This window comes from Musa acuminata, chromosome BXJ1-6 (genome assembly GCF_036884655.1).
Source record: "Musa acuminata AAA Group cultivar baxijiao chromosome BXJ1-6, Cavendish_Baxijiao_AAA, whole genome shotgun sequence".
In the NCBI taxonomy this organism is placed as follows: Eukaryota; Viridiplantae; Streptophyta; class Magnoliopsida; order Zingiberales; family Musaceae; genus Musa; species Musa acuminata.
Window position 1 is genome coordinate 41,119,585 of NC_088332.1, and position 130,326 is coordinate 41,249,910.

At 37.9% G+C, this 130,326-nt stretch overlaps 15 protein-coding genes and 1 non-coding gene across 19 annotated transcripts in view; 7 read left to right on the plus strand and 9 right to left on the minus strand.

Moving 5' to 3' along the window:
- Positions 1 to 25,638: 25,638 nt before the first annotated feature.
- Positions 25,639 to 27,542, minus strand: LOC135677020 (probable pectinesterase/pectinesterase inhibitor 51). Its single transcript, XM_065188859.1, has one exon. It carries the CDS (start codon positions 27,398 to 27,400, stop codon positions 25,718 to 25,720), a length of 1,683 nt encoding a protein of 560 aa, XP_065044931.1. The 5' UTR covers positions 27,401 to 27,542; the 3' UTR covers positions 25,639 to 25,717.
- Positions 27,543 to 29,199: 1,657 nt separating this feature from the next.
- On the plus strand, positions 29,200 to 34,944 carry LOC135677021 (serine carboxypeptidase-like 42). The gene is made up of 10 exons (XM_065188860.1): positions 29,200 to 29,995; positions 31,847 to 31,954; positions 32,052 to 32,144; positions 32,312 to 32,404; positions 32,485 to 32,570; positions 32,650 to 32,928; positions 33,059 to 33,192; positions 33,860 to 33,952; positions 34,044 to 34,161; positions 34,558 to 34,944. Exons 1-10 carry the CDS (start codon positions 29,758 to 29,760, stop codon positions 34,720 to 34,722), a joined length of 1,407 nt encoding a protein of 468 aa, XP_065044932.1. The 5' UTR covers positions 29,200 to 29,757; the 3' UTR covers positions 34,723 to 34,944.
- A 13,327-nt stretch (positions 34,945 to 48,271) lies between these two features.
- Positions 48,272 to 52,914, plus strand: LOC103989388 (early nodulin-like protein 18). 2 transcript variants are annotated; one of them, XM_018827190.2, is made up of 8 exons: positions 48,272 to 48,773; positions 48,862 to 48,934; positions 50,487 to 50,686; positions 51,025 to 51,220; positions 51,342 to 51,671; positions 51,753 to 51,868; positions 51,941 to 52,357; positions 52,521 to 52,914. In XM_018827190.2, exons 5-8 carry the CDS (start codon positions 51,461 to 51,463, stop codon positions 52,635 to 52,637), a joined length of 861 nt encoding a protein of 286 aa, XP_018682735.2. In that variant the 5' UTR covers positions 48,272 to 48,773; positions 48,862 to 48,934; positions 50,487 to 50,686; positions 51,025 to 51,220; positions 51,342 to 51,460; the 3' UTR covers positions 52,638 to 52,914. The 2 variants fall into 2 exon arrangements, with proteins under 2 accessions (XP_018682735.2, XP_009406490.2); XM_009408215.3 differs by lacking the exons at positions 48,272 to 48,773; positions 48,862 to 48,934; positions 50,487 to 50,686; positions 51,025 to 51,220 and having other exon boundaries at positions 51,290 to 51,671.
- A 4,114-nt stretch (positions 52,915 to 57,028) lies between these two features.
- LOC135677022 (uncharacterized) lies at positions 57,029 to 68,966 on the minus strand. The gene is made up of 4 exons (XM_065188861.1): positions 68,408 to 68,966; positions 66,177 to 67,743; positions 57,532 to 59,228; positions 57,029 to 57,441 (listed from the first exon to the last, which is right to left on the minus strand). The coding sequence occupies exons 1-3, from the start codon at positions 68,862 to 68,864 to the stop codon at positions 57,893 to 57,895; spliced, it is 3,360 nt and encodes a 1,119-aa protein (XP_065044933.1). The 5' UTR covers positions 68,865 to 68,966; the 3' UTR covers positions 57,029 to 57,441; positions 57,532 to 57,892.
- On the plus strand, positions 68,926 to 71,054 carry LOC135677545 (uncharacterized). Its single transcript, XM_065189907.1, has 2 exons — positions 68,926 to 68,995; positions 70,652 to 71,054. Exons 1-2 carry the CDS (start codon positions 68,926 to 68,928, stop codon positions 70,870 to 70,872), a joined length of 291 nt encoding a protein of 96 aa, XP_065045979.1. The 3' UTR covers positions 70,873 to 71,054.
- A 3,793-nt stretch (positions 71,055 to 74,847) lies between these two features.
- LOC135677024 (F-box protein At1g61340-like) lies at positions 74,848 to 76,068 on the plus strand. Of its 2 annotated transcripts, none has more exons than XM_065188863.1 (4): positions 74,848 to 75,059; positions 75,164 to 75,489; positions 75,570 to 75,644; positions 75,726 to 76,068. In XM_065188863.1, the coding sequence occupies exons 2-4, from the start codon at positions 75,274 to 75,276 to the stop codon at positions 75,924 to 75,926; spliced, it is 492 nt and encodes a 163-aa protein (XP_065044935.1). In that variant the 5' UTR covers positions 74,848 to 75,059; positions 75,164 to 75,273; the 3' UTR covers positions 75,927 to 76,068. The 2 variants fall into 2 exon arrangements, with proteins under 2 accessions (XP_065044935.1, XP_065044936.1); XM_065188864.1 differs by having other exon boundaries at positions 75,256 to 75,489.
- Positions 76,069 to 79,406: 3,338 nt separating this feature from the next.
- Positions 79,407 to 81,172, plus strand: LOC135677023 (transcription factor MYB102-like). Its single transcript, XM_065188862.1, has 3 exons — positions 79,407 to 79,770; positions 79,842 to 79,971; positions 80,067 to 81,172. The coding sequence occupies exons 1-3, from the start codon at positions 79,638 to 79,640 to the stop codon at positions 80,857 to 80,859; spliced, it is 1,056 nt and encodes a 351-aa protein (XP_065044934.1). The 5' UTR covers positions 79,407 to 79,637; the 3' UTR covers positions 80,860 to 81,172.
- A 1,066-nt stretch (positions 81,173 to 82,238) lies between these two features.
- On the minus strand, positions 82,239 to 82,320 carry TRNAS-AGA (transfer RNA serine (anticodon AGA)). The gene has a single exon. It is a non-coding gene; the product is annotated as a tRNA-Ser (tRNA).
- A 189-nt stretch (positions 82,321 to 82,509) lies between these two features.
- Positions 82,510 to 86,341, minus strand: LOC103989394 (G-type lectin S-receptor-like serine/threonine-protein kinase At4g27290). Of its 2 annotated transcripts, none has more exons than XM_065188865.1 (7): positions 84,500 to 86,341; positions 84,315 to 84,380; positions 84,046 to 84,248; positions 83,632 to 83,839; positions 83,315 to 83,552; positions 83,062 to 83,212; positions 82,510 to 82,976 (listed from the first exon to the last, which is right to left on the minus strand). In XM_065188865.1, exons 1-7 carry the CDS (start codon positions 85,785 to 85,787, stop codon positions 82,671 to 82,673), a joined length of 2,460 nt encoding a protein of 819 aa, XP_065044937.1. In that variant the 5' UTR covers positions 85,788 to 86,341; the 3' UTR covers positions 82,510 to 82,670. The 2 variants fall into 2 exon arrangements, with proteins under 2 accessions (XP_065044937.1, XP_009406495.2); XM_009408220.3 differs by having other exon boundaries at positions 84,315 to 84,425; positions 84,500 to 86,340.
- Positions 86,342 to 89,119: 2,778 nt separating this feature from the next.
- Positions 89,120 to 90,194, minus strand: LOC103989395 (NDR1/HIN1-like protein 26). The gene has a single exon (XM_009408221.3). The coding sequence runs from the start codon at positions 90,008 to 90,010 to the stop codon at positions 89,348 to 89,350; it is 663 nt and encodes a 220-aa protein (XP_009406496.2). The 5' UTR covers positions 90,011 to 90,194; the 3' UTR covers positions 89,120 to 89,347.
- A 1,938-nt stretch (positions 90,195 to 92,132) lies between these two features.
- Positions 92,133 to 94,503, minus strand: LOC135677846 (vascular-related unknown protein 1-like). The gene is made up of 4 exons (XM_065190252.1): positions 93,646 to 94,503; positions 93,232 to 93,525; positions 93,074 to 93,139; positions 92,133 to 92,982 (listed from the first exon to the last, which is right to left on the minus strand). Exons 2-4 carry the CDS (start codon positions 93,523 to 93,525, stop codon positions 92,845 to 92,847), a joined length of 498 nt encoding a protein of 165 aa, XP_065046324.1. The 5' UTR covers positions 93,646 to 94,503; the 3' UTR covers positions 92,133 to 92,844.
- A 1,306-nt stretch (positions 94,504 to 95,809) lies between these two features.
- On the minus strand, positions 95,810 to 98,346 carry LOC135677025 (large ribosomal subunit protein eL42). The gene is made up of 4 exons (XM_065188866.1): positions 98,213 to 98,346; positions 96,456 to 96,635; positions 96,107 to 96,181; positions 95,810 to 96,027 (listed from the first exon to the last, which is right to left on the minus strand). Exons 1-4 carry the CDS (start codon positions 98,213 to 98,215, stop codon positions 95,968 to 95,970), a joined length of 318 nt encoding a protein of 105 aa, XP_065044938.1. The 5' UTR covers positions 98,216 to 98,346; the 3' UTR covers positions 95,810 to 95,967.
- A 1,418-nt stretch (positions 98,347 to 99,764) lies between these two features.
- LOC135677026 (protein LHCP TRANSLOCATION DEFECT-like) lies at positions 99,765 to 102,266 on the minus strand. The gene is made up of 2 exons (XM_065188867.1): positions 101,924 to 102,266; positions 99,765 to 100,161 (listed from the first exon to the last, which is right to left on the minus strand). The coding sequence occupies exons 1-2, from the start codon at positions 102,185 to 102,187 to the stop codon at positions 99,904 to 99,906; spliced, it is 522 nt and encodes a 173-aa protein (XP_065044939.1). The 5' UTR covers positions 102,188 to 102,266; the 3' UTR covers positions 99,765 to 99,903.
- Positions 102,267 to 113,360: 11,094 nt separating this feature from the next.
- LOC135677027 (polyphenol oxidase, chloroplastic-like) lies at positions 113,361 to 115,575 on the plus strand. The gene is made up of 2 exons (XM_065188868.1): positions 113,361 to 114,260; positions 114,571 to 115,575. Exons 1-2 carry the CDS (start codon positions 113,382 to 113,384, stop codon positions 115,447 to 115,449), a joined length of 1,758 nt encoding a protein of 585 aa, XP_065044940.1. The 5' UTR covers positions 113,361 to 113,381; the 3' UTR covers positions 115,450 to 115,575.
- A 590-nt stretch (positions 115,576 to 116,165) lies between these two features.
- LOC103989398 (protein FATTY ACID EXPORT 5) lies at positions 116,166 to 120,931 on the minus strand. The gene is made up of 3 exons (XM_009408225.3): positions 120,599 to 120,931; positions 118,304 to 118,391; positions 116,166 to 116,524 (listed from the first exon to the last, which is right to left on the minus strand). The coding sequence occupies exons 1-3, from the start codon at positions 120,795 to 120,797 to the stop codon at positions 116,452 to 116,454; spliced, it is 360 nt and encodes a 119-aa protein (XP_009406500.2). The 5' UTR covers positions 120,798 to 120,931; the 3' UTR covers positions 116,166 to 116,451.
- A 2,074-nt stretch (positions 120,932 to 123,005) lies between these two features.
- LOC103989847 (uncharacterized) overlaps positions 123,006 to 130,326 on the plus strand; it is a 13,582-nt gene continuing 6,261 nt past the window's right edge. Inside the window, exons 1-13 of the mRNA XM_009408793.3 lie at positions 123,006 to 123,770; positions 125,545 to 126,013; positions 126,115 to 126,197; positions 126,381 to 126,494; positions 126,578 to 126,766; positions 127,028 to 127,093; positions 127,366 to 127,422; positions 128,287 to 128,409; positions 128,507 to 128,626; positions 128,695 to 128,802; positions 128,891 to 129,071; positions 129,956 to 130,132; positions 130,213 to 130,326. The exon at positions 130,213 to 130,326 is cut by the window's right edge and continues 47 nt beyond it. Of these exons, the coding sequence (XP_009407068.2) occupies positions 123,057 to 123,770; positions 125,545 to 126,013; positions 126,115 to 126,197; positions 126,381 to 126,494; positions 126,578 to 126,766; positions 127,028 to 127,093; positions 127,366 to 127,422; positions 128,287 to 128,409; positions 128,507 to 128,626; positions 128,695 to 128,802; positions 128,891 to 129,071; positions 129,956 to 130,132; positions 130,213 to 130,326 (2,515 nt within the window). The 5' untranslated portion in view covers positions 123,006 to 123,056. The remainder of the gene's footprint in view (positions 123,771 to 125,544; positions 126,014 to 126,114; positions 126,198 to 126,380; positions 126,495 to 126,577; positions 126,767 to 127,027; positions 127,094 to 127,365; positions 127,423 to 128,286; positions 128,410 to 128,506; positions 128,627 to 128,694; positions 128,803 to 128,890; positions 129,072 to 129,955; positions 130,133 to 130,212) is intronic.

Below are 130,326 nucleotides of genomic sequence, written 5' to 3' on the forward strand. Positions count from 1 at the left end.
CATTCTATTTGAGCTTGGTTGATACAATATCTATTCATGAGAAAGTAAAATATAATAAGCTCTCATTTTGAGTATAATTTGAGATTAGTTATAATATTAAATTATAGAAAATTAGAAATATTTTATAAAAAAAATGAGTATGAAGATAGTCTCTTAAGCTTATAAAAGGAGAAAGTTGTAACAAATATAGTTGAAAATTAGTAGTGAAAGTTGATAGATTCAAAGAAAGAGGAATCCTGAGTGGATATAGGTAAAAAAAATTTGAACCATTATAAATTGATTTGCTTTTCTTTATTTGTCTTTTACTTGTAACTTAGTATTATTCTTTTTACTTATAACTTTTACTCGATCAATTAAGTTTTAAAAATATATTATTTTATTAATCGAGTTTTAAAATCGATTAAAAATACTATAGTATAAATTCACCTTCCCTCTTAGTATCATTCAGATACTAACATTCCTGAAGGATTAAATATTATCTCTATCAATAAATATAATTAGTTTTCATCATATAGTTTGTTGTTAGTCTATTGTTTAGGCAATTTTGTTCCCACTTAATTGGTAGGTAATGAAAAAGTTCGTTTTTCTTTCAAAAATAAAAATATGAAAAGATAAGCTTTCAACTAATACGCCCCCTTTTCCTTCTTACCAACTCCACTTTTGAATTTGCTTTAAATGAGTGAATTCTCGAATGATACGCTCTCTAAGACCGTTGCATTCTCCCTCCTCTTCCATGCACAAGAAAGAATCCACATTGGAAACCATGGCATCCCGCTGCTCCACAATGATGCTTGCTCTCCTTCTTTTCTCTCTCGTCATGACTGCTCGATGTACCAGTACGTGATTGTATTAGTTCTAACATATGACGTAGTTCTATGTGTCTCGCTACCACTTTTTCTACTTCAGTGGTTTTGGTTTGATAAGTTTGATCTGGAGTGGATTTGTAGAGTACTCTTTGCATCAAGAGAGCGACTGCTATATTCGTGGGCCATGCACGAACATAGCAGAATGCAGAGGGCTATGCCAAGCTGCCGGCTACCCCCCTCCCCCCACGGCGGTCATTTGCATTCCTGATCGATCCGGCAGCAATCGAGGCTCAGTTTGCTGCTGCATTACGGCATGACGATCTGGGAAAGTGTTCGGAATACGTTTCTACATGCAGCACTTTTGACATGCAGAATTGATTAGGTTGTCATCAATGCTGTTGTGCCTGTATTTATCTTTGATATAAAAAACAAGAGCAGCAGGAATCTACCTTATTTGGGTTGTCATCTATGATGAGATATTATCCATTTTCTCAATTGAGAAGTTTTCTTACCATAATTTTGTCGCAAAAACTGTTTTGAAAATGTTCTAAGCAAGTCATGTGGCAAGCTAAACATGACAAAATAAAAAATAAAGGGTCTCATCTCATGATAATAGGGAGTTTTTTTTTGAAAATTTAAAATCTAAAACTTTGAGCAGTTACTTGACTATGATAGCAATTGGATTTACAAGCGACAAATTGTTAGAAATATACAAAATAGAAATTATACAATGACTCAGCTCATAGGCTACAGATAAGGAGGCCAACTTGGTTAACTTCTAACATATACAATGAGTGTCTATAATGACTCAGCTCACAGGCTAGCTGACTGGGTAATAATGGTGGCTAATTATGCGAAAGAATCGAGCTTTCTTGAGCCTCTCACTATAACCAATACTTAGTGCTTACTATCTAATATATTTGTCCCTTAGGAAACTCAGTTTTGGCCTATACCGAGGTATGTTGGGAATTGTAGGTGACTATAACAAATAAAGTTTTGAGTTGAGCTAACTAAGAGAGGAATAGGGATGAAAGACTAGGTGGATGAGAGCCTAGACCTATTAGGTTAGACCCATGAAAGCCTTAGTCATGACTATCATTGTGTACATAGTTCTCGAGCATTAGAAAAAATCTTAGGCATTTGATAGTAATGATTATAAGGATTAAAGTGGAGTTTGAGTTTACCCTATAGCAATTTTGACCCAAACTGAATTTTGACTATCCAATTTGTATTTTAACTTATATTAACCACGAGGCAACCCTATTTTTATCAATCAAATCTAATTTTTGGACTAAATGCCTATTTTTGACCTAATTTGGTCAAGCTCAACTTAGACTAGCTTATTTGGACTTCAACCAAGTTGGGAATTGGGCTCCATTGGAGTGGCCCAATTCCTTGCTGCTCATTTCTCATGGCCCAATCTAAGCTGCCCAATTAGACTAGCCTAATTAGATTATCTTATTTTGATCCATATATTATATTAAAATAAAGGTGTATAATTGAAGTTTGTATATAGTATGATTGAATGTGATAATACGATTGTTTATTATAGGTTCATTGTAAACTGCATTAGAAGATACTAATATTATTATAGTAGAAAGGAGGATGTATGACATAATGACATGCAACCACTATGTTTTATATTATTGGCTAGGCTTATTGTAATATTATTATATTTATTAGATTTATTAGTAAACATCTTGTACACATATATAATACTTTTTAAAATGGGCCTAGTAAGATTATGTGACTCAATAACTTAGGATAAAATCTATTATGTGTTTAATTGAATTTTAATCAAAGTAATTGATCGAAAGAATGAGACTCGTGATCTTGGGAGTCCCAAGTGGGACTTTCTTTTATTATTTTTTTATTATATTTTTTATTCTCACTTATATAATGATAAGAGCATATTGAGATTTTCTTATCGATCATTCTCTAGTTGTATCAATTATAATGATCCAATACAAAGTAATAAGAGAAGAGAAGGGTATAGTTTTTATATGTAAATCTTCTAAGGCTTCACAATGATCGAGGTATCAGATTTAATGATATTATCAAAAGGTATACGATATATCTATGATAAATTTAGATTTTAATCCTAATTTTTTTCTTAATAGTTTAATCTTATAGTCCCGATTAAAATAATGATATTCTCCTCTATTCAAGGCCCTTCTCCCTTCTCTCATATGCACAATCTAGTGAGCACCTAGATCTACTAGGTTAGGCGAATGAAAGTCTTAGTTATGACTATCATATCTATGAAACTTGTGACAAATGGGAAAAATCATAGTTCATTGAATTAGCATTAGGATTAGTGTAGAGTTTGAGTTGACCCGATAGCAATTAAAGAAAATAGATTGTAATGGGATATAAAGAGAAACTAAGCTTTTGTATATGAACAAATACTAGTAGGCTATAATACGCAGCGAAATTAAATGGAATCACAATCAAATAGAATACCAAGATTTAGGTGGAAAACCCCTCCAATGTGAAGGGTAAAAATCATGGGGCAAATTAGAGATAATCTACTATAAGAATAATGAATATACAAATCTCAATCTCTTGCCCAAAACTCTAACAACAATCACAAGAGAATAATTGGGATATAAGGATTACATTACTATGCACAATATCTAAATTCTCCCCAAGTAATCACAATAAGAATCTGCTGTAGATTTGATCTAACTTGAGATGAGAACACTGCATAGATGATTGTGAACAGCCTCTCTGGGTTGTCCTTATTTTCTTCCATTTCTTTCTCTGGTTTTTCTACCTTGTTCTCCTTCTTTTTTTTAGAATCTACAGTATTGTCCTTGTTACTACAGTTTTTTCCTAATCTTTTTGTAGCCCCAACACCCTCCTAATATGAATTAGGGTTAAGGTAAGAGAAGAGGTGGGTTGTAGGTAGTTCAAGCCCACTATGGGCTGTCAGCCTAACAACCTCCCCCTTCAGCCCATAAGGGAAGTTGTCCCATGACTCCTCAATATGAAGTCATGCCGATCAGTTGTCGGTATATCTTCTATCTTTCTTTTGGTAAAGTCTTTGTCAACATGTCTGCTCCATTGTCATTTGTGTGAATTTTTTGAAGTTATAATTGTTTCTCTTCAAGTACATTTCGAATCCAGTGGTATCTGACATCTATATGCTTTGACTTAGAATGAAAAGTTGGGTTCTTACACAAATGGATGACACTCTAGCTATCACAATTCACTACATAGTTTTTCTGTTTTAGCCCAAATTATTGTAAGAATTCTTTCATCTATAATATTTCTTTGTATACTTCTATAACAGCAATATATTCTGCCTCTATGGTAGAGAGAGTAATATACCTTTGTAATTTGGATTGCTATGACACAACTCCCCCTACAAAAGTAAGTACATAACCTGAAGTGGACTTCCTCGTATCTATATCTCTTGCCATATCTACATCTGTGTAACCTGTCAACATAGGTGGTCCACCTCCAAAGCTTAAACAAACCTTATAGCTCCCTTTGAGATATCTAAAAATTTACTTCACTGTTGCCCAATGCTCTTTGCCTAGATTTGCAAGAAATCTATTAGTAACATCCACTGCATATGTGATGTCCGACCTTGTACATACCATTGCATACATTAAACTTTCAACTGCTGAAGCATAATGAACCTTTTGCATTTTCTCTTTCTCCTCATCACTTGACGGACTTTGTTCTCAACACAACTTGACATGATGGAAATTTTGACCCAAACTGAATTTTGACTATCCAATTTATATTTTAACTTATATTAACCATAATGTAACCTTATTTTTGTTAGTCAAATCTAATTTTGGACCAAATGCCTATTTTTGACCTAATTTGGTCAAGCTTAACATTGACTAGCTTATTGGTCTTCGACCAAGTTAGGTATTGGGCTCAATTCGAGTTGCCTAACTATTTGCTACTCAATTCTTATGGCCCAATCTAGATGCTCAATTAGATTAACCTAACTAAATTATCTTATTTTGGTCAATATATTGTATTAAAAAAAGAAAAGCAAGATGTACATAATTGAAGTTTCTACATAGTATGGTTGAATATGACAATTAAATTATTTTGCTATGATAAAATTATTAGTTCACTATAAAATATATTAAAAAAGACTAATATTGTTGTAGAACAAAGGAGAATGTATGACATGAATAACACACAACTATTATATCTCAAATTTATTGGACATATGGTAAACTTCTTGTACACATATAAAATACTTTTTAAATTTTAATAATCTAATTGGATAAATTTATTTTAAAAATAAATATAGTTTTTTATTATAATTTTTAGCCTTTTATTTTATATCTTAATTAGTTAATGAGCCTAATAAAAGAATGCTAGATTATACGACCGATATGATTTATTAGTGGTTTAATTGAATTCTAATCAAAGTAATTGGTAAAAAAAAAAAAGAGTCCTAACCTTGGGAGTACCATGATGCTAGGACTATCTTATATTGTCTTTCATTAGACTATCTACTCTCATTTATATAATCATAAGGCCTTCTTGAGATTTTCTCGTCAATCGTTCTCTAGTTGCATCAATTATAATGGTCCAATAGGAAGTAAGAACAGAGGAGAAGAGCCTAGTTTTTATATGTAAATCTTCCAAGGCTTCACAATGATCGAGCTATTAGATTTAATGATGTTACCCAAAGGTACATGATATCATTCTTGATCTATGATAAATTTAGATTTCAATCCTAATTTTTTTGCTTAATAGTTTAATCTTATAGTCCCGACTAAAACATTGATATTCTCCTCTATTCAAGACCCTTCTCCCTCCTCTCGCATGTATGAAATTTAGTGATAATCTAGTGAGCACCTAGGTCTACTAAGTCAGGCTAATGAAAGTCTTAGTTGTGACTATCATATGTATGAAATTTGGACAAATAGGACACATCATAGTTCATTGAATTAGCGTTAGGATTAGTGTAGAGTTTGAGTTGACCTAATAGTAATTAAAGAAAATAGATTGGTAAAATTGCTGAAGGTTGGCTAGGAGTGGGGTTCTCTCGTAGAAACGCTTATGTAATGTTTTGAGAGACTAATTATCCTAAGACATATCAACCCTTCTTGCATAAAAAAATATTATCTAAACAGTTGATAAATTATCCCGAGTTAGGAATAGAGCGATTTGGTCAAAAACATGAACCTTGGCACAACATGAGATTCATTCATTGGTTCTCATTGGTTGAATCTTTATAAGTTATGGAGGTAGAGTTTAATTTTTGAGGCACTATCTAGTGTTTGCTCCCCTCTAGTAGTAATGACCATTGTCAAGAGCGCTTCTCAACATAATCCCTTCAATACTCAAGTAAGAAAGTTTCAAAGTGGTGGTATGAGGAGCGAGGAGAGAGTGGAGTGGACTGACAAAAAGTTTATTCTTTGTAGTCAATGATCTACAATTTGAAAATTTTAGGAAATACTATCTAAATATTTTATGCTTCAAAGAATATTTTATTCTGTTCTACTTGGAATTGGATGTTGTCCCTATACTAGTTTTCATCATATAGTTAGAGACACAAATACTTTGGCTTATGATTAACTTTACTATGAGATATCAGGATATCACTAACATGGGGAGCAGAATCTCAATGTTAGTTTTAGTCCCACTTAATTGTTAAGTAATTAAACAATAGATTTCCTTTCAAATATAAAAAATATAAAAGATAAAGTTCTGAACTACTATGCTCCCTTTTCCTTCTACTAAATCTACTTTTGAATTTGCTTTACAGGAGTGAACTCCCGTATGATACGCTCTCTAAACCAGTTATATTCTCCTCTACTTAAAGGCCAATCTCCCTCTTCTCACATGCACAACAAAGAATCCACATTGGAAACAATGGCATCCCACTGCTCCATAATGATGCTCACTCTCCTTCTTGCATGCCTCGTCATGACTGCTCAATCTACCAGTACGTAATTGTATTAATTCTAACATTTGACATATGTCTATGTGTCTTGCTACTGCATTTTCTTCTTCTATGGTTTTGTTCTAATAAGTCTGATATGACGGGGATTTGTAGAGTACTCGTTGCATCAAGATCACGTCTGCGATTTTCGTGGGACATGCAAGAACAAAGATGATTGTGCGGGAATATGCGCAGCTGCCGGCCACTCCCCGACGAGAGTCCTCTGTGTTCCTGATCCAAATGGCGGCAAATCATCAATTTGCTGCTGCTTTATTGCATGATGATCGGGGAAGCTACCTAATAAGTTTGCAAATGCAACATTTTTAATGCACTTAATAATAATCTGGGTTACAGAATTATTATTGTCCTAAATGCAGTTGTGTCTGCGTTTATATTTGAAATAAAATACAGGAGCAACAAGAAGGTTTTTGCGTGTCATCTATGACGATATATTCTCTATTTTCTCGGTTGAGAAGTTTTCTTACCATAATTTTGTCACAAAAAGGATTTTGAAATTGTTCTAAACATGTCATGCAACAAGCTAAACATGCCAAAATTAAAACAAAGGGTCTCATCAGATGATAATAATGATTTTTTTAATATTTCAAATCTTTAATTTTGAATTTGTCACAAGAAGAATTCTGAAGATGGTTACAAAAAATTCAGATGACATCCTAAACATGTTCAAACTTGAGACAAATCAGATTGTTATGTTCTACCAAAGTAAATCTATATTCTCTATCATTTTATTTTCTTGTGACTTTTTTTAATAAACTTTATAATCCTTCTTATGAAAGTTTTAAAAATATATAATTTAATGTATGACTTGTGTCATATTCTTTTTCAACCTTTAAAAAAAAAACTTTACTAATTGCAATGGCAAAATACACACCTGTTTGCATCACCATGAACCTAGATATCAAGTTTCAAATGCCAACCTTCAATCCGAAAATTACATGATTTGGTTGTGCGTTCATGGGTCGGCAACCCATTAGAAATAGACTTTTTATCAGTGTAACAATTAATAATATTTTTTAGAAGAAATTAAGTTTTATTTAATTAATTGGGACAAACCATATCTCCAAAAGGACAAAATTATCTTCCGAGGATATCAAAAATAAGAATGGCAATGTTATATATATATATATATATATATATATATATATATATATATATAATCAGAGGATAAAATATTTAATCTTACAACCATACGAAGTATATCATTAAATGTCTCAAATACAATAGAGGGGACTTAGGTGCAATAAAGAAAGGTTTTGAACAGTAACGAGTTGGGCCAAATGTGAGAGGAATAGGGATGATAGACCGCAACATCTGGTGAGAGCCTAGACCTACTGTGTTAGACAAATGAAAGCCATAGTCATAACTTTAATATGTACCTAATTTTTAAGCATTGAAAAAAATCCTAGGTCACTTGATAAGTATTAACCATAAGGATTAAAGGGAAGTTCGAGTTGACTCTATGGCAATTTTGATCCAAAGTAATCATGTATTGTTTTCTTTAATCAAATGCATTGGGGGTACCTAATCAAATCCCTGATCCTAGAAACGAAGTTGTATCACAACTTACTCTCTTAGCTTCTTCCTTCTAGTTGCACTGTGTTCACCAACTCGACTTTTCAGCTCAAGGCATTGATCATAATGTTTGTTCATCTGGGCTTCGGTCCCATTACTATGCCAAATTCAGCTAGGAAGTCTTGCCATCAAATTTTCATTACAAAGTTTCTTTTGAATTTTGAAGTAACTCGATAGAATATTGTCCATCCATATTCTAAAATGAGTTCCAAGAAGATTATGCTTCCAACCTTGAGAGGCTAATTTAAAAAAAATATGTTGTTGCAATCCAAAATTAGTGAAATTGCTAAAGGCCGACTAGGAGTAGGGTTCTCTCATAGAAAATGCTTATGAAATGTTTTAAGAAGCTAATTATTCTAAGATATGTCAGCCCTTCTAGCGTAAAAAAGTATTATCAGAAGAGTAGATAAATTATCCCAAGTTAAGAAAAAAGTGACTTGCTAAAAAACATGAACCATGGCACATCCATTCTTTGATCAAATTTTTATAAGTTGTGGACATAGAATTTAACTTTTGAGGCACAATGTGAGATCATTGTCAAAAGCACTTTTCAACATAATCCCACTAATGTTTAAGTAAGAAAGTTCCAAAGTGATGGTATGAGGACTGAGGAGAGAGTCGAGTGCACCAACAAAAAGTTTATTTTTTATAACCAATAATCTATAATTTGAAGATTTTAGGAAATATTATCTAAATGTTTCACGTTTCAAAGAATATTTTATTGTGTTCTGCTTGAAATGAGATAGTGGAATCGGATGTTTTTCCTGTCAACGAATGTAACTAGTTTACATCATATGATTGGAGATACAAATACTTTGACTCGTGAATTATCTAACTTTACTAGGAGATATGAGGATTTCACTATCAAGGGGAGCAGAATCTCAACGTTAGTTTTATTCCCACTTAATTGGTAAGTAATTAAAAAACAGATTTTCTTTTAAATATAAAAATAAAAGAAAATAAGTTTGAACTAGTATTCTTCCTTTTCCTTCTACTAAATCTACATTTGAATTTGCTTTACAGGAGTGAACTCCCGGATGATACACTCTCTAAACCAGTTATATTCTCCTCTATTTAAAGGCCAATCGCCCTCCTCTCACATGCACAACAAAGAATTCACATCGGAAACAATGGCATCCCGTTGCTCCACAATGATTCTTGCTCTCCTTCTTGCATGCCTCGTCATGACTGCTCAGTCTACTAGTACGTAATTGTGTTAATTCTAACATTTGACATATGTCTATGTGTCTTGCTACTGCATTTTCTTCTTCGATAGTTTTGTTCTAATAAGTTTGATCTGGCGAGGATTTGTAGAGTACTCATTGCATCAAGATCGCGTCTGCGATTTTCGTGGGACATGCAAGACCAAAGCTGATTGTGCGGGAATATGCGAAGCTGCCGGCCACTCCCCGACGAGAGTCCTCTGTGTTCCTGATCCAAATGGCGGCAGCTCATCAATTTGCTGCTGCCTTGTTGCATGATGATCGGGGAAGCTACCTAATAAGTTTGCAAATGCAACATTTTTAACGCACTTAATAATAATCTGGGTTGTAGAATTGTTATTGTCCTAAACGCAGTTGTGTCTGTGTTTATATTTGAAATAAAATTCAGGAGCAACAAGAAGGTTTTTGTGTTATTTGGGTTGTCATCTATGACGATATATTCTCTTTTTTCTAAGTTGAGAAGTTTTCTTACCATAATTTTGTCACAAAAAGGATTTTGAAATTGTTCTAAACATGTCATGCGACAAGCTAAACATACCAAAATTAAAACAAAGGGTCTCATTAGATGATAATAATGATTTTTTTAATATTTAAAATCTTTAATTTTGAATTTGTCACAAGAAGAATTCTGAAGATGGTTAAAAAAATTTCAGATGACATCCTAAACATGTTCAAACTTGAGACAAATCTGATTGTTCTGTTCTACCAAAGTAAATCTATATTCTCTATCATTTTATTTTCTTGTGACATTTTTTAATAAACTTTATAATCCTTCTTATGAAAATTTTAAAAATTCATAATTTAATATACCAGTATTCTTGTGTCATATTCTTTTTCATCCTATTTTTTTATAAAAAAACCTTTACTAATTGTAATGGCAAAGTACACGCCTGTTTGCATCACCATGAACCTAGATATCGAGATTCAAATGCCAACCTTCAATCCGAAAATTACATGATTTGGTTGTGCGTTCATGCGTCGGCAACTCATTAGAAATAGATTTTTTATCAGTGTAACAATTAATAATATTTTTTAGAAGAAATTAAGTTTTATTTAAGTAATTGGGACAAACCATATCTCCAAAAGGATAAAATTATCCTCAGAGGCTAGAGGAGAGCAAAAGTACATATTGTGGGCTCTCAAATATATATATATATATATATATATATATATATATATATATATATATATATTTCAAAGGATAAAACATTTAATCTCACAGTCATATGAAGTATATCAATACGAAATTAAGATTCAAGTAACTGAGACAAACCATATCTCCAAAAGCACAAAGTTATCATCTGAGGAGAACAAAAATAAGAATGGTAATGTTGTAGGCTCTATATATATATATATATATATATATATATATATTTTTTTTTTTTTTTTCAGAGGATAAAATATTTAATCTTACAACCATGTTAAGTATATCATTAAATGTCTCAAATACAATAGAGGGGGCTTAGGTGCAACAAAGAAAGGTTTCGAACAGCAACGAGTTGGGCCAAATGTGAGAGGAATAGGGATGATAGACCGCAACATCTGGTGAGAGCCTAGACCTACTGTGTTAGACAAATGAAAGCCATAGTCATAACTATAATATGTACCTAATTTTCAAGTATTGGAAAAAAATCCTAGGTCACTTGATAAGTATTAACCATAAGGATTAAAGGGAAGTTCGAGTTGACCCTACGGCAATTTTGATCCAAAGTAATCATGAATTGTCTTCTTTAATCAAATGCATTGGGGTTAGAGGATCGCTACACAATCTATCCCTGATTCTAGAAATGAAGTTGTATCACAACTTACTCTCTTAGCCTCTTCCTTCTAGTTGCACAGCTAATCATGATGTTTGTTCATGTAGGCTTCGGTCCATTGCTATGCCAAATTTAGCTACAAAGTCTTGCCATCAAATTTTCATTACAAAGTTTCTTTTGAGTTTTGAGTTTTAAAGTAACTCAATAGGATATTATCCGTCCATATCCTAAAATGAGTTCCAAGAAGGTTGTGCTTCTAACCTTGAGAGGCTAATTAAAAAAAATAGGTTGTTGTAATTCAAAATTAGTGAAATTGCTAAAGACCGGCTAGGAGTGGGGTTCTCTCGTAGAAACGCTTATGGAATGTTTTAAGAAGCTAATTATTCTAAGACATGTCAGCCCTTCTAGCATAAAAAAATATTATCAGAAGAGTAGATAAATTATCCCAAGTTAAGAAAAATGTGACTTGCTAAAAAACATGAACCATGGCACAACGTGAGATCCATTGTTTGATCAAATTTTTATAAGTTGTGGACATAGAGTTTAACTTTTGAGGCACAATGTGAGACCATTGTCAAGAGCGCTTTTCAACATAATCCCACTAATGTCTAAGTAATAAAGTTCCAAAGTGATGGCATGAGGAGTGAGGAGAGAGTGGAGTGCACCAACAAAAAGTTTGTTTTTTATAACCAATAATCTACGATTTGAAGATTTTAGGAAATATTATCTAAATGTTTCACGCTTCAAAGAATATTTTATTGTGTTCTGCTTGAAATGAGATAGTGGAATTGGATATCGTTGGAGATACAAATACTTTGACTAGTTTACATCATATGGTTGGAGATACAAATACTTTGACTCATGAATTATCTAACTTTACTAGGAGATACGAGGATTTCACTACCAAGGGGAGCAGAATCTCAAAGTTAGTTTTATTCCCACTTAATTGGTAAGTAATTAAAAAACAGATTTTCTTTTAAATATAAAAATAAAAGAAAATAAGTTTGAACTAGTATTCTTCCTTTTCCTTCTACTAAATCTACTTTTGAATTTGCTTTACAGGAGTGAACTCCTGGACGATACACTCTCTAAACCAGTTATATTCTCCTCTATTTAAAGGCCAATCTCCCTCCTCTCACATGCACAACAAAGAATTCACATTGGAAACAATGGCATCCCGTTGCTCCACAATGATTCTTGCTCTCCTTCTTGCATGCCTTGTCATGACTGCTCAGTCTACTAGTACGTAATTATGTTAATTCTAACATTTGACATATGTCTATTTGTATTGCTACTGCATTTTCTTCTTCGGTAGTTTTGTTCTAATAAGTTTGATATGACGGGGATTTGTAGAGTACTCATTGCATCAAGATCGCGTCTGCGATTTTCGTGGGACATGCAAGACCAAAGCTGATTGTGCGGGAATATGCGAAGCTGCCGGCCACTCCCCGACGAGAGTCCTCTGTGTTCCTGATCCAAATGGCGGCAGCTCATCAATTTGCTGCTGCCTTGTTGCATGATGATCGGGGAAGCTACCTAATAAGTTTGCAAATGCAATATTTTTAACGCACTTAATAATAATCTGGGTTATAGAATTGTTATTGTCCTAAATGCAGTTGTGTCTGTGTTTCTATTTGAAATAAAATACAGGAGCAACAAGAAGGTTTTTGCATTATTTGGGTTGTCATCTATGACGATATATTCTCTTTTTTCTAAGTTGAGAAGTTTTCTTACCATAATTTTGTCACAAAAAGTTTTGAAATTGTTCTAAACATATCATACGACAAGCTAAACATGCCAAAATTAAAACAAAGGGTCTCATCAGATGATAATAATGATTTTTTTTAATATTTAAAATTTTTAATTTTGAATTTGTCACAAGAAGAATTTCGAAGATGGTCAAACTTGAGATAAATCTGATTATTCTGTTCTACCAAAGTAAATCTATATTCTCTATCATTTTATTTTCTTGTGACATTACTTTAATAAACTTTATAATCCTTCTTATGAAAATTTTAAAAATTCATAATTTAATATACCAGTATTCTTGTGTCATATTCTTTTCCATCCTATTTTATTTAAAAAATACTTTACTAAGTGTAAAGGCAAATTACACGCCTGTTCGCATCACTATGAACCTCAATATCAAGTTCCAAATGCCAACCTTCGATCCGAAAATTACATAATTTGGTTATCCGTTCATGCGTCACCAACCCATTAGATATAGATTTTTATCATCTTGTAGTGGAGCAATTAATAATATTTTTTTGAAGAAACTAAGTTTTATTGAAGTATTTGGTACAAACCAAATCTCCAAAAGTATAAAATTATCCTATATATATATATATATATATTCATTACAAATATTTCTCAAATACCATGGACGGGACTTCGATTCGATATGTTGAGATGTGTAGGGAATTATAGGTGCCTATAACAAAAAAAGGTTTTGAGCAGCAACGAGTTGGACCAACTATAAGAGGAATAGGGATGATAGATCGCATCATCAAGTCTAGATCTATTGGGTTAGACCACAGAAAGTCTAATCATAACTATCATGTGTACCTAATTTTCGAGCATCGGAAAAAATCCTAGGTCACTTGATAATTATTAATCATAAAGATTATAGTGATGTTCGAGTTAACCTTATTATCATGGATAAAACTATAAATGGGATATTCTAAGTAATACTTGTATATGTCTATGTCTTACGATTTTGTTCATACTTAGTATGTAGAGGGCTTGTACTAGGCTTGACAGCCCTAGTTTGGTTGACTTTTATGACTGTTTCAGACTTGTAAATGTAGGTTATGTAAAATCATCATATAAAAGCAAAATTACGTTGAAATAGACTATCCATATAGTCATTTTATAGGGTTTTTAGCTCTGTAGGGATGTGTGGAGTATTAGCCAGAACAAGACCTAGGAGCTACCTGGGAGACATAATTGGATTGGCCTTTGGGGTAGTGTCTAAGGCTTGTTTATTGTCTTATTACATAGTAGTGTCATGTGAGCAATTGTGAGGACTTTTAACCATAGTGAACCACCCTGGACCCTTTGTCACATGATTGTTCATAGCTTGCAAAGTTCATGTTTATAATTGACATTACATATTAAATATTTGCTAAACTGGCTACTTGTAGATCTAGAAGTTAAATGTTTTTCCTAACTCGTCTTCTCTTTTATAGGTTCTTAAGGGACTATAAGAGATTTCAAGGAAGTTGATCATTTGTGGACAGACACACAAGGATGCCGTATGACTTATAGGCAAAATCAAATAAATTTATGACGGATGGTATCAAAGTGGGACAAGCACATTTAGATCACTTGTAAACGTGGGAGATGTAGCAAGGCTACGTTGAGGGCATCTTACACACATGACCATTTGGGGGAAATTAGCATTGAGATATATAGAAAAAAATCGCTTAAAGGAGTAGGCACTCGAGATTGACATTCAAAGGAATGACCAACCCTTCATGTGAGAGGTACCACGAGGACAAGCGAGCTAGGAAGAACGTATAGTGCACAAAGGTTAGGTTGGCCAAGTTTAAGCTACACCTCAATGTTGGCAACCAAATTTGGCGATGCTTAAGGCAAGTGGGGTATTTGACAAAGGTTGAAACCATGCAAGATGGGATGGGTTGCTCAATGACCGTAAGAATTGTATAAAGCTCACAGAGGTGAAAGAAATTATCAAATTAAAGAATTTGGTACTCATGCTAGGGCTTGTATACGGATAATAAACTATTCATGGTCATCCCAAGGTGATCGAAACTTGATATCATGAAGCATTGAAACTTTCTCTTCGACATAGGAAGGATACATTTGTAAGAGGATGAAATGTATAGTGAGCTCAGCATGTTGCTAGGTCTTGAGGGATACTACGGGGGTTGTATTAGGAAAGAGTCATAATCTAGCAAGTGCATTTGTAAGAGTAGAAAAGTGCACAGTTCGTTTAGCAAAGCATAGTAGTCTAAGGGGATGGTGGTCGAAACATCTAAAAGGAATGATGCAAATTATAAAGTTGCTCCAACAAGACAAATATCTAGGAAGAATAAATTCATATTCTCTAAAGGGTAAATCATGTACAATAGACCACACATGTTGAGGAGGGATATTTTAAGGCAACAACTCCACAAAGCTCAACAGACAGAGCAAGCGACGAGTTGTCATATGATCTTGCATAAGATAATATGTTAGTTAATGCATTACAAGATCAAGCGGGGGAGTAACCCAAGCCAACACCAAACGAAGACACACTTGAAGCCGATGTAAACATTGGACTCAATAGAGGGCTGACCTAGGGAATGATGTACATGAGGGCCATTATCAACTTAATACAAACCGAGGAGTAGAGCAATTTTAGTTAAACTTTATGAAATATCCAAACTGTATGAAGGGACTTGACATAGAAGACGAAACATAAAGTGAAGGCATGAAGCTTTCTTAAGATAGAGGTTAAGAATATAAACTCTTGGAGGGGCAAGAGAGGGATCATGTTATTCCATGGGTCCCTCATTATGATGTAGTGGACTCATCTTGTAAGGTGTCAAAGAGGAAGGGAGCTTTGAGGCACATGCATCTTACTTCAACGAAGCATTTGATGGAGGAACTAAGATGACTCAACTTGCAGTGGCAAAATTAGGGTCAGAATGTCTTAGTACATGGCAAGAGGATGTAGAGGCAGCTACTCTTGAAAATATACCACAATACTATCATTTGAGTTGCCACGAAAGAATGGTGCATAGCGAAGATTGTGCTAGAGGATAGAGGCTCGGGATCTAGACAATGGTAGACCAATTTTAATAAAATCAATGGATTTCAAAAGCTACTATGTGACAAATTGCCCTAGAGCTATGCTTTGTCCGAGTGTGACTTGAGAATGGGTGAATAAAAGTCGATTGCTAAAGGAGCAAGCACAATCTAAGATAGATGATGCCCTGTGATATGTTGGCAAAGGCCACACATTAAGAGATCATAGCCCGATATCATCCCACAAAAATCAAAATATACTAGAGATGCTATTATTGAATCTCAGATTTTGATGATGAAATCAATTGGTAAATTATTGATCTAATCCATATATTGAGATAAGTGTTGCAGAATTAACTACGATAGCAATAAAGGCATAAAGCAAGATGTTGGGTCGGAGTCAAATATCAGATGATACGTTGAAGATTCAGACTATGTGCCGGTGGTTTGTTGGGAGCTCACCGAGAGTTCGTCTGGAGTTCGCTTAGAGTTCATCGGGAGTTCACCGAGAGTTCTCTGGGAGTTCGTCGAGAAGTTCACTAGAAGTTCGTCGGAAGTTTGTCGAGAAGTTCTCGGAAGAACAATTGACATACCAAATAAAGATTGCTTAGTTAATGTCTTAAATTATCATAGTTAAACCTTAAGTTGAGTTAGAATTGTGAGGTAATCTCACTAACTTAGTTAGAAGCTAATTGGGCCAGTTAGAAGGCTCATTCAGCCCCTTGGAGTCATGGCCAATGGTGGCACCGCTTGAGACACCCTCCCAAGTGGTCTGGGTGGTGCTACCGTCAGTAGTTAATATTGCTAGGCGATGGTACCATCAAAGCTCGATCTCTGAGCTCTATTAGGTGGTCGTATTGCCCAAACTAACCAATGGTACTACCTAGTGTCAATCTACATGCGATGGTACCGCCAGTACCCTAGAAACCAGAGATGTGACACTTTTTTACTTCAATTTCTGAAGTCATTGGGGCCTATAAATGCCCCACTATTTTCTGCATGAAAGGGTACGAAAGTGTGAACAATATCTTGAAGTCTTGGGGTGTTAAAAGTGTTATAAAAGTGCTAAGAGACCTCCTCCTCCCTTTCTGAGTCTTATGATCATTTAAAAGAAGTGTGAGGCTTGTAAGGGTTGTCGCCTAAACCCGTGAAAAGGAGAAGTGCTGTAAAGAGGGTGGTTGGTATTCGCCCATTGAAGAAAGATCATTAGTAGACATCGATGGCCTCAATGAGGAATCAGAAGTGAATGTAGGTCATAATGACCAAACTACTATAAATTCCGTTGTGCTCATTTCCATTCTACTTTTTGTTACTACTATTACTTTTTAAGTTAATTGCTAATTCATTTACTCTAAAATCAAGCATTTTTCGAGATTGGATTTCAACGAACGAATATCTTACAAAACCGACGATTTTTTTCGCTGCACTAATTCACCCCCTCCCCTCTTAGTGTTGCTCTTGATCCTAATAGTTATCAAGAGGCAACATGGTGCAACAAATCATGGTAGAATAATTCAAGGCAATGCAACACCTATGGAGAAGTCCCGCAAGGGACTTGATCATACGGACGATTAGGAGCTATTAAGAGCTCCACTTTAGTGAATAACATGATAGTAAGAAGGGCTACAGATTCAAGAGTGAAAGTCATGGTATATAAAAGTGAGTCTTTCATGCATCTATCAAATTTTTTATTGGATGAAAGTCTTGATCATCAGCATATGGGGGCTATGTACCATCGAAGAAATATTTTGAGTGCAAGTACAGTAGATTTTATAAGGGGGGATTTGATCATACAAAGGTATGATTGGAGGAACTGGAGAGTTGACTATCCGAGAGTCCATATTCGTTTAAGGGATCTTGGCAAGTTAGAGGACAAAGTCAAGTAAGCAAATATTACTACCAAGGAAACTAATGAGAACACAAATGACACGAGCCTTGCAACATGATGGAGAAGGCTATGCATGGGAGTTATAGTTTATCTTTCGATCGATTAAGAAAAACTACTTGGAGAACACAATGTTGAAGCAAGTGGTCGAAAGGGCCGAGAAAGCGACGACAAGTCTAGAGGAACTTAGCTACCCAAAACCAAGTGTTGGTTAGAATAGAGGTAGACTCGGGAGAGTGCCACAATGTTATAGAGGCAGACCTACCAATCACGAGGAAAGGGACACAAATGCAAGGCAATAGATAGTAGTGTCATAGGCAAAGCAATGTCATGGTACAATATAGGCAGGACTTTTAGAGTCATCAATCCCTTGCTCTTTTAGAATAAGAGCGCTTGGTCATGAAAGGGGCTGAAGAGATAGAGAATGCAAAAGCAAACTCTAAGTATCGAAACAAGGTTGAAGGGTGGAGGCCAAGGAATTTCATAAAACTAGTGTTAATGGGCTTCTCATCAAAATAATTAAAAGTGGAGGACTTCGGGTTGATGCAAGAGTGCCGGACCAAGGAACGAAGTAAGTAGTATGTAATATTGTACTTTTTCTACTTAAAAGAGCAGGCAACAAAGATGATAGTGAAAATAGTATAATCCCAAATGCGATCAAAACTATTGGAAACTTACTCCATGTTAGGGAGAACTTATACTCTTTTCAGGCAAAACTTTTTACATTCCAAAAGTTTGATGATAGTGAGAATCTGCATTATAGTAGCTAATTTAAACAAGAAGCGTAAACACTTTAGGTACTTTGAAAGTGTAAGCAAAGAGTAAACGAAGGCTAGTAACTAGCTTAAGGTATAAAGTACAACTCTCGAGGAGGTGGGTGAAGTCAAGTAATCTTTGCCTTCTTAACCCTTAAGAAAATAGGTTAAATTAAGTATCATAGTTCTCTTATTTATCCAATAGAGGAGTTCTATATAAGTTCAAAGAAACTAAGTGGAAGATAACAATTGTCAAATCCTCACCAATGGTGATTGATGCTATTAAGAGTAAACTATTGAAAGTGGAAGTAAGGCAACCCTACTTAAAGATGACAACTAAGTAAAAGAGGAATCAATGGTCAAATTTTACAAAGGAAACCCAAAAACTTTAAAGTCCGTAAAGAGTTACTTATTAAAGCTTCAATAAGTATCCATCTAGTTCAAGCAACGTAAGACATTTAAGAGATTAACACATAACAAGGAATATCTTTTCCTTTGAAGGATCTATAAGAATAAAAAAGGATCAGCATAACTTAATCGGCCTCACATCAGAGTTAGAGTCATTGGTGGGTTGAATCAGTATGGTGAAATGAAAATTCATTGTATGAAATTTTAGTCATAACTATCATATGAATGAAATTTGTGATAAATGAAAAATATTATAGTTCATTGAATTAGTGTTAGGATTAAAGTGGAGTTTGAGAGACTTAACACATAGGAATGTCTTTTCCTTCATTTGAAGGATTTGTAGGAATCACCAAGGATCAGCAAAATTTAATCGTCCCCACATGAGTCATTAGTGGGTTGAATCAGTATAGCAAATCAAAGTTCACTGTATGAAATTTTAGTCATGACTATCATGTGAATAAAATTTATAATAAATGAAAAAAATCATAGTTCATTGAATTAGTGTTAGGATTAAAGTAGAGTTTGAGTTGACTCAATAGTAATTAAAGAAAATAGGTTTCTACGATCCTTGATGAAATTATTGAAGGCAAACTAACTAGGAGTGGGGTTTTCTCATATAAACGCTTGTGTAATGTTTTGATAGACTAATTATCCTAAGATATGTAGACCCTTCTAGCATAAAAAAATAATATCTCAAAAGTCAATAAATTATCTTTAAGTTAGGAATAGAGCGACTTGGTAAAAAATATGAACCTTGACACAACATAAGATCTATTTGTCGGTCTAATCTTTATAAGTTATAGAATGAGAGTTTAACTTTTTGAGGTACTATCTAGGTTTTGCTCCCCTCCGATACTAAAGACCATTGTCAAGAACACTTCTCAACATAATCCCTCCAACACCTAAGTAAAAAATCCCAAAGTGGTCGTACGAGGAGTGAGGAGAGAGTAGAGTGCATCAACAAAAAAAATTTATTCTTTGTAACTAATGGTCTATATTTTAAAGTTTTTAGAAAATATTATATAAATGTTTCATGCTTCAAAGAATATTTCATCATGTTCTACTCTGAATGTTGTCCCCATCAATAAATATAACTAGTTTTCATCGTAGAGACACCAGTACTTTGGCTCATGAATTAGTAACTTCACTAGGAGCATGAGCTCAGCAGTCAGTTTTGTTCCCACTTAATTGATAAGGAATTAAACAACTAGTTTTTCTTTCAAATATAAAAATTAGAAAAGATAAGTTTTGAACTAATATGTGGAGCGAATTCCCGGATGATATGCTCTCTAAAATAGTTACATTCTCCTCTATTTAAAGGCCAATCTACCTCTTCTCACATGCACAAAAGAGAATCCACATTGGAAACAATGGTGTCCCATTGCTCGACAATGATGCTCGCTCTCCTTCCCTTCTCCCCTTCATGACTGCTCGGTCTAATAGTACGTAATTATATTAGTTCTAACATATGACGTATGTCCATGCGTCTTGCTACTGCTTTTCCTTCTTCTATGGTTTTGTTCTGATAAGTTTGATATGGCGGGGATTTGTAGAACACTCCCTGCATTAAGATCGCTACTGCAATTTGCGCGGAGCCATGCGAAGCTGCCAGCCACTCCCCGACGGCGATCCTCCACGATCTGATCCAACCACAGCGGTCGAGGCTCAATTCGCTGCTGCATTACCACATGATGATCCAGGGAAGCGCTCGGAATAAGTTTGCCCATGCAACGTTTTTAAGGTACCTAAATATAGTCTACGTTGCATAATTGATTGAGTTCTCAGCGATGCTGTTGTGTCTGTGTGTGTCTTTGATATCAAAAACAGGAGCGGGAAGAAGGTTCCTCCGTTAATTGGATTGTCAACAAGAAGGTTTCTGCGTTAGCTCATAGTCTGCTGTTTAGGCAATTTTGTTGCCACTTGTAAGCAATGAAATAGTTGCTTTTTTCTTTCAAAAATAAAAATCTGAAAAGATGAACTAATACGTCCCCTTTTCCTACTACCAAATCCGTTCTTGGTATTGCTCTAAATGCACGGAGGATTCCCAGAAGACAGGCAATTGTGTTTTGGTAATTTTGTCGCCACTTAATTGGTAAGTAACGTAGTAGCTGGTTTTCCTTTCAAAAGGAAAAATCTGAAAAGACGAACTAATGCGTCCCCTCTTCCTTGTACCAAATCCGTTTTTGATACTGCTCTAAATGAGCCATCGCATTCTCCTCTATTTAAAGGCCAATCTCCCTCCTCTCACATGCACAGAGAAGAATCCACATCGGAAACCATGGCATCCCGCTGCTCCACGATGATGCTCGCTCTCCTTGTCTTCTCCCTCGTCATGACTACTCAGTCTACCAGTACGTAATTGTATTAGTTCTAATTTCTTCTTGGTGGTTTTGGTCTGATGAGTTTGATCCGGTGGGGATTTGTAGACTACTACTCCTTGGACGAATATAGGAACTGCGATATTGTTGGGGAAGGCTGCACGAAAGACGATCAATGCGGGTATATATGCAAAATTTTCGGTCGCTCGAAGAAAAACGTCCTCTGCATTCCCGATCCATTCCACAAAGACCGTGGCAATGTTTGCTGCTGCCTTATTTAATGATGAACCGAGGAAGCGTTGTAATAAGCTCGCACACGCAACATTTTTAAGGTACCTAAAAACAATCAAGTTGCAGAATTGATTGGGTTGTGTCATCCATGCTATTGTGTCTGTGTTTATCTTTGATATCAAAAATAGGAGCAGCAAGATATGCTCCATTTCTTAATTGAGAAGTTTTCTTACCATAATTTTGTAGCAAAAGGGATTCTGAAAATGTTCTGAACAAGACATGATAATAAGGAATTATTTTGAATATTTATAATTTAAAATTTTGAATTTATCACAAGAAGAATTTTGAAGGTGGTTTAAGATCTCCCGTGATAACAACCTCAACAACAACCAAGATCTCCTAATATGAGATATCGTAAATCTATTAAGAAAAATCCTTTCTTTCACGTATGATATTCTAAACATGTTAAAACTCCTGTTCTACCAAAGTAAATCTGTATTCTCTACCATTTTATTTTCTCGTGATATTTCCTTTAATAAACTTCATATTCCTTATGAAAAATATAAAATTTTAAATTTCAATGTGACTTGTGCCATATTCTCTATCATCCTTTTTTTTCTAAAAAAAACTAAACTTTATGGATTTACCTATTCAAGGTCGTGTGCTTCTTATACAGCCCTCTAAGATATTTTTGGGTGTCCTCATGTAAGTGATTTACTTAGAAACAAAGGCAAGCCACTTTTCAAGGCAGCCTACATAAGAATCGTCCTACATGGAGAGCTTAGAACTAAGGCTTTTAAGGTTGTTGTGGAAAATTTCTAGAGGGTTAGGGATCCCATCACAAGAAGATCCATTTTTCTGAATACATGAGTTTGAATTGGGGTATTCAAACTAATGGGGTTCCACCCTGAAAGGTTTTCTATAATTCTTTTTTCTATAATTCTTCCTAGGATACCTTGAGGATATCTTGATTAATATGGGGATGATTAGAGGTGATACATGTAAATGAAATAAAACAGCATCATTGGACATAAGAAAACCAATTATTATTAGCAAAAACTGTTAGGACCGAAATCAATACTAAGAGCGGGGTGAATTAATGCTTTCGATAAAAATGTCAGTTTTAAAAAATCTTTGTTTGATGAAATGATAATAAAAGCATGCTTGACTTAGGGTAAGTGAACTAAGTAATTAACTCGGAATGTAATAGCAATGAAACGCAGAAAGAAAGTGCAAATCGGATTTATAATGGTTTGGTCATCATGACCTACGTCCACTTCTGATTCCTCTTTCGTTGAGGCCATTGACGTTCACTAATGATCTTCTTTCAATGGGCGAAGATCAACTACCCTCTGACAACTCTTTCTCCTTTTCACGGGTTTAGGAGATAACCTTTACAAATCTTCCACCTTTCTTAGACTAAGCCTGAAACTTAAAGAGGAGGATGACACTTAGTACATTTTCGACTCAGAATAACAACCCATTTATGCTCTTTTTATCTTGTTGCCCCAGCAAGAAAGAGTGAGGTCTTTATAACCCTAAATGGATTCAAATTTGAAGCCAAAAATGATCTCATCCCGGGTTTTCGGGGTATTGGTGGTACCATCGCTGGTATTGGTTGGTACCATCACCTACAGACTGACACTGGGCGATACCACTGTCTGATAGCCTCAGAGACCAGGATATTGGAGACTAAGCCTCTAGCGGTTTTACTGCCTGGTCTGGTAGTGTCATTGCCTGACTCAACTTTTGGGTCACTGAATGAGCTTTCCAATGGGCCCAAATTAACCCTAGATTAAGCCCAATGGCTCCTAATTGAGTTAGTCTAATTATATTCAAAACCAACTCAATTACAACTTAGACTACTTCAATTAAGACACAATTGATTACAAGCAATCATATGTTGTCCGACATGTCATTGGTTCATTCGGCACTTCGTCCGACCTTTCGACGTATCATCCTCTCCTTCGACGTATTACCCAACTGACATGTTGACCTCCACAACATCCGATCTCCTTGGCGTAATTTTTGATCCTTCTGGCCCGATACTCGAACTCATGTCACAAAGCCTTTTATCAATAGGTCAATCAGCCCTCTGGCTCGACGTTTAATCTTCTGATATGGTCCAACCTCTGATTTCACTATTTTAATTGATTTATTTTTTCCTGATTAAAGCTAGGCTTGCGTCACTTAAATGCACATTAGATCATAACTTTATCAATTAGTTTCATCATCAAAATCTAAGATTCAACAACAACATGATCCAAACGAGTATAAATGCGAAAAATGTATGAATCTATTGTTAATGAGAGAATCATAAAAACCTAAATCTAAAATCTAAAAGACCTATATTATTAATGGAATTTAGAAAGCTAGTAACTGAAGCATCGAGAACAAAAGGCCTATCACCTTAGCTTATCACCCATACAAGTATTATATTTAAGGTCACCACACAACAATTATGAAATATCTTGCAGATTGAGATTACTAAGAAAAGACTAGTGAGAGTTACCGTGCCAGATCAATGTGGTAGCATATATATTAGAGAATAGCCAGGGATGCATACCATTTTGTTGGGTAATGAAATGCTGGTCATCCTTTCTAATTAAATAACATCAAAGGATGTCGTTATTCCATATGATGACAATTCTATCCAATTTGCCTCTGGCCAAGTAGTAATCATTATCCCAACTTGTTTTAAGTGGCTCAATTTTGCATCGGCAAGGAACATCTTCCTGCAAATGTTTTCTAAGAGCAAAACAACGTGGATCGAATGAGTTTTAGGTAGATAGGAGAGGTGTTGTTTATCACTTTTCCTATGAGCACTCCTATAGTTCTAAATATAATATTCATTGAGAGTTAGGATTCAAGGGAGATATAGTCCAGAGACATTTATGCCTCTCTAGGGTATCTCATACCTATCACAATGGGAGACATTTTCTTCCCAGATGAAGAATCTCTCTCAATAATATATAGAAAGACATTACTCCAATGAGATAAGTTCATCTCCTAATATCAAGTAAAGAAAACATATATCGCACTAGCAAATATAGTGATATCTCTTACCTGCTATAATAGGGATACGTTCCTCCCAATAGCACAAGGAAGAATAGTCTATCATGTCAAAAATACTCTAATCCCCAAAGGAGAATCACCTTTCAGTATATTGGCCTTTCTGCAATTGACAAAGATCATCCAAATCCATCTTAACATATCATCATACCATCAGATCATACTAGGATGATGGTACAAACATTCGATCTCTTGGGTGCTACTAGAAATAAATTCTATTGACATTTTGACTTAGTAGAATCCGTCAATCAGGTTTTGATTGATTGAGTTCAGTTCATCGACGACATCAAATATTTCTAAAATTGTCCATCTATCTATCTGGAGTTGATCCCCAAATTTGGAGGCCACAGAATTGATTTTGAGATCAACAAAATTCTAGCTCGGCTACATGCGCGTCCACAAGTAGGTACATTTTGTTTTCATGAAACCCTTCAAGGTTTGATGTCATAAATATGTTCCAATATTTTCGTTAAATTTCACACAAGACTAAGAGGAGTTTAGGTGCAGACATTATCTGCTAGGTATTATGAGAGCTCATCAAGTACTCGTTATGAGCCATTCATTATCTGCTAGCCATGGTGAAGACAGGTGTTTATACTGAACTACTTGAAGCATCGGCTAAGAAAAAAGGCACAAGAGAACCAACCTTCACTCTGCTGTATTCAGTGCAGCAGACTCAAAGGAAGCTACTGTGTTTCAAGTCCAAGTTTGACAGAGACTCAAAAACCAGAAAGATTCATGTTTTCCTTTGATGATGTGCTCTATTTGTAGTTGATTCAGCTTGATCAAGCTGTCATATCGTTCACCTCAAGCCACATGAAACACTTCTTGGAAGGCTATTTAGGCATCCTCGAATCTACCATTAGCGTTGTCTGTCTCCTCTATCCAAAGTCCGTCGAAAAGCTCTTCCTCTTAGGGTTAAGTCATGTTCATCATTCAGCCAATTTAGATTAAGTATCAGAACGCAACACACCACCACATTGTGCTGTTGTTACTGCTCCGAGGGAACCCATTCATCCCCCTGGATAAAAGTTTCCACAGAGTACAATCCGACATGCTCCGAGGGAATCTGACTGCTCCACCCCACCCTGGCCGCCGCATTCGCCCCGGGCCCTGAACTCCCGTACTCTCCGTAGAACAGCGTGCTCAACGCGAAATCTTCCCTCCATGGCAACCACCCCTCCGGCATCACCACCTCCCCCATGTAGCAATTCACGTACACCGTCCGCGAGTACTCCTTCCATGGCCGCCCGAGGTATGCCCGGTGCGCCCCTGGCTTCCTCTGGTATGCAGCCAAGTAGTCGTCGCTCCCATTGATAGCGCAGCCACTGAACACGAAGCCGGTCGCCTGGGCAGGGTCGGTCCGTCCGTGGGCGGCCACCGGGTTGCTCCCTGCCTTCCTTGGCCCTTCCGCGCGTGGGACCACCTCGATGACGCACCGATCGAACACCGACGCGGAGTTGCCGAAGATGAAGTCTACCGTGCCGGCGATGCGGCATTTACGGTAGAGTTGCCGGAGGGAGCGCGCGTACAGGGTGTCTTGGTGCCCACGGAACTCCACCGATTCGAGTATGGATTGATCGCTGTCGGAGCGGAAAGCAACCGCCTGGTGGGCGCCAGGGCCGGCGGTGTTCTCGAAGGTGAGATCTCGGGCTGCGAAGCCGTCACCGAGGACACCGACGGTGGCAGAGTGGTAGGTGGTCACGTCCTGGTTGTGGCCAACGTTTTGCGAGCCGGTGATGACGGTGGCTCCCATCCCCTCTCCTAGCAACACCAGATTGGTCTTCTCGAACGGGATTCGGACGGTCTCCTCGTACACGCCGGCCTTGACGACGATGACGAACCGATCCGAGGCGAAATCAGGCGCGGCGGCCACGGCGTCTTGGACGCTCTGGTAATCGCAAGATCCGGTCTTGCACACGGTAGCATTTGGAGGCCGGTCCGACGGGAACGTGGTGGCACCATTGGCGGGTCGTAGGGAGCCGCTGCCGCCGCCGGCTGCGACGGCGGCGGAGTCGCCCCAGTAGCCGTCCCGCTCGGTCTGGGGCGGGACCCAGAGGGAGATGTCAGCACCGAAGCGCTGAAAGGCGGCGATCATGGAGAGGGCATTGCTGGTGAGGGCGGCCAGGTCGAGGAGGGAGGCCATGCAATCGGCGACGCGGCGGGTAGAGTTGACGTACTTCAAGGCCGACCAGCAATCGTACTGGTAGAGGAGGGCAGCGCCGGCCCAGGCGCGGGCGTCGGCGAGGCGGCCAGCGGGGAGGGCGGCGGAACCGGCGGACAGGCGACGGGCGGAGAGGGAGAGGTGCTCGAGGCAGTCGCGGGCGGCGGCGGCGCGAGCAGGGTTTGCGTCGGCAGAGGCGAGGATGGACTCGGCTTGGGAGCGGGAGGAGGGGAGAGCATCGGAGGGGGCGGCAACGGCGGCAGAGAGGAGTTGGAGGGCGGAGGGGCTGGAAGGGAGGCCGGGGGACTGGGATAGGGCAGAGTGGCAGGAGGAGGGGAAACGGGTGGCCCCGCAGGCTTGGGCAATCTCCGGCGGGAGCGGAGGAGGGGAGGAGGGGGCGGAGGAAGGGAGGATGAGAAAGAGGAGGAGGAGGGGGAGGGAGAGGAGTGCAGCCATGGTGACGAAGAGGAGGCGAGGGCGAGGAGGGGAAGTGTACTGGAATTTCCTCATTAGTGGAGCTTGGCTTTATAAATGGATGGATCCACGGAGGGGGAAAGGGACAGAGAGTGTCACGGGCGGCGCAGTGGGAAGGACGCCGTGGCCACTGTGAAAGAAGAAAGAGGCAGGACCGAAGCACTGGCTTCGTCTTTCGGCGAGTAGCGACGGCAGAAGGGGTGGTCGCGTGTCTCCATCTTAACGGAGATGTGTTACTGAATCCTGTTCGTTGTAACAAAGTATACATCGCTAACGTTAGCTCAGAGCCTGCTCGGTCACATCCAACAACAAGGGCCCGCACGAGGGCATCCTTCTCTGCAATCCCAGAATAGGTAGGCGAAACGGGTAGATAGTCTTTCCTCCAGTTTACGCGGAGAAATGTTCTTCTACCAACACAGAGACGATCTGGAAATAGTGACACGTTGATAGCCAATCGTGTCAGACACCAAACCTACGAGGAGGTGGTGGTGGTGGCTCGTGAAATGGTAGGTGGCGTGACGTGGGGTGCGGTGCGGTGCGGTAGGCTAAACCAAACAATGACGTTGGTGGATGTTTGCGTGCTCTTAGCCCACGAGGGACAATATATATATATATATATATCCAAGTGCAATTAGATTAATCGATCTTAAGAATCCGATAAACATAATACAAATATGAACTCTTCTTATTTTGACAATTGAAACAAGAGGATTTCACTAAAGAATAAACTCAAACAAGACAAAGAGACACTAGATTAAGGATATCATTGTGAACTATTCGTTTCGAGAAATTTTGATGATTATTATTGTAACAATCATCAAGATATTTAGAAAAAATGATAAAAAGTACTTGAATGAATCATAATTAGTTTCAATTTTTTTTATAGATTAGAATTTAATTAGAGATACAAAAGAATAATCATTAGTGAATTAAGTTTCTATAGATAAATCATCAGTTTTAATGCTTTGAAGTGAATGAGAGGCATAGGTTCTGGTGTTTTGTAGTAGAACTAGAGATAGTTGATAAATCAGAAAAGATGAACAATGAAGATTAAAAAAAAATAAAGATAACATATATAAGTTATAAAATCCCTTAAGAAAGATCAAACTCAGCTGTCAGCAGGCTGATTTCCATCTGAATTCATTCATTGTACACCTACAACCTGATTTCCATGGCTCCAGTAATAGTTGGAAGCACCTACAACACCCTCCAGTCATCCTAAATCTCTTTGGGTCAAACCCTTCAACTCTCTAACCACATACCATGACTCCAACCATTACCCACCATAGGATCATTAACAACAGGTAAAGAATTAACAGCATCAATGGAGCAAAACATGGGCTTTCTACTGATGAGAATGTCAAAAATTCAAAAGGTAGTCCCTAATATATTTTCACTTAGGAGACTTATCCATCTGAGTAGGTTTGTCCTATAAAAGAAGCTGCTGATTGTGCAGAAACTTTCTGGGGGAAGGAGGAAGAACATGAGAGGGATGTCTCAGAGCTAATGATAAGTGTGATGGATACCAAGAGAAAGTCACAAGCTTTTTAATGAATATTATTATTCTCTTGTTTTGCCTGATTTAATAAGATAATTCCTTGTCATCTTTTTATGGATTGACCAAATGAGAGACAGCATCATGCATGAGCTAATAAACAAGATTTGGCCTTCCTTATAGCTCATGCATGCTGTTGTCTCTCGAAAAAAGATGATGAGGGTTGAATCAGGCCAAACAAGAGAATAGTAACCTTCATTAAAAAGCTTGTGACTTCCCTTTGGTATCCATCACACTTATCATTAGCTCAACACACCCCAAAACACATTGCATTGAGCCACCCCCCTCATGCTCTTCCTCCTTCCCCAGAAATTTTACGGCCATACCATGTGGCACTGGTGTGGTGAAGCATATGAGCCTCCTCTCTGTCACCTTTGATCCCCACTAACGGCTCTTTCTTTTCCTTCTCCCCCTGCTTTAATGAGTCACATTAAAGGGCCACCCACCCTCCCCAAGGCCAAAGCTCCCCACATTTGGATTCAAAGTCTGTAAACCGAGCTTGAGCAAGCATGGTGGTCACGGCCAAATCATTTATAGCACTCCCTTCCCTGCTCTCGCTGCCTTCGAGGCCTCAAACTTCCTGCTTTGTCCCGTCCTCTCCCCGGATTCTACGTGCCTCATCCCAACAGACCTTGCAGATCTTTTCTGGATCTCTTTACTTGCGGCAGACGTGATCCACCGCAACAGAAATCTTGACATTTATTTGAAGTTTGATTTTGGATCGTATAGCCGCAATCTTATCCCACTCCCCTCTCCTCCTGTTTTTATCTCTGAGAGGAGGGCCAAAGGAAGGGCAGAGAAGGGAAAAGCTGGTGCCTTTCTCTAGCGGAGTTGCCAGATGGAGCGGTGGTGGTGTTTGATGATGGTGGTTGTGGTGGCGGTGGTGGGGAGGAGAGGGGAGGGCTACCCGGAAGAGGACCTGGTGGTGAGATTGCCTGGGCAGCCCAAAGTGGGGTTCAGGCAGTACGCAGGGTATGTGGATGTCGATGAGAAGGCGGGGAGGACTCTCTTCTATTACTTTGCCGAAGCCGATGGAGATGCCCACGCGAAGCCGCTCACCCTCTGGCTCAATGGCGGTTGGTGTTTGATGGCCTTCCTTGTTGCCAAAGTCACTCTTTTCTCTTCCTTCTCGCTTATATTTCCGATCATCTTTGATGTACTGTGGGTGTCACGATTGCTTCTTTTTCATGTCTTGTTCTCTCTTGCGATCGTTTTCGTATTGTCTTCGTCAAAATTGTTCTTTTCGCATTGCGGTTGTTCCTTCTTGCGATGGTTTTGGTGGTTTTTCTTACTGTTCTATTGTCGGCATTTTCTCGATTGTCTAGTCTAGTGGTAACCAATGTTGTTTCTTTAGGCTCTTGGATCTATGAACTGCTTCTCGGCCTTGATCTTGTTAAAGATCGTTCATATTCTTTTCGTACTTTTGTGGATACTTCGTACAGTCTGCTTTTAATTTTAGAACATTATGTTGGCTGTCAAGCGTGGACTATCTCCACTGTTCAAGTTTTAATATATTCAATACTTTGCATTACTTCTGAAAGCATCTACTTTATTATGCCATTCGTGAGCCTAGTTTTCTTGGTTAACCTGGAGGATAAGCTAGCAGAACACTCATTTCATGCTTGGTTCATCTCAAAGATACAAGCAAATTGCTTTGTTTGACATCTCCTGCATCGTGCATCATTGTATTTGTTTGATCCCCACCAGTGAAGCAATATTCTTAGTGGTCTTCCTCAAATCCATTGATAGATTGCTATCCTACTTTTTTCTATTATGTAGAAGAAAATAATAGTCATGTGCTATATTTACTGGAATGTTTATCCTTCTCTGCTTCTCTATATCCCAGGAACTTCAATTTCCATGAAAGAAGATTTTTTTGGTCCAAAATCCTTGTCCATATTTCTCCATGACTAAAGATAAAAAATCAGGAGTACTATTTAAAAATGGATCTTAAATAAGAGTTGCAAAGAATTATACTGAACTTTTATTTAGGGACCTTCTTGCAACAAAAAACCTTGCTGCAAAATGGAGAGTTTCATTCTAGGAAGCAAGAAGGTGATTTGAACATCCCTCCTAAGATACTTCAGGAACAGAAATTCCTAATCTCTTCATGAGAAAATGGCTGATGGTGGTTAATTCCAAATCTATAGTAAGCCTCACAAACTCATTATCATTCCAAAGTTTAGAATAAAGATCAACAAAAGCATTCTCAATATCATGGTGATCATCCAGATGAAATCCACAATAGTACAAATAGCATAAATTTGTTACCTATGTTGATAAATCATGGTGATTTTTTTAAAAAGCTAGTATTTTTACGCTTGAATAATACAGTAAAAAAAAGTCTTGAAACCCAGATACTGTAAATAATCATGGCAATTGGCAGCCTATCCTGGGTGCACTATGTGTGCCTTGTGAAGCTCCTTATTCCTACACATAGCACATCAAAAGAGGAGCAATCTGTTGCCATTTGAAAAGAATACAGGTGTGCTCTTACCCTTTTTTGGGTCTAGTGTTACAAACAACTAAGATCTATTGTCTGTAGTTATAAACTATGATTATACTCCAATGTCATACTATTCATGTTTCTTGCTATTTTTGTGTTTTCACGTTAGTGCATAGAGTATGAAACATTTGATATATTGCCTCATCTTTTCTCAAGACACCTTTACTTCAATATGTCTTCTAAGATCTTTTGCTTGATCTCAGATTTGTTCTCTTTTCTGTCTTTTTTCTCTTTAGTTGCTATATGTATATGTATATATATATGTATGTGTATATGTATATGTATATGTATATGTATGTATGTATGTATGTATGTGTGTATGTATGTATCATGTTTCTGATTTTTAGATTTGACTTGCTAGATATATAATGTCTTAAATGTATCGGAGCTAGCAAATGTTAAAAATGAATTTTGTATCCAGGCCCAGGTTGTTCTTCAGTTGGAGGGGGTGCTTTTACTGAGCTTGGTCCATTTTTCCCTAGAGGTGATGGACGGGGTCTTCGATTAAATAAAATGTCATGGAATAAAGGTGCCTTTTTCTTTTGTAGCAATGTGATATAATTTTGATGAACATTAAATTCTTGTCAATGATATAGGTCGTTATCTTATCTGTTTCAACTTTGTAGTTTCAAATCTCCTTTTTGTTGAATCTCCTGCTGGAGTTGGATGGTCTTACTCCAATACAACTTCTGATTATAACTGTGGAGATGAATCAACTGGTAGGTCTATGAGACTCCAAACCAGACAGGCCTTTGTTAAATTAACTATGGAATTGCAAGTTCTAAATTCTTAATATATTGTTGACTATGTCTCTTTTTTATTTACTGTATAATTAGTGTCTTTTCTCATTCTCTCTTCTGACTGGTCCTTGATCTTTTCTTGCAAGCTAATGACATGTATAAATTTCTTCTGCGATGGTATGACAAATTTCCAGAGTTCAGATTGAAGAACTTATTTCTAACTGGAGAAAGCTATGCAGGTGCCTATTAGAATAACCCTTAAGAAAATTTCATATACATTGAATGAATCTTGTTACCATTTTTCTCTGATTTGTCTTAGGGCATTACATACCACAATTGGCCAATGTTCTTTTAGATCATAATCAGCATTCCACTGGCTTCAAGTTCAACATCAAAGGAGTTGCGGTAAGGAGAATTAGTTCTGCTTCTATCAGATCTCTTACGACATATTAATTTTTACACTGTATCTCTGTGTTATTGTTAGATTGGGAACCCACTTCTTAAGCTTGATAGGGATGCTCCAGCAACATATGAGTTTTTCTGGTCCCATGGTATGATATCTGATGAAATAGGCCTCACAATAATGAACCAATGTGATTTTGAAGATTACACCTTCAGTAATCCACACAATGTGAGCAAAGCATGCAATGATGCCATTGAGAAGGCAAATATTATTGTTGGGGATTACATAAATGAATATGATGTGATTCTAGATGTCTGTTACCCATCAATTGTGGAACAAGAGTTGAGATTGCGAAAATATGTATGTTTTCTATTCTATTTATAACAAATTGGCCTTCTTAATGTTAAGTTTTTATTATCATAAGCAATTGTTATTTATTTTGCTTTTCATTGGATTTCTTTTTTGTGTGTGTCTCCTTGTTTCAAATTAGGTTACTAAGATGAGTGTTGGCGTTGATGTTTGCATGTCAGTAGAAAGGTATTTTTATTTCAATCTTCCACAAGTTCAGCTTGCTCTTCATGCTAACAGGACAAAATTGCCTTATTCTTGGGGCATGTGTAGTGGGTAAGTGCCCTAGTTCTTATCGAGTTCAATTTTGTTCCTTTGTATCCATATGTATATGATAAACTCTTAACTAGAGATGGTTTCCATTTGAGCTTTTTATGTATAACAATATGAAGTTAATTTCTTTTTTTTCTTTTGTTTTGACACTTTTGGATGGGCATATGATCCTTAAAACCTTACAGAGGAAGCATTATAGTTTTAATATCGATATATGGGAAATGATAATTAGGGTAAATAGCATTAGGGTCAAAATCACTTTTGAGGCCATGAACTCTGAGAGAATCACTGTGCATGATAGTCTATAAAAAATGAAATGTGGTTTTACAATAAATACTTGTCTGCTTATTATTGTTCTCTCATATTATAATTGGAAGTTGCATTTGCCAGTTATTTGAAATTCTGAATCAAAACACGAAAAAATATATTGAAAGCATAATAAATACTCATTAGTAGCAACTTATGTTGGTTCTTTATCTAACAACAAATGAAGATGAAATCTTATCCCTTTCCATCGTCCATCTTTTGTAAACCATCTCCCAAATATTTTTTTCCTAATGTTCTCACTCATTTCATCTATAATGTTTATTCATGATATTTTATCTAACAAAACTTATGATACTTCTTTCATGATAATTTTCATTGATTTTCCAAATATTGCTTCTGCCAGGCTCCTGAACTACAGCAGCACAGATGGTGATATCAATATCCTGCCCTTGCTCAAGAAAATAATTAGGCATGGCACACCAGTCTGGGTTTTCAGGTGAGATCTTTTACCATGAAAGCACATCTTCCCAATGTTAATGTTGCATACTCGATCTGAACATCTTTGCTTGATGTTCTTGTAACTACAGTGGTGACCAAGATTCTGTTGTGCCACTCTTGGGCTCAAGAACACTTGTACGGGAACTAGCCCATGACTTGAATTTCCGTGTAACGGTTCCTTATGGAGTTTGGTTTTACAAAGGCCAGGTAATCAAAATTCCTTCGTTATTCTCCGGCACATCGAATCCACATTGACATTGGATTGATATGTACAATGTGAATTACATGGAAATAGCGATAAACAACATTGTTAATTTGTGTTTTTCCTAAGAAACAGATACTTTAGTGTTGTTTTTTGCAATTGATCCACTCATGCACATGCATATATTCTTGATATTTCTTCAGGCTGGGGATTAATCTACTTGTTGTACTGTAAAATCAAGATTGTGAAGTGCAAATTTGCTTTATTTTCTTAAAATTTTCTGTATCACTATTTTGATTATTTTCTATACTGCTAGTTCCATTTCTTATGATCTACTTGTGCAAATGTTCCTCTCAAAAATGAGCAAATGTATTGATGTTCTTTCTTCTCATCGTGGCAAGGTCGGTGGCTGGGTAACGGAATACGGGAACCTACTGACTTTTGCAACTGTAAGAGGTGCATCTCACATGGTTCCATATGCACAGCCAGCTAGAGCTCTTCGCCTGTTCACTTCATTCATTCATGGCCAAAGGCTGCCAAACTCGACACATCCTTCGATTAGTTAAATGGAAATCTGGTGGTTTTCGGCAAGCTGATGAAGGAAGCAGGCAAAGTTTCTGAATTTGTTCCATGCATTTGTTATTCATAGGCAAATAGCTAGCAATAATGAGAATACTGGTTTCTTATTTTAAGCAAGTTGTTGTATTTGTTTCTTGTAGGCAAATATGGTTCTAACACTGTCAAACATATTGACTTTATTTGAGATTGCTTTCCATTTCTTTGTGGAACTTCTTGGATTTTCTTCCTGATGTTTAGTTGTATAGAGATGTAGAATAGCAGGAAATGAGCTCCATTGATACTGAAACAAATTGCAGTAGCAATAACTACAATAAAACCATAAATCTCAGTTATTTACGATCAACTATACGAATCTCTTATCGTCATTGAAATATATAAAAAAAAGTTATATATTTAGTTAAGTTTGAAATATTTATATTTATATTTATATTTATATTTATATTTATATTTATATTTATAATTTTTATTTTAAAAAATCAAGTCTTTTTCATCACTTCTCATACCATTAACATTAATTTCTTTTTTTCTTTTATTTTTTTACTATCGTCTCCTAAAATGCTTTTTTCAGAACATTTGAATGAAAAAACACTTCTAACTTTAAGCTTTAAATAGTAGTGAAACCATAGATAAGGGAACATATTCTCTAATTGACTAAACACTCATGTTTTGTTTCCATAAGTATAATAATATTAATGTCATTAAAATGATTGACATCATGAAAGATTGAAGATTCTCATCATATTTAGTTGTTCACAAATAAAAGTATTTTTTTTATTATCTTTTCTAATAATTCTACATATTCATTCATTCATCTTGATAATATAAATTTTTTAGATATTAAATAAAAGTCAAACTTTCATCAAGTATAACTTTATTAATTTTACAAATCGTTTTATCTACCTTTCTAGTAAGAAAGAAATATAGTTGACTGTAGTTGTGACCAATCTTATAAGTAATTAATTTTTTTTAAAAATGAATATTCATAATTATAAGATCATACTAAATTACAAAATCTAAAATCATACCATCATTTTTATTTCCTTCTTTATAACCAAAGCCCTCATTCACCTATTTATATTAATCATATGTTTTCTTTACATGATCATTTATATCTCCTTCGATCATAATTTTTTAGTTATTATAAGCTTTCCCAAATTTTTTTTTGGTTTAATCATTCAATCTGACCTGAAGAGCATAAGCACTAATGACTTTCAAAGCATCTTGTTCTCTCATAAATTTTAGAACTATAATTTTATTTTTAAATCTTTATATCTATAATATTATTCTTAAGATCCTTATCAATAATAATTTTTACTCTATTTCTATGTTTAACTTTTCTAGTATATCAAAATTTAAATCCAATACTATCAATATCTCTAGATTTTTTTATCTACCCACTTAGTCTTGTGTAAGTAAATAATATTTATTTTTCATCTAATCATAATGTCTAGCAATTATAATCCCTTCCTTAAAAGTGTTTCTATATTCTCAATTGCTTACCTAACCTTCTATTCTTGGACTAACTTCTTTACTTTCATTAATCCAAAATAATAAGATAACTCCTACCTACTTGGCACCACATTTAAGCATCAATGTGATGGGCGCTTTCGAGCAACCTCCTAGCTTATCGTTTATAATTCGGGACACCTAAATTATTTCTGGATGACAACCAAGCTCTATACTAAAATGGATTAAAATCCATGTTCATGAGATCTAACATAATTTTACACTAATTATCCAGTAGCAAAGATATTTAATTTTATGATTAATATTATCATTCATAAATTATTTATATGACATAAAAATAAGATAGAATCCAAGAATGAGAGATTTTTAATATTTCTATGCAAGTTTCACATTTCTTGAGGAAAGGTGTCATGTGACAGTTAACTTTGGTTGATAAAAATATTAATAAATTATAATAAAATCTTGAAGTCGAATTCTGTGTTCATCACCTATCTTTTCTTTTATTAAAATAAAGCAACAACAACAACAGTGTTAATTGCAAGTGCCTTTAATTTTGTTAAATCTGGACATAAAGCGTACCTTTCAAATTATTTATGATCACCCACAGCTGCAGGAGATTACCATTTCAAGTGAGAACCAAACTTTGGAACCATTAGTTTTGTTTTCTTGGAGAAACAATTGATAGATACATCATCTATTGATTCATTCGAATCAGATAATGCTTCTCTAGAAGAAACATTTTCGTGGTTAGAATAACCTATGAGACCTAGTAGCAACCACATGCTCACATTAATAATCAGTAGGTTCCTTCCTCTTATGACTGATGATTGCACAGTCCTTAAGAATTCATATCCTTAGGATTACTTGAGGTGGAGATCTGAAGCCATTGCGTGGATGATTTAGAATCTCTCGTCACCTCGAAGTCATTATCGGAGGCAGTTATCATCGATGGAGGGAAGGAAGGTTGATGAGCAGTCAATGGCATCGAATGCAGATATTAATTGCACCACTTGTTATTTGCCGTCTTAATGCAAGTAAGCTGATTGCTTGCTTGCTTCCACCAATGACGTGGACGTTGCCTCGGTCCAAGTCTGTTTGCATGCATGCCCACGCTGGAGCGCTCTGTCTGACGTCACTGTGGAATCGAAGCTACCTCAAGAACTCCAAAATATTTGGTCAACGCCCTGCAGGGTGATGTGGCGTTGTGAGCTTCATCTCCTTTTTCTGGGAACTGACAATAGATAGGCACAAGGCAGATCCATGTGCACCATCCGATTGACTTGGCATGCCAGCATGCTGTTTGACTTGATTCCATTTCTTGGATACAGCATGCGTTTCACATCCAAGTGGGATTAATTCCTGGAGAGGGGAACCAAACATTGTGTGATACAGAATAATTAGATTGGCATGGAGTGAAATGTAGAATTATGGTGACTACTCTCTTGCAGCACCCAAAGGACACCTTCTCTATATCATTTTGGCTTCAGAAATCATAGTAATAGACTGTCAGAGGTAAGATTTGGAAGATGGTCTGAACTCGTTTCGTTTGCTTCCAGCACAAGCGCATGGCGCCGTTCCAAGTCAATTGCTTTCCGAGATGGAGAGAACCTCTTATTCTAAGCTTCACAGTCATATTCCTAAACACGCATGTCCCGATTAATTCCTCTATAAATACCCACAGCCTTTGAACTTGGCCTCCACTGCACGACTCGAATCCATTTCCGTCTATTCTTCTTCAGAATGCCTCGCTCTCAGAAGTATGAATGTTCATACTGCTCACCACCACAACCATCCCCACCACTGCTGCCACCATCACCGCCTCCACTGCCGCCACCTCAACCACAGCCGCCATGTAGTCCACCGCTGGCACCAAAACCACCACCATATAGTCCACCCCTGGCACCAATAGCACCACCATGTAATCCACCCCCGGCACCAACACCACCACCATATAGTCCACCCGTGGTACCAGCACCACCACCATATAGTCCACCCGTGGTACCAGCACCACCACCATATAGTCCACCGCCGCCAGGACACACGACGGTGATCGTGGTGTCCGTTTGTCTCGGCGGGCTATTCTTCCTCGCATTCCTGGCTGCTGCACTCTTCTTCTACAGGAAGAAGAAGAAGGAGATAGTTGAGGAGACGGAAGTTGTCGATGTCGTGGAGCATGTTCACGTCCAAGAGGCCATCGTTCCGGGGCCGTGTGGCCCTGAAGTGGTGGTCCTCTCCGTCGACGAAGATATCGAGATCAGAGAGGAGGTCAAGAAAACTGAAGTCACTTAAAGAAGATTCTTGCACCACCCCAGAACAGACTACAACTACATTTCGTAGCCACACGACAAGTCACCAGGGATAGAAAGGCTCATTGGAAGCTTGCATGGATTGGCGTTCTCTCAAGTTCCAGAAAAGGGTTTGCACGCGTGTTTAGTGTGTGTAAGTGTTGTCGTTTAAGCTTGCATCGGTTAATGCTGTTGTTCTAAGTTTCAGAATCAACTCAAATCTCCTATAAATAATAAAAATCAAAGAAGAAAACGTCATGTTTTAAATGATTGATTGATTTGTTTTGTATGACACCATCTGCAAGTTGAGACAGCCACCAATTGCAACAAAGATCCTGTCATCTTTTGTTCTCACCTGTCTCTCAGAATCCAACCCATAATATCTCACTTAAAGAAGTTTCTGCTAATTTATCTCCGATGAGCAAGGCAGTAATATGAGAAGCGATTTGTAAGATACCTGTAACCCTAACAGTTAACAGTGTACGTAGTGTGCCCTATCTGATGTTGAAGCTTTGGATAAGATCATATTTGACAGTAAAACACTTACAGAGACCTCTCAACAATTTTTTGTCCATCAGCATGAAACATCCTAAGAAAGCTGCTTTCACACTTCGTCGAGTCATATTGCGTTCAAAGTTGGATGACCGTAAGTTGTGCCGCATGCATCATAATTAACATATATTCATGTAATGAGGGTATAGGGTTCAACTTATCCTTCGATCATTGAATAAGGAACATTATAACCGAGTACGTTGAACAATGACTTGAGTGATTATTGACTTGTTGACTTGGTATTAGATCATGGTGTTTGCTTCATTGCTAACAACACAAAACAATATGTTTGGACTTAATTCGATTAATCAGCTTCACTATTTACGACACCCAAGTCAAACTTATTTTTCTTTTCTCATGAAAGGAACATTTCCATTAACACATGTGAAGTGGGTTTACAAACAAAAAACCTCAAATGCTTTCATCTTTCTGTATCGATCTTTCTTTCTCTATGCGTGTGTATATATATATACATATATATTACGCTAAGTTCTTCGCCATCATCTTAGCTCTGATTCCTTGTGGTCGTGGAGATAGTCATCCTCCTATAGAGGCTGACAAATGAGACATGTAGCAGTGCAAGGATGTCTCGCGGAAGAGTCACCCAATAAGGCAGATATAGAAACGCAAGGATGTCCCACTGCACAAGAAATCCAATATAGGATTGAGATTGACTTGTATTTTTTGAATTCTTAATTTACCACTGATATATTTTCTATTTAGAGTACAATTTGTTTGGCAAGTTTGATTAGTCAACATGGATTTTAGTTGATAAGTTATTTACTTGATGAAAAATGAGTGTAATGAGGGTTGAAACATTTTTTGATGACTCTAAATTTTTTTTTCTCTGATAGATTTGAAAAGACTGAAAGAGATTTGAGGGTACAAACTCAAATCCGATAGACAAATGATTTGTATGTACTATTCTGAGTTTGCCTAATAAATTGTTCCTTCTTTTAATTTATTATCTTAGTATCAGTTCTTTCCTACAATAATAGTATTACAGTTCATAAATTGAAAACATAATAAAAAATCATGTTGAATGCTTTCACAAATTTCAATCATAATAATTTTGATAAGAATAGCAATTCATTATGTGATAAAGGAGTACAAAAAATATTCTTATTAACAAATCCGTTGAATAATAAATATTATTTTTATTTATATATCATGCATACTACACATAATATTGTTAATAATGCGATTGATGAGAGTCAATCTTGGTACAACCAATGGTGTTCTAATTGTCAAAGCATCTATCTTGATCTTAGCATTTCTTGATCCCGTGTTCCGAATTAGTTTAGGTGTTCCAACTCAGTAAAAGGATCTGAAATTGATGAGATCATGATAAAATTTGATGTGACAGATTGTAGAATTTATTGCTCCACACAAAATTTGAATACATTTTTATTGAAAAAATATTGAAACGAAATAATTATTTTTCCTCTTAATATATCAAAATAAGTTTCTCATCAAAATATCAACTTCTTACCAAAAATAAATGTTAACCAGCTAGAATAATGAATAAATCATAAAATGAGACACCGAATTTTTACGTGAAAATTTTTTAAAAAAAATTTACGGGACCGTAATCCACTTCAAGCCTCCACTATCATCAATAATAATGATAATATGTTTACAATAAGTCTTCTCTAGAATAACTAGAGAATCACAATAATATCAAGAACACAAATATTGACTTGATAATATATCATCATCATATTTTATAATATAGCACGATCTTTATTGTCCAGTCGAAGCCCACCTATGGGCTGGACCGAACAGGTTTATAGATTTTACTCCCCACTTTCCACTCTTATCCCCTCATCAAGCTTCGACAGATCAAATTATTTCTGAACCGAAGTGGCATGCATAGAAGTTTCCCTGCAATGGCTTTCTGGTGTTTGGAAGTGTTGCTTGTTGCTTCAGCCATGACAACATTTTGTGTTCATTTCCACCGTATTTTCATGGTTTGTTTTCCTTTTTTTCAGACTCACGACATAGGTTAGATTGCATTTGTCATAGCATGTTGGACCATGCTGTATCTGACACTATATATTGTTGCACTATCTATATACATAGAAATACTTGTTATACAATAATCTAATATCTGTATTGTTACATTATAAATTCACCTATTGACTAAATTTTAGATATAATTTTGAACATGCTCAATTGTATATCATATCTCTTAAGGGATCATTACAATCAAAGCACATATTTTTTCGGTTGTCCATAATCGAAACTAAGCTATTTATCTCAACATTTGAATCCCAACATTACATATGACAAGTAGTTTCCAGAATCATCCCATATTTCATATTTGACTTGCTATTATTCATTAATAATAAATACATTTGTTTATAAGATTTGGTGTGCAATGATGTTGAATATTAATCTAAAAGAAAGGGGACCATCTACAAAAATTCATAGTTAAATGGAAATTATAGAACGCCAACAAGTCTGGAGAGCTGGCAATAAGAAAACAGCTACATATGCCTACTAATCTTGCTGATCATTGTGTTATATAATATATGAATTGTAGCTTACAAAGCTTGGTTGGCTGGTCACATCAACTGTGGATAACGCAAGAAACAACTTGACATGTTGATCCTTATCTTCCCAGATTGTGATGTCAGATAAATTGAGCTCCTAGATTTTTTTCTTACACGTCTTGCATCTGGTGTTTGCACCTTCAGTCAAATGAATAGAGGAACTAGAATTTGATGGGGAGTAATTTCATACACTCGGCTCTTTTGTGTTTTTGTCAATGTGGCTATGTATGATTCAGGCACCATGAAATCCCCTTGTCAGCTTGCCCCATCATTAAGGTATGTCATTTGTTTATGGGTCAAAGTAGCTACGCCATGGAAATTTCTGCCAAGATATCATTGTCGTGGTCAGTGGTTCCTCTTTCCTTGGCCTCCAAGTTATACTACTTGGTCTTTGGTCAAAGACAGTGCTCTTCCATGAACCAGGAGGCATCTCCGTGCTCTGGAGAAAGTAAGTGGAGAGTATGATGTACTTTGTCGTCTATAGAAAGCCTCCGAGTTAAACAAGAGACACGAGTTCTCATCAGAGTTGTAGCCATGGCCTCTAGCTTTTCTTGCATGCCTGTGCTCCACAAGGTCTTCCCCGTGAAACCATCGGCGCAAGCATCGAAGGGAGAGGCGAGTAAGAAGACCGAGGTGAACGAGGAGAGACAGCAGCAGCAGCAGAAGAAGAAGAAGAAGAAGAAGAAGAGCAACCTGGAGCAAGCTGCTTTTACGACACCGTACTTGCCATTTCACATGCGACCGGGGCTTCGTTGAGCCACGGACGGCCGGCGGGGCGGCTGTGTGCTAGGAATAGGGATGGACGATATCTTGTGCTGATTCCTTTGTTCGTTCATATTTCGATTAGTAATATTCCATGTAGCAGTTGCTCCACAAGAAATATATCTTCATCGTAGAGAGATTCCGGCGTCCTTCCTTCTTCTACTAACCAGTTGTTAGAAAGATCCGAAAGACGATGGATTCCTCAAAAAGAGAAAGCCGGAACGACGGATTTCCCATTATATATATTTGAGATTGGTGCAAGAACCTTATGTAAAGATCATCACGTAGTATCAATCTCCGTCTCTCTTTCTTGAAGGAAGAGGATCAATCAACCTATTTGCAACTGGAACACTGGAGAACCAATCTTGTTTTTATCAGCTCACGGTCTTCATCATATTGTATGAATCGTAAACTGAACCGATTATGAATCGGAGTCAGAACCGATGGTTTCGATTCTATGATCGAAAAAAATATATATATTATATATTAATAAAAATAATAATTTGATTTTTGTTATTTTTGGTTCTGAGGAAATCAATCATTATGATAGAATCAATCATAGAATCAAAACCGTCCTTTCACAATCATATGGTATGGGTTATATTGAATAGAGACATTATGAAAAAAAAAAGAATATATAAAATCAAATGGAACCTTTTAATTGTGAGGATTTATGTGGAAAATAGATATATGTGAAAAAAAAAAAAAAAGTAATTGCGTGAGGATTTATTATCAGTGACTATTTTATGTCTACTTCAGACTTTTTGTCATCGAAATAGTTAAATGACTATGAAACAATACATATATACTTAAATGACCTTTTAAGAAGAATATCTTCATCTTTATAAATAGATACAAATTCACAGTATAATCTACAGAAAAATAATATTGTATACTTTTCAGACCTTCTTACAATAAGGGTCAACTAACTACATGCTAATGTTATCACTTAGGTTCATAGTGAGTGCATGAAGCAGATTCTTTTGACTCGTCTCTGAGCCACAGCTCTTCCATCTGGTTTGCGGCCAATTTCTTCTCAGCTCATTGACATGTAACACTTATCTTTTGACTCTTCTTCGTCCCTACTTCCGTCTTCTGGTTCTTGGCTACCAAGTAATATAAGACGAGTTCCTCTTTGACCGTGATGATATCTGTTGACATGCGGCGCACAACCTTCGCCACCAAGCAAATTAAACCTCGGTATTAATAGACCACCAAGACCTCACAAATCTGAAGAAAAAGAAGAGAGTTCAAAAGAATAGCTAGTCCGGATGGGGTTTGGTTCTTCTGTTCTTGCAGTTTTCTGCAAGGCTTCACCAATGAGATCACCAACCGCGACAGTCGACGGAGTTGGCGCTGGCTTCAACCACAAACTAGAGAAGAGCAACGGCGTGAAGGAGAAGGAGAAAATAGTTGAAAGGGGGGAGCTGAAGAAGAAGAGACAAGAGGGTGCTGTCTTGGTGGTGCCTACTTTCCCCTACCAGTCTCGGCCGTCTCTTCTGTAACAAGATAGACACGGCTTCAATGGCATCTGACGAATGCTCATGAAGCTCATCTAAATCATGGAAGTTCTTTTAGTCATATATATATATATATATATATATATATATATATATATATATATATATACAGAGAGAGAGAGAGAGAGAGAGAGAGAGAGAACACAAAATCTGTGTATTATGGACACAGAATTTTCTGAAATTGCTTAACTAGTCTGTAAAAATAGGGTGCTGTCTTTATAAGATGCAGAGCTCGTTTGCTGACTACGTGTGCTATGTTAGTCAATCTCATTTTTCCAATTCAAAAAGTTTGTCCTGTTCTCCAATCTTTGTGGGTATCGATTAGGGTTTCTTTGGATAGATGTGATAGAAGATAAGATTTCTCTAATTATACGAGGAAATCTTTATAAATAAAAGAGAGATATTTTAATATATTTAAGCTTTTTCACTTTTTCAATAAATAATTATTTTTATCTTCTATTATTTTCATCATGGTATCAGAGCAGAGTAGTGAGAAAGCGAAGCTTCGCTCTTGCCTTCGGCATTAACGTCGTTGAGAAAAGTAAAGCTTTGCCCTTGTCGAATGTTGATTTCCCAACAATCGACGAACTTAAGGAGAATGAAGGACGAACTTAAGGGGAACGAAAGGAACGCTTGTGCCCTCACAGTAACAACAATCACAGTAGCAGCGACTCCCGCTCGTAAACTATTCTTTACATCGATCCAAGATTGATATTCTTGACAAGAACACCATCTTACAGGGGCATGATAGAAGAAAAGATTTTTCCACCTATATGAGAACCTTTCTCTGTATAAATAGGAGAGGAACATATTAATGTATTTAAGTTTTATTACTTTCTTTAATAATTTTTTTTTAATAATTATCTATCTTCTATTATTTTTATCAATGCTCGACGTACTTTTGTGTCCAATTAGAACACCCATCGATAGTCCCACCTGATTCCCTCCGTCGGTGGTCCATATAGTTGACAAGAACAAGAATGGTGATCCTCTCATAACCTTAGCTTTTGTTGGAGCCATGTGAAGCAAGTTAATCCACCGGGATTGCGTGTCGTCTTTGAATCATTTGCAGCCTTTAGATCAGTGACTTCAAACCCACCACTCTACATGATTCTCTAATGAAGTCAAAGAAAAAGAAAGCGACAATGACATTCGGTACTGTTTCTTTAGCCGTGGAGATGGGAAGATAAGGTTCTGCACTCGTGACTTCCAAACCCCATGTTCTATGTTAGTACTCCTTCGCCGCCAAGAAAACTTGGTCTTTGGGAACTTTCGAGCATCAGGATAACATGCATACGAGTCTTGAGTCGTCATCTTGTAGAGGGAACGCCAGCGAGCTATAACTCGTGGCACCGTTCTTGTCTTATTCATGGAGTACACTCGCCATAAATTAATCAATCACAGTCAACAAACGTGCTCGACGAGGAGCTCGACTGCTTGCTGAGCAAGTTTCTCAGCTAGAAAAGGACTCGCGAACACGCACTCCTCAGCATAAGTTGCAGAAGTTGGTCGAGAAGCAAAAACCGTTTCGAGGAAGAGAAGGGTTCATCGGAGCACTAGAGAGAGATGGCCTTCGGCTGCTCGTGCGTGCCGGTCATCGCCAAGATCTTCCCTGGGAAACCATCGGTGCAATCCTCAAAAGAGAAGGGGAGCAAGAAGACGGCGGAGGAGGAGATGAACAAGAAGCAGCAGCAGCATCAGAAGAAGAAAAGCAACCTCGAGCGAGCGGCTTCGACGACGCCTTCCCTTCCCTTCCACTCGCGCGCAGGCCTTCTCTGAGAACATATGGCACGCTCTTCATGTGGCGTTTGGAAATCATTTCTGTTGCACTTGTTCGTATATTGCTTTCTCCGGCCATAAATTAGTTCTATGACCTCTAATTGATACTTGACTGCATATAAGATTGACGAGGAAATCTCGCTAGTTTGTCATAGTATCAAAACCCTTACCTTGGAGCAAAGACTTACCATTACTTTCTCGTTATCTAACCTCTCGCGACACCTCCAAAGTCCTTGAGCTCCACCACTACCGCACTAGCTCCAACGAGCAACAACGCCACCACTCCCAAGTGATCATCCTCACCAAGTGGACGCAGCCCTGTTTCGCTGGTTTGGTTGGTGGTGTTTCTCAGTAAAAATCACAGCCATCTCTCATTCGGTAGAGAACTGTTGCAGCTCTCTGATCTCTACCACACTGTAGCTTTCCCTCTCCGATCGATCGTTGCTCGAGATCGACGGTGGAGCGCTCTAGAAGGTGATCACTGGGCCACCTCGTCGACCTTGTCGAGGATCACCTGTGTAGAAGCCCTTATCAAACGTTGTAACTCCGGCTCTCTGATCTGCATCTAGAACTCTACACCGAGTGCAAAGTTGGCCCACTTGCCTAGTTGCAGAGCATTGTCCGGCTACCTCACTCTGTCGATCGTTGTCCTCTAACCAAGTGGTTGAGGGCGTTCGCTGGGCTTAGTCTGCACCGCAACAATGCCCCAAGAAGTAGCACGGCCATCTCTGCACCTTGTCATAGCCATCTTCTCCACCCATCCTTACAGTAACAGCACCATTTCCCCATCTACTTGGTAACAAACTCTGCTCATAGTTGCTGCTGATTTGACCGACGAACCTCTTCAGAGTAGCACTCGTGAATGCAGCACTAGAGGCGCTACAACAGGGAGACCGATCATAGTAGATGAGATCCTATTTTACTTATAGAGAGTATGTGAGGACTACAGTGAGTGAACAGCACAAAGCAGTAGCGAAAGAAGACGGTCATCGTTCGTCGAGGAGGAAAGTCTTGATCTAATCAACGTCACCGGAGGCGGCAGATCCAGGCCGGACTAGAAGTTCCTTTCAATTCTGTCGTGGGAAGGAAGATGATGTAGCGCTTGCAGCACCTGTGCTTCCCTTAGGAGCATTGTCCGTAGGGAAGAGAGAAAAGAGAGATGTTGCATTGAGGGTAAGGGGTCACCTTGCACACGAACATAGGTTGTTGATCGTCGAACACCCACTTAGGAGAGGAGAGGAGGAACAGGGGAAAAAATCTTCTAGGAGAAGGGACGACCGAAAGGGCGACAGAGCTCAAGGGGGAGGAACCTTCAGTAGTGGAAACTTTGCCGGAGGAAGCAACATATACATCTTCAAGTCTCTTTCTATCACAAAGAAAATATATTCAAGATTTATTATCAAAGATAAACATGTAAGATGCAAAAGATATTATAACTCCCCTCTCTACTAGTGACACAAACTATGTGATAGAAATCCTGCTATGAAATCCACTCAATACCAACATCTGATATCTTAAAGGGACCCTCAATTATGGCATCTTTCTCCGTAAATATTCTCCACTTCATCTTCATACCTTTGCCGATACTGATTGGGTAAGAAACTTTGATGATAGAATATTCACATCGGGGTATATTGTCTTTCTTGGAGTTAACCCAATCAATTAGAGTTCTAAGAAGCAAAAGACAATCACATGGTCCACAACTGAAGTTGAATATCATGTCATCACCACCACTATGGAATTCAATTGGGTCACAAATCTACTTAAGGAACTTAACATCGATTTTACTTTTATTTCTATAATATATTATAATAATATCGAAGCTACTTACCTATGCCCCAATCAAGTGTTCCATTCCCGCATGAAACATATTGTCATCGACTTCTACTTCATGCGAAATCAAGTTGTCCGACATCAACTACCTGTTTCTCACGTACATACGGTTGATCAACTATTATACTCACTCACGAAGTCTCTCGCCTGTAAACTATTTTCATTACATTGGTCTAAAACCGACATTTTTGATAGGATCACCTTACGAGGATATGATAACATATAAGATTTTTCCAACTCCCGAAGGAAATATCACTATTTTGTTGAGAGAAATCCTCCCTTTAGTATCCTACTCTAGTTTGTCAATAATTTCATAAATTTTTTATAATAGCTTTTAAACCAAAGAATAACGAATGACTATACTCCATTTGCTGCACCCACTGACGTGAGAGCAGCATTAAAATAAAATCACTAAAGAACTTAATTTGTCCCTTAAATTACTTTCTTTCTAATATCAAGTAACAGCGATACAGAGAAGATTGATTGCTAATTGGTTCAGGGATATAGATAAGAACTTACAGTAACGCCAGAAGTGGAGAGAACACTGGCACTTGTATTTTATGTTTTTAATTAGATTGATTTATCCTGTGATGAAGTTTGGTTGAGTTGATTTATATCGAGTTTTAATTAATATTTTATGTTTTTAATTATCTTTTGGTAGGTTTTTTTTAAGGAAAAGAAAAGAGTAATATTGGCCAAATATTCCGTCGAAAGATTCATTAATTTATTGGTAATTCCAAATATTTGGGAATTTATTTCTTTGTTTCAATTGCTAAGTATTTTTGGATTCCTAGCTCGGATCTCCCGCGCCAACGCCACCGTGACGGACCCCTCCCAGCTCCGCCAATAGCTCCACCAGCGGCGACGATCCGGCAGGAACCTTGGCTCGGCCAGCGAGGGCGATCCCCTCCGGTGCTTCCACGGTGAGGCTGAGCCCCCCTGCCGCTTGCCGCAGGCGTCAGGATGGAGATGTGGAAGGAGATCGGGGCCGCCGGGCGGAGCGCGGCTGACGGTGATGGATCAGCGGCCACGGCAGATGGGGAGATGTCGTTGGAGGACTTCCTGGCCAGGGCGGGGACGTTGTGGTTCCTTCCTTAGCGAAGTTGCAAGCGGGATTTCGCCTGGATCCTGTAATCGCCGACCGGTTTTCGCAGCAGGAGCGGTGGAGAATCCGATTCCAGGGTTTGGGAATGGAGTGGAGGGTGGATAAGGCTGCGTTGCAGAGGCAGAAGGGGATGATGAATCAAGAACAGAGTCAAGCTGCCAGGTCCAGGGAGAGAAACAGGTCGGTAAAATATCTTCTTAGACTTGATTTGCTGGTATGGCCGTGAATTGTTTGTTTAGCAAGATAAATTCTGCGGGCATCTTCGCAGGCATACACTGTAGAGCTCGAATCTTTGATGTTGCGTCTGGAGGAGGAAAATGCTATCAATCTTCTGAGAAGAGGTATTTTGCTTTTTGACAATGTGAGGTCCTTCTAGGTCTAGATTTGATGATGAATCAGAAATCTCAAAGGGCTTTTGTTTTAGTTTGATCATCTTCATTATTAATGGTATTGTATTACTGCAATAACATCAAATTCTGGCTAAATGTGATTTTGTGGACATGAAACATCGGATATCTATCCTTTTGCATGTTGAGTTAACATCTTTCAGGAGAGAAACCTGACTTAATGAAGAAATGCACCATCCCCTAGTGTCCGGTCAAAGCAATTTTAAGTTTTCGATATCTAGAAAAAGAACAAAATTCTACTTAGGGCATGAAGATGTGATCTTTGCTGCTTAGTAGAACACAATTGTTCATTTTAAATTGGCATTTCACTTCTCTGTGACATAAGGATCTAATCCTTCTCTCTTTGCAGAAGCAGCAGCATAGGTTGATCATTTTAGAAAAGAGAAATACACAAAGAATGAAGCTTCGACATCCTAATTCTTTGGGGGTGGCTGCATGAATCTTTGAATACCATTCTCCAGTCATCCTGCATGAATGATCTTTGACATCCTATTAAGGACAATATTTCTGCACAAAGTAATAATAAGCAAATATTTTTTCACAATGTTTTTGTAGGTATCCTACTACTAATCACTAATTTTAAATGATTAACTTATCTAGCTCTAGCATCTGCAAGTCTCCTTTAAACATTTTGTGCCCTTTGAAACAATTGTTTGTTCATCTTATGTTGAGTATTTCTTAATCTATCTGTTCTAGGAACACCGATAGCCACAATCTAGTTTAGACCATGCACCTCTTTGCATAGTGCATTGACTGGTCTGGCACCAGGATCTCAACTAGATCCAATCTTTTTTTTTTTTCAGATTAAGGATTTAATATCATAGATTAATTTTCAAACCTCTAGATTCAAAATCCAAACATAGTTTGCATGCTAAATAATTTATCTGTTGCCTGAAAGCATGAATATTATCGATTCATGATATGAAATTTCATAACAATTAAATGTAATCAACAATAATCAAGTTTAAAACATGAAAACATATGCATCACATATTTTTCTTTCCAGGTTAAAACTAAAATGAAATGACTATAAATTATAAGAAACATAATCAATCAGTAATTAAATTATTTAAACCATGAAAACAGGAAGAATCCTACAGGATTCCTAAAGGCGATCACCGCCCTCTTCTCTTCTTTTACAGTTGATTTCCTTGATGAGAAGACGAAGAGGAGGAGAGTTTACTAGGGATTATACGGGGAATGAGGGTGATGAAGTCGGGGAACTTCTAAATTAATTAGGTCAAATCTAATACATATTTTGGTTTTTCAAAGTAGGAAGTAATCGTGGATCATCTGGTGAGACTGAAATAAATTTGGAGGTTACCTACATATTCTTGGGAGCATCGAGGGACTTTATTCCTTTGTTTGTTTCTGAACAACGCATGTAATTAGATTTATTGTGTAATTGGTATTCAAACATTTGTCTCTTGTCAAGATAAATCTAAATCATGAATTTTCTAGGTTTAACTATATATGACCTTTGCAGCTTATGCAGAATCTAATCCCAGTCACCGAGAAGAAAAAACCACCTCGTGTTCTTGCAGTGGTAGAAAGAGGTGGAGACTCATGAAAGAATCATTCATCTAAAAAGTGGGCCTCTCTTGCTTCCAAAGCAGAGGATTGTTTCTGACAGGTCGAACCTGTCTTCTTTATGAGAGGTCTATGCTTGATATTACTGTTTCAGAGGTAATTACCATTTTTTGTGCATATGCAAATTTCTTGAGACTGCTGTTTGCATTCTTTGATTAAGGGTGGAAAAAGGAAAGAAAACTTAAATTTACTTCTCTATTATACAGAAATGGCTTAGTATCCCGATACCTCATTTGTTCATTGCTTTCGTCAATCTTTCTGTCGTCGGAACCTTTTTGGATCATATGATGAGAACATTGTTGCAATTGTCATCTTCCACTTTTGTAATTGATATGATTTCTTTTTCAATTATACGAACGGCAATGCACTAATCATTCCTCATTGTAGTTGTTGTTCTGTCTTATCTTTGTGACTTGCTTCGGCTGTAATTACAGGTTCAAGAACCATGGCACAAGAAAAGTGATCTCGAAGTCCCGGCATCAGATCTGGAAAGTGATGCCGACTTGACTCCAGGGACCAAATACCAGAGGGATGCAAACAAAGAACCCATCACGCCTCTCCTGTGCGCTGTCTTCTTCCTCTGTCCGAACTGTTTTGGGCTATTCAATTGAATGCCCGAGCTTGATTAAAGTAATCATTGCACAATTAGTGTGTACTAGTTTATTACTGTCTCTAAAAGTATATCACTTTATAATTGTTCTCGCCATCTCAGTTTCTCACCCTACTAACTTTTTTTCTCGTTGCTTTGCAGATTCTTCACAGAGCTCGTCTACCGAAGAGCCCTCCTCTCGCTCGTTGCCTGTCCCCCACTGAAGCCTCGTAGCTATCTGACTGTAAAGTCTGATGACACTAAATGCTGCTCCAATTTGAATGCTTCTTCTTCTAGCTGCTTCAAATCTGCATCTCCTGCTGCTCCGTCTCGGAATCAATCTTACAGCCCCTGCGATGTGGCCAATTCCCTCCGTTTCCTGCCTCCTGCTCCTCTTCTTCCTCCTCCGAACCTCTCAAGCTATGGTGACAGTTGTGGTAGATGGCCTTGCAGAGTGGAAATCTCCCGTAGTTCATGTCGGAGACTCTCTCGGTGAGTGATCAATCTACACCATCATTACTTGCAGAGTAATCCATTAATGGCTCACCCTCTTCTCTCGCTTGTCAACTTTAGTCTTCAAGCACCAGCAGGTGCAGAACTTGTACCTCTTCCGCAACAGAAGGGCCTTCGACCTCTGCAGCTTCGATCAATCTATCCTCATCTACGATGGCAAGGCCTCCCTTTTCACGGTATGTTCATATACCTCTTTCTGATTCATATACTCGCCGGTCCATCTCATCCCATTGTTGTTCCACTGCCAGTGGCGGCCTTCGCGCCCTGGTTATTATTACCTCGCCACCAGAAACAGTTCTCAGAGGAGCTGCGAGCAGGTTGAGAAGGTGCCTGTTAGAGTAGTGACTCCACACCCGTCGCCGGGCTTCCCTTCGCTCCCTTCTCCGGCACCCACTTCCGGAGGAGACATCTCTTCCTCTCCCTCTCCCTCGAACTCGTGGACTTCTGTTAGCTCACCCCGCTCCGGCCCCAGCCCCAGCCCGGCGCCCGTGGACTTTGGCCCGTTGCAGCCGAAGGAAAGGCCGACTCCGGCGGCCACTCCGTCGTCTTCGGTGACCGCGGGTTCGGTCCCGTTCATTAGCAGCAGTCCAGCGGTTCCTCTTCCCGTGGGAGAGACCGATACGGCTACCATCCTCCCATTTCCAACCCCGGGCTCGGAGACTCAGGTGCGTGCGCTATCCTCGCCGGCGCTTTGCTCTTTGAGACCCACCGCATGAGTTGTGCTGCTCTTTGCTTTTACGTCTTGCGCAAAGATGATTGAGGAGTCAATTTTGTTGGTTCTTTTTTTTTTGTTCTCTTTTGGATCAATTGCATGCGATTGCCGCGCAGGTGGTGGGGATGGCGTCGTCGTGCGCTGCAGTGCAGATGTCGCTGCTGATGGTGGTCATGATGCTCTCCCTCGGACTCGTGGTGGACACCAGCCTCCCTTTTGCGGCTTTTCTGTAGCCACAGGCAAACTTCTTGTGTAGTCTTTTTCCTTTTTCTTTTTCCTTTTCCCCTACCTTGTGTTTTGTTCTGCTGATGTGAGGCTTAGAGTTGGGCTTTAGATCTTAACGCATGCATGCATCCCGCCATGGATTCCACGAACTGAGAGCCACCATGCCTTGACTGTCCCTGGCTGATGGTGGTTAGGAACTTGGCTATTTTGACCAGTTTATTGTGGTGGCCATGGCCTCTAACCTTTTCCATAGAGAGGGTAAAGCAGCCCAAATCTTTCGCCGTTTCTTTGTTCTTTCATCTTGTTCTCCCCATTCCGGGATGCAGACCGAGTCGAATTAACACGACAGGCAGCACTAGCCACTGGATGCATGCAGTTGGTGTTTGGCTCCTTTCTTCTCTCTCGCATGCCTCCGTACCTTTCACTGGGGAAGAAGATGCGTGCTGAATCACCTCACTACATGGCCTGTGATGATTAGTGAGATATATATTCTTAAACAAACATAACAGTTCTCTTTATCAGAGGCTAAAAGCATACAAAACTCAAAACCATGTAAATGGTGTTTAATTCTTAAAATGTGAACCAAATTCGACTTAAATTAGTTATGTATATTCTTCTGCTTGAACTGATCTCAAACCCATTTAATGGTGCCAAAACTGGAATAAACAGATTGTCGGTTTCAACGTTCCAAAAAATATGACCTATATGGATCCTAAGATAATTATATATTATCTTCTATAGTTAATTATAATTAAAAAAATAATATTATGATCTTTATACCTAAAGGTAAAATATTTAATCTTAATTTTTCTTACATCGTTAATCGTCGATGAAAAAAAAAAAAAAACATATATTGTCACGTGCACACAAAAAAAGGCACAAATGAAAAGAATAAAAATATAATTTTATTATTTTTAAAAGTATTGAATTTATATCAACTTTTAGCCCAAATCGATTTCTTCTTTCTCTCATCTTTCCAACCTACTTGCCGGTTGCACTCGCTCGACCCCATCTTAACGAATAATTATGATTTTGCTTTATCGTCTCCCTCGATCGACAAGAAGGAGCGGAAACCATAGCAAATAAAACCCAGAATAATCACACCCGCATTCTGATCCTCATCCTCCATAGATCTCTCCTCCCGGGCTTCCTCGTCCTCCTGTCAGTGCCTACTTTCCCCTGCATTAGACCCAGCTCCACCCTTGCTTGTATTACTCGCCCCCTCCCCCCACACCCCCCTGCAGTGAAGGGGACCGCCAATGGATCCTATCTGCCGACCTCTTGATCCTTCCCTTCTTCTACCTCTTTGCCGTCGTCAGCCACGCTCACCTCCTCTCCCACTTCGATGCCTCTCGACCTAAGGCGTTCGACCTCGTAATAAATGCCAGCCCATCCGGATCCACGTCTTTGAGTTCCTTAATAAGGGGAGGATCCCTTTCAATGTCGGTGAAGCCCGGGTTGGGCGCATTCGCTGTGGTGCCGTGCCAGAGGAGGAGGTTGGTGTGTCGATTTTGAAGCTTCTAGAGTTTGTCAAGCGCAAAGTGGAGGATGACAAAGGTGCAAATGATCGATAATGGAGGGCTGGGGAGTTTTCCGTTGTGCATGAGAATGACGATCTTGGAGTCTTGCAAGCAGGTGCTGAGGTCGTCTGGGTTCATGTTTAGGGATGATTGTGTTTCCATCATCACTGGTTCATCTGTTTGCGTTTGCTTCTCCTTGCGTGTTCACTCGGTTAGACTCTATCCAACAACTTGTTTTATAGATTCTAATCGTATTAGCAATTTACTATATGTTATAATCATGACATGACAGCTACACAAGAATGAAGTATGCTATTTATTGTGCTTATAGCTGCCAACTATAAAATAAATAATCCCATAGTGATATAAATAAGATTTTTCTCCTAATATGTATAAATAAGAGAGGGACATGTGAATGCATTCAAGCAAAAACTTCTTCAATAAAGCTTCTTCAATAATTCTTCTTATCTTCTATTATTTTTATCATGGTATCAGAACTTTCGTCGTAAAAGCTACTTCTAAACATCTCGATCTAAACATCTCGAAGTAGACCCGTCCCCCCCTCGGACTCTACCGAATCTCGACTTCTTCTCCTACTGTCTCGTGGATCGTGACTCCATCTCAAAGTAGTGTAGCGTTTTCCACGGATGGCCTCCTTCGAAGCTGAACAAGGGCCACCATGTCGTGCACTTTTCTCCTCCCTGTGCCGACGACATTCTTTACTGACGCCCTTCCTCTGCCTCTTCCTGTAGAAGCAAAGCCGACGCAACCTCGCAACTGCTCCCCGGCTAGCGATCTCTCCTCCTCGTTCCCGCATCTCGCTCGAGCGAGAAGTGTCGCTGTAGTAGTAGTGATTTGCTCTTCAACTAAGCTGTTGTCCTCTACTTCTTTTTCCTCTGCTACAGTATTGCTATAGCTTTCTCTATTGCTACAGATTTCTCCTCTATTGTAATCGTCGCCGTCGTAATCGTAACAATAGCAACAACAACAGTAGCGATCTGCTCTTGCCCTACTCACGAAGCCTTTGGCTCATAAACTGTTTGTTTTGTATCGATCCAAGATTGATATCCTTCTTGACAGGAGCATCACGGGGGCATGATAGTAGATAAGATGAAAATCCTCAGAGAAATCCTCCTTCCTAATATGTATAAGAGAGGGACACAGACATATTAATACATTCAAGCTTTATTGAAGCTTCTTCAATAAAACTTCTTCAATAATTCTACTTATATTCTATTCTCTTATCTTTTATTCTTTCTATACGTCGTCAATATCATATACATCATGCCACAAGGAACTATAGCCAACAGTGCAGTAGAAATGGCTCCCATTTTAACCTGTCACAATCCTCGTTCCACCACCGACTACAAGCATGCAAACTGCATATCGAGAAACATAATAATCTGCCGAAAAAATCTCTATTTGTTATTCCTAATCGTACACCAGAATAGCAAGAACCATTCGATTAATCCTGACAATTTTGAAGAAGAATATTCATAAATTTATTTATATATTAGGAAAGCTTCATAATAAAAAAAAATGATGCAGAGATCCATGAAAATAACATCATAAGCATCCATCACTCGGCCGAGTGAAGACTGTTCATTTCTGATCATTACATATAGTTCAATGCATGACTGATAAAACATCAAATTGGTCATCATGCAGCCATTGTTACATTCACCAGAGTCTGAAAGCTATAACATGGTAGAAGTTTTGCTCAATCACATCTTGGCTTCTACCACAACCCATCTTTGTCTTTTTGGTAAATAAGCTTCTCATCTCTTAGCCACATGTGAAAGCTAAAGATATATTATGATTCAACAAATATGCATAAATAAAAAAAAATTAAACACTCACCAAGGTTTCATCATTCTGATAATTCGATAATAAGATCTTTGTCTTTATGTCTTGGCTTCTCTATTCTCATGGTTGTACTAGAACTATTATTGCTTGGGACCATTGTAACACTCTAATCCTTGATACTCGTTGGTGTTGTATCCAATGAGATCCAAGAACTAGTCAACCTCGGTGAACAACATAAGCACTACAAACAACAGAAGTGGAGACACACAAATAACAAGTTTTTCTGATGATGACAAGATTGTCATTGGCCAAGGCGAGGATGACAGGACGACGACGAGCAAGTTCGAAAAGGGGCAACGGGCGAAGAAGTGCCACAATGGACAGGTGAGCAAGATGTGACGGACGAGCAATGAGTGAGCAAGTCTGATGGGCAAGCAAGGTACAACGAATGAGAATAAGTTGGAAAAGGAGATAAAGAAGAAATCGATTAAGGTAAGAAGGTGATATAAATTTAATAATTTAAAAAAAAATAAAAAAATTATATTTTTATCCTTTTTTATTCATGTCTTTTTTGTTTGTACGTGACAACACGTGCGATTTTTTCTATCGACGAAGTTAACGACATAAGAAGAATTAAAGTTAAATATTTTACCTTCGCAAACGTACAAACTTCAATATTACTTTTTAAAGTATAAGGATCAGGATACTAATCATAATTAACTATAGGAAGTAATATATAATTATCCCCCTTGATCCATAACTGTTTAAGAGTATATTACAAAAATATACCTAATTTACAATAGACTGGTTAACATTACAAAGTAACACTACAAATCATAAGAATCAATAAATTAAATATCACTTACCAAGTCACACGACTATATGCTATTACCCATCGAACCTTGTCTCTTTATTCCTTGGCTAAAGAATCAGCTCGGTTATCATTCAATCTCACATAGTCAACTGAAATTGCTCCTTATTTCAAAGAAAAAGTTAATTATTACTACCTTTGGGCATATAAAACTTGATCTCCTATTATATGTGTTTCACTTGGCATTAGAAATAGCACAATGTTGATGAGCAATAGGAAATTCATCTACTCCACAAATGAATGTCTGCAAGTAAACACCTGAGCTGAGCGTGCTCAATTTGCTGCAGTTTGCTTCAGATGGGACTTTAGCCTAACCCTCAAGTTCTTAGAGGATCACGTTCCTCAAATGCTTTGTTTCAGTACAAGTTCTCACAGCAATCCAGTGACAAAGTTTGTCGATGCTGCTGAAGTCAGGATAATGAAGCTGTTGATGAGAGTCCTTTATGTGGTGGCATCTGGCTTTTTTTGGGTATTGTTTCCACTATTTTGATGTTTGTATCAGTTGTATCCCCTGTGATTGGTTTGGCTTGCATTCTGGAAGAGGGAACTTATAGCTAGTTGGTACTTCTTTGGTGTGGGTTATCTCTGTTCTGGTAAGCAATAAAATTATTTTACCTGCCAAAATAAATAATCTGCTTGCAGTATTACACATCAAAAAGCCTCATGAGAAACTCTCTCAAGACAGAAATCACCCAAATCACCCACCTGTTCAAAGAATATATCTCTGAGTGTAGAATTAGGTTGAATGATGAACTGGTGTACTTACTGAAAGTACTTGTATCTGCTAAAAACACCCAATGTCCGCATGATCAACTCGTCGGATGTGCATTTTGTTGTATGTAACACCACCAAAGGTTATTGTGCCAGGTTGGGCACAAGAATCAGACCACCCACCGAATTTGCTTTGGTGAAAGTCCATGTATCTTATCGGCAGCTCAACGTAGAACGGCAGCATAAAGCTAATGATATAATCACTAAAACAGCAACATTTAGATGAAGTTTCTTTAACTATGTAGCTTTGAATCTCCAGCTCTCTTCAGACTACCCAAAATGTGATGAAGTTTCTTTAACTATGTAGCTTCGAATCTCCGGCTCTCTTCAGACTGCCCAAAATGTTATCCACCAACTTTTCCTTCTCATCATTCGGTGATTTCGACACAAAACAATATCGTTTTGTGGGTCTTGCTTTCACTTTTTGTTCATTGATAGGGTTGAGTTCCATGGTTTTGATCTTGGAGCAATCCACCTGACCATCAACAGCCTGAGCTTGATCCTTCTCATTACCTTCCAAACTACCATACCATGAATCAAGGATTTGAAGAAGAGAGCTGTCCTCTCCGCGTCTTTTAGACTTTGATTCCAGTTCACCAGATTGGGAGAGACTATCACCCTCAGAATCAGAAAAATCATCATCTGAAAGAGAAGCCTCATCATAACTCACCTTCTTATCATTCACCTGAGCAACAGTATTACCACCATGATTAACTGTCTCGGACAAAGGGCCTAGCTCCTCCCATGCATAGTCTTCAGCGGTGCTATCACCTTTACTGTCCTTGTTAATGGAATTGCTTTTGTCATCTGGTGAACTATGATCAAGTGTTCCGACGATTGTCTGCTTACTCCAGCTAGAATCTGAGCGGAATCTTTCAGAAGGTATAATAAAAGAGGATTCTATCCTCACCCCAGGCATTATCTGTAACAAAGACGCAAGCTTGGGGTAGCCAAGCATTTGAAAATCCAGAATATAGCCATACTTTTGCATAAATGTTGGTTTGAAGATGCTCATGTTAAAACCTTCAGGATATTCATCAAAAAGCTCAAGCAAGAGTTTGTGGCAATCAGATAGTATTTCTTCTCTGCTTGGAGATGATTTTCTTTTTACATGGGAAAAGTCAACATCAGTTAAGCAAGCTGCAATCAAACTTCGCAGACTTGGATAGCCATAAACAGAAGAAATGAGTTTTGTGTTGAACTTGCTCTCAAAAAGCTTTTGCAAATCCTCAGGTTCAACATCCTCAGGACCCTTATATGCTGCTTTCTGAAACCATGCTTTCAACTCAACAAAATTTTGGGGTGGCTTAGCATCTAAAGTGTTGTCAAATCCATTCCTAAAACATCCAGGGTTTTGATCCAATGTTTCCTGCTCAACTTGCCTGTGTGTGTAAGGTTTTGATATTCTGCCTGTGAAAAGAGAACTTAAACCATTGGAACCAAGCACATGTGATGAACCACACTTTCTTTTAGAAGCAAGAGAGAGCCTAAAAGGGAACATCTGAGAAGTTGACTCTTCCAGCCATTTCTTCTCCATAATTATCAGATTTACCAGCTGAAAAATCTGGGCTTCCGTGAGATCTTTAAGGATCCAAAGGCCTTCCTTCTGAAACCCATGCACCAATTGGTCCCTGAAGCACACCACGAGAACATATTCACACTAAAGTTTAAATCTGAAGAGTGGAATATATACAAAAAAAAAGGCACTGGAACAGATTTGAATTGCCATCAGATAGTCAACAAAATGCTTGTTTGGTAGACAGTAAGATAAGTGTCATGACCAGTAACTAAAAGAATAATAAAATGTCACCAAAGTTTATCAAGCTTGCAGAACCAAATGTTTTTTCCTTTTTTGGCACTAAGACACTAATGCGAATGAGAAAAGATGGAAAAACAGAATACTATATTGCTGATACAAGAACAGGAGGAAGAAGAAGAAGAAGAAGAAGCCATAAGTTCCAAATTTGGGATCAGCTACATCGATCTTTTGTCATGCCATTGAGAACTATCAAAACCATATGTTTAATTAAGTTAAAGAGTATTTAAATCTTTATTTATAGTTTTAATTAAAATCCTTTTATGTCTTCCTCTAACTTTTATCATACCACTAACAATAATCAGTTCACCTCTTCTAACTACCACATTTGTAAATCTTCTGAATATATGTTTATATCATCTTAAACAATTCTCTTACTTTATCCTTTATCGAAGTAATAAATACCTAATTGTTCACAATAAGAATACTTATTCACTATCTTTCCTAACAACTCCACACGTCCAACTCAATATTCACATCTTAGCAATACAATCATTTTTGTATATGTTATTTCTTAGTTGTTCAATACTCAGATCTATAAAGCATTATTATCTATCTATTATCATATAAAATTAATGATTTAAAAAGTGCTAAGCGTTAAGATCCCAAAACGCCTAAGGCACTAGGCGCTCGACCAAGCGAAGCGAGACACTCTAAAATATTAAAATATATATAATATAATAAATATATATATATATATAATTATTTAAATATAAATATGATATTAAATTAAAAATATATTGTTAATAGTATATTACTTACTGTTACCAATAGTTAGAGGGAAGAAAAAATGGTAATAATAACAGAAGATTAGTTTAAGATTGTTGCGGCAGCGCTACGAACGACAACAGTGAAAGCTACAAACAACAGTAGCAGCAACGGCAGAAGCTGCGGACAGTAGCAGCAGCAACAACAACGATGGAAGCTACGAACAACAATAGTAACAGCGGCAAAAGCTACAGACAACAACAACAACAATGGCGGAAGCTGCGGACAGCAGTAGTAGCGGCAGCGGCAGCAGCAGAAGCTCCAGAGGGCGTTCGTCAGTGGCAAAAGAACTTATGGTCCACTCCATCGATAGTGGAAGGAATTACACACAGAGCGAGAGCAAAAGGAAGGCTTAGTCCACTACGAGGGCTGTCAGACTCATCCGTCGGCAACAGAGGAAGACTTAGTCCGTAGCGTCTGCGACGGAGGTAACGACAGAAAGCACCGACGGCGGAGGCAAAAGCAACGCTAGGGTTCCTTGGGGTCGCAGGGGCATGAAGGGTGGCTTATGAGGTAAGAAACTACATTATTTAACCAAACCAGACTTAAAAGTCTAGTTCAGTTCACTTAATTGAACCGGGTGCTCGACCGAAGCGCTCGGCCCCTGGTCACAGGCGACGCCTCTTTGAAACGCATCGCCTAGCCCTTGAAGGAGGCGCTTGGGCACAGTGCCTTTTTAAATCATTTTATAAAATCTTCAGCTCAAAGGTATCTAATGATCACACACGACCCCAATCCTCTCGCCGTTTTAGCTATTCTATTTTTACTATATATATAATATCTTCATCAATCTCTCAAGCATGTTGAATAATTGATCCAAGATATCTAAAGCTTTTACTTTAAAAAAAAACTTAATTATATTGCTTATAAATTCTAGAAAATTATCTCGCGATGTGTATAAAGCTAAATGAAGAGTATAAAAAGACATCCCAGGAGGAATCTCTCCTTTTTAGAATTATGTTTTTCCTATATCTCTACATAAGACTTGATATATATAGATGTCAATCAATGTATTCCTTAACCAGCCAATCAATTTGCTATTACGACATTAAATCTCCTTCAATGGATCTCTTATCAGAGAAGTTGAATTCCTACCACTAAAAAGCTCATGTAGGCTAAGGTCCATCCTTGTAATCAAAGATTTGGATGATCTTTAAAATCTCTCCTAAACAAATAAACACTCGTAAATAGACCTTATCGTGCAAACTCATAAAGATGTACATCATACTATGTTAAGTTGATTAAAATCTAGATTAAAGAAACAAATTTATAAGATGATTCACTCCTCCAATAAATATTTTAATAAATGAGATTAAATCCTTAAAAGATTATCTCATTGACCACATAGTAGATACACCAACAATAGCATTTATTTATTATTGATTATTTATTTATTTGATATAGTTGCTTATTTTTTGAAGAAAATTTTATGCTTTGTACGGGATTGTTAAAGCTTTTAAAGAAAATATAAAAGTCACCTTTTTCACTATTGTGTCATTTATCTCGTGCATCCAACATGCCATCATGCCCGTAGCACAAAGCATGTTGCATGACGTGAAATATGAAGTATTGTCCCCATACACGCAATGTTTGGCACAAGCCTACAATGTAGCTTACGCAATTACAAAGCACTTGTGGCATGCCATGCGGTACACTCCACAATCTACCTCCAATTAGCAAGAAGGGAAAGGCTACGGATAGAGCCTTTCGTAGCCTATTGTTTTCGGTTCTAAAAACGACCAACTTTCATCCTTCAAAGTTGCTTCAACTCCCAATCAAAACTTTTGATTCCTTTGACTTCTCAATGACTTTGTCTTTCCAACAATTTCTGTTTTGTTTATTCTAGTGTGCTTTATCCTCATGCTCCATAATCATGCACACTTTAGATTCGATGTCCAGTTGTATCTTGAGTGGCTTCCTTGACGAAGGCCTATATGACGTCAAGGAATAACTTAGATAGCATTTGCATGTCTCTAAGTTATATTTGCACAAAACCTATCTCTATATACAAATTTTAACCTATTTAAGGTTTAAACGGAGGTTTGATTTTCTTATTATGTATTATCATTTGATAATTTACATCCTTATCATCATGATGATAGAAGTTATTGCTACCAAAATTTAAGTCACCATCACTATATTGATGGAAATCGAGACACATTCCAATCTGTACCAAGTTTGGAAAGAATAAGGGTCAACCTAAAGCCCTCTAGATCAATGGTAAAGTCAAGTTGGCATTCTGCTAACATGTACAATTTTAATCTAACTAATTTCCTTTTTATCTTTAGAATAATTTTAATATGATAGAGGTTCTTACAAGGCACTTACATGGGAAACTTATAAGGTTGTTACATCATGACATCCCCTCATTTCTACCCTTATTTCCTAGATCAAGCATAAGAGGACAAAATTAAATAAATATAACAAGGGGAAGGAATCACCCTAGGTGCCAAAATGGAAGACAAACATCAAAAAGGAAAATTATTTGCCACAAATGAATTTGAAAACTTATCTTCCTCTAAAAGCAAGAATATAAATATTTGAATAACCATGTTTTAATTATTGTTGATTTCATTATCTTTGTATATTTAGGCATGTAAAATGGGCAAAGGAATTGCAACGGGATCGTGACTTATTAAACAAGTGAAAGTTTTTTATTCGGACAAGACGTGTCAATGGAACAAGTCACAATCTTCCCCTCAATGTGAGTTTGGAGGATTCGGAATGAGTCCAAGATTCTCTCTACCTTTCTCTCTTCTTTTCATCTAATAGCCTACCATCTAATATCCACCATTGTCAAGCTATTTAAACGCAACTATTAAATGTGTATCATTCTTAAAGTTACCTTAGCATAGAGACACGTAAATCAACCTCTCAACCAAGTCACGATAGTTAAAACTTAAAAGAGCATCCCAATGACACTAGCAAGCTCCAAATCTTAAAATATGTCACCATGACATTCTCCCTAATATGTTAACTGATGTTTCATTATCATGAGTTATAATATCAAACAAAGGCATCTCTCACCACAACAATGTAAAGTCCCAACTATTTGGGGTAGATTACATGCATCATTTATCTATACTTTCTATTAAAGACTTTTTTAAGTCTCTCTACTCGTACCACTAATAATAACTATTTCACCTCTTCTAACTATTTCACCACTAATAATAAATTATCATGAAGTATGATATCAAACAAAAGCATCTACCACCATCAAGGTTCACCATACGATGACGTAATGCCCAGTATAGGCAGTATGTACCAGTCCAATAGAGGACCGATACAAGTGATACATACCGATTTGTCGATATGTCCCACTATACCACATATTGATGTCAATATAATTCGATATGTATCATATCAATGATTGATCGGTACAATGGTACGGACCGCTAAGACAAATCATGCCCACCACAACAATATAAAGTCCCAACAATTTGAGGTCAACTACATAAATCATTTATTTATAGTTTACATTAAAGACCTTTTTAAGTCTCTTTCTGCTCGTACCACTAATAATAATTGTTTCATCTATTCTAACTATTTCACCACTAATAACAAATTATCATGAAGCATGATATCAAACAAATCCATCTCCCACCACAACAATGTAAATTCCCAACCATTATGGGTCAACTGCATGCATCCTTTATTTATAGTTCTATTAAAGATTTTTTTGTCTCCCGCTACCTCCACACCTAATAATAACTATGTTACCTTTTTTTACTATTATATTTTTAAATCCCTTAACACATATTTGTACCATTTTAAATAATTCTTGCTCATTTTATACTCTATTGAAGCGACACAAAAAAATTTATATGCATACAAATTAAAATTAACATAATTGTAATTTTATATTTGTTTAATATTTCTCATATTATGTGGCTAATTTTGCAAACCTTGCTTTGTAGGTATGGTGATATATGACAAATTCATGACAAATAGAGTAACTTTTTTCCTTTTTTTATTTCAGGTTAGGGGAAGGGTAAGAGAGAGGAAGGAAAGGATGATGATAGGGAAAGATAATAGAAAAAGTTGATTATATACCAATAGTCGCTCAAGGAAAAACTTCTAGGGATGAAAGTCTCACACACATCATTGAGAATTAAAATATGGCCTCACACCACTTGCACATACATTACGTCATAACATGAGAAAAAATCATTCATTAATTAATTCATTCATCTCTAAATACAATCTTTTGTTTTTACTTTTTTTCAGAGTCCCCAAGTATAAGAAAAAAAAGAAGTACACAGGAACAAAAAGAAGAATTCAATTACATCAAAGCACATTAATTACTTGCACTTTCCTCCTTTAAAGAAGATAACTTTTCAATTTTATGGTATTCTGATCAATAAGTTTTGCCTTCATAACTTCCTTATAGTGATGAAATGACTTATTTCTCCAACATTTCCTTCGTTTTCTTATCATTTCTTCTCCTTGAGCAATCCATAAAACTAAATTGATAACATATGTTGCCAAGTGGAAAATTATGGTATTAGCAAAATGCCCACTGCTTACTAAAATAAGAAAACAAATTAAAATGATCTTGCATCATATGGTGATCGGTTTTGCCATTGATTTGTATGACATGCTAAATCACGATTGGACAGGATAGACTAATATCAATCACTAAATCAAGTTGTTTAACAATAAAAAATTTGTTAAAATATATCAGATTTTAACAACTATAATTGACCAAAACAACTACTAGTACTAGCTAGACCACAAGGATTCAACTATATCAGATGAATTTGTCCAATACAACAATCCCTAGTATATCAAGGATTTCCATATTGGAGTTTAATGATCCCTAACTAGTTCAACCAAATTGAAGTCAAGCCTGGTCAATCCAATGATCCAGAACTTATAAAAGATAGGTATAAGCAACAAAAACAAATGACTTTATAAAGGAAAAAGGAATATTAATTTAACATAAATCAACAAGCAACGTTAACAAAGCCAACATTTAGAAAAAGGCCAACACAAACAAAGATGTAATTCCCAGAATGCATATTCTATAATGCAAGTAGATTGTGGTTTTTGTATAACAACTCCAAAGGCCAACAGATAGGTATCTGGAATATGAAACATCCTAGGTCATGGTAAGCATGCAAGTACAAAACATGGTGCTTAGTTTCATGATATGGAGGTTTAATTGTTATGTTTGAATGTAGTAATGCAATGAACAAATAGGTTAAGTTGTTCATACATAAGTACTGTACTTTGGTCTTGTAAAGTCAATAGCTCGAAGTAAACTAAGTGGGTGTAGAAACAGATCAGGTTGTGGATGACAATTCAAGGGCTCAAGTAGATCTAAAAGATGAACATAAGATAAGCATGGGAAGTGTGCCTATATATGCATATGCAGCAAGTATGTATATGTATATATGACAATTTATTGAATATAGAAGACTTGGGTTGCCGGACAAGAATATGGTTGAAAAAATGATAAGCAATCTTATATTTTTGAACTATTTTTTTCTCATTTCATTTCCATTCAACAACTTATACAGAAAGCAACAAGCTTATATAAAAAGCAACATACATTAATAGAGAACTGTTACAGATTTTTTCTTAATTCTTTAGCGCTTAAATTGTCTTAAATGGATTTCAAAATAAGGAATATATCATATGCATGTTTATTCTTTACTTAATCACTTGGCTTATATCCATGAAACTAGATAACTTAGAAGAATAATCTCCAGTATCAACCATCCCCATCACCTATCATGATTAACTAAGACATGAAATTATTGTAAATCAGGATGTGAAAACCTGATCATGATTCGAAGAGGAAAAGATCTGGTATCTATGGACAAACAACATTAGAGTTACACATCCCACAGGAAAGAACATTTTAGTTAAGACACATTTTCAATTTATGATATCAGCACTTGCAAAAAAATTCTATCTTAAAATAACAGTAACAAATCTGAATATCATATCCACCCAAGATTGCACTTGTGTAGAGATGACAGAGGTTTACCTTGTTCTCGATTTTAGAATAAGCTCAGATCCCTTCGAAGTCAGCAAAAATGATTCTAGAGCATCCCAAAAGTGCCCTTTTGAAAAGACAACATGAGGTTCTGTCTCACCAATGATATTACCCAGATCATTATTGGACTTTCCACATGCAACATCTTCTTGGCAATTGGTAACCTCTTCATAAGGTGTAGAACTAATTTTCTGGTCCTTTCCAGATTTCCAGAACATCCACCAGCTTCCAATCTGGCTAAAGAAGCTTTGATTCATATCTGGAGAACCAATGGATGTTTCAGATTGTTCGATGGTCTTATCCTTTGAAATTGACTCACTTGCTTCTGTTGAATTTGGACTAGCACTAGGCCGATTGGAAAAATTATGTTTCGACCGTGTTGCTTTATCTTCAAATTTCAACTTCTCAGTGGGCTTGCAAATTGATTTTGCCTCACCAGAATCCTCATGGGAAGTGGAGTCCAGTCCAGAAATGCTATCAGTTCCCCCAACACGCTGACCACTGCTACGGTAACTCCAGGTTTTTATAATCCTCTGCACAAATCCTTTTTCGGCTGCAGTATTGTTTGTATGCTCAGAGGTGGAAGCATAGGCACTGCCTTCCATGTCATTCCCTTTACTGGGAGAAAAAGGCTCTGTTTTGCAGTGCTGGTGTCCAAAAATAAAACCCTTAATTCTTTCAAGTAGGCTCCCCTCATCTACAGCATGGTGTCCCTGAGTGGGACTGGAGTTCTGTTTACCACTATCTGAGTCATTCTCTTTCTGATGGGCAATAGTCTCAGATATAGTAGATGCAGGCTCTGACTCATTACTTGGAGGAGTAATTGGGAGTGGTTTTCCATTCTGTCTCGAAGCACCGTTTTTCTCTCCATCACTAACATCCACATCTTGAACCGGCTTAAATCTCGATGGCACTGAATCTGCTATTTTTCTATGTGTACTGACAACAAGTGATTGGCCTTCAAGAGATGGATTGGGTATCATCTTCAGTATATTTGGCATTGAGGCAAGAAGGTGTGAGAACTTCTTATACCCGAAGAAGTCCTTGTCCATAGTTGCGTTGATCCTTTTGAGCTCAGCTCGAAGTTCTGGGAGATTCAACCCTTCAGGATATGAGTATAAAATCTGACGGATCGCATTTACTAAAGCCTTAGGAACTGGGCGAGGCTTAGTTTCAGAAATTAATTCCATAGATTCCTCACATTGTGAATTAGTAGCCTGTTCAATGTCAGAGAAAGGGTCATCCAGGACAGCTTTGTAATGGCCATACCAAGATTCATATAATCCATCAGGTGGGTGGTTAAAATGCTTGACAATAGTAGTCTCTCCCTTTACCAAACTAGACCAAGGCCACATAAATGTTGCAGCACTACAGAGAACACCAGGTGCACCATCCTTGCTGGAGAGCAGTACGTTGTAGTTGCTCATCCTCAACCGGTGGAGGATGTTTGCAAAGTCCCTGTCCCCAGATATTAAAAAGAAATGGACGGGAGGAGGGTTTTGTGAAACCCAATAGACAAGATCAGCCATAAAGAATCTATCAGAGCTGTTCTTACCACCTACAATGCACAACAATTGCAGATTTTTATGAATGGTAGAGACATTTATAAAAAAACATAAGAAAATGGGATGAGAAATGAATCATCTGCTGGTATTTTCTTGCTTAGCAAGATACTAAAACTAGCAATAGCAAAGGAAATACTCCTGTCCAACATTTTACTTATGAATACTAAGCCTTAAAGGTCTGCCTTTTGTGGTGACCAAATGATTCAAACGCTTAAACAGGAACAGAAGAGAAAAATAAAGAAGAGAGACTCACAACAACTTCATATGATTCTTACACTTTAGAATCAGCAAACTCTTCACAAATAGAGTGAAAGACTTATTTTAACAACGTGAGCATGAACCGTGACCTTTTTATACCTTTTTCACATAATCATATTTCAAGGAAGTAAGCAGCTTAAAAAGTAACATTTGTGACATAAAGAAACAAAAAGAATACAAAGAAACTGCCCAATTAACTTGAAAGTAAAGAATTTTAAATAATTTTTCTAGATGAACAATTCATCATCTAAATGATTGAATATTTTAGCGCTGGAATTGAGATCGAAGTTGCATGAAATTGAGAGCGGATATTAAAATAACATGTCGACTATTAACAGGATCGAATTTGCATGAAATTGAGCGTGGATGTTAAAATATGAGCACAAAAAATGAACCGACCATGTGGCACATGAGTGAGGCAGACCCCGGTGCAGGCGAGAGCCTCCTGAGTGGTCCGAGAGAGCTGCGACACGTCTCCAAAGGCGGTAATGGTAACCGGACCTTTGATGCCGTTCGAACGCAAGGCCGACGTGATCCGGTGCACCACCCGGAAAACATTGACGCCAACGGGAATGTTGCAGTTCTCGAAGTCCCAAAACACTGCGACCTTCACGTTCTTGCATTCCTCCTCGTAATGCCTCGTCGAGAAGGAGGAGGAGGAGGAGAAAGAGGAAGGAGAAGCAAAAGACTGGGAGGAAGAGGCAGGCGAGGAGGGCAAGATATGGGATTGCGGCCTCCGCGACGGCGCTCCATCGCCAGCGACGGAGTGTAGGAAGAAGACAGAGAAGCGAGGAGAGGAGAGGGGCGACGGCAAGAAGGTCTGGATGGAGAGGGACCGAGGGATTAGGGCTTTCATAGAGAGAGGATTAGGGCTTTAGCTCGGGCGTGGGAGTTCTGCTCATAGGGACGTAGGAAAGATGGCGTCTCCGACGACTCCGGAGGGGCGCAGTGTGCGGGCGGAGGCGAAGGAGATGGGAAGGTTTAAGGGTTTTAACACTCGGTTGGGACAATGGATCACGTGATGAGTCACGTGCAATTTCACTTTGGGAATTAATAGGATATTAGATGAAATATCTTAATTAGGTTATTTATTTGATTAAAAATTTAAAAATTTATTTTTTTATATATCATATTTTTTTATGTTATTACACAAATTATAGTTATATATTTTATTTTTAAAATATAAATTATAAATATATTTTTTATATTTTTAAATTATTTTTAAATTAAAAATATATAAAAAAAAAAAAGACAATGATTCGAATCGACGATTTGGTTCCGATTCAGTTTTAAATTTTGAAAAATCAAAACTGATAATTCTAAAATAAAAACTGATAGTTCCGAAATCATGATCAGAATTACCTAAAAGTATTAACCCATTGCAAAATAATTAAATATGAATGACCAATGATGGACCAATGATGCTCAATGTGATTTCAGCTGGGCATCGCATTGTAAAATGTTTCTACTGAACATTCTCTTGTAGAATGAAACCAATACTATCATCTTGCAAGAACCATCAATATTAACCTTAATCCACCTAATTGGTTGTTCTTTTCATATTAGGTTTTGATCACATTAGTCCCATTATTCTCGTAATTAATTAATTATAGGTGAAAGAGATGAAAAGTATTTCAAAAAGTAAGCATAGCCATTACTTCATTTATAATGCACGGCCTAATTATAATTGGTTACATTTAGTATCCCGATCCCTATATCTTCAAAAGTTATCTTAAGATTTCTATACGAAGATTAAATATTTAATCTTGTTTCTCCTCACACCATCCTAACGAAAATATCTAAGATTTATCATTAAGCACGTATTGACTTTGTCTCACTTCGATTTACTATTAAGCATATGATATATTTCGATCAGTATAATTGATGATGTAAAAAGAAATGAGATTAAATATTTTATTTTTATAAATATATTTAATATAATTTTTTAAAATATAAAGATCGAAATATTAAAAATAATTAATTATAAGAGATAATCTGTATAGATTGGGATGCTAAAGAGATAGGGATGCGCATGAATCCATGTAGAGTGTCGATTTCTTATCTTCTTTGGTTTTATCAAGCCAGCAACGCCTTTTATCGAAAATCTTGTAGACGGGGAGCAGAGACCGACGACGGGGAGAACTCCTCAACACAATAGCTAATGAAAGCTATGGCCTAAATAGTGCCGAGGATTGCAACCCTTTCTTGGTTTTTATCTCTCGGTGCGTGCACAAGGTGAGATCGGAAGAGTGAGGGTGTCTCGTGGTAAGAGTAGCGGCTGAATTGCGAGATGGAGAAGAAGTCTCTGATTCCATTTGGTCGACACGAAGACAGGCAGCCTTTATTGAACAGGCTTTTGGTTCGTCTCACCCCAACCATCCGCAATAAATTAGAAAGCTGTACGTATTCTCGCCCCCAACCTTCATTAAATACCGGTGTTGGAATCTGCTTGCCGCCCTGCCTACAGACTTCTTCTTCTTCTTCGTCACCGCCTGCCATCCGAGCCGGTCATCCTCTCTCTCTCTCTCTCTCTCTCTCTCTCTCTAATGCCTCTTTTCTTCGTCACGTTCGATCAGTCATCTTAACAAGCACGCAGCAGGTCAGAGGGCGGAGATCAGGTGTACATGAGTGCGCGCCTGTGAGAGAAGAAGAAGTTGGTGTTCATGTGCTTTCTGGTGGACCAGCGGCGGACGACGAGGAGCAGCAAGCCAGCGGCGGGGATCTGCTCGCGCTGTGGGGCCTGCGCGAGGGTGGCGGACATGAGGACGACTACGCGTTTCTGCTACGTGCCGGTGTATCGTAAGACCTGGCGGGCTATCATTTGCACTTTCTGCGGCGCGCTCCTCAAGTCTTACAATCGATAGACACATACAGATGCATACATACAGATACAGGTATAGAGATCCATGGAACAGGAACGGCACTCTCGCGTGCTAGCTGGTGGCGTTCTGATCATGGAAATGATAAGATGTGTGTGTATACATGCACACGTACGTATACATGTATGATGGATATTTTGATCCAGTTATTTAGCTACTTTAGCTCCTTTTGATGATTGTCTTCTGGATTTGGAACCTTTCTCCTCGATCGACCATCGAAACATAGATCGTTCAGATGAAATTTAGGTAAGACTGGCAAGAGAAAGATGATGCAGTGTGGTTATATGTCCTATGGTTGAGGATTGGCAGTCATAAAGAGTCCTTTCCGAAGTAGTTGAATAGCTTTTGTTACTACTATTAGGAAGCTTTTGGGAGAACTGCTGCTATGAACAATCTCAGAGTTGGATTCGCAGTTCCAAAGCTGAAGCATACTTAGCCATTATCTCTCTTTCTCTCTCAGAAATCGGTCATTCCATTAATGTTACCGAACACCAAATGCTAAGGAATATTATCCGTGCCCATTAATTGCTGACTTAACCATTTCTTTTGATCTTTCTTGCGACAGGTATCAATCACCAGACTAACATTAATAACTGACAAGACTCGCGAGCTTGCTGCCGAAGAAAACCACGAGCAATGCATTTCTTTTGCTGTTTGATGTGTGAAGAAACGTAGATAATCTCGTCGGTTTGGAGGAATGGCAATGTCAATGAAAGCCTCTCCTTCGAAGAGACTGTCAGCTCTAATAGAATGATTAGTTGGAGGCTTTACGGTGATCAGATAAAGACGGCCATCATCAAATCGTCCGTAGGGGGAAAAAAATTGGCTTCGGGTAAAAAGACATGTGTATTGAATGCTCAATTTTACTGAGAATTTTACCGAATAATTTTCATGGAGAATTAATTCATCTCAATTCATTTGGTATCATTTGTTAAGGATCTAATTAGTTATATTTTAATCATGGGACACCATTGTAATATTTGGTCACAAAATATTAAGCTCTTAGGAACCTCATGGAGATCCATGATGTGCTAACTAAAAGTGTTGTAGGAGAGGATGCAACATTGCTCACTAACATTGGTCAGTCAAGCATGTTATCGTTATTTTATCCACATATTAGAGATAGGGAGAGATCTTTTAAAATAAAATGAGTAGGAAAAAAGCTTTAATAGATATTTTATTTATCTTACCAAAAAGAGATACATAAATTATGTTTTATTGGATAAAAAAATAATATTTGTAATCCGAGATAGAAAAACCTTATAACCACATTATTATTTTTTCTCTCCCTTCATCGTTAATTCTTTTTTACTCCTCCTAACTCTAATCAATCATCTTCTATCCCTGCAACTTCTTATTCCACTCAATTGGATCCTCTTTCAGATGGTGTTGTTTCATAGATTGACATTGTGCCTGATCCTTTAACGGTGGTGAATGTGCATATCAAAAACTCTTTTGTGTCTCTTTTGGTTGTGATCTTATCGTCTAGTACCATTCCTTCATCCAATCTAAGGGCATCTCATGTCCTATTATCTTGGAAGAAAGACCAATCTGATGGCTCTTCTTCTGAGAATGATCTCTCATGAGTAAAAATTCTAATTGATCCTTTTAAGCTAGATACAAGCTTGATCATATATGTGATTCTTCAAAACATTTTATTGAGTTTGATAAAGATACTCTTTGCGAATGGAAAAAATCTTGGCTTTCTAGTTTGGTTGGTGTTTTCTTTAATGTCCTCCTACTCTAAAATTTTTGCGATATATAGTTTTACGCTTGTGGAAATGTGCATCTCTTATTGATATGATTAAAGATTTTTTCTTATTTTGATTTTCTTTTGAAAAAGCGATTATTAGTGTGCTCGTAAAGGGACCATAGTTGATAACGAGGAAAGTTCTTCATCTAATATCTTAGAGGGATAAATTCTAGTCTCTCATTAAGATTATTCCCTCAGTCTTGAATTAGGATGTAATTCTTCATCCTTCCTTTCAAGCAATGGAATTAGGATTGTATTTTTCAGTTCACTTTCCTACTGAGTTATCATCTCTGTATTGATGAATCTTCTTTCACCTTTAAACGGGGATATATATTAGAGTTTGTATCGAAATTGATTTAACAAAACCCCTTGAATAGGGTATTTGGTTAGGATGCTTGAATAACAGAATCTTTAAGTGATTTCTTATTGAAATTTATTAACGGTATATTTTAAATGTGGATGTGTAGGTCATAAGATTGATTCCTATCTACTAGTCTCGAATGCTTTTATGATTTTCCTCCCTATTTTACTGAGTTCATCATCTCCCCCCTTGAGTGCTATAGAGCAACCCCCTTCAGAGTTAGACAGCTCTATAGCCCTATAGAAAGAGAGGGATCTATCTTGATGAGGACTTGTTTGATCTTTGAATTAAAATAGAAAAGAGATGACTAGCGGGCAAACTCAATCGAAATGGGAGAGGGGTTCAAAGAAGCAAATGGTGCTAACAAATCGTGTTACGCATCCTAAAAAATTACTAAGCTCTAAAATGTTGTGATGAACACATGGATGTTGAAGCCTCTTTTCTCGCTAATGATGCCTTGATTGAGGATCCCATTAGTGAGGCAAGGACCTGAGTCAATATGACAAGGAAAGCTTTAATTAAGAAGTGGTCGTTTGACTCGATATTAGCATATTTGCCATTTAATGCAAAGGATACAGTTGCAACCCTTTATTTCATGTGCCCTTTATTACATGGTAACTAAGAATTCTTTCTCTTTAGCCTCCTAGTTTCAATCTCGGGTGAAAAGGATAGATCTTATTATATAGAGCTTGACCACAGTACCTAAGGCTCCTACTACTGGAGAGACTGAGGAACTTTAGATAGATATTCCGGACGATACTCTTTTATTGGATGTAGCTAAATTGAGGGCACTAAGGAAGGCTATGGTTGTGTTGAGGATGAAGATTGTGGCAACGCGGTTGAAGCCAAAGAGTGTTCATGATCATCGTCGATGACCAATGGAAGGTGTTTTCGTGGATTTGGATTGGGGCACTATTGCCACTCCAAAAGAGAGATGTGACTTAGGTATCCCGAATCTACCTTTCACTATTATGACTTTATAAGCTAAAAGGATTAGTAATTTTATGAATATATCTAGAATTATTTAATATTAGGTTGTGTATGATAAATATGATTTTATGTCTCCTAGACTAATTATTCTCCTATTGTCATATGATACATGAGTTACGTTTTGGTTTTTCATAGATGAAATTTCTAGTAGTGTCCTTAATCATAATTAGATTTTTGATATGCCTCTTACTTTTAAAACTATATTTATTAACATAGATTGTATTAATAAATTTTCTATCATTTCTAATTTGATTTTTGATCAAAAGTGAAATGTTTCTAACAACCATAGTGTTTTAGTTCTTTGCTGGTTGATGTGATTTTGAATGTTGATTTGGCAAAAGGGCAACCATCAACCAAGGCTACTTATGGCTTTTGGACCACCCAGTATGCAATTGATCATTTATAGCCTTTTTTTTTTTTGTCTAGCTTGTGGAAAGTTTTGATTGTTCCTTGTGCTATTTGTTTATATAGTCATTTACTAACTTCTCAGTTTTTTTGGATGCTCATCCTTATTATCAACATTTGTTCTTTGGGTGCCTTTTTACTCATGAAGTATTTTCTATCATTAAACATAAGTTGGATATGTCATTTAGATTCTATGATCAATAGCATACTGGGTGTTGTTGGCTTAGGGAAGGCTCTGATTTGGGTCAATAATCCTGTTTGGCTATGATCTAATGGACGTACCGATCGGCTCTACCGTCCCCAACGGCTACTCCGCCAACCGCCCAGATTCCGCCACGTCGAAGTCGGTCACGCGTTCGTTGGACGCTATCCACGGTGGACCAGCGGCTCTCTTTTATTATTTTATTTCTTGCTTTTTGTCGGATATTTTTGCTCGCTTCGGAACTTCGACGACTATTCCAGCAGTCTCCATGGAAAGCAATTAGGTCAAACTGCAGAGTCCACCTCTTCTTCGTTCCCTCCCTCTATATAAGAGACGGTGATGGTGGTGGTCAGGTGAAGCCGTGAAGGAGTCGATCCATCCGACCGAATCCATTTCGGAGGAGTCTTCGTTTTCAAGAGGATCTGAAGGCCAACATTGTCACGATTCGGAGTTGTTCGCAGGTATGTCTGAAGAGAGATTTGCTTGGGTGTCTTTTGATTTACCTGCTCGTTGCTTTAGATCGATAGGGCTAATCATCTTTCCGTAATACAACTGTTGTCTTTAGGTGTCAATTGCACGATTTTGTCGAATTCGTGTTGGATTCTGCTGCCAGGGACTCTTGGCCACTGATTCATGTTGTCATTCTTGGAATTGCAGAGTGGGTGGCAGTAAAATATGGCAGTAGGAAAGGTTCAGCATGAACGATCTGTGCCAGCCGGCTTAGAATTTGTTCATCGCACAAGCATATTGGGGAGAAAAAGAGTTGTGTTATCTAAGACTATGGATTCAGCCAATTTATCCTCGCCATGTGGTGCTCCATCCAAGAGGCGGGTTACAAGGTGGAGAACGCAGACATTAAATCGTTTAGAGGCTCTGCCTCTAGATATTTTGGTACTCTCCTTTTTAATTCGTTTCTTCCTCTTACTTCGTATTGAAGATTAGAATTCTGACATTTCAATCTAACCTTGCAGGTAAAGACACTGTCTAAAGTCGATCATAGTGATCTGAAACAACTGTTGTTGGTCTCCAAGACTGTAAATGGAGCAGTAAGTCACTCTGTCATATACATTTGATGGTAGTCCTAATTTTGCTGTGGTTCTTACGTGCTTCTGTCACAATCTGTGCAGACTTTGATCGCAAGGGAGTCGCATTTCGTTTTCAGCACTCCAATTTCGAAGTCTCTCTTTAAGAAACAGAGCGATACGATAGATAGTGATCTTGACATCATCAACGAGGAAGCTCCACACGCACCGAATCAACAAAGAGTTGCGAGGTCGAGACTTAATGGTGTGCAGCTTTCTAGTGTTGCTATCGCTCTTTTCACGTGAACTGAGTAGTGTGCAAGTAAACTTGTAGATCTACACTGTGAGTAAGCCATCTTCAATCCATTCATTGAAGACGATAAGCTTTGTATAGAGGATGATCTCTTGTCATGTGATTGTGTATAGTTACTGTTTGTTACCTCTCTCAGTGCAGTGTTGGACAGAATTCTTTTGTATTCTTTCATAGTCTACAATATATCCTGTTCTATAAATACAACTGGGAAATGATCCTTTCCTGAGAGCTAGTATTGTTCATTAAATTTACAGGAGGATCTCTTGCTTCTCCTATCCACTCCTTTGTGCAACGTGTAACAATGATGCTACTATCTTCATTCAGTATTCAACCAGAAATATTGTAAACCAGAAAAAAGAAAAGCAGATTCAATAAGCAAATTAGTCAAGTCTGTGCAGAATAATGAAATTTGTATCTCATATTTAGATACAAATATGTATATATATACAAACATGTATATATATGTATGTATGTATGTATGTATATTACATATATATGTATATATATATATTTATTTATCTAGAGTTGACTATATGATCTTTTACCATCATTTAGATTTGTGAAAAGTTATACATTAAATTGAGTTAAAAATATTTATAATTTTATTTATAATTTATATTGAGATATTTTTAGGTCTTATTCTTTTTTTTTTTTTGGTCATGCCATTAATGTAATCATTTTATTTCTACAAACTATCGCATCTGTAAATCTCTGTTCGATCTTACGAGTAAGAGAACCCAAATAAACGTCTTAGGGGAGAAGATAGCTACACCACACTGATGTGCAGGAAATGCTGTATGCAGATTTGTGAGAGAGGTGGCGTCTGATCTCAAAGCATCAAAGCCAATCACATGCTTGGAAGGGACTTTTAAGAGAGCCTCTTCCTCTCCCACGCGTTTGTTATTGTTGGCCTACTGTTCTTTGTTTTGATTCATTCACTCAATTTGGTTTGCCATCATGTTTTGCTTTAAGGTGCCAAGCTGATGGTTCACCTTCGCCTCCTACTTCTCCAGAAGCCAAGTCAGTGACAGATACGACCTTCAAGCTTGAGGACACCTAAAACTCGAGCACTTTACATAGTTTCTGTAGTCAGGCATCAGCTGGTGAGATGGTTGGCCACCGATAACTTGCAAACACTGGAATGATAAGCATCTATGGGAAGCCAAAGACGCTCAGTTAGTCAAGCAATAGCTTGTTCTGCTCACAGGTTCTAAAGACATGAAAGCTAACCGGTCCTCACAGGCTCCTTGCGACTGAATTGTCCCTTCATTAGCAAGCTAGCTAGCCGTCGTCCATTCAAAGTTTGTAGGCTATAATTTCCACACGTAAGTCGGGCATTATCTGAAGAAACGAGTCGTAGCATGTCTACCCTAAATTATTTTATGTGATCCCCTACTGTTCAAGTACATTACATTAATCCGTAGGTCTACCCTTCCGTACGATGAAGTTCAACAAGTCCGCCATCACGAAGCACAGTCAAACTTCTCTTTCATCCTTTCACTACAACAACTTTGCTCATCACACTTTGCTCACTCTCTCTACGCTTCGGATTGCAAGATCTGTCCACCCCGACAGTGCTGCTAACACCGATCTAAAGGGTTATGATATTGCAGGCATGACTACGACACCGGTAAGATCTCCGAATCATAATAAGCTTTAGATAATCTAGCAATACCACTTCTTTATTCCAATTAATAACAAAGGAAATCGCCACCTGCTTGCACAATGATCAAGGCATGAGCTTTAATTTCCTTGGTTTGCTGATCTAAGACATGGCCTGCTCCCATGGCGCGAGGCAGGGAGGCAACCACCTGGACGATTACGGTGCATTAATCTATTAGATTCTGGGGCAGTGATCTCACAGTCTTCACTGTTGTCGTGCAATTATTACGCTCGAATACTATATGTAGTAGCTATCACAGTCGTCATACAAAGTCGATCACAACCATGCATTGCCAATACACCACTGTCAAGTTTCTTATCTTTCCCTTCCTTCTGCAGTTGATTCTTTGTTTCCAGCGATCGGTTGTCAAACCTAGGCTTTGCATTTCTTAGTTAGGACTATAAAATACGACTATATGCTCGTAAATGATATTTCATTGAGGTGACACCAAAATAACCCTTCACCACCTATATGTGGTTGAGGGTGAATCACACTACCATGCACACCCACACACACACTTCCTATCCATAGTGATGAACGTAGAGGGTACGCTAGCGGCGTTGGTGACGGTGGATGCGTCCAGCAATTATGCGACAGTGGTGTTGATGTTGTTGGGAAAAGACAAGCAGCCACGTCACGAACAGTGAAAGCCTCAGAGGCGGACACGTCCTCGGGTGTCTGCCGCAGCGTCCTCCAAGCCACTATGTCAATTCAACAAGCTATCTCGAAAGACGGGAGACGACAAGTGGGTTTGATCCCAACGTATGTACGGTGCTGTGCAGGCAGCAAACCATTGGCCGAAACACAGAGGAAGTCTTACGACGACCATCGACTACGGCACTCCCTTTCTTCTTCTTCTTCACGATTTCAATGTGGTTGCAGGGTTCATGACTCTTTCTTTTTCCGTTGAAGTTGGATGCCATGCACAGATCAAAGATATCAAATATGTTTTCTGAGAAAACTTGATCATCAGGATTGGGAAATTGAGTGCGTACAGTCCAAGAGACAACGAGACAATAAAGTCTTAATCGAAATCAGCATTTGGGACTTGAAGTGGGACAAAAGATCAGTCAAAGGGCGAATCCGACATCAATGGCGGACTGTGTCGTCGTATGGCCTACTTAGATGGCAAGCCACAGCACAGGATGGCTTCCATGCGTTATGATTGAGAGGCTGATATATGAAAGGCTAAACAAATTTGGATTGCAGCCGACAAATGTGTCCATCGTGTGAGGGGATAGAGCTGGACCCTGCCTGAGACCAGACACCTGAGCAGCAACTGCCGTGATACATTCAAAGCAATCTAGACCATCCATCTGTTATCATTGACCGTCGGAATTGTTGACTTTGGCCTGGAAAGGGCCCGAAGGATGTGATTGTTGTGAATGCTTAGGTGGCAATCATCGAGAGCCCGAAGTCTCCGCTTCACAAACTTTCCTCAATATATAATTTGTAGGGGCATATGCCTCGAATTCATAGTCTCGTCTTCCATCGGCTGAATCATACGAGTGCAGACATCATCACATTTGTCATGCAGGTCGAGTCTTTACAGCAGCAGCAAGCAAGAACACCGTGAAGGTGAAAACAAGCCCGCAGTACAACCTGGGGCCAACTATCCGTCGCATCACCCAGTTACGTGTCACCACCTGGAATGAGCCAACACCAATGGGAACGGGATAAGGGTCCCCCCTCTCCCTCCGACGCTTTATGGCTGTCACCCTCCTCCCACACCGTGCCTGGTTTTTAACCCCAGAGAGAGAGAGAGAGAGAAAGAGAGAGAGAGAGAGAGAGAGGACACGTCGCCACGGAGATAAACAAAGGACGGTACCGAATCCAATTGACTTTTGGCTCTTCCCTCTCAGCCTTTCGTTGCTATTTCGTTCTATATAACCCCAAGTACGATTCATCTCCTATTCATTGTGATTAAGCTAGACATTGAACTCTGCCTCAATCCTTCATAGTTAGCCCATCCTACGCTTCCTGAAGCAAATCAATCGAGGAGACCAGCCGAAACAGCACTAGATCTCTTCTTGTCTTCGATATGGGGAGAGCGCCTTGTTGTGACAAGGATGGACTGAAGAAGGGGCCATGGACACCTGAGGAGGACCAGAAGCTCATCGACTACATCCAGAAGCACGGGCAAGGGAGCTGGAGGACTCTTCCCAAGAAAGCAGGTATGGAGTTGAGTTAGTCGTAGCGATGAGTACCTTTGTGAAACCCGCTCATGTCCTTGGTGTACGGACAGGCCTTGCAAGGTGTGGCAAGAGTTGCCGGCTTCGGTGGACGAATTACCTGCGGCCGGACATTAAAAGAGGAAGGTTCTCATTTGAGGAGGAAGAGGCGATCATTCATCTACACAGTCTTTTGGGGAACAAGTAAGTGCTATACAGCGAAGTGTCTTGGTTTTAGGTAACAAGTACAAGGAAAATTAATTTATGCTTATGTGCTTCAACTCTGCCGTGGCTTCCAGGTGGTCTGCGATCGCTGCTCGCTTGCCAGGAAGAACCGACAACGAGATCAAAAACTACTGGAATACGCACATCAGGAAGAGGCTTCTCAGGATGGGCATTGATCCTGTGACCCACACCCATCGCCTCGATCTCCTCGACCTGTCTGCTCTCCTGACCTCCTCCTTGTGCAACCCAACGTCGTCGCAGTTCGATCTATCTGGGTTATTAGGTCTTGAGCCACTGGTGAACAGCGAGCTCCTAATGATGGCCCAAAACCTCCTATCTGCTCAATGCCAAAACCCAAACATCCTCGGTCAAGGACTCCCAGAGCAACAACACCCGACTCCCCAATTCCAAGAACAGTTGGCTTCCTTCCAGACACAACAGCTACAGCATCTATCCCAAAGGCTACCTACTTGCACCCCTTCGAATGATCCATTCCCTGATGAGGCACAGCTCATGCAGCCCAATGTGGGCCAGTTGCATACATCTGCTGATTTTAATCCATGGCAGGACATCATTATGCAGGGTAACCTATCCCAGAATGATTTCGTGCCTGCAACGGGTGTTAACTACGAAAGTTTGGACCCATCCTTCACCCAATTCATCGCCGACATCTCCGATGTGTGCGGCACAAGCAGCCAGGGATATAGCCTGACTTCTGTGTTTTCGACGCCTGCATCAAGCCCGACTCCTCTGAACTCATCGTCGACGCACGTGAACAGCAGCACCGAAGATGAGAGAGAGAGCTACTGCAGCAACCGGTTGAAGTACCAAATCCCTGATCTCTTGGATGTGAGCAATTGCATGTGAAGAATAAGATACAACACAAAAGACTCACAGGGGCGACAGAGAGAGAGAGAGAGAGGGAGACAGAAGAAAGCAAAAGCAGCTGATATACGGAAAGAGACACGAAGTTCTGCACCCAGATGCTAATGCATGACGCACAAGACTTTTCTCGGTCCTTTTTTTCCATTTTCTTATTATTTCTCTTATCATGAAAAGGATTTATTTTTCTCATGCTTTTACTGTGTATTTTGACACAATGTGTGATACAGTTTCTACCTATATCTGCTGGAACTTAGTTAGGATTATATATATATATAATGATGCTGTATAAGTTTTACTTCTGTTGGTCTATTTATAAGGTAATATATGTTGCATAAGCACTAAAAATCTAGTGAGGTATTATGCTCACATCACAAATAGCTAGTTGTTGAATGCTGGAAGAGTGTTCTTCTTGTTGTCTCTGTGCTTTACTATTTGAGAAGGTTAATTACCGAAAGGAATTAATCACCTGTCTGCATTGGCACATTAACCTCATCACTTCGTCGTGTATTAACATGAAGAAACCACGGATCACATCCAACTGGCAGATTAGACTACCAAGGAAATGTAAACGATAAGAGAACGAAGCATGCGCTGCGGACGTGACTCACGTGTCCATACGTACGTACCCATCTTGCATGCCGCCGTCTTCAAGATCCGTGCGCGTGTCCCGTCTCATCATTGATGAGCTGCTAGCAATTATTAGGCTTACGTAATTTCCGTGTCCCACGCGAGAGATACAGATTTAAACGAGTGTTCGATCGAAGCCGTCCATCCTCGACGCGTGGCCCTCTACCTGTACGGCTCAGATTTCTTCCCCATGACGGTGGCCGTGGCATCGGATAAAGATTACGCCCGCGACACGTTTCGACGTTATTTATTTATTTATTTATAATTAGAAATAGTCTAAATATTGAATTGGCATCAGCAACACATGATGGGGGCGTCATAGTGAAGGAACGGAAGAAAGCCGACCATTGTTTGGGAAGTCAAGCCGTCGATAACTTTCACTTCACCGCGGTGGTTTGACCGTCGCGTAGGCTCCGTCCCCAGCCGCCGCCCAGAGCACAAAAGGAGGCCCTTCGTTTCCACCGTCGCCGTGGAAGTCCACCGACCACACACAAAAAGGTCATCCTTGTTTCCTTGGCATGTCGCTGTTGGCAATGCTGGCTGGGGTGGGGAGCAAAGGACACGTTAGTCATGCTTTCCAACGGGGCGACAGCGCCAACCCTTTGAGCTTACCCAGATGGATTTCACATCATGAGTTAAATAGATATAATTGTTAGACTCTTAGATTTCTATTTCCATTATCGCAGATGTGATTATTGCGACGCGGAAAAATAATAAAAAGACATAAAATGTTTCGTGGACGGCAGGATTCGAACCTGCGCGGGCAGAGCCCACATGATTTCTAGTCATGCCCGATAACCACTCCGGCACGTCCACTTCATATGATGTTAATTTCAATGTCTTCCTTTAAATCGAGAATACTGTAAGGTTCTTGATTTTGATTAATATCATTTTAGTAATAAATATTAGAAAGAGTAATTTGATTGATATGATCGACGGTTTAATCTTATATGCATCGTAACATAAATTTGGAAAAGAATCAAGATCCTAAATTTGATATGATAGAATAATTTCGACCGTACTTTGAGTTAAAGCTAACAATACATCCCCGGTGTAGCACAAAATTACTGCAACTGAATCAAGTTCTCATTTACCACTTATTGGAAACATTGCACAACAGAGAAAGCTTCTGAATCCATTATAGATGGATGCAGTTTCGAGTACCTCTATCGACCTGTTAGGGCTGTGACAGTAGCATCGTTTTCTGGAGAAGTCCCTTCCAGGGATGAAGACAAGCGTTTCTTGGATACAGCGACGAGGAAAAATGCAGGAGGCCTGGGAGCTGGTAGAGACGCAGCGCCGCTCGTCAGCATCGACACCACAGCTGACATGGTTGGTCGATCTGCTGCGTTCTCTTGAGCACACAGAAGCGCGATGTTGATGCACCTCGAGATCTCTTCTCCGGACTCTGGAATGTCCAGTGAACTGTCCAGCAAATCCAAGCTCTTGCCTTCTCTCCACAGCTCCCAACTCTGTAGAGTTGCAGAGTCGAGTAGCAACAGCAGGTCAGGAAGAACAGTAAGATTCATGAGCCAAAGTTCATAGAAGACAACTCACGTATCGAAGCAGATTCGAAGAGCTCTCGGAATCGAAAAAGCGAGCGGTCCTCCTCCCACTGACGATCTCCAGTACTATTACTCCGAAACTAAAGACATCGAATTTTGTGGAGAAGATGCCATTCATTGCGTACTCGGGAGGCATATAACCACTGAATTCAAATAGTTATGTTCCGATCAAAGAAGTTTTTGCTGGCTTTCAGAGAGAGAGAGAGAGAGAGAAGAAGAAAGAGGAGATTGATAGGTTCACTTACTAAGTACCAACCACTCTTTTGGTGTTTGCTTGGTCTTCATTCTGCTCAAAGATTCTGGCCAGCCCGAAATCGGATATCTTGGGGTTCATTTCACTATCCAATAGTATGTTGCTGGTCTTTAGATCCCTGTGAATGACTCTGAATCTGGAGAACTTGTGAAGATACAGAAGACCTTGAGCAATGCCTTCAATTATCACAACACGCTTTGCCCAGCTTAGTTCCGATCGTCTTATTCGATCTGTTCATACAATGTTATGAGTACGAGCATTTAAATGCACGACACCAGAGAGTGCCACTAAATGAGATTCCTGACTAACCAAATATGTAGTAATCCAAGCTTTTGTTGGGCATATACTCATATATCAATATGTTCTCTTCCTTCTCGATGCAGTAACCAAGAAGGCGAACAACATTCTTGTGTTGAAGATTAGCAATAAGGGTTATCTCATTCTGGAACTCCTCAATTCCCTGTCCTGAGGTTCTTGCCAGCCTCTTCACTGCTACCTGCTGCCCCTCCAGCAGACCCTGTTGCATCCATGACCCATTTCACTACTTATGAAATTTTCTTTGCTAAGATCTCTAGATTTTTATACAGTAAAATCTATGTCTAGAAGCTAATAAGAACAAAGGAAACCACAGCATTGCTGAAAGCTATTAGATGTTAGAAGCTACGGTGAACAGAGTGTTCAGTCTCAGGCTTTTAAGGGAAAAAAATAAGCAGCAACTGTTACCCTATAAACTCGCCCAAATCCACCCTCTCCTAGCTTGTTTGACTCAGAGAAGCGATCTGTAGCTGCCGATACGGATTTGAAGCTGAACGAAGAAGAATCAGAGCCTTTACTGTTTTCTCCAGGCTTGATCGTATCAGAAGACAAAACGGAGGATGCCGAAGGAGGAGATCTGCTAGATAGCAATTGACTCGTTTCCTTCTCACCTGTTGAGCAGAGCACAAAACACATCGGACTTGTTACGTCTTGTATTCTGAATAGATAACAGTTACCTTTGTCCTTTCTTCTCCTCCTGTAGTAACACATCGAGATACCAAATAGAAGAACTGTGCCTGCAGCTGCCAGAGGGATCGATATGATCAAAGGCTTACTGCTTTTACTTTCTGCAGTCAATTATCCATATCTGAGTAACTACGGTGACTTAAAACGAAGAGTATCTCTGAGAATTTGTTCTTACCTGAATCCTGTGAAAGATCTGAAGCTGCAAGACGGACATAGAGATCCTGAGTGCCATCCTGGAGGCCCAGCAGTCCCCCAGACCAAAACAGGCATCCAGTTCCATTCGCATAGGCTGCAGCATAAGCAGTGCAAGAACAGTCCCTGCCGCAGCTGGATTCGCAGTCCTCCAGGCTCACACTGGAATTCCCTTCTCTTGAGGAGAAGATGGGGAGCTTCACATTCGTCGACCTGAAGAATCCATCCCTCTCGCACTCCGTCGTCGGCGTCCGCCTCATGCACCCCTCCGACCAGTCGTTGGATCTCCATCGCTGATAAGAAGCGGGAACGAAACCATACATGCACCGGCAAGTAGTGGAGTTATCGTGGCTGCCGCTGCAGATCCCATTGGCTCCACAAGTTGCACGGACTTCACAAGGAAGCTCCTTCGGCTGCACCCATAACACAACCCATTCCTCTTCGCTCTCCAACCATATGAACTGCTTGAACTGGCCTGAAACCTCCATCACTCCCCTCGTGATCAAAGAGCTGTCTCCAAAAGTGTAGTAGTAGTAGCCATCGATCCAGTGAGGAGTGTAGGTGATGTTGTACTGGCCTGATGTCATCCGATTAACTAGTCCGAAACTTGTCCCGTTCCACAGGCCGCTCTGCCATTGCACCTCCCCCTTGTACCACATGAAGAACTGCTTTGTACCGTTCGGGTCGATCCCGGCGGAGAAGTCGCCAGGCCCGGGATCATCGGAGCTCCTCCAAGACGTGAGCAGCCGGTTTCTCTTGCCGTCCAACCCCAGCTTCATTCCAGGAAGAAAAGTATCGGTTGGATGATCGAAGCTCTGCCACAGGGGTTGCGCATCTTGGCTAGAGTTCCACTGCTTCAAAACGAGGTTACCCGAATCTAACAGCGTAGCACTCGTGAGATTTGTGCTGCCTGTGTTAGATGCTATCATGATAGACGTGCCAATCTTGTCCAAGATCATCAGAGTTCCCTGTGCGTCGATTGTTAGGAACCCAGATATATTCGGAATGGGCCTCTCTCTGTTTCCGACCCATATGATGGTCCGAGGTGAGAGCTTTTGGTACCAAATCCCCAGATACCGATTGTTCGAGTTGGGAGGGCTGAAGAATCCCAGCTCGAACGTCTGGGCGGCGGAGATCAGCGTCTGGCCGTCACGGATGGATTGACCTGCTGAAAGAGTGTCTGCTGCGTGCGACGACCGAAGGGTGATGGTGGACAGGATCATGAACGTGAGGAAAACAGAGCAGCGATGCCTGCCTTTCTCCTCTTCCATGGTTGGACTAGTGATGATCTCTCGAGGACGAAGCGGTGGATTGGAAGTGACTAAATTGGTGCTAAGCTGCCATGTCCAGAGACGCGGCGATTTCTGTAGCAGTCGGATTCAAATACAACCATGGACTGAAGCAATGCAGTGTCATCATGTTGAATGCATTCTTGTGTTAATTTAGTTGCAGGGAAGGTGAACTGCAGCTGGAGCCGCCAGGTTCGACCGTCTTTAGATCAACCATTCAGTCCCTATCAAGGACTGCATCTCGAATGAATGGACCTTGGTTGTGTTACATCAGCTCTGATGTGAAGCCATTCCCATATCTTTAGATCAACCATTCGAACCATGTCTTCTTCTTCTTCTTACCAAAAGAAAAGAAAATGAGAGAGAGAGAGAGAGAAAAGGGTTATCGGTGTTTGATATCCTTCAAGAAATTTCTACAAGAACAGTGCCAATTGAGACGAACACGATCAGGTCCATTCTCTCAAGATTTGATCAAAGTAGGAGTTATATTAAAACACTAATCGTCAATCACTTCTAACTTCAAAATACATTCACTGTGGATTACAAGCTGACCTCTTCCTCTTCCTAATGCCCCCACTTGCCGGAGACTTTGCGCTGCAACTGGTCTGACTCCTGCAGCAGCTTGAAGAAACTTGAAGGCATCATCAAGTTGCTACCCATCAATCTAAAGCGACGGGATGTGGCTGCAGCTGCCCAAAGTAATTGATCTTTTCAACATGTGTTCACAGATAGCAACAATCACCAATCACACAACTAATATAACCAGCTAAAATCTCCCAATAACTTTGTGCTTCAACTCAGTCACCATTATAATTAGTCACCGGTTAGTGGTTGAAGCCTGAGATTGTTTTATGCAACTCTTCTTTTCGCTTTCTGAAGGTGATTGATAGTATTATCTATTTCAACTCTTTGCTTTGATCATGATGATGATGATGTAGTAGTTTTGTAGCTCGATTAATTTTGACCAAACCACTGATGCACACTTCTGACCAATCCAAGAAGAGGTAAGGTGGTCAAGGAAACAGAATTAAAAGTTCATTGTTGAGCCATCGAAGAACTCGTCATGTGTGACTCGGAGTGAAAACAACGTAGAATAAATCAACGATATGCATGAGAACCAAGAATTAGAAACAGGGGTCAGTACAGATGAGATATGGGTGACCTGAATCCGGCCCTCCTGCTCGTCATCACCATTAAACAAGTCAGAAACTCATTTTCCATCGTAGCTCATCGCATGGCTATCAGAAAAACGAGGCTCGGACAGTATGACAATCACTCAGGCTCAAGAGAATATTCTCCTCTGCCAGGTTCAGTGAAGAATCTGAAACCCAAGATCTGGCTCTTAGGAAGAGGCCAAGAGATGCTCACCTCAGAAACAGTGCTGCAATCCAGGCTCTCTCCTTGTTAACGAAACTGCCTGCCGCTCAGGTTCCATCACTACTGCAACTTTTTGCTCTGTGTTTTTCGACCCCAACATGCATGCAACAAAGCGTGAAAAGTCTTTTGAGCAAGCAAACAAGTATGAAGTAGAATCTTGGTGTGATTTCTTTTCTGGATCTTCTGTGAGGAAGTTTATAAAATGTCTCCACTTTGCAGCCATCCAAACAATTGCATTTGTAATCCCTTCCCTACACCATTGGTTTTCGGACTTTAATAGCATGCTATCTTGTACAGGAAGTAGTTGCTGCAATTGCATCTGACAAAAATGTCGGGGAAGCTGTGATGAACAATAAGCAGTTCAAAGAGTTTTGTGATACTCACCTGAAGAGTAAAGCATATGTCTACTTGAATCTGATGTTTTCCATGCTGTCGAATTGACTGACTGATTAAGGAATCCTCACCCACTCCGGCAGCAAAAAACCCTGGAGTCGATGATTTGGAAGTGCCTGTGGTGATGACCTTGGAGACATCTTCAGAAAACTCACGCACTGGGTTGCTGGACCTCTTGCAAGACACCAAAACGAAGCTGTCTGAGATGATGAACAGTCTGTTTCATCTCGTCAAGAATTTTCTGGGGACCTCAACCGAGAGTTGCAGATCGGCAATCACCAAGACGACCACTGCTATCTACAACGATGACCATGCAATTCAAGCTTCCTTGGTAGCATTGGCTGTGGCCACCATCTTTGTGGTTTTGTTCAAGAGGTTACAGCCCTAATGAAACTTTGATCCATCTTTTGGACATTGTTGGAGGGTTCTTCAATATTCCACCTTCACCACCATTAGTTGTTTGAAGAATTTTATGTTATTTCGAGGATCATTATGTCATTTCTGATATGATGTTGCCTAATTTTCATGTTATTTATGAAAGATTTGATCTGTTCTCTAATGGCAGCATCACATTTTTTGCTGCTAAAACAGCAAGCAGAAGACAGCCAATGCCTTGACATCTCTACTACTAGCCTTTCAGGATAAATGGACATGGAAATTTGATGTGAAAGGGCAATCGTCCACTAGATTAGCATACAGATATTTGAGGGATCAACATGCATTTGCATCTCTACAACATGATTATTGGAATGAACTTTACATTACTCATGATGTTATTTTCTATAAAGTAATAAGGGTAAATTCTTTAAAAAAACACATTTTATTTTTTTTCTCGATTAATATCTTTTTTTATTTATTATCATATATTATCCTTTATTTTCTAAAAGAAAAAATTACTTTGGGCTTCATCCATCACCTTCGCCCCTCATTCTACGTGCCCCTGTGTGTCACTTGCATCACCACATATTAGCTCTCGTGTTATTGACCTCACCAGCGATCCTTCATGTTGTGCCAGAGCTCAATCAACTTCGTCACCTTTATCATCATTTGATTAATGAAGCGGAGCACTTTGAGGGTTCGCTACGTGTTGGACCATGTTCGATCTAGTCATGCATGAATTCGTCGAGCATCGCATGATGACATGGTAATGGTGGGAATCAAGAGCAAACCCGAGTCTAAGGCTAAAACCGACCCCTCTACAACCAACATCCATCAAGATGTAAGATTCGTGAAGGAGCACATAGGCGAGGACGAGGCCAAAGCAAGACGAAAGTGACGACCAATGATGGAAGTTAAGATAATATTATCTTTTAGAAAATAAAAAACGCTCTACGAAAATAAATGAAAAAATGAGCGCTAATAAAAAAAAAATTAAAACATGAGATTTTTTTTTAAAAGAATCCCTAGCAATTACATATAGTACGGATGGAATTAAATCCGATGAATACGAAGAAAATAACCTCAGGGATGGATGAAGTAGCAAATGTCTTGCGAGAGCTGGTTCAAATTTAACACACATTGAGCAGCAAATCGGAGAAGGGGTGTTGGATTTCTTGTTCGTATCTAATACTGACACTTGTTCACTCTTGCATTTGATGGACGGGGAATCCACTGCTACATAAATGTGAAATATTAAATTGATGTTGTTCTTTGTAATGCCAATTCTGGATGCGATGTCCCACGTCTCAAGGAATCAATTGACAGCATCGCAGAACGAGAGAGCTCATACAAACCAGAAATGAAGCATGGAAAGAAGAAACGATAGCGAGGTTTCAAATGAAGTAGATGGGGCACCTCTTGTTCTTGGACTCCGGCAGAGCACCGCCGTCGGAGCCCACGACCACGTCGCACTCCACATGCAAATGGTGTCGGTGGGTGTCCCACGTCTTCACCTTGAACCGGATCGTCGAGCCGAGCTCGAACCGTAGCGCGATCCGCCCCCTCGCCACGTCCCCCGCCAATTGAGCCGCCAAGGTGCCCCCGGCGGCGATTCGCGCCCCCGCCATCTGCCCCGTGATCGCCGTCGTGTTCTTCGGCGGTTGGTAGAACGGAAACATCACCTGTCCGGACCCCACCAGCCGATCCCTGTAGTAGACCGAGCCGACCATGGCGTCGTAGTAGATGCCGATCTTCTGGTTCGGGTTCCGGTCCGTGATGTTGAATGAAATGACCGAGTCGGACAGACCGGCCGGGTCGGCGAGGCCGGGGGCGGCGAACTCGGCGATGTGCAGATGGGGTCGGTGAGGACGGAGGTTGAGCCAGAGGACGAAGACGACGATGCCGACGATGAGGAGGAGGGTGAGGAGAAGGGAGCAGACGCACTTGGTGAACCGGGTCGTCAGGCTTTCTCGAATCCGGCTGGCGGTGAGCCGGGGTCGGTGGTGGGGATTGGACCGGCTTTGGGTGGGGAGGCAGGGCGAGTGAAACATGGGCATGGTCGCCGGAAAGCTGTTGGATGTGTATGTTTTTGAGCTGAGCTACGGATGGATGCCTTACAGGGAGCAGCACGACGAGGGTAGCCGAGTTAACAAGCACAGGGATTGATGGAGAGAGAGAGCAAAAAGCTTATGACTCGATGGTTGTCATCTCCTTCCACTTTTTGGGTTGCTGAAGGAAGCAAGGAAGGAATGCATGGAATCTCTGCCAAGCTTCACGGGTTAGTCTACCTTGCAACCCAAGTGGCTCATAAAAGAAGGCTTATATGATGGTGAATGCAGTCTTTTGGTCTCCCAGAAAAAGGATTTTTATGTTTTGAATCGGAAAAGAAGAAGAAGAAGAAGAAGAAGAAGAAGAAAAAAGCAAAATAAAAAGCTAAACAAACACCTTATGGAATCAGCATTTACAAGAAAAGTTGATCGATTTTTCCTCTTTGATGCAAATTCGATGTAATGCCCCGAAATCGATTGGCTCATATTTAATCTATGAATCATTTTCACAGAAATCAGGTTGCCAGAGAAGAGTAGTACATGCGAATCTTATTCCTGTACTAATCAAATGTTACTTCCTTCCACATTTAGATCGATCACTCGAAGCCCCTCTTAGAACACTACTCTAAGGCTTTTGTTTTTTCGTTTTTTAATGATAGGCAAGAGAACGAGATTCCGACTCAACACCTTAAATACTTTACCTACCGGTTAGGTATGTATAATTAGTTGTCAAACAAGTTTTTATGCACACTGTTCATGCAAAATAAATAAATAAATAAATAAATAATTTTTTTTCTTATTTATCTTGAATCATCGAGTTAAAATGGATTCTTCTAACCCTTCAAACAATTGATTCAAAATACTTAATACCAAATTAATAATAGTAGATATCACTCACTCGCATCGGTTCGGATAATCAAAAAGGATACTCGATAAAACTAATTGAAACTAAATCTATAGCTCCTTTTTTAGGAAGAAAAAAAAGGATAATTAGATTTCCTAAGGATGATTTTAAATATTTTAACTACTTAAAATGTAACCATATTTTTGTCATTAAATTATTCTTTGAAATAATATAAAGCTTGTCAATCTTAAAACACAATGAATTCAAGAATGGAACTATTCTTGGGGAGTAACAAAAACTACAAATAAAGAAGTCTGTACAGTGGGGAAGAATCCAACTTTGGAGCCATAGATATGCCAATCATTATTTCTAGACAAGATGATTGGATGATCCCACTCCTTGTCTCCCTTTCTTGTCTTCCACCTGGTTATCTGTTTCTATTTCCGCATTGTCCTCACAATTTTACATTATGTATGTTGTTCTCATACTACATTATCACATACTTCATCTTATCACACAGTCTTCCTTTTATAGATCACCCTCTCTCTCTCTCTCTCTCTCTCTCTCCTTCCTGCGCCAGCAAGAACTCGAGCTATCATCTGAAGGAGCAGAATCTTAAATGCAGTAGTTGTGGCTGAGTGGGATAGCTTTGTCACGAAGATAAGAAACTACATAGACATGCACATGTATATGTATGATCAAGCAAACTAAAAGCATGTAATCTAAGTTCAGAAGAGATTTAAAGAGAGGGGTCCCTACCCAACTCAAGGGGGTGCAACCCCAGAGCAAGTCCCCACCCTAAGCAAAGCCAGGGATGGGAGAAGGAAGCACCACAGTACGGTCGACGGCATTCCACGTGGGAATGCTCCGAGAGATTACGAAGAAGAGATGTATCATGATCTTTGTGCACGTGGTTGTCCCTGCCACTTGAGCTTCTGACAAGTTTGGCCATCCTAAAGAATGAGAAGTTTCATGGACAAAAGGACAGACGATGGGTGGAAGAGGAACCACGCCAAATACTCACTGTAGCTTTAGCTTCAGCTTCGAACGAGGAAAAATTCTGCTGCGGTACTCTGAGAAAGCCCCGTTTATTATCTATCTATCTATCTATCTATCTATCTATCTGCATGTTGATTCTTCAACACCCTTTCTTCCTTTATGCTAGCTAGCATTCATACACAAAACTGTTTGAGGGTATGCCATGCTATTAGTCTCTCTCTCTCTCTCTCTCTCTCTCTCTCTCTCCCTCTCCCTCTCTCTCTCTCTCTCTCTCTCTCTACAGGTTATAGTGAGCATTGATGTATTGTATAGCCAGTGGTGCATGTGGTTGGGTTGGAAAACTGTCTCCTTTTCCTGTGTAGATGCCAAGACCTAAAAAGTAGAGCTGTCCATCTACTGGGATAGAGGCTTTGTGAACAAGGTGGATAGTCCACCACCCCAATCAAGCGTCTATTGTTCTCAACTTGTGTACTCCTACCATTAGACTTTTGTGGCAGTCATTTCCATAGTTAAATCCTGGAATCTCTTATGTTAATGATTCAGAGAAATGATTTTGAAGAGACCACAGAAGCACTTGCATGGAATCATTGACTCCTTGGTCACAAAAGTCTTGAAGAATGTCAGGTTCTGAGAGCATGGTATTGCTGTCATCTGGATTCAAAAGATGACTGGGATTCCAGCATGAGCTTGGGAAGTTCCCCCTCTGCTTTGGATTGAAACTGGAAGACAGTGCACACAGGAATTCTTTTACTAGGATTGAGATGAAGAGTCGAAGGTGATGAGGGAGGGTATGATCATGCAATGTACATAGTGAGTCCTAAGAAATATTGGTCATCACAAAAACTGCACAAGCAAATTTTTTTTTTTTGATGTGAACTCCAAAAGCTCCCTTATAAAAACCACACACATGATCTATGCATCTGCACAAATACAGGAACAGAGAGGAACTCCTCTCTATGGTAAGCTACCATATTCTTCTTGAACTACAACAGCTAAAACTCTAGCCTAGATAGTGAGCTAACATGGACAAAGGGACTAGACAAACCCCATTTTTCTTCTGCTCAGTGCATTCATTCTTCCTCTCAGTGGAACTCAATCCATTTAGTTCTTGGCTATTCCTAGAGCCAACAACGCCCTCCTGGAATACCCAAAGGGATATGTAATCGAATTTGACAGGAAAGGTAGAACAAAAATAACAAGGAAAAGGAAGCAGCTGCTGGCTAAATCACCTGAGGTGTTTCCCTGTGATCATCTTTCTTGGTTGGATTCATGGTCAAGTAATTTAAATCAGTAACCTGTTCCAAGGAATGCATACAAACGAGACAATTCAGATAATGTCACTGAAACCAAAGAATTCCTTCAACAAATGGTATAAGAAGATGATAACCTTGGAGCTACTAGCAGGTGAGATAGCAGTATCTTCCAAGGAGTCATCTTCTAGTAGCCCCTTCCGTTTCCTCTTCTTCAGACTCAACGGCGTCCATGCAACACACGAAGCAGCATCGGAGATCGCAGAAGGCCCATTGACAGCGCTGGAGTAGAAGCCACCCGCTTCTTGCTTCTCCTCTGATGCCATGAAGTCCTCCAAGTACATGGTCCAGCCACTCTCCTCGGAAGAAGCTGAGCCAACCTTGGAGCCGGGCGCGCCGTCCACAGATGACGAGTTGATCGATTCCTCCATCTTGAGGAGAAGAGCCTCGTGAGGTCTATATATAAACAAAGAAAAAGAGAGAGCGAGAGAGAGAGAAGTGGAGCAGATGAAGAATAATGAAGAGGAAGAAGAGAGAAAGTGCATCATTACATTGGAGTGGGGCAGACCGCTGGGTTGAAAGGAAGTTAAAACTCAAGGAACTCCAAGACAAAACAAAGAGGAGGAACAATGTGATGGATTGACATCACAACTCGACCTAACACTCCCCAAATCCTCTCTTCTCTTTATCTTCCTTTTACCTTCTCTTATCTGCTGCCGTTGGCCATGAACATTTCTTCCCTGCTAATCGAGCTTTGGTCGTTCCCTGTGCTCGTTGTTGAACCGTTTTTACAGTTACGTTCAAGAGCTCCGTTGGCTCCACGACTCCCCAAACTCTCTCTCTCTCTCTCTCTCTCTCATTTGTGCTTGTCGTGCTTTCTCTTCTGTTCACCACCACCATCCATCCTCAGACATAATACTGATTCCGAACGATGAACTTTATTTCCTTCTTTTGTTTTGTCTTCAGCTTCTGCTAGGGTTTGATTGAGCAGTAGCTGTTGTCGATGAATTAGGAAGGAGATAACGGGGAAGTTGGTGGCACTGCTCACATGGGGGATGTTATTGGATCCCTGTCGCGGTTACATACAAATCCTCGTGAACCTGTAGACACAGTTCCACTGTACTGAATGCCGGTGCAACCATGTGTGCTGTTGAATCAGCTGCTGCCTCTCCATGGTCCTACTCCACCCAATTTATTCTGAAAAGGACCTCTCCTTGTGCTGCTTTCAACTCCTCCCTACCTCTTCTTCATCCAGCTGCTCCCTAGCTCGGTCAGTCCCACACTCACATGTTCCTTTAGCTCACAGCATTCCTGTGCACAACAGCCTCTTCCACGTGTTGCCGCACACGTGTCATCTCAGTGCTTTATTGGTGCCACGTAAGCGCCTCCACATCAGTCCACTGATCTTTCTATTCTTAAGTATGCATCATCACCTATCTTATTCCATTCATCACTACTCCCAAGAACAGTTGATACTGCTATATAAGTCATTCTTTTGAGTGTCAGCTATATAAATATTTTACTGCCATTAATAATAAATCATTATTAATATTTTTGGTCATCTTTACCACTGGTTAATAATATAGGTTTGTTATGAAGTCTCATAACCCTTCTCCTTGCCATACCTGAAACATCAAAATTTCCAGGTTTCTTTCTTTCTCTCTTGAGAGAATGATGCTGGTCTCAACAGCAGCCATTACGAAAAGAGACTGGGTAGGGTTTTGGCAACGGGTGTCGTTTGTGATAAGATACTCTTGGCTTGCTCTAGCAGAACATTGCACCTAAATTAACTCCCTCATGTTTCCTTATTAACATATAATCTTTTGACACTGCCATGCCTAATCTAATAAGCATTGGGACATTCCTACTCAATCATACACCTTATAAGATCACATGATTAGTAGTTGTCTCTTATCTCACTTTTCTATTGTTCTACGGCACTACTTCTGGAGGTGTAGAGACTACCATAATAAGAAAAGAAATCATTTCTCCAGAAATAATGTTGACAGAACCGTGGATTGTGTGTTTCTGAAACTACTAATTTTTGCAGAAAACTTAGCACACTTGCTCCAAGAAAAACTCACATTCTGGTTGGCCTTGAGAACTAGTTGTCATTGTTGAAGGCCAATATCACAAACATATGAGCAGGCTAAACAGGAAATTAAATAGGAGATTGAAAATTAAATAATTAAAAACAACTATCAGGAAAACCCTTGACTGACAATGTCAAGTCTCCCAAATTGAGAAGGCAAATGCAATGATATATAAGTAAAATCATCACAAAAACATATATTACCAGGAGTGATGTTGTATTTAAGCCCTATAAAGATGAAGCATTACCAGTGATTGATGATTTGGTTAAACCTCCTAAAGACACAATATACTGTTATGAATTCAAAACTTGGATCATCAAAATCTAAAAAGAAAATTGCATTGACAATGTATTGCACTACTAGCTTGTCTACATGTATAAACCATATAATAATTGCATTTAAGATAATTATCTGATGTTAAATGTATTTCCAACAAACACTGTCCTACTGTGAAAATTAATCACAACTTCATGTCTCTAAATTATCAACTTCAGTCAGGAAAAATAAACATATCCAGTATCTGTTTAATATTTGACCAGATACCGGTCTCCAGGTTCGTGCTGAATTATCTGGATCATACTGGTCTGCTGAACTAACTCATTTGGTGTAGCAACAAAGAATATGGGCAGCAGAAAGATAGCATCAATTAAATAAACATGCAAAAGTTAAACATCATTGTCATTCCAGTCATTTAAAATTTAAGCTAAAATCAGCAGAGAACAAACTACAATCAGTCTTTCCCAAAAAATCCTAGAACGGTGAAACATCAACAAAAACAAACTAGAAGAGAGAGGTCCCCTTCCCCTTCTTGTCTCCACCAATCTCAAAGTGCTTACATCTCTGCAAAGGGAACCAAAATAGAGTTAAATAGATAAAAATGTTAAACAGGAAAGCAGCAGTGAAATATGATGGTTGAAACCTTTATTGGATGCTGCGAATAATGCTTGCAACTCTGGCATTGTAGCTTCAACACAATCTTCTTGGTCGTTTTAGCCTGGAAGTATGTTATAATTAGTACACCTACTCTAACCTTCAGATAGCTGTAATGAACAAAGCTGACAAAGTCATCTCACAATGCATTGTAACTAACTCGTAAGCAACAATGCTTTAGAAATCTAATAATGGTGTACTGCTTAATTTCGATAATTAAACACAAAAAGCAAGTATTTGTTGCAAATCAACAAACAAATAAATTGCAATTGGTCAATGATGACAATTTATGCAACCACAGAATTATTTTCCCTATATGTGCCACAAAACACATGTACCTTCTTGTGGAAGACAGGCTTTGTCTGTCCACCATAACCTGACTGTTTTCTATCATAACGACGCTTCCCTTGAACAGAAAGGCTATCCTTTCCCTTTTTGTATTGTGTAACCTTGTGAAGAGTATGCTTCCTGCATGCTTTGTTCTTGCAGTAAGTTTTCTTCGTCTTAGGAACGTTCACCTGTATGTTAAAGTTAATGGTAAAGTTCATTGTCAATAAATAGGAAAAACGAAAAATAAAGATTCAAATAAAGCTAGGAGAGGAAGAGCTTGCTAAAATAAAGGTAATGACAACCCTTTTTATTAATACGGCAAGCTAATGTAAACAATTAAAATCCACATGAAGTTCAAATTGATCATCTATTCTGATATTTGAATACCGTGTTATAATAAAGAGCTTTTAGCAAGGCAAGATTGCAATACTATGTAACATAATTTTCTTAAATTCTAGCTACAAACATCTTATAATTATTAAAGTTTAGTGTCAATACCATAAGACCTTTCTTCACAAATCAAATACTGTTAACCATCATATACAAACAGGGTTTGTTAAATCAAGGTTCAAGATCCAAAGACACCAAGTTTTTTAATCCAATACCAAAAGCATACATATCATACACCTAAAAAGAAGTTCAACACCCTGAATGAGCATTGACATACTAAAATTGACTTAAGCTTAATTTAGAGTCTAGTTTGATATTGTATCCAAATGAAGTACTTACAACTTGAGATTGCTTCATCTAGTGCAATTAAGTGACCATGATTCCTTTATGCTTTATCACAAACATAAAATGGCATGCTGAATGATAACAGCATCAATTCTAGCTACATAACATAGGAAAGAACATGGCTTTCTAGTAGCTAATCACTAAGCTAGAAGTTGATAAACAATGGAATTCCAATTCAAGAGTTTCTCGTGAGGATTATGATTCTGTGGCATGGATGAAGCTGTCTGGAATGATATATAAACGCTCCAGAAAACAAGCAACATGGACAAAGAACAAGGGAACTTTTCTCAATTGCATATTTTTACTCTACCCTGGCACACCAGGGCTTCCCGAAAGAGGTTGGGACATGAGATGAAATAATAATCATGTTCGTGTTTAGATTCAAAAGAAAGAAGACACCATCGCACATGACACAATATAAGAGTGCTGAATAGGTTGATTACGATTAATTTGGGTGCCCAGACAGATTGGTTCTCTCTAAGACTAAATTAGGTCCAAGACAAATGATGAAAAATAGAGGGTTTTAGCACTCAAGATCTTTGAGCGCCTATCTTGAACAGGGACCGATCCTAATACTCTAACGTCCAGAAGAATGAAAACTCACAAAATAGAAAAAGAAAACTTATTAGAACATAATTAGCCAAAAAATTAAGAAAAAAATACAGCAATCCATCAACTACAAAAATAAAAATCGATTTTGATCTAAAAAACTAAGAGGATATTTGTCAAAACGCATGGACGAGGTAGGATTCTAAACATATGAAACAATAAGCCAAGCATACCTCATTAAAATTCCTACAAGACGTAAAGAGGGACTTTTTCTCTTACCCAGAACCTCTGGCCTAACCAACGACAATCAAACATAAGCCTCCGATGACTCCCTACCTCACGCTCACGTATCACATTAAAACCGATTTTTGACACGACAAATCGAAAAAATGTAATGTTTTTGGATCAAGAAAAAGAAGGATCGAGCGAACAGATCCACAATTTCTCAGATCCAGAAGAAGAAGAGGATCGATCGCATTACCATATTTGCAGCTCAGCGTTGGGGTTGTGGTTGCCGCCTCCGAAGCCTAAGAAGAAAAGACGGATCAGATTCGAGCCCTTTTTATGAGGGACGGGGTTAGGGCTTTGAGACGTTCAATGGCAACGAAATATCGATCTTACCCCTGAAGCCATGGCCTCTGGTGAGCTTTGGGCTCGAGCTTAAGGATTGGGCTGGAAGGCTTCATAAGCCCATTTGAATTAAGGTTGGGTTCCGGTAGTTTCCTATGTCCGGATGATCATCACAATCATCATCTTCACAATTTTTAATGTAAGGTGAAGTCGTGAATTCTTTGAACTATTATTTTCATGTAATTTGTTATCTTTTTAGTTATATGTAATGCTCTCTATTTTTAGATAAATTGCTCAAAAAGAATCAACTTGATTGATCAGTATAGAAATTTTTTTGACATCGTTATCACAAGCATACGATTAATGAAGAAATAAATAAATAAATAAATAGAATGGAATGTGTGCACGCAAACATCATTGATCATATAGATCCGTCTTTAGATTTCTCTCCATAGTTGATTTAGTAGCATTTAATTTCACACATAATGTATTTTTAAGATAAAAGTTGTGCATTAGCATGAATTCCATATTTTTAATTTCACACATTAGTTGATTTTTTTGCTTGCAAGAGAAGAGGGTAATTTAGGACAATATGAAATCTTACTTGAATTGTTTGGGACACAACTTTGTATTGCATATGAAGCATTATCAAATATATAAGTTGCAATTTGTTTGACTTGCATAAAAGTCAACTACTACAAACCTACATGGTAAAGCCCTACCATCATCTAATAGTATAGCCATTTGACTGTTCATTGGCAAGCATTAACTAAGAGTAGTAATCTACTTGTAATCAGCTTAGCTAAGAAAAGTATGCTCAAAGCAGATATTTTTCTTCCCTCTTCAAGATTGCATGTTTCTTAGAGAACTCATGCAGAATAGTCTGAAACATAAACTCAGCTTCATCCAAGTTTTAGAAGATTGATAGGAACTCAAAACTTTGGCAGTGTGTTTAGGACTCAAACAAAAGAAAATATGATGGCTCATAAGTCCACATTATCATGCAGTGAAAGTAAACCATTTAAGGATTAGTTGACACTGTTTGCAAACAGATTAGATTTCTATATCACAAACAGGTCGTATGACAAGAAACAACAACCGAGCACTTCATGATATGATTTTAGCATACAAGTCGATGAATGAAGCTTTAGCTTAGTTTGCCAACTGATTACTTGAGCAACAGTGATCACATATAACAATTGATCAGAGTATCATGAATTGGAAGATAAAGAGAGATTCCAACCAAATAAAGAAAACTCCAGAGAAACTATACATCCTTCTTCCTAACCAGGGGTTTCTGTGGCAAAGCCAACAATAATGATCTCCAACGTTCTTTTCACAGCAGATTGTAATATGAAATCTGCACATTTTAGGTCAATAATCTCTTTAACTGCATTCTTTTACCTTTGAGTTGGTGCTCAAACTGATGCTTAGAGTATTTTGTCAAAGTAAAAGCAAAAAGATTATCTTCGGGAAAACATCCACTACTTGCTTGGTAATCGACTGTAGAAAATACCGATCCATTATGTTTGACATGACTAACACCGACCAACAACAATAAAAAATGAAAAATTACATAATTATGATTGAGCAGATCCTCGATCATGCCGTCTTAACAGGATAGCCCAAGATTAACTCTTTGATCTCCTCGCTGACTGCTCTATCCAATGCGGTCCTTCCATCTGCATCTTTGACATCATACTTTGCACCTGCCCTCAACAGTTCCTCAATTTTAGGTTTGTCACCTTCAGAAGCAGCCAACATCAACAAGATATCCACCGGATGAATGTTTTGGCTTAGAAGTGACTCCATCTTATCATATGAACCTTCCACAGCAAGCATTCCCATATAATTGAAATACTGCAAAAGTCAGGTAGACATTCTCTTATACCAATAAATACTAGACATGTCCACACGAATAAAGAATGTAATACCTGACTAAATATAGCTTTCTTCCTTTCATCATTAATGGTACATGAATGATATGCAAAAGTTGGGAGAGAAATTTGAGAAAGCCTGCAAGAACCCAAACAATCCTACTAGGTGCGATTACAGCTCAATCCAATATGATCCGCAAAACCCAGGTGCTAGGCCAAATTTTGGCCTCACCAGTGTGAAATTGGTAGCATTAGCATATATGATCTATGCTAGCTGAAAATTCAACCTGTGTCCATATATATAAATGCATACACATTGATTTACTCCAGATCGTGTATTAATATTCTGTCTTATAAGCATTTTTTGGTCAAAAAACCAATTGTCATGTTTGTTATGGCAGTCAATCAATTATTCTTACTGATATACGGTGGTGAATTGAAACATGCTAAACTTATATCCCTTGAAATTTCAAAGTTAATTTAAAATAAAATCAGGCTGCTTCAAGCTAAATGAGGAATTTCATCAAATAATAACCGAACGGGTGTGCATTAAGCAATGAAAAGTTTAAAAAATCAAAACAGGACACTTGTAAATGATATAGATAAATCCCCTTTTGACCAAATTCCTTGGCAAAAAAAACTTGAATAACTAAAAATCATTAACAAGTATATTTAATTAAATGTTGTCCAATGAATCGAGGTCAAGGTGATACACACAACTAAAATTGGGAGTAAGATATTTCTGCTAAGTTGACATCCAAAATGCAAATCAGAAGGTGCAAGTCAAGGAAGAAGGGTGGAACTAAAACCAAAGAGGTTGACAACTAAAGGCCATGAAAGCAAGTTAAATGAACAGTGGTCAATTCACAGTTTGCTTTGTACAGACAGTATCCAACTTCTTGCAGGAGAAGTATGTCAGTGACCCAAAAACTATTTTTCTTGCTTCACAGCAAATTTTCTATCAGACAAGATACCAAATATATTGATGAGCCCACAATTCATTGCTTGCATAGGCAGATTTGAACTTTGCATTTATAATGAAGCAATCGAGATTGGTTAGATTAAGAGTAGCAATTTTAAAATAGTGATGCAGAAAAAAAATTCTCTAATTTAATTCTTTTTATGGCTTTTCAGAAAGTAATATATCCAAAAGATTGAAGATTTAACCAATGTATCCAAAATGAAAATAAAAGTGAATCCTTAACTATTGTGACTTGGATTTTTTTTTATTTGCCCATACATGTCTTCATTCATCCAAATGAATCAGGATTGTTGATTTGCCATTATGACACAGTCATGCACACAAGGGTATCAAACCTATTCAACTTAATCCACTTGCATTAGGATAAATACATCACCATATCTCATTATTGTTTATGTTTCTCCGACTTTAAAATACAGTTCTTTAAAAACTCCCAAAATTTCTTCTTTTCTTGATTCACTTGATCCTAAGTATTTTTCTTTCTTAAAATAATTTTAGATTTAAGTTTCTGTTTTTGTTAAAAACCTCATCCAAAGTTTCTGCTTTCAGTTAAAGTTTCCCAAAGTCATGTTTTCCATCCCCACCATCATCTTGCGATTTCCAATTCTTGGACCCTCTCCTCACGCATCAAAAACACCTACACAAAGATCTCCCCTTTCACATAGAGCTCACAACTTTAGAACCCTAGCTCAGGGTATAAGATAACAAGTTTATCAAATAAACCTCCAAAGCTAAGAATTAAAGAATCAAAAGCAGGACTGACCTGTTCAACATCGTCCCGATCGAAATCATCCCGCGTCTGACTTCCATAGATTCCGGCGCCCTCAGCATCGACACCCCGGTTACCGAATCGGAACCAGCAGGTAGTTCGCGAGCCGTTGGTCTCCGGCCCCACCTTGGACCTCATCTTAGAGGGCTTGACCCATCCGAGCCGCCTCGTGAGGGCGAGAAACGAAGAGCTCGGCTTTGCCGAAGAGGAAGAAGGAGAAGGGATTTGGAAATAGAAATTGCAGGGAATTGAGGCCATGGCGCTCTCTCCCTCTCCAATTCTCTTCTCTTCTGTGCGTATGGTGGAAGCGCAACCGGAAAGGTGGGAATTTTGTTGCCATTTTCATTTATCCTAACCCGATTGCTTCTTTTTCATTTATCCTTATGGACATTAAAAATATAATTAGATTATAAAATTAAATAAGATATATTATATATTTAATTAAATTTTAATAATAATTATCAGTCAATAAAAAAATCTATGATAAAATTTCTTAGAAGATAGTGAGAGGGGCTCTCCTACTTTCTTATCCTAAGTCACCTACTCTTGTCTAAAAATAGATAGATCGAACTTTATATGATACAATATTTTTTATTATTATTTTTTTATTTTATTACTTATAGTTATTATGTAAATGATAGAAATAAAGAAGAAGACAAGTCTAGTTCTCTTTGTAATTCAATATCGTTTTTATTTTTAAATTCAATAATGATGCATCTATAAATAAAAAAAATTAAATAATATCGAAAGGTATTTATATTATTTTTTCTATAACAAAAGCATGATTAAAATTGTTATACTTATAATTTATAACAAAAGTCAAAATAATTTAGATTATAAAAAAAAATTAAATCTATTTATGTGATTAAATCTATTTGTTAATATTCTTCGTTTATGAAAAAATATTATCTAATTTTGATCTACGATATATCGTCGATAGCCTATTGTTAGCGACTATGCTATTAAGGGTGGTGGCCTGTATTAATTGTCAGCCTTATTATAGGTGATTATTTCTCTTGATGCTAGCGGGCGGCTTTGTGGTGATATAATGACTCTATTGAGGGTGAACTAGGGTCACACGATGATTGTGTGAAGCTGGGTATCACCTTGCTATGTGATGTTAGTTTTAGCTAGATACGGATTGAGAGGTCATTGGTAGGAAATGATTGTCACGATAAGACATCGTGACAGAAAGGAATGGTCATGATGACGAAACTTAACAAAGGTGTTTGATGGACGACGATCGTTGACAATGGGCAACATTAATGTGGGTCGTAAGTCAAGTTGTTGTTATTATTGTTGGTAGCATGGCTCGTGAAGGTGAGTACCGAGTGAAGGGTAGGGACCTACTATGGGTGTCAACCCTATCATAGATAACACAGTATAAGTGTGGTGACAACAATATTGTGCAGTAGCCTATACCACAGACAAACACAATAGAAGTGTGGCGGTAACACTTTTGTACAGTAGCCCTAATGGCTAGTGGTGGTTCAGGCCAACGATCACAAGAGCTCATGCATTGGCCAACGATCACAAGAGCTCATGCATTGGTAGTTGTGTCACGTGGTTATATAGGCGATGATATTGTTGTTGTCAGTTACTAATGTTGATAGGACACTGACGACTATAAATGATGCACGATGATGCAACACAGTGTAGGAGGTGGAGCTACTTGACTTTGTCAATGAAGGCTTGCGTAGTTGGGTGTGTGCGTGGGCAAGGTGATAGTGATCACGGTGTAGATTATAATAGTATGTCATCGATGACACGGGATGAGGACATCAGTCATAGAGTAGCCACCAATGGTGAGCTATTTAGCAGATGTGCAACAGAGGAAGCCATAATGAGAAGCCAGGGAGAAAATCATAACTTGAGACTAGAGATTTTGATTATTTAGCCCTAATTTCAACCATAAGATCCCGATTGAGTTCAATCCTAAATCACATAATCTTTTAATTTTCTTTCCTATTCTAACTTAAAAATTAAATATTTTTTTAACTTATATCCTAACTTAAAATTTAATCAATCTATCTGAAATTGGATTTGATTGATTTTGACTTTGGTTAATTATGCTTTTGATCAGACTTGATTTTGACCATATCTCAATTTTGACCTAATTTCTATTTTAGTTGCACTGGATGTTGATAGTTTCAAAACAATTTTGACTAGTTTAATTGGGTTGGTATTCGGCCCAAATCTATTGAACGTGGTCCGATTTCTAATTAAATAGAGTCAATTGGACTAATTTAGGATCTTATACAAAACTAAAAAGTATAAATTATAGATTTCTTTTATAGTTTTATCATATGATATATTTGTAAAATTTTTTACTTGTGATAATTAAAATTTAATTATTATTTTAATATATTTATTTAGTTATTTATATATATCTATTTAAAATTATGAATTAATATTTATTTTTCACACAGAGACATGATTTATATTTTATCATGATTATAATCATTATATGATTTTTTATACTGATTATCTCAATAATCATCATGATTATTATTTTATTATTATTAAATTATTTTTACATAGATTAAGTTAAAGTATACTTAGTAAATATTATTTATAACTTATATTTTTAAGTTTTATCTGACTAATAATTACTAAAGTGACCTCGTATGCTTATATGATAAAAATTATAAAGAATATTTTATCATTTATAGGAAGTTTTGAATTATATTTTATATTACAATTAGTCTAGTAGCTATCAAAGTAATATTTAGACTAACAACTTATGAAATTATATTAAAAAAATTAATTCAAAATGATAATAAAAAATAATATTCATAATGATAGGATGATATTTAAATAATCTCAAAGTGAATCTATTTTAAATAATTATGTGATACGATAGAATGATACTATTTTTTATATCATTATAATTTATGATTGTGTCGATGGTATTAGTTATCCATAAATAATTTCGAGTGAATACTAAATATGTCAATACTTTACGTGAAAGCAAAATATGGATGATATTAATAGTTTATTATATTTTTAAACTCTAAGTATTAATATTATTTTTATATTTTTCAGTGGTACTCTATTCCATTCACTCTTATGCTTCTAATGCCTTTGTATTCTTATATTTAATTATTTACAGTGGTTAAAGTACATATAATTTATATTGGGTGTATTAAATCTTGATCCATATTATTGGTTAAAAGGTTCATACATTTGACTAATGAAAGTACCATAGAATAGATTAATGAAATGAATACTTAAGAAAGATCAAATACGTTTAATCTAATATCCATAAGAATGATAATTGTAAATTACATAAAAACTTCATGACCATTGGAACTAGCACACAAAAATATATAAGAGCTATTAAAGATAGATTTATATACATTAATAAACCATTAATTAATATATTAATAAATAAATTATATAACACATTGATTAGTCTCACATAAAAATTGGGCAAGATTAAGATTGTTTTATAAAGATCTCATGAGTATATTATTATCAATTTAAACTTAAATATTTTAATCAATAGTTTGAACCAAACAAGCTTGATTAGCTAAGGTTTGAGTGCCAAAAAGAAATATGTAAACTCATATCTTTGGAATCAAATATTACAAATGTTCTATATAAAAATTGGAGTATTGGTTCTCAAGTTTTAACTCATATTACTAATAATATATAGGATTTTTTATAATATGAAAACTAAAAGAATATACGTAAAAATGATAATAGAATGCCTAGAGATAAATGGATTTTACAAACATATGTTATATTCATACATTTTTTAGAAATTTAATTTTTCTATTTAGAATTGATAAGTTAGGTTATTATCTTTAGTTTGATCATAGTAAACTCAATATAGTTTATTATAATTAATTTAAATTTTGGGTTGATGACTCTGTAATCAAATGTTGGATTGAAATATAGTTTTAAGGTAAGATATTTATATTTGTGATTATCTTATAGAGAAAAGAATCTTCGATCTACATGAAAACAAATTAGATTCAAGACTTATTTTTAAAATATTTTCTTAGTTATCTAGAAAAATCAAGGAATACAAATTTTATTACCCTCATTATAGAAGGAATATAAATCTAGCAATGTAATATTCTTTAAAATTAAAAATAATAAAATTAGTGAGAGTGAAAAACTTAAAAAAATTAATTTTACTATAGAGGAGATATAAATTGATACTCCTTTACCCTTTTTTATTTGTGAAGTTGTTGTTTCTTAAATAAGTAAACGAATTGAGTAAATAATAAATTAATATTAATAAACCCATAAATAATATTGATGTCATGATTAATGATATTGTAGAACAACTATAATCGATGGTCTCGGGTAGCCTTTTCCTATTTGGGCCCCATTATCATGTCAATACCAAATATTGTGCCTAATCGATTAATTAAATCATTAACTTCGTTTGACCTAAGTCATTGATTAAAATATCTAAGATAAATTAATAATAATAAAATTATCAAATCCTTGTAAGTCAATCTTATTATTGTCTACTTCTAATGTGAGACTAATCGACGTGTTATAATTATTTTTTTCATGTGCATCAATAAATCGAGTCAGAAGACTCGTCATGACGTAGAGATACCACTGGGTAACGCCTTACATATATTATATTAAGATTTGGTTTAGACTATATCGATCTTTGATGATAATGTCAAACCGTCGAGTGAAAAAAAAATATATAATAACCTGATTAGTTCCATATCAAAATTAAGCAAGATTAAGATTGACTTATAAAATTTTAATAAATATATTATTATTAATTTTAATTTATTTATTTTAATTAGTGATTTAAATTAAACGAAGTTGATAAGTTAATTAGCTTAAAAAACTAATATTTGGTATCAAAATAGATATGTCTCACGCATCATATTAAGATTTAATTTTTTTGATATTTTGATCAAGAGCTTAGATCAAATGAATGTGATAAACCAATCCATCTTTGTCGACATTTAAATAAGATCTTCAACCTAATTAGATACATGTATTTGCACAGATCTGCACGGAATGGTGACGATCCAGCTGCTATCGAGCATGATCCTGAATTCATACCATCCATGGGAATATTTTACTGCACTTAAAACTCCTTCCGAGATCACAACTTTATTTAAGACCAACCCAAGAAATTTCTAACGCATCATTTTTGGATTCCTGCACCTTCTTTAATAGCTCATGGAACTGCAGCCAACATCTGTGGGCAGAACATGGAACCCAACCTCATGTTTAAGCGATCATGAAGTACGTTAGTAGCTTGACAACCCCGTGACAATGTTGTAACGGTTCTTATTAAGATTCATAATTCATTATCATGAATTTCTTCATTTATTATGGTTTAAATGATTTCAGTTTCTTATTCTTTATGCATGAAACCGTTATTATTAAATTAAATATTTAATATCATTAAGTTCTTCATTATGGTCCAAACGTTACAAATTTGAATTAATTCTTGAACGTTATGAGTTGGTGATGATAAATGTTCTTGATGGGAGAACATCTATATATACATGAGGATTTTGGTCCCTTGGCTCAATCATCTCTTTGAAGCGAAAGGCTTTCTTACACCATCTAAAGCGAGAGTTCTGAGCCGAGAAGAACCAAAGTTCAAGAAGAAACCTCTGTAGAAATTCTTGACGACAATGGCTGGAGGTACGCTATTTCGTTTCCGCATTAGTTTTATTGTGTTTCTATTACAATGATTTAGAAACACAAGTTGGCTTCATTAAAAATTTCTTACATTTGGTATCAGAGCCGAATGACCTCTACCTTGATATGAAAAAGTTTTCATTTTTATGCCATGAAAATGATTTGATTTTGGTTTCTTCTTGGAAACTTCTTGATATATTTTGTTGAAAATCATGAGGAAATATCATTTTCAACATTTTTAGTCGGTAAAATGCTCATATTATGTATGCATATTTAGTTATATTAAATTATGTTTATGAGCAAATTTTTTATGTTTAAAATGTCTAGTGATCCATATAATCTTAATTAATTAAGAATTAGCCACAACATCCTTAATTAATTAAAATTATATATAAAGTTAAAATAAGGATCACATAAGTAATTAGACATCATATTGTGATTGATTATATTTCCTATAATAATTGTTATCCCACAGGATCTTTTATTATATTTAATATAATTAATCAGGATAAAATATCAGATTATTTTCATAATTTACCCACAGGGATTATGAATTGGAATATAATTTGATAGTTTTATCATAAAGATCATTTGAATCTATTTGAATTAAGAATTTAGCCCACAGGCAATTTTTATGTCATGAGATTCATATTTTTGGCATGTTTCACATTGGTAAAACATGTAATTTAGTCTATTAAGCTTCAAATTTTGACATAAGCATGTTTGATTTTATGCAGTTTCTCAAACTGTTAATTTCTCTGATATTCGATGTGATATTCCCGAACTTAGTGGTGATAACTATAAGATATGGAAGGAGAGGGTTCTCCTCCATTTAGGGTGGATGGATATTGATTATGCTATTAGAAAAGACGAACCACCTATAGTCACTGATACCAGTACTCTAACTGAGATCGCGTTATATGAGCGATGGGAGCGATCCAATCGGCTCAGCGTGATGTTTATCAAAACTAAGATAACTGCTGGCATACGTGGTTCTGTTGACCAGCATGAAAATGTCCGAGACTTGCTAAAGGCTATCGATGAACAATTCATCACTTCGGATAAGGCACTAGTAAGCACCCTTATAATGAAATTTTCATCCCTTAGACTCACCAACATAAAGGGTGTCCGTGAGCACATAATGCAAATGCGAGATATTGCGGCTCAACTTAAGATACTTGAGGTTAATATGTCAGAATCCTTCCTGGTGCACTATATTCTGAACACCCTTCCACCTCAATATAGTCCTTTTAAAATTTCATACAATACACATAAGGACAAATGGTCAATTAATGAATTAATGACCATGTGTGTTCAAGAAGAAGAGAGGCTAGTAATGAAATTGGGTGAGAGTGCATTGATGGTAACCACTCGAGGGAAGAACAAAACTGACAAACATCAAGCCAATCAAAAAGCTTATCAGCAGGGAAAAGGTAAAATACCACCCCAAGCTGATATCAAGAAAGAAGCAAGGTGTTTCTTTTGTAAAAGAAAGGGACACATGAAGAAGGAATGTACGAAATTCCAACAATGGCTTGAAAAGAAAGGTAAACCAACCTCATATGTATGTTATGAATCTAATATGGTCAATGTTAATATTAACACCTGGTGGATTGACTCTGGATCAACAATCCATATTGCAAACTCTTTGCAGGGTATGCAAAACCTAAGGAAGCCAGTGGGAAGTGAGCAAAGCATCTTATCAGGAAATAAGATGGGCTCACATGTGGAAGCAATTGAAACATGCATTTTAACTTTAAGTAGTGCTTTTATTTTAAAATTGGAAAGAACCTTTTATGTACCAAGTTTCTCATGAAACTTAATTTCTGTTTCCAGACTCGTACCATTTGGATATTCCTTTAATTTTAAAGACACATCATTTCGTTTATTATATAAATCTGATTGTGTTGGGAATGGTATTTTGTCTGACGGTCTTTACCGTATTTTATTACAAAATGATAATACTCAAGGTTCAATGCATGTTCACGCTGGCATTAAGAGGTGTAATATTAATGATGACTCCTCTATATTATGGCATCGGAGATTAGGACATATCTCCATAGAGAGAATTAAAAGATTAGTTAAAGATGGGGTACTTAGTACTCTTGATTTTACTAATTTTAAGACTTGTGTGGACTGTATTAAAGGAAAACAGACCAATAAGTCCAAAATGGGTGCTAATAGGAGTTCAGACTTATTAGAAATAATTCATACTGATATATGTTGTCCAGACATGGACATACATGGTCAGAAATACTTCATCTCCTTTATAGATGATTACTCACGATATATGTATATATATTTGCTTCATAATAAAAATAAAGCATTGGATGCCTTCAAAGTCTTTAAGGCTGAAGTTGAGAACCAATGTGGTAAGCAAATTAAAATTGTGAGATCAGATAGGGGTGGAGAATATTATGGTAGATATACTGAAAATGGACAAGCACCTGGTCCTTTTGCTAAGTTTCTTCAAGAACATGGGATTATTGCCCAATACACTATGCCTGGTTCTCCAGACCAGAATGGTGTTGCAGAAAGAAGAAACCGAACATTATTGGACATGGTGCGGAGTATGCTTAGCAACTCCAATCTTCCTAAGTTCTTGTGGACTGAAGCATTAAAAACGGCTGTGTATATATTAAACCGAGTTCCAACAAAGGCTGTCCAAAAGACACCATTTGAACTATGAAAAGGTTGGAAACCGAGTTTGCGACATATGCGCGTTTGGGGATGTCCGTCTGAAGTTAGGATATATAATCCACAAGAGAAGAAACTGGACCCGAGGACTATTAGTGGGTATTTCATTGGATATGCCGAAAAGTCCAAAGGTTACAGGTTCTATTGTCCATCTCACACAACTAGGATTGTGGAATCAAGAAACGCTAAATTTCTTGAGGATGATGTGATTAGTGGGAGCGATCATTTCAGGAACATAGTTTCCGCACATGATCATATAGAATCTCAACCTTCCACATCAAATGATAGATTGGTTATAGTTCATAGCACTCCTCAAGTACAAACTAGTGCTGAACAACCAATCATTGAAATTCCACAAGTTGTTGATAGTATTCTAATAGATCAAGCAGTTCAGGAATTACAACAAGCTCCTGAACAACTAGTTGAACCACAAGTTCCTCAAGGAACCATTGGTACAACATTAAGAAGATCTACTAGAAATAAAAGATCAGCAATTCCTAGTGATTATGTTGTATATCTACAAGAATCTGACTATAATATTGGAGCCAAAAATGATCCTGAAACATTTTCACAAGCCATGAGTTGCAAAAAGTCAAATTTGTGGCATGATGCTATGAAAGAAGAGATGAATTCCATGACGAGCAATGGAGTTTGGGATCTTGTAGAGTTGCCTAATGAAGCAAAGGCCATTGGTTGCAAATGGGTCTTTAAAACTAAGAAAGATTCGTTAGGCAACATTGAGAGATACAAGGTAAGACTTGTTGCAAAGGGATTTACTCAAAAAGAGGGAATCGATTATACGGAGACATTTTCTCCTGTATCTAAGAAAGATTCTCTGCGTATTATTTTAGCATTAGTTGCTCATTTTGACCTTGAGTTGTAACAAATGGATGTGAAAACAACATTTCTTAATGGAGATCTAGAGGAAGAGGTTTATATGAAACAACCTGAAGGTTTCTCCTCTAGTGTTGGTAAGCACTTGGTTTGCAAGCTTAGGAAGTCTATATACGGCTTAAAACAAGCCTCCCGCCAATGGTATTTTAAATTTCATGAAGTGATTTCTTCATTCGGATTTGTTGAAAATCTCATGGATCAATGCATATACCAGAAGGTTAGTGGGAGTAAAATATGTTTCCTTGTTTTATACGTAGATAATATTTTGCTTGCAACCAATGATAAGGATTTGCTGCATGAGGTGAAACAATTTCTTTCTAAAAATTTTGACATGAAGGATATGGGTGAAGCATCTTATGTCATTGGCATTAAGATCTATAGAGATAGACCTCGAGGCATTTTAGGTCTATCACAAGAAACCTATATTGATAAACTTTTAGAAAGATTTCGGATGAAGGATTGTTCACCAAGTGTTGCTCCCATTGTGAAAGGTGATAGGTTCAATTTGAACCAATGCCCAAAGAACAATTTTGAAAGGGAATCAATGAAAAACATCCCATATGCTTCTGTCGTAGGAAGCCTTATGTATGCTCAGGTCTGTATTAGACCTGATATTGCATTTATTGTGGGGATGCTAGGTCGATATCAGAGTAATCCAGGTATGGACCACTGGAGAGCTGCAAAGAAAGTGATGAGGTATCTACAAGGAACCAAAGATTACATGCTTATGTATAGACATACAGACAATCTGGATGTGATTGGTTACTCAGATTCAGACTTCGCTGGTTGTGTTGATTCTCGTAAATCAACATCAGGATATATTTTTATGATGGTCGGTGGAGCTATTTCTTGGAGAAGCGCTAAGTAGACCTTGACTGCTACTTCTACCATGGAAGCTGAGTTTGTCTCCTGCTTTGAGGCTACTTCACATGGTGTATGGCTTAAGAGTTTCATTTCTGGGCTTAGAATCATGGATTCTATTTCTAGGCCATTAAGAATTTTCTGTGACAATTCAGCTGCTGTCTTTATGGCTAAAAACAATAAAAGTGGAAGTCGAAGTAAACACATCGACATTAAGTATTTAACCATAAGAGAACGTGTAAAAGAAAAGAAAGTGGTCATTGAGCACATTAGCACTGAATTGATGATTGCTGATCCTTTGACTAAAGGCATGCCACCTCTAAAATTCAAGGATCATGTAAAGAAAATGGGACTTAGTTCCACTTTGTAATGATATTGAAACTCTTATATATTGTGAAATTTTCTCATTTATGTGCACATTATTTTGAGAAAATATATTGTTGTTGGACCAAGAATAAACATAAGGTTTATTCATAAAGTAATATTACCACATTAAGATTAAGAAACTAAATACATCGTGATACATGGATGATAATACTCGCTCTTAGAGGACTTATCGCTATGATTCATGTATTTATTTCTTAAGAAAGTTGTTCGAGAAAGATTAATTCAAATTATTAAGATAAACGTATGGACCAAGTGGGAGAATGTAACAGTTATTATTAAATATCTTATTTAATAATAACGTAACCGTTCTTATTAAGATTCATAATTCATTATCATGAATTTCTTCATTTATTATGGTTTAAATGATTTCAGTTTCTTATTCTTTATGCATGAAACCGTTATTATTAAATTAAATATTTAATATCATTAAGTTCTTCATTATGGTCCAAACGTTACAAATTTGAATTAATTCTTGAACGTTATGAGTTGGTGATGATAAATGTTCTTGATGGGAGAACATCTATATATACATGAGGATTTTGGTCCCTTGGCTCAATCATCTCTTTGAAGCGAAAGGCTTTCTTACACCATCTAAAGCGAGAGTTCTGAGCCGAGAAGAACCAAAGTTCAAGAAGAAACCTCTGCAGAAATTCTTGGCGACAATGGCTGGAGGTACGCTATTTCATTTTCGCATTAGTTTTATTGTGTTTCTATTACAATGATTTAGAAACACAAGTTGGTTTCATTAAAAATTTCTTACAAATGTGACTCCCAACTCTCGTCGTCAAACGACGTGGGAAGGTCCGCTTTTGTTAGCGTGCCGAGGCGCATCTTGTGGACCTTCCTTCGAGTCTATTCACAGCTAATGAGTGATATCTTAGTTCCACTGTGGTACTACTGGCTTCATCTGTAGCATCTGCTTACGCTCTATAAAGCTCTTCAACACAAGATCAACCAGCATAACCTATAGCTACACATGGCTTCTATCTCGCAGCTAATCACTACAAGCATCCCCACCACCTTTTCTCTCTCCTATTCATGCCCCTTCTCCCCTCCGAGAACCACGGTATCGATCTCCGGCTCCAAACACCACCACCACGTTTCCCCCATCTCATGCTCCACCAGAGACCACAACCAACCCCTCGTCGATCCCACAGTCGACCGCCGCCACGTCCTCGTCGGACTAGGCAGCCTCTACGGCGCCTCCGCTGCACTAACGTCCCTCCGCGAGGCCAGTGCGGCACCGATCGCGGCGCCCGACCTGTCCGCATGCGGGCCGGCTGACCTCCCTCCGGATGCCACTCCGACGAACTGCTGCCCGCCGTCCGCGGGCGACGCGACCGAGTTCGTCATTCCCGACCCGTCCTCGCCCTTGAGGGTGCGCCCGGCGGCCCACTCGGTCGACAAAGATTACATAGCTAAGTTCGCGAAGGGCGTCGCTCTCATGAAGGCGCTTCCGGCCGACGACCCCCGGAACTTCACTCAGCATGCCAACGTGCACTGCGCCTACTGCGACGGGGCGTACAGCCAAGTCGGCTTCCCGGACCTTGAGCTCCAGGTGCACAACTCATGGCTCTTCCTGCCATGGCACCGCTGCTACCTCTACTTCTTCGAGAGAATACTCGGGAAGTTGATCGGCGATGACAGCTTCGCGATTCCGTTCTGGAACTGGGACGCCCCTGACGGGATGCGATTGCCAGCGATGTACGTGGATCCCACGTCGCCGCTTTACGATCCCCTAAGGGATGCACAGCATCAGCCGCCGACGTTAGTGGATTTGGACTTCGGAGGGATGGATCCTTCTTTCAGTGATAAGCAGCAGATTGATCACAACCTCAAGGTTATGTACAGGCAGGTAATTAATGGACTCCAAAACCACTGAATCAGTCATGCATTATGTTATTATTTGTACGAGCATCATAAAATAATGATTGATAGGCGACATCAGCCATAATTATCCTGCATTAATTGACGAATCTTGTAAACAATGACATCTTGTTGGGCTTTCCATGGCTCATGGAGTTGATTGATGTGATTCTACGTCAATGATCGCTTGGAGAACGTAACTTAAGCTTGATGGGTCAAACTTCTTGTCTCGATGACGACAGAATACTGTCTTTTGATGCTTAGTTTTGTGTCATATTAACTGCAAGATTTTTCTGCAGATCGTCTCGAATGCACCGACACCGAGGCTCTTCTTCGGAAACCCCTACCGAGCCGGCGACAATCCGAACCCCGGTGGCGGCTCGCTTGAGAACGTCCCCCACGGACCGGTCCACGTCTGGACCGGCGACCGCAGCCAGTCGGAACTGGAGGACATGGGCAACCTGTACTCCGCCGCTCGCGACCCCGTCTTCTTTGCCCACCACTCCAACATCGACCGCATCTGGAACGTGTGGAAGGGTCTCGGTAGCCGGCGCAAGGACCTGGCCGACCCCGACTGGCTCGACGCCTCCTTCGTCTTCTACGACGAGAACGCCAACCTCGTCAAGATCCGAATTCGCGACTGCATCGACTCAGACAAGCTACGCTACGAGTACCAGGACGTCGGTAACCCATGGCTCAACACACGCCCGACGGTGACGTCCGGAGTGAGGCCGAGAGTGGCCGGAGTGGCGCATGCAAACGTCGTGGAGCCGAAGTTTCCGATAAAGTTGGACTCGGTGGTGACTGCCAAGGTGAAGAGGCCAAAGGCGGCGAGGACCAAGGAGGAGAAGGAGGAGAAGGAGGAGGTGCTGGTGGTTGAAGGGATCGAGCTGGATCGAGACGTGCACGTCAAATTCGACGTGTTCGTGAACGTGACCGACCACGGGAAGGTCGGGCCGGGGGGCCGGGAGCTCGCCGGGAGCTTCGTGAACGTGCCTCACAGGCACAAGCATGACAAGATGAGCAAGCGGCTGAAGACCAGGCTGCAGCTGGGCTTGACTGAGCTGTTGGAGGATCTCAAGGCTGAAGGAGATGGGAGCATCATGGTGACTTTGGTGCCGAGGCAGGGGAAGGGGAAGGTGAAGGTTGGCAGTCTCAAGATCGAGTTAGTTGATTGAGCATGGGAGACTTCCATTCCCGCGCCCACCCACTCCCCCCACGGTCGTTAGGGTTTGGAATAAGGGCAACATGTTTACTGGTACACCTCCCAGAATAAGAGAGCTTTCACTTGTGTGACTTCAAAATCCTGGCCATCTTCTATGGATTGCGACGCAACCTGAATCTGAGCTTACACTGAGCTCAAGATGTGGCACAGCAGCCAAACCTGAATTCAGATTGCTATGCCAGATCGCATTCAAGCTCATCAGCTCACCCAGACCACCAAAATTTCCCTGATCACTATGGGTGATGAAAGATCAAGATGAATATATTTGTCAATCCCAGATGAGAACAGAACTAAAGCAAAGAGATATTGAAAGAACCAGTAATCATAATAGTGTCCTTGCTGGAAAAACGGGGAATCATGACTCAAAAAATTGGCAGTGCCTACCCAGAAGCTACCTTATGATTGGTAGAGAAAACCAGGAGCCTTCGGATGACCGCCTGAAAGCTCATACAATTAAGGCTCTCTGAAACAGAGTCACACAGATCTTATCAATTTCACTGATATTAGTAAAAGCAAATGAAGCCATAATCGATCAAAGGCTAATATGCTTGACTTTAGCAGCTAAACCATTCTTACCAATAGCAGATGCGTCAGTTGAAAATACCTAATCACTTAACTTGAATATTCATACTGTTCAGAAATAACTATCTGCAGCTACTTGGAAGAAAATTTTGTTGACATTAAGCTCACCAAATTTCATTCATGATCCTCCGACTGAGATCATTAAATTTGTCATATCATATCAGATTACAATGTCCTAAGGTATAGTATGAAAATTATTGAATCACAACTTGCTCAATTTCGTCCCAGCCGCGCAGCACAAGCTGTTTGAGATATAACAAGATATCCGCGAATGTTGATCTGAATTTTACACATAAAAGAAAAAAACATGATTCATGTTAACCTGTCGCATGCCCTGAATTACACATCCGTCATGCATGCTTCCGACATTAACTCATTCTGCCTTGGGCGGAATATGATTACCTCCACTTGCAATCTTGTACAGATAGAATAGAGACATCATCGCACTGCAGATGGATAAGATATTAAGTGATTTAGGAGTTAAGAACCACTTGCAAGTTATAAGTGCCTCAATTTCATTTACTACCGTTGAACCAAAAAGGAAAAAGAAAAACATGCACCTTATTTCAGTAGCTGTAAGAGCAAAAGAGCCTCTTTTATCCATAGTTTCAGGAGGGGTAAACAAATAGGAAAAAGCATACAATAACTCATGTAAAAGAGCATGAAATGGTATTATTCCTTATACAAAAAATGGAAAGAAAATAAAAGTAATAGATTTCAAATTCAAGAACTGTTAGTAAGCATGAAAACCACTTCCAGTTCAAACTTGAAAATATCCTACAAAACTTCAACTCATTTTGTCAGTCAGACATTAAATATAAAATAGCTAGGGCAAGGACTTGTTCAAGACAAAAGCTTCAGAAACTGTTACTCATGCATTAGTATATACATTCTATTCTATACACCCCCAAACATTTGCTTAGTGGGGATTAGGTTAAGCTATCTATCTCGATAGCTTTAATGTGGTTAATTTGATTTATAAGAAATATTAGCTGACTAACTTTTGATACAACCCTTTTGCAGCACATCTGACCGGGTCTTTTTCATGATCCACAAAGTGGATATTTCCAACTCAACAATAATCTAGCTCCTATTCATAAAAATAAGTCTGCATCAGACCCAAATCTTACTTTGGTTTGAGAAGCTCTGACTTTACCATCAAATTTGCCTGGACCTCAAATTTAGTAGTTGGTTGCTTGAGAGAAATCAAAAAGCATAAGAGTGCCCAAATACAAATGTTACTAAAAAAATTCAGGACTTTCTCTTGGAAACTTAAAAAGGTTGCTGCAAACCTCTACTAAAGGGGGAGATAACACGGATTCTTAGTTAGACTTCAATGACATATTCAGTTTATAATCATGTCAAATTTGAATTAGACACAACTAAAAATTAACATCTCAGTGAACTTGTAACATTTAGAAGTTCACAAATGAGTTTTGTAATTCCACCAATGTTATTAATGATGCACTTCATGACTACCACCCACCAATCTGATACATTAGCTGCATAATATTATTCCTATCCCCTACCACCTGCCAATCTGATACCTTGGCTGCAAAATATTATTCCTCTCCCGTTGTCGTAATAAGATTCAGTAGCTTAAATTATAAGTTATATCTGGGATACTAAGACTCACCCTTTTGCTTTATACCATTATATAAGTTGGGAAGAACCAATTCAGCATATGATGTAAAAGACATCACAGTCTATAAACACAAAGATCTAAATTGCCATTGCATTATCTCATTGTATTATATTATGGTACAAAATTGCAAATAAAGATTGAGTGAACTTTTTTTATTGAGGATGACTCCTGTCTATTCTAACATTTCCTTCCCTTTCTGCCTTTCTCTTGTTGCATTCTCGATGAAGGCAGCAGCACTCTTTGTCAAATCTTAGGTGCATGTTAGGCACAAGGCAATTAAATAAATCATGAAAGAAGGGGTAAGAAAATTACTACTGATCCATCTACATAAAGATGTCACTTTTGAACCACTGAAAGATAAAAGACCGCACAATAGAGAACAAAATATACTGCAGAATCAAAATGATGCACAAAAAAGCAACATGTTCTCAGTGATGCACGGTTGCAAGCATAATACACAAAGAACTGCTGCCAGCATATGGAACCAAGTTGAGTGCAGAAGTTCAAGCATACAGGAGCAACTTAAGTACATATTTTAATGGATGCCACAGATTGAAGAGAAAGAAAACTCAAATGGTACCTGAGAGCAGCAACTAATCCAGCTGGCATTATCTTGGAAGTTTCCAGGTATCGTTTGCCCATAACAAATGTTAAGATAAGGGAACAAACTGTGATGATAGACAATAGAAGGTCAAAGAAAGTGTATGACAAAAACTATAGAGGAGAAGACTAGTAAACAGAGAATAAGGTCATAAACTTAATCTTAAACTTGTTAACATATATTAATTCAAGAAACATAATATCAAAATCATAAGCACTGGAAACAAATAGCAACTTTGGACACGAAAAGGAGGAAAGTATAGCAAGATTTTGGTTTGAAGATGCCCCCATCTTTGATTAAGCATAAATGTGCATTTTTATTAAATGATAACACAATTCAGAGTAAAATTAACACAAACTAAAATTAACACTGTAATTGAAACCTCTTATTTAACAGGACTAAGAGATGAGGCCCTTATAGTCCAAATGTGATTAACGGTAATACAAAGAAAAGAATAGAGAAGCTGTATATATCCTGGCACTTCATTGCTTTCCGAATTAGCAACTGAGCATTCAAATATTAGAGACCTAAACAAAAGTAATATATGACCTTTGTGTAGCTATCATGTTGCTTCAGTAGATCTAGAGGGGAAAAGATACCTAACTTGACCATTGTAAAGAAACCACTGTTATTACCACACTGTATTATCATAAAGGACCCCTTGATTTTCTATAGAACTTGCACACGGTTCTCAAGTGAAAATACAGGCATCACAATTCATACAAAACCACATACACCTTTAACTGCTCATAATGGTCTAATGTTTAAAGAGGAACTCAACATCATGTAAATTTCAGAATAGAAAGGTAGGAAGCCCCTAAATAACTATTAACAACAACAACATGGTGGGTGATTGGAATGGTTAAGCAGCCACCAGATCAGTTATTTTGACTATCAGTAGACTGACTGTAACTCAGAACTATTTACCATCCTTAGAATGATTGCCTGGAGCAGCAAATGTAATTAATGAAGAATAGCAGCTCATGTATACATAGCATATCCAGATTCTAGACAAGTTCCTAAATTACTTTCCTAACATTACATGAAACTGAGTCTCACCTAAAGCTTGACAAGTGATTTATATATCATGGTTCGCCTTACCGATCCGTAACCGTACCGATATATCGACATATGGCATGGTGGGCTATACCAACAAACTGATATGTGCCGCCGTATCGGGTGATACATTGTGGTATGACGAACCTTTATATGCTGTTTGACTATGTTGGTCAAGCAATACTTCACGGATTTATATAAAACAAAAAAATACAAATTTTGTGGGCATTAATATATCGTATGCATTGAGTTAACAAACTTTGATCAAGATGATCAAAACATATATGAATCCAGATATTACCAGTGATTCACAAAAAATGAAACAGGTGGGAAACGAGCCACTCTCAACAAGATCTTCTCCTAAGAACTTTGCTCTGAAAAATAATGAAAGTAAACCCAAAATACTATGTGGCTAACTTCTTTACAAAAATATTTAGAGATACTTAACAAACATTTACTTTCCATCGTCACCCTAAACCAGATTCAATTTGAGTTGACACAATGGAAGAGCTATCCTTCTTGAACTCGTGTATATGAGGGACTACGTATGTAGGAGGTTGCTCCTTGTCTATCAGACCACACAAAAAAAAGGGAAAAAAAAAGAAGTTCCTAGCTTTTTGGTTAACCATCACCTAAACTGTGAACCAAAACAATGAGAATTGCCTTGCGCATGATCAATTTGAACTTTTGATACGTCTTTTAACACACAAAACTAAATGAGGAAAATGAACCAGAATGAAAAAAGTTGAGAAAAGAGATGATCTTCATTAATTTCCTTAATCAAGCATATGAAATCGAAACAAATGTACCAAAGTCTGTTTGTCCTAACTTATCGACTAAAACCACCAAGAATATTCATGCCAATGACCTAAGCGTGAAGCCTACCTCTTTTTTTTCTTGCGTGGCAAAACTAATGTGCTCTAACCATCGGAACGTCCACTTGACAACCAATAATCATATTAAAAAAAATTCATCGTGATGATTTTAAGGAACAAAGATCTCTTCTTACTCAAAAAATATACTTTGAGCTCAGATGAAACGAAGTGCGTTGCAATCAGTACAGCAATTTCTCCCGTTCTATCAGAAATAAAACAAAAGCTGAGAAAGGAAGTGCAACAGGATCCGATCAAAGAAACAATCAAAGAAATGAACGACCAAACTTAGGGAGGCATAAATTTGCGAGCTTTAAAGGAACAGCCGATCCAAGAGGTATCTTACGGGTCTCGAGGGCCAAGGCGAGATAGGAGTTGCGGCGCTTCTCGAAGGCCTTGAGGCTGAGGAACCCAGCAAGGAGGAGGACGACGCCGGAGCCCGCCCCGCCGGCGAGTGAAGCCGTGCTGCCCCGCCGCGCATAGCCGACGACGCCGCCGACGAGGACTAGGAGCCCGTACGGGATCGTGAAACAGAAATCGTGCATCTCGCCTCACAGATGCTGTCCGATCGATGGAAGAGAGAGATTTGTTTGTGACTTAGATCTGTCAGTCGTCGATGTTATATCCTGTGCTCAAGAAAGAATCGAGTCTCGAGGAGTTGGTGGTAATACTATTAACCGGTGAAATGGCGATTAAGAAAGTGTGGCATCCACACGGAATATTATATTTTTCAGGCGAAGGAAATCAACGTTGTCAAACTTTGGTCCCAAATAAATATTATTTAATGGCAATTTGGTGGACAGATAAATTAGTAAAAATACTAATTTTAAAGACTAAAAAAAAAGATAATTTAGGCCTTTAGGAAATCATCTTTATGGTTTTTTGAAATTTTTATTTTTATTTGTAAAAGTGAAAAATAAATTATTTAAAATTTTAATAATATGAATCAAAATAACTGTAACCCTATCAAAAATATGCTTTTTTCTTAAAACTTTTAAAAAATATTCTTCAATAATATTCAAATGGTCTTTGACCTAAAGTGGTCATAAATTCACATTAAATTGGAAAAAAATTTAAAAATCACACAACTTCAACCTTTTAAGAGCCCAAATTATCAAAGTCACCCCTTTTAATGGCTTAAAAATAGAAAAATTATCATTTATGTCTTTATAATTATTTTTAGGTTTTTTAAAAATTTCAAAATTTTTGAAAAAGAAAAAGGTATGAGATGAGTTGCAATATTTTTGGATAAGTATACACTAGTTTTTGAATAGACACCTTACAACAGTGTAACTTTATTAAAATATAGTATAAATAAAATCACAAAAAAATTATTAATCAAATGTTTAAAAAGCATTCTTTGATGATATTTAAATAATTTTGACCAATGATTGTTGTAAATTCATCTTAAATTGGGAAAATTTTAAAAGACACAAATTAAAAATAAGGGATAAAAATAATTCAAAAAATATTTTAAAGAGTTAAAAATGATTATTTATACCTTTTAAAGTTATTTTCAGGGTCTTTTGAAAAATTAATTTTTTTAAAAAAAGTGAAAGGTGAATTACACTATTTGTGGATAGGATTATATTGTTTTTAAATATGATCTAAAACATGATGTAACCCATTTTAAAATTGTGTAACATATGTCTTAAAAAAATATAAAAACTTTAAAAAATATTTTATTTTGATAATAATCAGGTAGTTTTTGACCCAGAGTCGTTGTACATTCATTTTAAATTGAACAGAATTAGAAAAGGACACAATTCAATTTTTTAAAATCTAAATAATGTAAAAATATCAATTTTAAAGATTTAAAATAGAAAATTGATCATTTAGATATTCGCAAATTATTTTTTCTGAAAAAATAATTTTTTTTAAAAAGATTGGAGATGAGTTACGCTGTTTTTTTTGTTTTAGTGAGACCACACAATTTTTGAATAGGATCTAATGGATCTAAAATATTATATATGTATATATATATATATATATATATATATATATATATATATATAAATATATAAATAAATATATAAATAAATAAATAAATAAATTATATATATATATATATATATATGTCTTAAAAACTAAAAATGGTCATTAGCTTTTGTTAGTCATTTTAAATGCTTCATTAAGATTTAGGAATTTTTAGATTTTTTATGTATTTAAAATAAATGAATAATATTATTATATTATATTTTACTTTATATTCAATAATATGTTGTTTCTTTATTTTTTGCATAACTTGTTCATTTTTATAATTATAATTAGTTTAAATATTATATTTTGCATAACCAATTCTATATAATTAATTTATATTAAATATTATAATTATATTTTCCACAACCAATTCTATATAATTAATTTATATTAAATATTATTTATTTTCGATCAATCTAATTTTTGGGTTAGTCAAACCAGTTCAATTGAATGAGTTTTAAAAAAAATAAAATACGAGAAATAAATAATTAATGATATTTTTGTCCAAGCGAAAAAGTATGAAAGTTCTGTGTGTCAAAAATAACATAAGGGCGTTTTGAGGGAAAATAAAAAAATAAAGACATGTTTGTTTTCGTGGAAAATCATCCATATATGTATTATCTAAAATTATTAATTTCAAGGTATTCAAGTCGTCAGCCCGAATCCGATTCTTCTCGGATCTTACGAAACCCGAATTCGAGAACCCAAACTGCTTCATTTCAAACCAACGTTGGTCTTTTCCCGCCCATTTACACCCTACCGATTCCGTCCCTTCCATCTCATTTCCAATCCCAACAATCCCAATAGAGAACCACGGATACCGAATGGATCGCCGGCGGCGGCCGGATAGCGATGCCACGCTGCCTCCTTCGCCGTCGCCTGCGACCCCTTCCCCTTACCTTCGCGACGTCTCCAACTACAATAACCCGAAAACCCGCCTCCGAAACCCTAACCCTAACCCTCTTCCTCCCTCTTCTCCTCTCCCTATCTTTTTCACCGCCTCCAAGAGAACTCCCTCCTCCTCCGCCTACGCCTGCAGTCGACGCCGCTGCGCCTCCGGTGCAGCCCCGGCCTCCCTATCGGAAGCCGCCCGCCGCCGCCTCAAGGTCCTCGAGCTCGAGCAGTCCCGGTCCTCGCGTAAAAACCAGGAACGACGCGAGAAGTCTCTCAAGTCTTTCGCAGGATCCATCTCCGCTTGGCTCAATTTCCTGTTGAAGGACCCCGATTCTTGCGGTTGTCACATCCCTCCCTGGTTCGGAGACAGGCAGGATGGTGTAGCTTCTAATGGGAAGCGCAAGAGTCTCGATGAGGGAGCTGGGCTGGGCGGACGGTGGTGGAGTCCGAAGCGCAGGAGGGATTACCCCTTGCGAGGGACGTCCGATGATGATGCATGGAGGAGGGAATCAGCTATCTTTTCAGTGCTGAAGGTGTCGTTGAAGGACGTGTGCAGCTTGGAGGATATGATGGAAAGGATGGAGCACTTTATGAGTAAGAAAAGTTGCAGGGAAGTCCTCTTCATGATGAGTCAAGTTTGCAAGGTTAGCCACTTCACTGTAAACTTTGTCCGTCTTAATTCTTGCTCGCATTGCCAATTAGATGAGTGCTTGTTTCATTAATTTGCTCCAACTTTTCGAGTATTGTTATATGTCTAACCTTTGAGGAATGAGACCACATCATTGCACACTTTGTTTAGTTTCCATATGAGCTCTCATACTCTAGTCAGAGCTTCAATGCAGATTATGAAAGTTAAACAGTCTGTCACTAAGAAAAGTAGAAAAATGGTGCAAAATAATATGATCTGAATAAAATAATAACAAAAACAGTAAAGAAACAAAACACTGAAAGTTAAAAAAAAGAATCTGGAGGCACATCAGATGCTTCTTTGATGTGAAAACTCACTTCTATATGTGGGTATTAGTCAAGATTCTCACCTTAAAATGCAAACAGTATCATCCTTTCAATGAGCACAGTAATGGAGAGACTTAACGAAGCCATTTTTAGCACCAGAGCAGTAAAAGCAGTATTTAGAGAGCAAGAGAGGAATGATAAATAATTTGAAATTTTCTCATTGAGAGACCTGAGAAACCACTTACAGCAGCGAGTACCAAATGCAGAACTTCAAACGAGATTCACAAAATTCTCACCCCAAGATACAATCGGTATAACCCCTTTTGTCTGTATAATATAGAGTCTTGAGGAAACCCTTTTACCATCAGAGCATCAAAAGTAGTATTCAGAGAGCAACAGAGAAATGACAAATAATTTGTTTTCTCATTTAGGGACTTTGGCTTTCAGTACCAGAGTACCAAAAGCAGAAATAGAAAACAAGATTGCCAAGATTCTCAACCAAAGATACAACCAATATTCTCTTCTGTGATTTTAATCATAGAGAGTCTTGATGAAACCTCTTTTACCATCAAAGCAGCAAAATCAAAACTCAGAGAACACGATTAATATGTCTAAAATTATTTGAGAATTTTCTCATGGTGAGACTTGATGCAACCTCTTTGACTACTAGAGCAGTAGATGTAGAACTCAGCAGAATTAAGATGGCCGAAATAATCTAAAAAGTTTCAGTTATACAACTGACTGACGCGGCTTGGCTCAGTTAGCGTATGTGCGTTTGAAATGTTTTCTTGGATCCACAACCCCCTTTTCTTCTGAAGCTCCAAGTGATTAAGGATTCAATGGGAGCCCTTTTGTCCTCCCTTAGGTGGGACTTAAAACAAGGTGTGGAGACATTAGGCATGGGCTATTTCAAATATTTCATCTTATCTCTCTGATAATTTTTTTCTTTTCCATATAGGTAAATAGATTATTAATTGGAAACAAGATACCATTTAAGGTGCAACTTTAATCCATCTGAGAATCAAAAAGAAACTTTTGTGTTGTCCAAGAGTAGCTACATAAGTTACTATGTATAGATATGCATGTATCTTTTGTGTGCACCACTTCAATATTCAGTATCTTTCTTTATGCTGGATAATAGCAATAGTAATTTTCTTTAGTATTGCTGGAATGACGCTTCTCTAGAAGTTATAGCAAGCCATACTTATAGTTCTTTTCTTAATTGTTTTTTTCTATCGACATTAGCCCTAGAAAAAATGTCTAAGTTATAACTTTTAATACGTTGTCTCCACTCTTATACTTTTCTATCATTGGTACAACATTTGTATTTTATAAGAGACCAATTTAAGAACTTGGTGCTGACTGCAGTTTTCTTAATCATATCACACTTTTGCAGTCATGTTAATTATGAAGTTTCCAAGACTGCTTAACATATTATTACTCATTTGAAATTTACTATTTCAGAGTATAGACGAAGGTAGACTGAAGATGAAAGCACACTGTCCACTAGTAACTGATCTAGGGCTGAAGGAGAAGGCGACTAGAACTCTAATGTCGTATAATCCAATGTGGCTCCGTGTTGGGCTGCATATCATTTTTGGTGGTGACTCCTTGCTTCTGAATGAAGAAGGGAAATCAGAGCAGGAATATCTGTTTCTCAAGATGATGATAGAGGCACATTTTTTTTCTCAAGTTGATATTGCAAAGTCCTATGCATATAATAAGCTGGTTGATGGCCTCTACAGGCCAGGTTATTATGAAGCTTTGGGAGGTATAATATTAAAGAGGTTTCTGTTGCTTGTTGCCTCACTTGACAAAGCTAAGTGTGAATGCAGTCTTCCTGCTAAATATGGCATTGATGGTGTTGATGGTGGCTCTCCTCTGTTGTTTGACCATCGTTGTCATATAAAGTCGACTCAGCAAGTTGTCAATGGTAAGTCTTGAAAAAGGAGTATGATATTTCTATTTGATATCTTATTGAAAGTTTTGGTTTCTGCTCATATTGCTTGACTCAGATTTTTTTTTCAATTTTAGAATTTTTATCACAGGTAATGCATGGGGAAGGTAATCTTCTTCAACATCTTTTGACTCTGGGATTTAAAGTGAATTACCAACAGGTATTATGAGAATTATGTTCTTAATATTTTCTTATTATATTTTTTGGTGCAGATAAAAGCTTATTTGGCCTTTTTTCTCCTATGCAATTTGAATTTTTCTTTATCTTGCGATTTGTTTCATCTGAATTGTCATTGCCATATGTCTTTGTTCATGTTTAATGGACATCTTCATCTTATTCACAGATTCCACTTTCAGAATATGATTTCAATGTGCAAAATCTATTTGAAGATATTCAGGATGGCATACTGATCTCTAGAGCCATTCAACTCTTGCAATGTGATGCATCTATACTCTCAGTAAGAATCTTGATAAATATCCTAATACCTTTTAAACATATTTTAGATTTCACTATAAAACATGTTGTCCTTTACTTGGACAGAAAGTGTTGGCTCCTCCTGATACTAGCAAAAAGAAGTTGCATAATTGCAACATTGCTCTGCAGTACCTTAAGGTGGTTGGTGTGTCCTTGTTTGATGCCGATGGAACTCAAATTCTCGCAGAAGACATTGTAAATGGAGACAAGGAGTTGACGCTTTCCCTACTCTGGAACATTTTTCTGAAGTTGCAGGTGTAATGTGGCTCCTTATATATTGTACTATTATTTTGTAACATTTCTGTTCCATTTTTTGCGAATAAGATGGTACCTGCCTTCAATATGTACTTTTTCACTTAATCATCTTCTTCTGTTTCTTATCTTTTGAAACTCAGTTCTGAATGCAGTTCATTTATTGAAATTTATTTCATTTGCCTACTTGGTCATCATTTTGTAGGTTTCCATTATGAATTTGATAAATGAGGTTTAAAATGCCTTTTTATTTTACCTTTGCAGGTCCCTTTGTTAATTGAAAGAGCTTCTTTGGTTGGGGAGATAATTAAACTAAAGATATCTTCTATGGTATATCTTCTACTATGCGCTTGAAATTCTATTGAATTAAATGGAGTTTATCTTATTCTATATTTAAATTTCCTGAGTTTGAAATAGTCCACTTCTAGATTTGTATTTGACAAAATTGAGTTCACAAAGTGCTTTAGGATAAAACAATTACCAGAGAAATTGGATGTTTTAACATCTTAGACAATTTGTTTCTTCCTGACCCCCCAGCACTACCTTTGTTTTCTATATATGTACAACTCCTTTCTGATCATTTTTTTCTGTTTCAATAATAGGATGATCCAGACTATGGTTCAGTTACAATCATGGACCTGCTTCTTGAGTGGATACAGGTACTTAATTAATTTTTTTTTGCCAAAAAAATATTTCTTTTATTTGATAACTAGGTTGATGCTTCCAGACATAAGTGTTTTCTTTTTATTGCTATGGTATTGCTTGCTATAGCATTTCATGCAGTTTATTTCATTTGGATATGAGTCCAGAGTGACACATAGAAATCTAACCAGTGTGACACAAACCTAACTCACAAGAAAGGCTTAACCTCAAACCAAATTGAAACCAACTGGACCTATACGTGCTAACAACTATTTAACTGTTCAACCAAGGATGATATTGGACCAAATGTCTTGGTATATTTTCTGCAAATGGTACAGGTCAGACAAGATGCGAAAACTATTACTTGTTTTTGAGATCTTAAAACTTGACTCATATCATCATTGAAATCAAATTTAACAGGACTTGACTCAATAGATCAAAAATATATTTCATATTAGATTGACACCATATAAAGATCCAAATAGATCCTAATCTAGCAAAACGAATTATTTAAATACTTAACTCTGAAGATCCTTGAAGAATTTAAAATCTTGTATACCCAAATTAATTCTAAAAGTAACCATAAAATATATTTAAAAACAAGAGAAACTGACTCAACCTTTGCTATATTCAACTTAGCTTTTATTTGATTTAGTTTGGACTTTCATATGGCTCTCGAGTGTGATCCTCTTTGTACATAGACAAGTTTTACATTGGGAGGTAGTCTATTCACTGAGTTGGGCATGAGTTTGAGGACTTTGCATAAGGTTTCTTCCACCATTTGTGGTTTTACAAATTTACTTGTAAAAAACCAAGAACTAAATGTTGCCATGATGATTTTATCTTGTTTAATCATTGAAGTTTCTATAATTCCTCTGCAGGTTGTTTGTGAAAGATATAATATCAAGGTTGATGGTTTGTCTTCTCTTATTGATGGGGAAGCTCTTTGCTGTGTCATTTATTATTACTCAGATGTAAACTTTCATGGTGGTTTTTCATCCAAGGTCAAGAAAATTAAAATGTGCAGTAGCTCATCAATTTACAAATCTTTCATTTTGTTGAACTTTTATTAACATAAATAGATTGTGATTGTATATTCAGGAAAATTTGGATGAGAACAATGAATGTGTAGTAAAGCGACTCAATTTTGGTCGTACTGGTTCTTCTGGCAACTTACTTTCAGTTCAGCGTATCATCACAATTATGGGAAACTTTCCTGAGGTTGCAACTAATTTAGTTACTCTTTTATTTTGGTACACCCAATTGATTATGTTTTATGCATTTAACAGGTGTTACACATAAGCGACATAATAGGTGATGTTGCATCCTTTGATGAAAAGAGCATGATAATTCTTATTGTGTTTCTTGCCTCTCTATTGGTTTGCCGAAAAAATTTGGTGAGGCTTTTTACACAAATAGCTAAGAGATGTCCTTGACATGGTTAGGCTTCACTAACATATGCATGATTACATGACGCACTTATAGGACCGAGGAAAAATGTATTGCCTCATGAGATGGGACTGGGGCCAGGATGTTGGACCATCAACTACATGTTCTCCACTATCTGAGAACGGTTTATTTACTACATTAAAGTCTCAGAAAAACAAGATGTCTAAGTATTCATGCCCACTGCAAAACGGAGAATTAAACAAATATGATACTGAAGGTTTGACTTTTTGTTAATAGTGTTTGAATTGTCAAGACATTATCAGTGTCTTTTATCCATTTCAACTGAAGTTGGATCTACTTATGTATATGATAAGGCTTTTTCTAAGGTTTTTTCTTTATAAACCATGATAATGATATTTTCTGAGAGATCTCTGAAGATGTTAAGATACTACAAGAATTAATTGAGAGGAAATTGACATCTCTTTCCTATGTGACCTGATTTTTTCTAATAAACAATTAATAGAATATTCAAAACAATTACTTGAAGGACATATTTCAACAAATTTTAATGGCTTAACTATGAACACAAGTTATGGCTATATTTCTACACTATAAGCATGGAAGCAAGGTTTCTTCAGGGTCATGGATTTTGAAATTAATAATTAAATGGGTTATTTACACATTTAATATTTTTTCTTATCTATAGGAGCCTGAAAAAATAACTGTAACATTTTCAAATTAGCTGCAACATAAACAATCATATGTGGCTTAGCATTTGTTATACACCACAAGCTTTTGGCAAGAAAATAGATCAGAGATAAGTTTTGTTGGATGCATTAAATTAATTGAAGAATATTAGTTCATGTGCTAGGATCATTTTGATGATCTTAGCTGCTCATATTATCATTATTGTGCTATTTTTTAATGTACTTGTTTGTACAAGGCCTTATCTATTATCCTGTTATTTATCTTTGATGCTCCTACTCTATATATAATGGTTAAGTAGTTTTCTTAATTAGTGAGCCTTCTGAATTGACTCAGAGAACGCTATCTTTTTCGTTGCTGACATAACTTATCTCATGATTCAGTAACATGAAAAGTATCATTTTATAAACCTGTTAACCTTAGATGTAATGCACTAAAAATATGCTATCTTGCCAGAATGGGCTGTGAAAATCATACAATCTCAGTTTAGAAGATTTATTGAGAGGAACAAATTCTTGAAGATTAAAAACGCAACATGTGTTCTGCAAGCTGTTATTCGTGCTTGGCTAACTGTGGCTTTTGGCAGAAAATCTTATGCTGTTATTGGTTGCTCCTTTTCATCCTTATTTACCGGTAAAGAAAGTTATTGATTTTTTAAGAGTTACTTTTGACAAGAGAGATTTTGACTGTGGACTTCTTTAAAAAAAATACAGGACAGTATGATAGATATATGAAGTTTATGATTGAGAGGCATAAGTTTATCCACATGAAGACATCTGTGAAACTTATACAAAGTTCAGTAAGGTCTTGGATTGTATGGAGGCGCC

Bases quoted from the DNA above. Each gene is read 5' to 3' on its own strand.
- LOC135677020 (XM_065188859.1), bottom strand. From the start codon at position 27,400: ATGAGGAAATTCCAGTACACTTCCCCTCCTCGCCCTCGCCTCCTCTTC.
- LOC135677021 (XM_065188860.1), top strand. From the start codon at position 29,758: ATGGAGCGGTGGTGGTGTTTGATGATGGTGGTTGTGGTGGCGGTGGTG. The intron at 31,955-32,051 runs GTGCCTTTTTCT...TCAACTTTGTAG, and splicing joins TAAAATGTCATGGAATAAAG to TTTCAAATCTCCTTTTTGTT. The intron at 32,929-33,058 runs GTATGTTTTCTA...GTTTCAAATTAG, and splicing joins AGTTGAGATTGCGAAAATAT to GTTACTAAGATGAGTGTTGG.
- LOC103989388 (XM_018827190.2), top strand. From the start codon at position 51,461: ATGCTTCTTCTTCTAGCTGCTTCAAATCTGCATCTCCTGCTGCTCCGT. The intron at 51,672-51,752 runs GTGAGTGATCAA...TGTCAACTTTAG, and splicing joins TCATGTCGGAGACTCTCTCG to TCTTCAAGCACCAGCAGGTG. The intron at 51,869-51,940 runs GTATGTTCATAT...TTCCACTGCCAG, and splicing joins GCAAGGCCTCCCTTTTCACG to TGGCGGCCTTCGCGCCCTGG.
- LOC135677022 (XM_065188861.1), bottom strand. From the start codon at position 68,864: ATGAAAGCCCTAATCCCTCGGTCCCTCTCCATCCAGACCTTCTTGCCG. The intron at 67,744-68,407 runs GTCGGTTCATTT...TGTGCATTGTAG, and splicing joins CCTCACTCATGTGCCACATG to GTGGTAAGAACAGCTCTGAT. The intron at 59,229-66,176 runs GTAAACCTCTGT...GGTGTGCTTCAG, and splicing joins ATTCTAAAATCGAGAACAAG to GGACCAATTGGTGCATGGGT.
- LOC135677545 (XM_065189907.1), top strand. From the start codon at position 68,926: ATGGCGTCTCCGACGACTCCGGAGGGGCGCAGTGTGCGGGCGGAGGCG. The intron at 68,996-70,651 runs GTTTTAACACTC...CGCGCCTGTGAG, and splicing joins GGAGATGGGAAGGTTTAAGG to AGAAGAAGAAGTTGGTGTTC.
- LOC135677024 (XM_065188863.1), top strand. From the start codon at position 75,274: ATGGCAGTAGGAAAGGTTCAGCATGAACGATCTGTGCCAGCCGGCTTA. The intron at 75,490-75,569 runs GTACTCTCCTTT...CTAACCTTGCAG, and splicing joins CTCTGCCTCTAGATATTTTG to GTAAAGACACTGTCTAAAGT. The intron at 75,645-75,725 runs GTAAGTCACTCT...CAATCTGTGCAG, and splicing joins CCAAGACTGTAAATGGAGCA to ACTTTGATCGCAAGGGAGTC.
- LOC135677023 (XM_065188862.1), top strand. From the start codon at position 79,638: ATGGGGAGAGCGCCTTGTTGTGACAAGGATGGACTGAAGAAGGGGCCA. The intron at 79,771-79,841 runs GTATGGAGTTGA...GTGTACGGACAG, and splicing joins GACTCTTCCCAAGAAAGCAG to GCCTTGCAAGGTGTGGCAAG. The intron at 79,972-80,066 runs GTAAGTGCTATA...CGTGGCTTCCAG, and splicing joins CACAGTCTTTTGGGGAACAA to GTGGTCTGCGATCGCTGCTC.
- LOC103989394 (XM_009408220.3), bottom strand. From the start codon at position 85,787: ATGGAAGAGGAGAAAGGCAGGCATCGCTGCTCTGTTTTCCTCACGTTC. The intron at 84,249-84,314 runs GTAACTGTTATC...TCTGCTCAACAG, and splicing joins GAGGAGAAGAAAGGACAAAG to GTGAGAAGGAAACGAGTCAA. The intron at 82,977-83,061 runs GTGAGTTGTCTT...GCAACTCTACAG, and splicing joins CTTCGAATCTGCTTCGATAC to AGTTGGGAGCTGTGGAGAGA.
- LOC103989395 (XM_009408221.3), bottom strand. From the start codon at position 90,010: ATGCCCATGTTTCACTCGCCCTGCCTCCCCACCCAAAGCCGGTCCAAT.
- LOC135677846 (XM_065190252.1), bottom strand. From the start codon at position 93,525: ATGGAGGAATCGATCAACTCGTCATCTGTGGACGGCGCGCCCGGCTCC. The intron at 93,140-93,231 runs GTTATCATCTTC...TCCTTGGAACAG, and splicing joins CACCTGCTAGTAGCTCCAAG to GTTACTGATTTAAATTACTT. The intron at 92,983-93,073 runs GTGATTTAGCCA...TGGGTATTCCAG, and splicing joins ATCACAGGGAAACACCTCAG to GAGGGCGTTGTTGGCTCTAG.
- LOC135677025 (XM_065188866.1), bottom strand. The intron at 96,182-96,455 runs GTACATGTGTTT...ACATACTTCCAG, and splicing joins AGCCTGTCTTCCACAAGAAG to GCTAAAACGACCAAGAAGAT. The intron at 96,028-96,106 runs GTTTCAACCATC...TTCCCTTTGCAG, and splicing joins ATTCGCAGCATCCAATAAAG to AGATGTAAGCACTTTGAGAT.
- LOC135677026 (XM_065188867.1), bottom strand. From the start codon at position 102,187: ATGGCCTCAATTCCCTGCAATTTCTATTTCCAAATCCCTTCTCCTTCT. The intron at 100,162-101,923 runs GTCAGTCCTGCT...TGACTTTTGCAG, and splicing joins ATCGGGACGATGTTGAACAG to TATTTCAATTATATGGGAAT.
- LOC135677027 (XM_065188868.1), top strand. From the start codon at position 113,382: ATGGCTTCTATCTCGCAGCTAATCACTACAAGCATCCCCACCACCTTT. The intron at 114,261-114,570 runs GTAATTAATGGA...ATTTTTCTGCAG, and splicing joins TCAAGGTTATGTACAGGCAG to ATCGTCTCGAATGCACCGAC.
- LOC103989398 (XM_009408225.3), bottom strand. From the start codon at position 120,797: ATGCACGATTTCTGTTTCACGATCCCGTACGGGCTCCTAGTCCTCGTC. The intron at 118,392-120,598 runs GTAAGATACCTC...CTATCATCACAG, and splicing joins CGCCTTGGCCCTCGAGACCC to TTTGTTCCCTTATCTTAACA. The intron at 116,525-118,303 runs GTACCATTTGAG...ATCCATCTGCAG, and splicing joins GGATTAGTTGCTGCTCTCAG to TGCGATGATGTCTCTATTCT.